The sequence below is a fragment of the Rhyacophila brunnea genome, unplaced genomic scaffold, assembly GCF_057557595.1.
Source record: "Rhyacophila brunnea isolate RB1 unplaced genomic scaffold, BYU_Rbru_1.0 scaffold_2, whole genome shotgun sequence".
NCBI classification, from domain to species: Eukaryota; Metazoa; Arthropoda; class Insecta; order Trichoptera; family Rhyacophilidae; genus Rhyacophila; species Rhyacophila brunnea.
In genome coordinates this window covers 23161601-23305779 of record NW_028232859.1, presented here as the reverse complement: position 1 = coordinate 23305779, position 144179 = coordinate 23161601, and the positions used below count along the sequence as shown (strand labels likewise).

Here is a 144179-nt window from a genome sequence, read left to right as displayed (position 1 = left end):
ATTTAATAATATAATAATAATATAATTTAATAATATACGTTATGATAATATGAATTTGTTTAAACTTTAAACACAACGACTTGAGAATATGCCAATGTTTGTCTATTATGCGATAAGGATTATGTGGATTTGGTGTTTGAAAAATAAGACTCTTAAATTGGCCAACTTTTATACAAGTTATACGGGGAAAGGTAAAAAAACTTAATATAAACATGTTGACAAACAAAATACCTCATGACGATTTGTTTGTTATTTGCAACTGTTACAAATTAGCATATTCGCATGCATCTTTGTGGAAGATAAATATGACATTTCGATAATAAACCATTTCAATTCCACAAGGTTTAATTTAAATTCTATACAATGAGACACTGAAAGCCTTAAATCATCCGACGTTGCTCTTAATGAAAAACGACTCAATCATTTTGGTCGCTATGCTTTGCCAAAAAACAGCAGTGCAGTGCACGCCTAGCTTGACAGCTCCAGTAATCAATTACCGTTATTTATCTTCGGGTATATCTCTGAACAAAGATTCCCCTTACTATACCATGCGTCCCATACAATGGCGGATCGGCAAAGCAGCATAGTATTCTGTGGACGCAGCATCTAAAAAGCCCATAAGCCCATAAATATCAGTCTGCAGATGAAAAATTAGCTCTATCTACAAAAGGTGCATATTGCAAATTGACGTTAATGTCGTTCTAGGATTGTTATTATATTTTGCTAACGCGTCCGGATTTGTTCGCATACTCATATAAATATAATGCATTTCGTAGGTATGTTTTGAAAATTAATTGTACTTGAATTGCAATAATAATAAAAGCATATTAATAATTCGTGTTCACGACTTTCAACTATTTTGATAACGTGTCCAATATTAATTGAGATTTTGTCTCGACGATATTGTCCGTTTACACTTAATATGGAATGGAAATCTGTATTGATATCTGAGATTGCTTACGATAAAAAAAAAATCCAATTACATAGCCAGATTTCCATAAAAAATAATTAATTATTTGACTTCAAAAACGTTGGCATTGACGTAGGATTATAATTTACAATATCATGAGTGCGAACGTTTTATTGGCAATTTGCGGAATTAATAATCCTCCCACTCTTTCACGTACCTACACATCCGATCCCCGTATTTTTACTTTACACTAAAAATGCAAGGACGTCCAAAAGGAAATTTGAAGAACTCCCATCGCCTAAGTATCTATGAATCAACCTTGATTTAAATTGCGGATGGTAGTCATTATTGTCGTATTTTACAACGTTTTTCTTAGGTCGTATTCTTATTTGTCCGGTGGTTGTTTGTCCGGCGGTTGGTAGTCCGATACAAATCTTGCAATCGATTTTTAACTAACTTCCCGACTAGCTAGACATTTGAAACTTATAGAATATATCAGAATACGATGCCAATGCATTTTTTAATACTTTTAGCCATCTTTAAGTAGAATTGAATTCATTTTTAGTTAATTCTGTTTTGTATTAAAATTTATTTCGATACCATTATTGGTTGCTAGGGGGTCCTAGCAACTAAATTATTAAATAATATATACGTGCGTTACTATGGAAATCAATATGAAATGACATTTCATTATTCAGTATTTCTATCAAGTAAAATTTTTTTTGATCGTTTAAGCTAGTAGAGTCAAGTTCATATTATGATTCAACGGATTCAACAGAAAATTTTTGTGTATGAAATAATATAAATAATATAAAAAACGTTGTATATAAAAAAATATTTTTATCTTGTAATTTATTATGGTACTGTTCGGTTATACCGGAGGCAGCGGAAAACGCATTTTGAAAATAGTCGATAAACTGGATTATTTGTTAGTTTGGGTTAGTTTAGGTTCGGTTAGGTTGGGTTAGGTTAGGTTAGGTTAGGTTAGGTTTGGTTAGGTTAACCTAACAAATAATCCAGTTTATCGGCTATTTTCAAAATGCGTTTTCCGCTGCCTCCGGTATAACCGAACAGTACCTTTATTATTAATAAATATAATAGGTACTTATATGCATTGGTCGAGTTAGTGAATCTATAAAATTATAACACTATGTAGATGTCTTAATCCCAATCCAATATTGTTTCCGAGAATCTTCTAATACACAATATGTTTCAACGGGATTCCAAATTACTTATTGTCAACGAATAACGGTGCCTAAATAATATTACCATCATCAAGATCATAATGGGAGGTAACAGGTTTTTTTGTTTCTACAAGAAATTGATGATAAAAAAACAATATGTGAAATTTCGAACCGGAGACCCTCGACATTGTAAGCCGACGCGGTAACCACTCGTGACATGAAATACATAGTATAGTCACAAGCCTAGTTCCGCTTTGAATCAAAAATAAATTTGATTGTATGTATGGCAAGTTTCCACCCCTCCACATCCCAGTCACGGTGCTAATAATATCCCAATTCGTTTTCGTTCTCGCATCTCCTGTCTATTCTTTCTTCTTCGCAGGCTTTTGTCGCAGGATCGAGAAGGAAAATAATATTATTATTTTGTAACGCCTGTGCTTTGGCCAAACTACACCATCAGCCTCGTTTCGTGTTGTCAGTTTTTCACGCAACTCAGCAGCATTGTCCGGCCTGCGTCAATCTATTGACTAATTTCTTGTGGTATTTAAAACCACATCATTCGCCGCGACAATCGACATTTATATTCGTATCTCAGCTACTAATATGACGGCGTCTTCACATATAATATTTGTTACGTAGACTAAAAGAATGTTTAGATAACATTTACAGCACATATTTAGAAAATAGAGACGAAATAGTTAAACTTTTGAACGTCAAATGTATATGAGAATTTCAGAAAATTTATTATAAAAATGTTAACAGTTACATTTATCTAACCACCACCCATAATCACACACTAGTTATGCAAGCGTACCATGGCGCAAAGAAAGATAATCACTCTTGAACGTCTCAACGGGTCTCAAGAACTTTGTATGGGGTCCTAATAAATCACATTATGATGTGTGAGTGTTAAGAGTTAATAGTACGGCCATACAATGGAAAACATTGTCAATCTTTTCACGTAGATACCCAACATATTGAAAGACTATAAATGCCTTATCATCCCTCAGGTATTGACTTAATTTTACTAAAATTCGGCCTTATTTATAATATCTCAAAATATAGTAAAATGGGACAAATATATGCACTATAATTTACATCGGTATAATTCAACGAATTAAAAAAGACAGGAAAGAACATACCTACTGATTTATCGCAGTATAAAAACGGGCAACCAAATTCGCCATCTTAGAAAGCGACGATTTTGCGGAAACAAATATCACGTGGTCTGTACGTGTGCGGTAAACTTCGTATGTGCTTGTAATTTTGTGTATTTTATGTTTGTGTATCACGCAATGTCGGCCATATTTGCCGGCCTTTCTGATTGATAGATTGAGTGATTTGTACATTATGCTCATTCCTTCTTTTTTTTATTCGTAGGTAAAATTCAATCCTCAAAACATTTTCAATATAGGTATATAATGATTGTACTTATATAACATTATGTAAATGTAATTTAAATCTATATTTACTTGTATTCATTTGTTTACGAAAGAATGAAATTTGTATGCACAGATCCAGATTTTTATAAACAGAGTCGTTCATGGGGGGTCCTTTTATTAATCAGATGCAACGTTCACTAGTAAGTTAAAGTCATAAATCCTCGTAGACACTTCTCATATCGAGACTTCCAGGTACATTCCTGGTGAGGTCACAATACATGTACTTACATAAATGTGATTTAATCAAGTCTAGGGTTTTTGTAATCGTTTCACTTATACTATCACACTACTATAATCGGGCCTCTTGACTTGCTGTGGTGTCGAAAAGAAAAAGAATGACCCCGGACAAAAAATCGGGATTAACGTGGAGGTGTAATTCGGCCACAAATCTGAGACTGTCGGATCGCATCGCAGGGTCGTCGAGTCGAGACTAATTGCTTGATTTATTTGGCCGACGATGTGCACAAACGATTCTTTCGATTGTTCGGCCGGACTTTGTTTTTGAAACGCGTGACGCGGTGATGCATCTTTCATGCGTTTCTTTGTTGAAGGCAATCTCGCCGATGGAGTTTGGGACACGTTGCTTTAGAAACAATAACAAGTAGATTACAATTTTCACAATAGACTTCCTTGCAATTGTCACTGGAATGGCAGTAAAGTTTGTGAACAGAAAAGCGGCCGAAAATAATAATATAATGGTTAGAATGTACATTGTTTTGTTTTAAGACCACCCTCATTCGGTAAGAATGTATTTTAAAATAATAATTTTATCACTAAATTAGAATAACTTAATTTACTATTGACAACCACGTTCAAGTAGGTACTTACTAAACCTATTTATTTTGTGGATCATGTATTTCACTTTAAATTAAAACAATATCGTCCTTGGAATAGGTACCTACCTCACCATTAAAAAGTAAATTTTTCAGAAAATTTATACTTTATAATTTATGAATGTTGTAGGTATACTATTTCATACAGATTGGTTTTAGCGATCCGTGTTTCACCTTTCGGCATCGTCATACTTTATATACATATTTTCTATAGCTTTCAAATAATATGATGTAAATTTTTTCTATCTACTGCTTTTGTTTGTGAATAGATGCAATGGAATACTCAGTATATTATTATTAATTATTATTATTAGTAAGTATCAGTAGAAGACATGAGGATTAAAGTGGCACAAGTGAAAATTCCAAAAGTACAAAATGAGTTAGCAAGAGTTTTCGCACTACCTACCACATACGTGTACTTACAAGTGCATATAGATAATGATTTTAAATAAATCGACTACGACTACAGTGTTACTGATCGTCAAACAATTTTCATGGTAATTGTTTTCATATATTATTATGCTTATAACATGCACTCAATACTAGCAAACAATACCAAAATTACCAATACAACTGCGAATTGGTTTTACCGTAACTATAGTGCCACTGTAAAATGCTTTCAGTATAACTGATAAGTATGAAAGGTTATCCGCATAGTATATGAAAACTACTCTCAAGAAAAGAGTCTGAAAACCAGTAAGTAATCCAGTGATCGATTTAGGTACTCCACTTCGTGGCATACGCACTCGTATCACTTTAATCCTCTGCTCCAGAATTATCAGTTTATCATAGCAATCGTTTGTATTAGTTTATACTTTATTGAAAGCCAATCCTACTAACTACCCAACGTTAAATAAAAAAAATACAACAGTGGAAGCTTTCCAATACTCGGGGAATTCCTATACCTAAGTACATAATATCGATAAAGCCATTTTTACGATATTCTAATTTGATTGTACATTTACCATAGTATGTCATAATATGCACACAGCTTGGAAATATAAACAGATTTTAATAAATACATATTTTTAATTTTACTTAAAAGTTCTGTCGATGTGGCAAGAAAGCTAGATACTAATTTGTTATTATTGTGTGTATTCTTTGGCGGATATTGTCAGTTACCGTTTGTATAAAAACTTCTTGTAAAACAGGATATGGATTAAATACTTCCATTCACAGTTGATGTTAGAAGCAACCCTTTTCAGACAGTGGCGTACATACTGAAAGTATCACAAGAAATAATCTACGTGTAGATTTATGTAGACATGGGATCACTCAAGATCAATTGCAATATTTTATTACATTTTATGGGATATATATCCAATAGGTACTTTACCCACACATTGTTTCTTTTTTCAATAAATGGAGTTCATCATTCTCTATCTGGACAAACATATTTTTATTTATACTTACTATTTTACAGAACTAGCAGAAATTCCTGAATTTACATGTCGAAGTCATACACATATTTATAAAAGAACCATGCATTGATTCACAAATGAAGTGAATCAAAAATAATATATAATATCATTCCTTTGTAGGTACCTATATCACTGCTTTCATATAATAATTTCAATTCCATTGTCTAATCTAACTTTTGAAATTTGATTGAGTATTGGACTGAATTATGTGTTTGGATTTCTACATTTATGTGTGAATTTTACTAATTTATCAATAATTGATGATTTGACTTGTCCTCTTTCTTACACACACGTTAAATTGCATTATTGTTCATTTGGTACGTACCTACATTGACTAATTTTCATGTTTTGGCGGCAAAAAAATGGCTTACGTTCTGTTTCGAAGTTTGTTGCTTTGTTCACATAGCCTATGTACCTATGCAGATTTCGGTGTCTTGCATAATTATACGTCTCCATTCTACTTTCACACTTAAAATATTGTTTTGTCCACATTTTACGTTTAATAGTAGATACATTAGAGTAGATATATTTAAATAGTTCAATGTTGCAGCAAATTAAATGATTCACACTATCGCTTTGTCTTTTATTCATCCCTGAATAATGGAGCCACCGTAAATTAATTAAAGAAATGATAAATATATCTTGAAATTAAAATTTATTGGCTGTGGTTAATTTGTCCTAGTGACCCCACTCATGTACATAAATGAGGAAGGCCACTGCTCTGAATGCAGTCACAAGTCGCGACCAACAACTAACAACTTACCTCACTAACGACGTTATTTAGTAGAGAGGAAAAAAGCTCGGCCCTCTAAGCTCAGAGCATGCCGCATCCCGCCATCGTGACGGATATTACATGAAAAACAAGAGCTCAGATCGTAAATACACGGTAAACACTTGAAATGTTCACTCGCGAGTCGCAATTCGTGAATTCAAAGTTGCAACTTGCGACTTGCATTTTCTCGAGCGTATTTTTGAATAGCCCACGCACGCGCGCCGGCGACAATTTGCAATAAAATCACTCGGAATCTCGCTTGACGTGAATTTCTATTTCTACGTAATAACAGTTTGCTCATAAATCACTTTCATATCAAATTGTAAATTTAGTATTCAACAAATTAATGACGTAGATTTCAATAAATTATGTTTTCACCCAAGCTGCATATTGTAGATTTGTATACCTATAGTGCGAAAAAATCTTCTTGGCTACGTGTTAAAACTGTGAACTCACATGCTCCTCCCATTTTTAACAGAATGACATGACCCGGCTCACGGCTAGCTCAATAATGCTACCGGGCCGTCACTGAGGAGACTAGTGATGAACTAGGAGAGGTGGATCTCCTTTGTAGTATCACAACTTTTGAATTCCCGAATAAAACTCTCAGCTGGTGTGGTGCCGAATTTATTCAGGTACTAGAGTTCACGGTCACACAATAAGGTTAACTGTCATTGTTCCCGTAATTAAATCTCATTAAAGTATCAGCAAACTATTTATTTGTTCACTATAGGATCTCTGTGAAATCTTTCACAAGTTCCCAAAAAAGTCACACCTAATTCAGAGAATGTATACGTAAATATTCTTTGAATATTTTTATTTCACGAAATATTTTTTTTTGTAAGAAAAATTATAATTTATTCTTCGGTCACATAGTATCGGGTTTATAAAAGAATAAAATTTATTTTATTGTTGTTTATAACGTTTATTTATGTTCACAGTATGTTTACAAATAATTATTTGTGTTTACAAACTTGTTTACAAAAGGTTTGTTAATGTTTACAAATTTATTTACTAAAATTTATTTTTATGTTTACAAATTTATTTACTAAAATTTGTTTTTTTTATAATTATGTTTACTTAATAAAGTTTCAAAAGTTTATTTTAAAATTCCGAAATGATTTGTAAAATTTATTATTATAATCTGAATTTATTAATTTGTTTTTATAAAACAAATCCGATCACGTAATTTATCCCGATTACGTCACCTCGTACGATGCGTAATGAAAAAGTGATTACTCCGCGAGCCCGTCACTACCGGCAGATACGAGTTATTCGCGTTACTTTTTGCCCGTCGATGGGGACTTACTGTATGTAAAATTCACGAAAACTACTGAGAACCATGTCTCATATCCGCGGTAGGACTGCTGCTTTGTTGAAGATCGCTGGTGAAGAGTGTAGAAACTAATGATTTTACGGGAAAAGTGGTCGCCTTTTATACCTTTCGGATAGAGGTTTAACAGGAAACAGTCCGTAAGGGATAGCAGATGTATATCTTTCTCTCACGGGATAAATTTACGTATATCTCCCGTTCCTGGCAACTTTCTAATAGAGATATCTTCTAATTTAGTCGGGTTAAATTTACTCTACTTTATTTTCGCAAAATTAAGACTTAATAGGGGTGTTTCAAGCACCCTCTAGAACATGTCCCTTAAATGCGCAGTTAGGATGACGTAAGCAAAATAGTTGATTTTATATGATTTTTCGTGTTCAAACGAAGGGGAAAGTTTCTAGCTTTCCATCGAGGTATCGGAATAAGTATTCGGGTACTAAATAAGGGAATGGCAGTCTTTAAATTTAAAATGTCAAAATGAAAGGTTGACACCCACGTACTAGTCCTTTCCACCACTCTTGGCCTTTTTAGGCCAATAGAATTTTACTAAGTTTTAATAAAACTGTTTGGAGCCGCAGAAACTTTCTCATTCGATATTTACTTTTCGGACGAATATTATTACGAGAAAATACTATAATATTATACTTAACATTTCAACTTAAATATATAAATGCTTAATCCTAACAAGATGTTATACACGAACAGTACTAACTTATTTAATCTTGCATAGTGACTTTTATATAGTAATATGGATGTAACCTTGAATCTATTTTTACCTCGCGAGCCAGCACAGCTGGGCCGTAAATTCTAGTCGGACAGAATTCAGTTAAAGTTCAAGGTCACACGCCAATTTGTATTTTTAGTTGCAGTATTTAATTCTTTTATTTACCCAAGATGCGATTAAGATTTATTATTGTTTATGGGTAGAAACCCATCTATACCAGAATCTTAAGTTTTTCCAATTGTTACTTTTACAATATTCGTTATAGTCAGTAAGTTATAGCATTAACAAAATCTATAATTATAATTACGCGTCTATAAATATAGGTACGCGTTTACAGTATTTTTTATAACGGTAGTTAGCTTCTATCTTGTATTGATAAAATTAGTATAAAAATTCTTTATTCACAATTATACAATATATAAATTCATAAATATTCAATTTTCTTTTCCAATTTTCATACACTTCCATTATTGCTATAAAAGTTATTGAAGCATGTACTTGCTAAATTTTACGTAAACAATCTCTTCCATAACTTATTTTCTAAGTTTAATGGAGATTTCCCGGAAATTATTTTCAAAAAATACATCGCGCTAATCTACGCGACGTGTCATCTCGAGGCCTGTGGTCACAGCGCTCCGATTACACTTTAGCAGTCTCGATTTTATGAGGCGAAAATTTACGTAAAATTTTATTACATTTACAAAGAAAAGGTTAACAACATACATTTTACTTCCTAATACTAAACGATTACGTTAGTGGTTACCTGTTCATGGTCTTTTTGACCATTTCATTCTTGATTCTTCCATAGTTTAGAACCATGGGACTTATATATCCTGTCTGAACCGTGTCGTGAGGTTGTCGCAGGGCTATTGAGAAGTAGAATTGACTACAAGGCTAGATTTGTATAGTTATGTCGTTAAACCATACTCTGCCACAAACACTAACTGAAGGTCGGCGTTTCTGCTCGTGTCAAGAACTTCCATTATAAACTAACAAGCTCCTCCCATTTAGTCGCCAACAGCGCTTCCTTAAGGCCCATCCTGACCAGAAACTTGTGTTGTCAACCTCATAAAATTTAACGATAATTATCATATTTTATTGGACCATAAATGACATTAATCGTTTGTTGAACTAAGTTGACAAATGTTGGGGTTGACAACATCGTCCTCACTGAAAGAAACTTGTGGCGACATTATAAAATGAGGTCAGCCATCATAAAAATAATCACTTTAGTCCGTAAGTTTTAATTGCTTTTATCGTATTGAGGATCGAATTTCTGTCGCGCGACTCGAGTCACCACTTGTTTCGAGGCGTGCGGTAAAAAATCAAACGAGTTAGCAACACACTTTAATGAATGATCATTAATAATTTATTGTTAATAAAATTCGCATACCAGTTGATTTTAATATGAAGTGCTACGTAAGTAGGTAGGTACAGGAATTTAGTGATACATATCGACTATGTATTTTTTACTCTTTATTTTCCCGTGTAGGTAGCGATTGCCAATCAATTGGAGCATATGTCTAGCACTTATTTTGATTACTTATTTATTACGCATTTTGTGACATTTTTTACAGAATCAAAATAATAGTATTTTACTCTCCGAAATCTCGAAAAAAAAAATCTGAGAAACAACGCGTACGTATTATAAAGCAGTGGTTTCCAAACTTCATATTACTACGCCTCCCTTTAAAAAAAATCTAATCTTAGCGCCCCAGCCCTTTATTTCATTAAATAATACAGATACCATTGGAGTATTGGAGAAAAGAAACAGTAGGTACCTGTCAATGCGGTCAAAAAATTAATACTCGCAAATATCGGTACCAATTATCATAAATTATCAAATGATGTTTGTCCAAACAATCGAATATCATTGGCATCGAAAGAAAGTATTGATACCGGCAATATATCGATATCGGTACACAAAGTAGGTATCTATATTTTTTGGACGGATTTAATTTTATTGTAGTTGTCATTCATTTTATATATTTCATTGAGTGAACACGTGAAACAACGGCGGTGGTTCTTTTGTTTTTTTGTTATTACATATTAGTCGTGGCAATCATGGCACATTGGGACAATGATAAAATTATTACAGCTATTGAACGTTACAGAGAAGAAAGGTGTGTATGGGACCCAAAACATCCCTATCACAAGTGCCGCAATTCCAACCACGACGCTTGGGTAAATATATCCAATGCGGTTGGAATTGAAAATACATTAGAAGTAAAAAGAAAAATAAAAAATTTGTGCTCGCAATTCTACAGGGAGAGAAAAAAAATTGGCGATTTAAAGAAATCTGGCGCCGCAACTACATATGTTTCAAAGTGGTTTGCCTATGACTATTTACTGTTTCTGAAAGACAAAAATAACGTCCAACCATTTAAAGAAGGCGGACTCGGGACTGAGGTAAGATAATAATACTTATAATAGGTATATCTTTAACAAAATTGTACCTAGTTATTATTTTTACGGGGATTGACAAAAATATTCTCGGTAAATGTGCCGCAGAGGTGGACATCAGATTTTACAACTTTATTTTTAGACCAAACTAAACCTAACCTAACCTACCCCAACCTAATATTACATCATACTTATAATCTTAGTTTGTGATAATGGTGTATCAAAATGTATGAAAATTTCAAATTTTCAATTAACGATTATTGGATCGAAAAGCCGATGCGCCGGCAGAAAAAAGTATTTATTATAATTGTCTACACGGAATAAACTGTATACTGTGTGTGTGTCGTAAAAAAATATATAATAGCTCATGTCCACCTCTGCGGCACAATTACCATATGAGGGAGCAAGTTTTACATATAGTAATTTACATATAGCGAAATATATTTTAATAATAATAACAATAACTTATGCTTTAACATCTTTAAATAAATTATTAATGATATTCATCATATTCTCGTTCGTAAAATATGAGTGGAATGAAATCTTAAATTGTATGTGTACACGCGGTGATTCGAAATCAATTGTATCTAGGGATTACCGAATGAATATATCAATACCGGTATTTCAGAATTTCTTATTGAATACCGGTATTCGTCAAAACATATTATAGAATAAAGAAGTACCTATCAATAAATATAACTATTGACATCTATTTAAAACACTATTGTATAGCAACCTAAAGAACCCAACTACATTTTTTTTATTATGATGACCTTTGTAATAATGTATAGATCATTAGTATAGATATTTTAGAACTGCTAATTTTTAAAAGTCCGGGTACAGAAAACCTTGCTGAAATTCAACGTTTGCTGGATGTACTATCAACGTTGCATCAATAGTTATAGAACAATTGGAAATATTTACCATGAATATTTTCTTTTTTGAAATATGTTAATTCATCGCGACAATTGTATAAGTATATTAATTGAGGGATTTTATTTTAATATTATTTAACTACATTGTCGTCCTGTCCTATACATTAAATTTAATATAGTATGTAGTAGTAAGTAATGACAAAATAATATTACATTCATTTTCGAAAAACATAAACGTGTACTTACGGTTTCTTAATATCGTAAATACCGGTATATTGGATTTTTGAAACTGGTATTTAGTTATCGATAAATAATTGAATACCGGTTATGAAATATGTACCGGTATTGAAATCCCTAATTGCATCATTATTATAACACGCGAGCAGTGTTCGAACTAAAATTTTCAAAATATCAGTAGATTGACAAAAATGTACGAAATTCAACGATTGTGTTTGGTGAAAGCGTGCATATTGACAGAAGCTCACAATTAGTGTCTTTTAAAAAATCATGTAAAAAGTGACTTTTATTCTTCACAAATACAATAATTTCTTCTTTTCCTGACCAAAATTTCAGTAGACATGGCAACACTGCGCGCGAGCAATAAAAAATATAACGATAATTCTTTGATAGGTAAGAACAATGACATTGGGTAAGAATGATTACGATTACTGACTCTTTCCTGTACTCTGAGTCATGTTACATGTACCTACCTACATCTGCATCGAGGTTTGATTTAAAATAAGACAATGATATCGATTATTATCGTATTGGTATGGTTTATCTTTTTATTAAGAATTTATAGTAAAGTAAAATAATAATTTGGATGTCGTTTTTTTCTCTAAGGTTTATATCGACCAAATTGAAGTAGGTACTAACCTACATCCACCTATTTTCGGTTAGCCGTGTCAGATCACCAACGCCTTTGAGATTGCAATATACGTAGCTATAAGTACATATAATATTTATTTGGGCGACTTAAACCTACCCACTGTAATAGGTACCTACAGTTTAAAGAGTGCATGATCCCAGCCGCAAATATCGAGCGCCTTTTGATAGGTAGGTATAGCAGGTGTCAAATGCGAATAAATAATAATAATCAGGCGAACGTTCCGTGGCTTACAAGAAAAAATGATGTTGCGCGACACGTTGCCTCTCTGTGTGGACAAATGAGCAACGTCGACAAGTAGCAACACCTTCGATTTTATTACCCTATTCCGAGACATAGTCGTTAAATTTTATGAGGTTGGCGACAAAAGTGTCCGGTGTAGTCTCACTTTTATGCCGGGTCCACACTGGCAACATGTCGCCGGCAGCCTCGTAAAATTTTACGATAATTATCATACTTATCATAAAATTTAACGAGGTTGCCGGCGACATGTTGGAAGTGTGGACCCGGAATTACGTAGCCAAGAAGATGTTTTCGCACAGTACGACAAAAATTCTACAAATGTAATCCAAGTATAGTATAGCTGATGGATGTATGTTTCATGAAATTGTTCGATAAACAAAGTTGGGCTGGACTGCTTTTGAGTCGTTTGACCGCCGCCTAAACGTAGACTTCAAAAGTGACATTCGATTTTGCCTGTTCAACTTGTGTTTACATTGTTAAAAGAGAACGTAGAGCGAAAAGCTCTCAAAACCAAACCGCCCCCATTGCCTACGCGTCCACATATTTTGGTGTAATAATCAGTTACTTACCGCAATACACATTTTTTTTAAAATATTTTTTAAACATACACGGCTTTAAAGTTTCGGAAACATGTATTTTCATAAAAATCATTGAAAAACATCTTGTAGGCACCGGCTGGAATTCGAACACACCTACCTACCTAGAATAGCGAGTACTTTATTATTAGGATGCGTAGTTGTTAGAAAATATCTGCATGCATAGTTGGTAAATAATTCTTTCGACATGACGTGATAGTAGACAAAACACTTAGTAGATAATAATTATATAGGTGGCATAAGTGCATATCTATTAGGAATTTCAAATGAAAATATAGGTAGAAGCATTAAACCCATCCCGTGCGTCCAACGCAACTGGTGCGTTGCCATTCGATACTATTAGCATGCTAATTAAATGTGGTAATTAAATAGTAATTAACTGGTCCACGGTGAATGGGTGATTGAAAAGTATGGACGATGAAAGCCCGATGTTAACTAAAATTTCTACATAATCCCTATAGCATCGCTGTGCTGTGACATATTATTAACAGTCAGGAAAGCTTTCAAATATGTATTAAAATCTGAAAAAAAAATGCTTTTAAAAAACTTTGATTGCGTTGATCTTCACTGCAGCATTTTATACTTAGTAAGAAAACTTTTAAAAGCTCTCCAGCAAGCACCACTTGCGAGCCGGAGTCTTTCCCATCCCTTTGCAATTGAAAAAGCACTTGTTAATTTCTTGAAATTCAATAAGGGGAAATAAAACTATGAATGATTACAAGCTTTTGGACACTTGACTTGCAAAAACATCGCAGCAACCTAACATGCTTATATGAGTGTTTGTGTACGTCAGCAGACCGCAAAATGCTCATGTTACGATTTCAGAAACGAAAGCTCTCTACTCTTGAATATCAAAGAAACTTTTTTCCGAAAGTTTGCTTCAGGATTTTCAAGCTATTTTTTCTTTTTTTTCTTTGATATATTACTCGGAGGATATTTTTCCTTCGAGCAGTAAATTTAATAAAACTGTAAGTACTCGTGCGTTAACATTACTCTCATCACATACAACATGAAATTATTAAAATTAGTAACTATTCATCCTTATAAATAATATGATAAACGTATTTTGGCTTATGTTATAACATAAGTTATAACAATACATTGCATAGTTATTTAGTTAAATCTAACGGCGGAAAGCAATTTTAAATCCACCATTTTGACTTCTGTCATATTTCCATTAAAAAACTTAAATTTGGTGGGGCGCAAGGCCTGAACAAAAACGATGCATGAGTGCGAGTGAGAAAGTGTTCGGCACCCTTACAATCTCTGCAACACGCGCTAGAGTAAGATAAAAGGTCTACATATCTGTGAGCTAGTTTCCAAAAGTATCGCCATCAAATCGGGGCGAAACGCTTCACATAGCGTCGATAACTTGCGAGCTCGTGTTGCTAAAATTGATAGTCAATGGTAAATATTTTTAGTTAATTAAGTAGAAAAGATAATTCTGTGTGTTGTCTTAAAATGTGGTAGCCGTACTGATAAGCAAGAAGATGGTATTACGTTTCATAGGTAAGTTGATACATGTTCGTGATAATTTATTTGTATTTTATTATATATTTTAATATCAGTGACCTAGTGTTTCTTTAAAATAACTTAAATTATGGATATCTTCACCTAATGGTTGCATTTTGACCGTTTAAAAATACTATATAACGTAAAAAAATAGAAAATTATATTTTATTTCTGAGCGTCTAGTGCGAGCACTTTGGGCGAGCACTAGCGAAATGGTCTATGGTCTCGAACATTTGTAGACGAATGCGTTCGCTCGCCCACAAACCAAACGCAAGGCACACGGCTTCATTTAGCAATGCAACGGGTGGCGTCTAGATGTATCTATAGTCTAAGGTGGGGCGGCAATTTCGGGCTGGCACCCGGACGGCACCCATAATTAGCGCGTCCCTGAATTGGGTCACAAAATAATAAATACAGCCCGGCTTCAAAACCTTGGTCCAGGGCAACTGGCTTTAACATTTCTAGCTTATTACTATGTTCTGAACATAACTAATGGTATAAAAACACTTTATTTAACACATTTATAAGTTTATCCCACATTTCTTCACTACTGCACACAAAAAGCAACGCACTCCCATTATTTTTTTGTGCCTTGTGCGTCACTGTTGTACATATTATTATTATTATTTTACATTAAATGAAGAACATAAAGGTTGTTATTCCGAAACCACCTCAAAATTTCATTCTTTTGTGGGGTCACATACTAAGTGGAATGTATCGCGGTAGCAGAAACTTCATAATAAACAACGGCGCGGGTAGGCAGCTAAATCTTTTTTTATCGTCCTCTCCGCGGGCAGGTTATTCGCCTTGGAAGGCAGTAGCCAGTAGCAGTCGGCTGTTTCGCAATATTCTCTTCCTTTGTGAACACTTTTTTTTATTATGATCAATGCTGGGGTTTTCATCTTAATCAGAGACATACTACGAGTATTAACCATAAAGTTACATTGGGGCATAATACATAGGGAGATTATTAATCTTGTATTTAGTTACTTACTACAACTTACAATATGTCATGTTTTAGTGTTACAAACACTAATGAAAGTTTACATTTTTTTGTGTGTTTATCAAATATTGGAACACCCAATTCTGCACCCTGACAAAAATAGGGTAATGAAAAGTCGTCTTTCGAATAGTTTATTTTTTCTAAACTTTTCAAGATCGAAAATTAAGAATTTGGGGTATATTTGCGAGCTGATTGATTGAAAAGATTATTTAATAATCTATATGCTTTGTAGGAATGACGTGTATGTCATTACAATCTTCGCGTATAAACATAATATTATATTCGGTGTATATTATATAATATATTATTAAATCACAATATCATGCACATAGCGGATAGGGATGGCCTGTGAAATAGAAAGTTGTTTTCGCACTATTTTAATACAAGTCTTTTTCTTAAACATGGCCCCTTGTTTTCGTTAGTATAATAATAACATATAACTCTTCAACTTCATACCATATAAACAATAATCAAACACTAATCTTTAGACCAATGTTAAGACGTCAACGATTAAAATTACAGTAGGTATGATAAATCCTTATTTTTGCTCCAAGATAAAGATTATGATAATACACACCTCTAAGGCAGTGTTTGTCAACCTTTTTGTGTTAGCATTACACTTAAAAACCAATTAGGATTTGGTTGAAATAGTTCAAATGTTCATTTATTACAGTTGTCGAAAAAAACTCGTGCACACCTGAATTTTCCTCACGACACACTGGTTGGGAAACTCTGCCAGACTATTATGAAATTATTAACAAAATTTGACGAAGATCGATTTTTAGCCACTCAATTGGCCCTTGGATCGATGCCCTGAATCCGAATATGTAGATATAATATCGATTGAAAAAAAAACAACTCGTGGATTTGAGTGATTGACAGCGCCGCACACTATAATTATAGTGAAACAATAATAAAATTAAACCTTGAACATGCTCAGATGTGATTCCTTTTTCAAATGTGGCTATTGTGCACTGTACTTACAACAACAATATTGCATTGCTTTCTTTCAGTCGGTATCCCTCCGACTATATCTAGTTTTCTGTCAAAACTATCGAACTTTGCGCTAATGTGGTATGTTTATAAACCAGGTCGTAAGCATGTGACAATAAGGGTTACCTACATATAAGTAAATGTACATATTACAATTCAACGTATCACAGTTTACCGTGGGCTATCGTACCTACATCGTAATCTACATCTACTAACTGATGTGTGGAATTACTATGGATGCATTTAAAACATTACAAATCATACTCATCTTTTCTAATATCTACAAGTCTGGGGTTGTTTAAAATTATGCATATTTAATAATGAATGCTACATTCGTAAAACTTGTGTATTCATTAAGTACTTAATTTTATTAAATTAATTCATTATGAACCATGCTTCTACTTTTTCGTACATGATGGATTTTGATGTGATTAAAAAATTGTTTAATCAAAATATTTCCAATTTAGGTACTAGCTTTAAATAAAGTAGCATGTAACTTGGTTTAACCAATGTACTTATCTTCTGTTTGAGACTTTCACGGTTGTTTGTCATCGTAATTGATTTTTGGGTTTTCACCGTGTGTAATTCTTCATTCTTTGCTCGACGTTTCGGGCTTGTTGCAGAGGCCATTATCAAGAGATATTATATGATATCAAGGAAAGAAGGAAGAAGTACACGTGGTGAAAACCCAAAAATCAATAACGATAAGGTATCTTCACTCATGTTTCCATTTACACTGATTTACATGTTTTTATTCAAACTACTGACGAAACAAATGGACAATTGTATTGGTTTGTCCATTATTTCATATATTTTTATGTTTCCTACTCCAATTAGATTCATATACTTACATTTAGGTATACATATTTGTATAATTATTATTATTATGAATGATGTATTTTTTAGAAAACGATTTCGTAAACTTATATTATGATATATTTTTTATGTTACAAACAACTGATTCGGGCGAAGGTGATGAGGAAAATGTTTTATAAAGTACTTTATATAAAACTAAGATATTTTTTTTATATTACAGATATTATATCTAATATTGCACATTTTTGAAAAATTATTGAGCGTTCCTGTTCGTGAAATTTTCCATTTCGAGCACTGCACATAAGCAAATATTCGGACCGTTAAATCCACTTCCTTTTACTATCAGTTAGTAGAGGGTTTCCCAAACTGTGTTCCGCCGAACCTGAATAGGTGTTCCGCGACAATTTGGAAATTATAGGTATACTGCAACTGATTTAAGGATATTCTACTAAGTAGAAGTAAAATCAGTAAAACTAAAGAAAAGTAGGTATTTAATAATTTTTCCTTGTATTAATAATAATTATAATTTAATTGTATTTTTAATTTTCCCAATTTTTAAAAACAAGATATTATTGTTTTACTTACGTTTTCTACAGCCTATTTACGCGAAGCGTGATTTTCTTTTTATGTTGCAACGAAGCCAAAGTGCAGAAACAGCCTCGACGCTACACCAGATATTAGAATGCAACTTACCAATACTGTGCCTGATACCTATCAAGAAGATATGCAATTCAAGGACTCAAAATCATCAAATTCATTAAGTGCTTTAATTATTCATATTTTTATGTTTATATTATATTATAGTTTTATATTTAAAAACAATTACTAAATAAATAATGTGTTTTAATAACATTTTTTTTTAATTTTTACCTAGTAGTAATTACCAGACCTAACAAATAAGTGTTCCGTTAAAATTTCCAGGTTTCCGAAGTGTTCCATTGCATACAAAGTTTGGGAAACCCTGAGTTAGTAGGAGATGTGAGTTCGATATTTTTATGCGACACATTAATCTAAGTCGACACAGCAATTGGGAGACCGTTGCATTATACGTGTATCGAATTGGTTGCTCGTGATTAGGGAATCCAATCCCGGGATCCCGAGCTATTTTCAATACCTATGAATCCTGGGATTGATAAACATAATCCCGAGATTTCGGGATTGATTGTTTTATCAATTTTTATGGAACATTAAATAAAAGCGAAAATATAACAGAAAAAATACTTTTAATAAAAAATAACTACATTAGAAATAAACTGAGTTTGAATAAAGTTTGATTTTTATACCCATGTGTAAGTTGCCGATTCATTTTATTTTTTCACATAACTTATTAAAAATGCTTCGCACTTTTAACAAAGTAATTCCACCATGATCTCATACGTTTTACGGCAATTTCATATTTGGCTGGCTAATTAGATTTATGAAGCGGAAAGGCCATAAGTAGGTACGCCATGATTATTTGCTTTACTATTTTTAATTTCGCTAATCTACTAAGTCTTTACTATCAGAAACAGTAATCTCGTATTAAATTCACATTATTATTTATATATATATTTAATATTATTTATTCCATTAAACTTAAGTATTTGCAAGATTGAACATAGATATACAATATTAACAATAAATGTCTTAAATATTATAAATTATACTAGATTTTTTTTGACCGATTTTATCAACGTTATGTGTAAATATAACATTTTTGTATTAACAGTGGAAAAAAATGCCAATCCAAAATTGTCAAATTGTAATCCCGAAATCCCGGGGTTGGATTCCCTACTCGTGATATAAAAAATAATCATTAAAACTTTATAGGTAGGTACCTATTTACCAGAAAAGACGATTTTCGACGATTCGAAATTGAAATATCTTCTCGCTTTTTATCAATAGATTTTCTCAATACCTATTTACTATGTTCAGCAGTCAACATTTTTAAAATAAATAATACTACATCCAATAATATCAATGGGAAACCTTTGAAGCGTCGTCGCTATTGAGCCTCGCAGTCATACAATAATGAAATTGCGATGTATATCTACCTATATTATGTTGATCTAAGCTAGTTCATTAGTCCTGCTGCAGTAAAAAGGCTTCGCGGTCGACATCAGTACCTATTAAAGCTTTCAATAAAATTAATATTTCAATATTGTAAGTGATAAGGTAATTACGTTATCAACACATGATACTGACAATTCGGTACCCACATTAACTTTATGATACTTACTTTAATTGCATATTATTTTCGGTGAACATGGTACCCGACGACCTCCCCCTCTAAGGGCGGCCAAAAATATTTTAACACCAACAATTTTGGTTGTTACGTTGGAAACACTGATTGCACTATGCATAAAAACCATAGATACAACCAGCATGCCATGACTGTATCCAGTGTCAAGGCTGAAAGCGAGGGGTAGAGACATACATGTATGTACCTACGTGAAAGAGCAGAGTGATTTGTAGTTTCTCAGATCACCGATCGCAGATAGGCGCGGCGATCTAAGATATTATTGTTAAATTCAAGAACTTAGCAATTAGTGACTGGGTGAAAAATACGTATTCCGGAAAAAAATATAATCCCGATACATTTAGTACCCAGTCCTACAGTAAGCGAGCTCGCACATACATGCTCGACCCGACCCCAACTCGCCAACTATGGAAGACAAATAAATATATGTAATTTAGTTGACGTTGACATACATATTACATAATAGATATGTACCTCAGTGTACTAACATACACTGAGTACATTGTTGAATAGGGAATGCACGTATTATCACTAATTGCCGAATGTATCTATTCAATATTGCAATTTGGCAAAATCACTATTTTTTTTTAATGAAGATCAGTTAGCTCTGCCTAGCTTAAGAGCGTACTTCAGTGAAACGGAAAATAGTTTTCAACAGTGGGTGCGACGAAATTTCTCACTAGTCGCCAATCGGAGACACACAGTCGAGCTGTCTGCACGTCGATTTGTTTTGTCATGGCGTCGGATGAAAATATTCTTAAATCGTGTAAAGATGACTAAAAAACTTTACGTATGTACTTAAAAAGAAAACATGTCAATTAATATACTATTATTATTAGTTATATAACAATAAACATAGCATTAAATGGACGCATGTTGGATTTTTATGACAAATTATATTTCGTTCGGCACGCGTCATTTGCACAATCCGCGCATCGCCTAGCCACGATCTTTTTAGACCATGCCTCAACTGAAGTATAGCCTTAATGTTTGCAGTTAATTGGCTGTTCATATTTTGACTATATGGAATAATTAATTCTAAGTGTGCGCTAAGTGGGAAAAGAAATTTCGTTGTGTATTTTGATTCCTGCAGATTAAGTTGAGGTCACATTGATTCCTTGTGTGCGGACTGTTTTATAGACATAATGCAAGAGTTTCATGCAACAAGTATACTTACTTGGACATCAGCCATTTAAAAATTTACATTTTACAGCCAGAAATATGTAAGTAAATGAAACTATTACGTGCAAGCCGAAAAAATCTCGAGCCGGTACTTATTCTTATTACTTGATTGTATGCCTGAAAGGGTAAATATAAGATGGCGGGCGGCGGTAAAGACAGGATCGAAGCGAGTGCCCGAGGGCCGCTGCTGCCCTAATGGAGTTTTAACGTCCGCGGCGGCGAAGAAGATCGCCCTCGCGGTGTGATAATCTAACCACTGTACTCTGGAACAGTCATTCTCAACCTCATATTATGTTAAAGACAATAATTGTCTTCTATAGTGAGAGACATAAAATGAAAATGACGTAAAAATGACCCCATATCTACTAATTTTCATACATACCTTGAATAATTGCAATGGTTTGATACTTACGTCAAAATTGAGCTTTTGCGCTTTTGATAGTGAAATTATAAGACGGTCCATTTCTAGTATCAGGCACTTGTAGGTACCTACGATGTCTTCGTTTTTATTATTCCAATTTGGTTTTATAGATAGACCGAGATGAAACCGGGGCGGGTTTGGTTAATTAAAGGCCTTCATTTATTTATTTATTTATTTATTTAGAAAAAAGAGTATTACGGCATTACAGCGATTGGCCAATGGGCCATAATACATAATAAATACAAAATAATAAAAATGTCTTAATTATAAATAACAACTAATATAACAAGAAAGTAAAAAAGACAGCATGTGATTATGTAAATATTAAAGAAACATGTTATACACAATTATAAATTTGACCTATTTAACACATCCACAAACATTATATTATAGTTAATAAAAAAATAAATCAACCTTTATGGTGCCATCAAATAAGTTAATCACATGATACACAGCATCATTAAACATAACATCTATCCTGCGACGAGGTATCATGAAGACCGTAGAGTTACGAGTGATATTGGTGGGAACATGAAAATTAATATTTGCCAGTATATACGCTATATATTGCAAATGAATCCACGAAGAAGTAAAAATAAATGCTTTAAAAGAGCAATCACTCTTCATTTAGTAGTTATTCTCAATAGAATATAGGTACCTACTATTATTATACAACATATTATCTTTTAGTTTCAAGCCTCAGTCTTGTCCAATATAGAAACTCGTCTTGACTACAGCACGTCGAATTTGTTGTCATTCACAAAACACATGTAACTTAATGTACTGCCGCACATAGCCCCTGGACACTTTTGGTAGAAAAAACATCGCATGTGCAGAGATACTTTTTTCACCGTTTCGGCTAGCCGCGTGAAGTCACTTAAGCATGTCAGTCGTAGCATAGTGGTAATGCACAGGGCGCGATACCCAAGAGACGCAGGTTCGATCCTGCCGGGTGTCTTAGTTTTTTAGAAAAGAGATTTTTTCTATTGGCTATATTTTCTCATGAGTGTTTTTAGAATTATGTATTTTCAATTGTAAACAAATTTAATATTGATTGTATATTATGGATAAAGTAATGTCAACTAATCACAACTTTCAAGTCCCTTTAATAATCAGGAAATAGTCGTAGAATTGTGAATTTCGTTCGTAGTGGTGGTCATCGCAATAGTGACGTCCTGAGACAAAATGTCGCCCCTAGACAGTGCCAAAATGCCGCCACATTTTTTTATACAGTACTTTTTATCATCCTTTCATGACTCCAATATCTAAGAAATGGATGTCATTACTAACAAGATATATTCCACTAAATCTAATTTAAATGCCATCTCTGCTCCTATAGCCAATATTGCGAGTCTACGGTTTCAGATACTTAGGTAATACATTTAAAAATACACTTGACAAGTTCCAAAACTCGCGAGTGACCGGCAAACATATTTGGATAAATTTTAAATTAGGTATGCACGTGTTATTGCTGTTCACCAAGAACGTGACGTCTAAGGATAACGGAAGTAAACTAGACATCGTGAACCTTACAAAAAAATCGTGTTAAAAATTTTATAGTACCTACCTAAATTAATACATTTTGTTTCCAACCAGTGAGCTGATTTTTTTAATGGAAAGATATTTCCGTTATTACTAAGTTTAGGTAGCTATTTCTATATATACCTAGTGATTCTCTTCGATTTGCCGCCCTTTGGGTAACTGCCGCCCTTAAGCGACGCTCAATCTGCCTACCCTCGCGGGATGTCACTGCATCGCAAACAGCTTACCGTATTCCACTCCAAAAGTTTTAGCAATAACCAACACTACGACATGAACTTGCAATTCGTAGGAAGTATGTATACCATAGCCTTACGCCCTTATTATTTTACTTCGATGATAATATATTTTTTGTTCGTTACAAACCGTTATAGTTGATAGAATATAATATTGTGTCCATAATTCGTGATGTAACTTTGAAAGACTTTCTATTAGGTATATTGAACTAAAAGGCTTAAGGCTATACCTCAGCTAAGGCATGGTCTAAAAAGATCGTGACTAGGGGATGCGCGGAATGCGGGTCGCGGGTGCAAATGACCAGAGCCGAACGAAATATAATTTGTCATAAAAGTTCAACATGCGTCCTTTTTATGTTATGTTTATTATTATATTCGTAATAATTATAGTATATTCATTGACATGTTTTCTTTTTCAAGTACATACGTAAAGTTCTTTAGTCATCTTTACACGATTTAAGAATATTTTCATCCGACACCATGAAAAACAAATCGACGTGCAGACGCCTCGACTATCGCTCTCCGAATGGCAACGAGGCCGTATTTTCGTTCTACATACAGTTGAAAATTATTTGCCGTTTCACTTATGTACGCTCTTCACTTAAATAATTTTTAGCAATCATACAAACAAACACTGACTGATATCCTACTTACCTTCTTACCATCTTTTTCTATTAGTATTAATTAATTTACAATCATTATAATAGGTTAATCGTCTCAATTGTGAAGATCCCTCTGATTGCCAACATTCGTACAGGAGAAGGCATATTAAAAGAATATTTATTGAATTACCAAAAAGGTTGATAGTTACTGAATTATATTACAATATAAAACATCCTTTTTTTACCGAACACCCCAAAATGAATAACGAATAGGGCTCGTGATTTAAAATTTCTTACGGTAGAGAGATACCCACTGTGGCTATTAAATCGTGAATTAGAGTTAGGACGGCTTACACTAGTGCAACATTTTATTCCTATCAAACAAAGATCCAGGGGTTCCTGAAGTCAACGTATTGAATCAAAAGTTCAAATGATGGGTGCTTTTCTCCAGAGTATTAAAGCATGTTAGTTATGGTTTCGTAGGAAAATGATTAATTTGATATAATTCATTTTATATACATTTATATACATTTTATATACTTCCTGTAGACAGCATTTAAATTTAATTTGAAAAATTCCATTATTTCAGAAAATATATAAACGACGCCCATATCTTCATACATTTGTGACGCTATATTTCAAAATCAGCTAAGTTCATAATAGATGAATAGGAGAAAAAATGCTTTTCAGCTATTTCGACTAGAGAATATTTAAAATGAATAAATTCCACATTTTGATAATGAAGAAATGTTAGAAAGCAGTAGTTCTTCAGCAATTCACAAAAAAGTAAAAAATACCTAAAGTTGGACTTGGCTGATTTTGAAATGTAGCGACTCGTCATTTATATCTGAATACCGTCAACGTGTAATCTATTAATACTGGTTTCAGTACGATGGGATCATTAAAATTGTAAAACGTTATAAGTAAATATGTTTGGTACCTAGGTACCTACTGCCAGATAGACCCAAATATTATTTTGTCACCGCAGTAGTACGTTAAGTATTTAAAAATGTCTAGAAAGTTTAAACTTTAAGGGATTGATACCATTATCATCATCATCATCAGCTGGCGCTGGCCGGAGCCAATCTACTGCAAGATGGAGGCCTCCCCTAGACCGTTGGGTACCACTGTATGACGGTGTATGCATTGGTATTGCATAGCGACATCCATCAAAACCCGTATTGTCTGCCTCCTTATCCATTGGTTTATGTTGTGGTATATCTGTTTTATACCCAACATTCAGCTTTCCATGGCACATTGCGGACTGATATACATAATAATATAAGTAACGCCACTATGTCAACGAAACACGTGTCGTAAAATATTTTTATACATGGTGTATAAATACCAAGTGATAGATAGGTATTACAATTTAGAGATACCATATTGATAGGTACCAAAATTCACATGAAAACAGTATTGAATGGCAGGTAGGTACTATAATGCTTAAAATATACAATACAATTTCATGCCGGCCTATAATGTCGTAAGTCTAGGGTGTGAATCCCAGGTCCGTCAAAAAAATCATATGTTGTTTTGTTTTTATGCACGAGTATGTTTGAACCTGTAGCTAACATCCATTTTTCGTAAAAAACAAAAATCTATAATACAACCTCCCATAATATCACCTTAGGATAGTAAAAATATATATTATAGATAGTCTCAGTATACCAGCAACTTTGTAGTGAGGTATGGTTATTGATGTTCCGGCAGTGCTCGAAATGAAATGGAGCGGACCGGAGTGCAGCTTTTTGACTCTACAGAAACCGCCAAAGAGAAGTCTTGTTATGTGTATTACATAAACATGGTTATGCCAAATGTGCATTGCGTTAGGACTGGCCTTGTATTCTAATATCCATGTCAACCCGGAAACTTGCAGCGTCAGATATCACATAGATACTAAAGAAAAATAATGACAATGTGTAAAATACCAAGAGTCTTTCCAAAATTTCACTGCAAACATTATATTCTGTTAACGCTGTTGATTTTTTTTTATAATTCATTGCAATGTTCCTATTGAAGGTCCCTTTTGGTTTTATAATCGAAACCTGTTCTTTGATCTCCAAATTATCATCACCGGAGTCCGGCGGCGTCAAAAGCATGGACAAGTGTGCGAACGGGACGAAAGCGTCGATTAAATATCCCCACGCCGCTCGCACCCACGGGAATCACAGGTGTGCCTCCTCGTTAAGGGTGCTGGCCTAATGAGGGGTCTAGAAAACGCACCGCCAAATTACACACATCCCGGGGCACGGGAGTCCCGGAGCACTCCACTGATTTATTATTACCGGACCAACAGCTCTGTAGAAAACCAATGCTGAAAGATTAAATTTGATACCAGTACAGTCGACAGTAACAATAATAAATTGTGTATATTGTAACAATGTAACTGAATTGTTCCGTCGATGATATTTTCATATACCTATGACTTTTCACAACGCAATGTCGTAATTTTTCGGATTTTTTTTTTTAAATATCATTCTCGAAATCAGTAAAATATATATTGTTTTCTTTTCCGTACGTAAATATATCGTAGGTACCTATTCGTTATATGGATGGCATATTCAATGTGCAAAAGTTTAATATGTATTAATTCTCGATGATTTTTCGATTTCACGACAATCTCGTCTACAATTTCCCGAGAAATAAAAAATAATTTCAAAATTTCTAATTTGCAAAACTCGAAAATGATAATCGCGATTACACAATCAAAACGTCTGTTTTATTTTAGCTACTTATACATCGTCAGCTTATGGGTATCCAATATCGCAGACGAAGCAGAGGATTTTCTACGCCCAGCAAGTATTTTTTGTATATAATATTATGTCGAAGAATGAATAAGATTTGATTATTTAATGCAATACTTAAGTTTGTAGAATTGTGCGAAAAACATGTTGGTACATAATATGTGTAATATACGACCTATGTACATGCGCCCTCCAATAAGTTTTAGGTATTTAATTTTGGTAAGACAAGGTTGCTGACCACTGCATTAAAGTATTGAATGATTTTTTTAGAAAGTGCTGTATATTTGACATAAATAGTCATTTGTAAGAAATCTTGCAACTAACCAAGTTTAGGAATTCATTTCAATTATTCATTCTTATTCTTAATTAACATTTAAATTATGTATTTTGTGGCGACCAATTCTATTCACAATGTCTCTTCTCAGTGTTTACATATTATTGTAGCTGACTGCGCAGCGAACATATAGGACAGGGACGGCGAACCTATGGCATGCGAGATGATTTTGCATGGCACGCGAATGTTTCATTTCGAAAAGAAAAGAAATTACTATTTTATATATATTTAAAAAGTGTACAATATATAATATTTAAAAAAAATGACGACGTAGCCATGCGTATTTTCTTCGATTTTTCACATTATATTTACCAATCGAAACAATTCAAACAGAAACGACGGAATTCATGCATAAACGACAGATCGCATTGTATAAAAAATAGCAGGCAAATCCTTTTCAAGAATAATCATTACTTACATAAATTAATTATCGGCAGTCATTAAAATAATATAATAACTGCTTGTGATTTTGCCTCAAACATAATCTCTAAAAATGGAAAACCGTTCAGTGATGGAGAATATAATATGAAAAAAGAGTGGTTTAAAACATTATGCTTCCACGATCTCCTAATAAAACAGGGAAAAAAATATTCAAAAAATAAAAGATATAGATTCAGCTAGAAATATGATAAAATATAGAATATCAAGAACTCAATTGTAATTTTTAAACTTTTTAAATAGAATTCTTAAAAACTATTTTCTTAGAAAACTTTAAAAAACTTGTTTTTCGCCATGAAAAACTGCTTGGCACGTCAGACAGTCGAAAAATATTATTTGTGACATTTTCAGTTCGCAAACCCTGATATAGGACATACAGCCAATCCATGAAACACCAACACATCTAAAGGTGTGTCAAACAGTAATTGACAAAAGAAAATGGAAAGCATACATCCCGCTCTCAAACATTAATAAGCAAATTGGCAGATTACTTTTAACAATATACACAAATAACATATTAATAAAAAATATAATGTATTACGAATAAAAATATGTTTTTTCTAGACAGACTAACTGAAGAATGCAACAGGTTCAAAATATACCAATTCGAAAATACATTATATTATTATATAAAATAATTTTCTTTTTTTCTGAATAAAGAAAACATATTGTTATGATGGTGATGAAAAAAACAATAATAGTTCAGCGTGAAAAACGGTCCATTGATAATACAAAATTATTTATTATACAGTCAACTGAGTTGCTTTTCTGATTTGGAATAAATATTTTTAAGATTATTATTTTTAACAATAAATAAATATATCCATAATATTATAAATATATTCGATACGTGTCTGTTGAACAATTTTTGACACCTTTAAAGCTTATCCTATTTTCAATCCTAAATATGTGAAACCCTAATAATTAAATTATCTGCAAGTAATTTTGCATTGCTATGTAATAGCATCATGTATAGGTAATAAACTTCACACCAACACAGTATCGTACTAATATATACAATATAATAGTTTTGATTTTGCGAAAAATGGTAATGCCAAAATGCTATAATTTTGAAGGATGCACTTCGAAACTTATTTCGTACTATATTTTTTCAGAAATACCACAATTTCTACACCTTTAAAAAAGTTGGTACCACTGCACCATCATCAGCATCATTCTGTCGAAAATTACACGTTTTTTACTATGCCTACCTAATTTTAGATTCATTCAAGCAGTTAATTCCATAAATTATTATTAAATAATGCCGATATAACATATAACCCGTGAAACTTGATTTTGTTTTGAATGGATTGTCTATTAAAATATATTGTAGATGAACATTTCGCAAATAACAATATGTACATATAATATAATAAAACGTCAAAATATTATATAGCAAAGGGCACTTAGGGACGTCGAAAAAGTATCTATACTACTTTGGTTTCGATACCAATAATACAGATAGCAGGGGTATCTACACTTTTATTTTGACATAACGTCCCTAGCTGCAATACTGAAATCTCATAATAATATATTATGGTGCCCTGATATGACGTTATAGTGCAAACTATTATTTATAGTCGGTTTCGCTTAATTTAGACATTTCTACAAATTAAAAAAAATCTACATTAAATTAAACAGTGAATATTTTTCAAAAAAAATTGAACGATTAATTCATATACAATAGCAAGATACTAATAAAATAATAATTAGGTACTTACCTGGGTATAATTTAATTCTGCGAAAATGCATCAAGTGTAGGTATTCATACTGTTTTCATTTTCATTATAACATGGTATTTTTTACCACGTTTTTATTAGCTCGTATTCTTGTTTGCCCAGTACAAATTTTTTCTTGTTTGTCAAAATCTTGCATTCGATTTTTAACTAACTTCCCGACTAGATAGATATTTTAAACTTTCAGAATATATCAGAATAAAAAGACAATGCATTCTTTTAGCCATCTTTAAGCAGAATTGAATTCATTTTCAGTTAATTCTGTTTTGTATAGAAAGTTATTTCGGAAAAAAATCGTAAAAAGTAAAACACTATGATTGGTTGCTAAGGGGGTCCTAGCAACTAAATTATTAAGGTTATATACCTCAGTTGAGGCACGGTCTAAAAATATTGTGGCTAGGCGATGCGCGGATTGCGGTCGCGGGTGCAAATGACGCATGTCAAACGAAATATAATTTGTCATATAAATCCAACATGTGTCCATTTAATGTTCTGTACCCATCCATTTAAATTCGTGACACTCAGTATGCGGGCACACAAAGCGCTTAACGTCAGCGGACAGCAGAGCCAGTCCAATAAGCAAAAATTTTCTTTCTTAACTTTATTCTTTAAGGCCATGCATTAGTTGAGGCACGGTCTAAAAAGATCGTTGCTAGGCGATGTGCGGATTGCGGGTCGCGGGTGAAAATGACGCCTGTCAAACGAAATATTATTTCTCATATAAATCCAACATACGTCCATTTTATGTTCTGTTTATTATTCTATTAGTATCAATAATAATATATTCATTGACATGTTTGCTTTTTAAAGTAAATGGGTAAAGTTTTTAGTCATCTTTACACGATTTTAGAATTAATTGGCCCGTCGCCATCACCCAGCAAAGTGACGTGCGTCCGACTCCACGTTCTCTCAAGGAATGCGAAGCGAGTACAAATTTTCGTCGCGCGTACAGTTGAACATTATTTGGCGTTTCACTGATGCGTCACCTTAAGCACTATGGTGCATGGTTGCAGTATCAGTCCCGTGCGGCTCCGTCTCGGGACGGAATGAGCACTTAAAATCACTTCTTTCAGACACGTTTAAAACGTCATAGAAAGCAGTCGTGCATATCCACGGCTGTGCATATATGACGGGTGGTGGTGGGCGCTTTAACGTCTATGTTCTTTAACTAAAATATAAACACCATCACCATTTTTTACTGTTCTATCAGTAACAATAATAATACATTCATTGACATGTTTTCTTTTTAAAGTAAATGGGTAACGTTTTTAGACAACTTTACACGATTTAAGAATTAATACGCCCGTCGCCATCACGAAACAAATTGACGTGTTTCCAGCTCAACGTTCTCTCTCCGTATGACAGCGAGTCCAAAATTTCGTCGCGCCTATAGTTGAAAATTATTTGCCGTTTCACTGATGCACCTTAATATATACGTGCGTTACTATGGAAATCAATGTGAAATGTCAAAATGACATTTCAGTATTCTATATTTATTCAGTAAGTATTTCTATCAAGTACAAAAAAAAGTAAGTATTAAAAGTATGCATTGTCAAGGTTATATGATTCAACAGAAAGTTTAAAAACGTGGTGAGTAGGTATATACAAAGTTCTTTTTATCTTGTAATCATTATATTGACGAAAATGACAATTAACAATTCATTTTCCCCACTGCAGTATAATATAGAGCAGTTTCATTAGTATTATAAATGTCATCTGTACAATAATTCTCTAAAAAAAAATTGATCTTTCGTCCCAATTAAGCGATTTAAAAACTGTTAGTTCCTTGACTAATATTGACATTAACTTGACTATATATATAAAGATGTACCTACCTAATATTATTTTTAGTATCTGTTTATTTATATCATTAGAAAGCTGTGGAGTAAAGTACACTCATTACTAATCTCGAAAGACTAGTCGAACTAGACGAGTCGAAATGAAAACCGATTGAACCTATAGGTACCTTTGACTTTCCGTTCATATGGCCGAGCCAACGGCCACTGACCACCAATTAAGACTAATTACCTAGGCCTATAGCTTAGTTACCACTAACTAAACGGGTTTTTTCTTGGTAAAAAAAATCTTTTATTTATTCAATTAACCTTTGTCGGTCACATTCCTTTTATTTAACGATATTTTAGGAAAGATTTCGATCACTAAAAGGCTTCTGTAATGACACCGTTGACAATGTGACCAAAATCCACGATTTAAAAAAAAATCAAGTAGGTAGGTACTTCATTAAGATAGCTGGTAGATAGATCATCGTCGTCGGTACCACAATCCGATGTGGATACTGGCTGACTCCGGGAGACGTCTCCACTTCTGTCTGCCCGAGCGGCGATTCTCTTTTTGACGCAATCGATTCGTCGGAAGATTTGAAAGGGGGCCTCGAAACAGTTGAAACCAGTCATACTGTAATTAAATCATAAAAATATCTCACAAATTGATTATAAAATATTACCCAAAAGCATATAAAAATATATTAACCTAACATCAAAGGGGTCTATAACATAACCACTCACACAGATACGTAGATACTGTACGCAAAAAAATCACAAATAATTTTATGTGTCATAAACTCATCAGTCATCAGTCATCACGGTCACCTTCATTAATAGTAATTGAATAAGGAAGAGAGATAGGTACATTACTATTTTTCCTAGATAAGTTGGTAGTTGAAATGTATGTTTTTTTATTTTATTTTTAATTATCGTGGAGGGCCTCAAATCACTCTTTGCCTCGGTTCCTAAACCCATATTTTATCAAATTGTCTGAACTGTCTCTTCACTGGAGGGAGTACACTAAACTTATATCGCATCCGTAATATACATAAACACACGATTAGTTTATTATTCAGACCTTAATTAATATTAATAAAATCACAGTTAATCCCACGATTGCCGAGCGGCTTACGCGTCCGCTTATAATGTCGCGGGTCCCAGGTTCTATTCCTGGGTCTGGCAAATACACATACTGTTTTTCAATTTGTGTTTGGAGTCAGCGTATGAGCCTAATGGGTTGAGCAAAGTGGCTAACATCCATTTCTCGTAAACACAAATATCTTTTAATAATAGAAACCTCCACTCCGTAGAGGCCCATAATATGGTCTTATTAGGATCGGACATAGACAAAATAATAAGATATAATTATTAAGTAACTTACTGGTTAAAGTTAAAATTGTATTCCGGTCATTAGTAACAGTGTGAATAGAATACTGATGAATGTGGAAATTTAATGGTAAACAGTTGGTGCTCTCAGAGAGCGTCTCAGCTTTTCACTACGTAAACCGGGAATACTGTGAAGAAGACGAACGAGATGGATTAACCGTATTGAAAGATGTATAGCTGTCGTTGTCGTGACCATTGGTGATGAACTGCATCACACATTGAATTTATCGACACTCTAGTCTAGAGTCCCTTTGATATATCGATGGGCATTTATGGCAATTACCATTGTTAGTTTTCGTCGAGTTATTTTCAAGATTCGCTATAATAACGCATTATTGCCACTTTAATACTATATTGAAAGATGCGGTTATTCCTCATTTTTTTCTGATTTCGTCATAATATCAGTTTGTGAGTAGGTATAGTAAGTTGGTACATTGTCAAAGTAATTTTATTTTTCATCGACTAGTTTATTAAATGAATTGCACATGCAAGTACGCTATAACTAAAAAAAATAGCGTTCCTGACACCCGTAGTAATCGAAGTTTCAACTTAGAAACCCATCGTTAACATTATCCAATTGTGATTGTGAATGCGAATGAACAATTTTAACATGTGTCTATCAGTGGTATCACAATTAATTTTTTTTATTTTTTACATACCGCGAACATTAAAAATTATAAATTTAAGACAACTCACAACATGACATTTAAAAACAAAGAAACAGTGTAAAGAAGAAATAAATATACATGCATAGTATATTAAAAACAGTATGAAAAGTAAAGTAAAAGGTACAAAAATTATAAGAAATATAAATTAAAACGCATGGAAGTACACCGAATGAGCTAAGTGGACCCTATTTTAAGAATTTATAAAACAACGACCAACTAATACTCATCTTCACGTAGGTGGAATATATCAACACCCCCCCCCCCATCTCCCAACCCCCTCCGCCGCTTTCTTTTTTGGTCTGTATGATAGGTAATCAAAAATCAATCATGAAAATTAAATTGTTTATAAATAAAATCTCACTACACCACTGCCACGTAGGCCAATAATAAATTGCCGGGAAATATTTTTTTTTAAATAGGTCTACTGCCTCTATCGTTTGTATATAGGTACACACCAGTACGGCGAGTACTTACCTAAGTATTAAATCACTATTTTTATAGTTACGTTTTTTGGTGTCTTGATTGTATGGCGTGTTCTGTGGTGAAATCAAATCAATTTTTGTTCAAAAATCAATCGAATATCGCCTAATGAATTATATTGTTCTACAAACTTTGATATAAAATAAAACTAAGTTACTTACGCTGTTTGTCCGTCAACGGGCCGATAATTTCAAAGCCATACTTGTGTCGGCATTACAGAGCGGGCGGCTTAAAATCCCGCCAAAGGAACATGCCGCGGGATGCGACAGAGATGGCAACACGACATCACGAGTATTATCTTCCACCACTATTATGTGCGCGAAAGAGACACGCAATGTCATCTTGTAACGAAAGAAGCACGTAAGTGGAGCTTAGAGAAATAAATAAGTTTTTTAAAAATAAATTCGGAACGGATAAAAATAATAAATAAGGATAGCGTTAATTTAATACTTTTGATTCAACGGCAGTTGCAGTGCTAAAGAAACATGCGAGATATTCTAAAAAGCATTTTTAAAATAACTGAACCACACACTTACGTTAAACGTTTTGTAGATCATATTATTTTATATTGTTTATTCCGGCGTAGAATAAAAATACTGGAGTTGCGGTGACTCAAATTACACAGCAGACTCGCAGATCCAAAAAGATACTACGACTCAAAGCGATCATCTGCCCCGATTGTGAAATGTTATTTGGAATCGCTCCCTTGTATCGTGACCAAAAACGAATAATTCCTATTTTATTCGTATAGAGTATACTAAAATAAGTAAAAGGTGACGTTAAGACTGCGTGACCCGCCACTGCTTACTGCTTTAGACCAGTTAGGGGTTCCTCAAGATTCTATAGTATAAAACGTCTCAAGGGTTCCAAAAAACAAAAAAGGTTGGGAATTAGGTAGGTACTCTGTAAAATGATATTGTTTTGTAGTTGAAATTTTCCAAATAATAAATCTATAAGTAAATCAATATTTAATTTAATATTAAAATGAGGATAGAACGCACTCACTTTACAAATTTTCCGAGGTATCTCTACCTATAATGTTTGTTTGCGTATACGAAAAGTACGAAATGTTACCTACTTAATTTCTGTCTGATGTAAGTTTACAATAATTATTTACTGCAATAAATCATATTTATCAATATTAAGTAGGTATGTATACTATTTGTACATATTTTAAAAGTTTTCTTATGTGAAAACTGAAAACATCTGTTATCTTCTCTTATTTTTATAAATTTTCATCAAAAGTGGAAGTTTTTTGTATCATTAAAATTGTTTTTTTGTTGTTTCTAAGATATCCATCTAGGAATGGGACAGAGCTATAATTTGAGAAGTCTCGGTTTTGAAAAGGCATTGCCTTGCTGAGGTATGGAGCGAGAGGGGGCACGCGTGGTGTTTGGTGTGTGGCGGCAAGGGCGGCAGATGAAGTCGCGGGAAGGGGGACACAGACGGGCCGCCAGATAATGGGCGTGCAGTGGGGCCGAGCGCCCACCTGCCAATATAACAAAATCGTGTTTTAATAAATAATTATTTGAAGGGTTTTAGTACCTACTCCAAATAGAAACAACCAGAATGTGATGAATTATTGAGCTATACCAAAAAAATGTGTAAATTAATGTAAACAGTGAAATAATCGGAGGTACAGCAATATTCTTATAAGAAGGAACACTGTGAGTGAATCGCCACCTCATTTTATAAATCTTACATATTGTAATTATTATTAAACTTTACCGATGTTATGTGATTGTTTGGAGAAGCCCATGGAATCATTCTGTAAAATCTCGGAGAACCCATCACCAGTGGCGAAGGGTGACTTTTGGAAAGAGGTAGGCTGTGGAGACAGCACACTTGTCAGATATACTTACGGTAGAATAAGAAGATAATCCGATATTACTACTAACTGATAAATATGACACAAAAATTAAGCAATGAATTTGAATTAAGTATGTATTTTTCTAAACATTGATAAACGTAACATACGCTCAATACCCGTACTATTAACAACTATGTAACAAAAATACTTTATACAGTCATCAAATGTTTAAAATAACTATAAAGGATAATAAGGCTTCAAAATTATATAAATAAATTATCTACAACGTTTAAGGAGTGTCCAGGATCATGGTTTGAAAATACAATAAAAACTCAATTTTGACCTTCGACGAGCATGTCCCCCCATAAGCAACATTATTTATACAAGTCCAGCAAAAAAAAATTTCACGTTTACAAATAAAAATACATTTTGAAGAATAAAACTGATAAAATTTAAAAGTGTCTTTACGTGGTGCCACTGCAAGGTTAGTGTCGGCTGACGGGGCGCAGTCTTCCATCTTTTCCTTCGCTTTTCGCTTCAGTCTTCAGCCGAGCGCGACGAGCGGTGGCTGTATGTCAATCAATTCACATATCTCGATATAAACACGCGCGTCATTTCATTTAAAACATTTACCCAAACTTATTTGGGTCAACGTTTAAAATACCAGAATCAAACAGTGATAATTCTCATCTCCAACCGGTGATCTATCGTATTTTTAGTTTTTACGTGACGTTTATTTCCCGCCTTGTATGTTTGTGTTTACGTTTGACGTAGTAAATTGTGCTGTCATAGTATACCTATTCATAATATTGTTGTTTTACAGCTTTCACGAAACTCTCCAAACGTCTGTGCTGTCAATGAAACATCAAATACGAAGAGAATATTTTTGACAGGTGTGAACTTGTGGTTAATAGTTGGAGTTAATTCAATTTAATGAAATTTAAATAAGTTATTTTGGAAAATTAAATTCCGTTTGTGTTTTTCTTTTAAGTACGGTGCTGTGCCTTTTTGTTTAAGAAGTAATCTGTGTGTCACAGGAAGCCACAAGGTTTCCGAAGAGATATTACACTGTATCTCTCCATCGACGGGAAAGAAACACGGCTCGACGAGTGCCCGCTCACGAGAGCGTTTTGGCGGCATCGCTTTTGAAATAAGAAGTGCGAGAGATAGAGGGAGTCGACGATAGGAAAAGCCATCTCTTTCTCTCCCCGGTTGCCACATCCCGCTACAAACCAATACCCAAAACTGGCATTCTTTTATGAAACCCATGTATCGCCCATTTAACTTTCTGCGACTGGAATAAAAATATACGTATGAAAATACGCTTACATGGTAAATAGTATTACAGCCACGGGTATCTCGTAAAGAAAAGATATGCAGTAAAAACCTTATCGAGTATTGTCGATTTTTTTCCACTGAAATCTAGGCATACACGTTGTCGGTAGGTCCACAAAGAAGTCTGTGTGTAAACTACATGAAAAGAGGCCCCCACTGCGAAGGTTGAAAACGGTCACTTCAATAAGCAACAACGGACGGTTTCGTGGAATCAGATTTAACCAGAGTCCGCAGCAAACAAAGTCGACCAAAGAGACACTAACAAGAATAGCTCCCACTGATTGATGCTGGTTAGCACCTGCGTAGAATAACTTTCAAACTACACATTTCAACTTTCCGTGGGCTTGCGAATCGTATTATTATTTATATCTGGGAGTTTAAGGATTTAACTACAAGTCAACGGATACTCGGTCAGACCTGTCAGGGTCACATTGACGTGTGTGTGTGATGGTATTATCCTGGTGATTGCGCAAGTTGGCGCATGACGTGGTACGAGATCTTGGAGTCGCCGCTGCCCGCCGCCAGCAGCCAGGAGCCGGCGATGGCCGCACACATTGTGCGCTGGTGGCGGACCAAGTTCCGCAATGGATATAAACAATTTTCAGGTGAGAACATTGCCGATCGACTCTGTATCTTCTGCTTTAGACATCGTAGCTGCTCCATACTATGTTTATTATCTTACATAATATTATCTAGGTACACCCACAGATTTTTAGCTTCATTCATCAGTTGCATGATATCACCAGACACGGACTGTAGATAAACGACTATTTTAACAATATTTTCAATGGTCACACGCTCACGGACGATTGTTCACTATTCTATCATTCTGGATTTCGATTTCTGACATGGATGAGTGTCATCGTGAATTTTCCAGCACGTTTTCCCATTCATCAGTTGCATGATATCACCAGACACGGACTGTAGATAAACGACTATTTTAACAATATTTTCAATGGTCACACGCTCACGGACGATTGTTCACTATTCTATCATTCTGGATTTCGATTTCTGACATGGATGAGTGTCATCGTGAATTTTCCAGCACGTTTTCCCAAATGAAGGAATGTCAGAGAGATTTCTAGAAGGAAATATGGGAAAGCCAAACAATACCTAAACTCTAAAGGCTACTGGTAATCTCAACATTCTAAATCTATGAACATCCATTTTCATACACATTCGAGCCCTTTTGACTTTTTGTATAATGTCACAGTCCGTTTTTACTCAATATGTAACCGAAAATAATATGAAGTTGTCATATTATAAATCGCGAATTGCGATAGGTCAGGTTTTCCGTATTCACAGCGTCATTATTTTTCATGTAGGATACAAGAGATGATAAAAAAATCAAACGCAATTTTATTAAAAACTGCTTCAGCAAATATGATGAGAACGTTTTTGTTTAATCTTGGATTATGGATGCTAACCATATTTTGTTTGCCGTTGGTGTCATACCTGTTTAATACATACCATATTTTAAAATCAGTAAACAATCAAAGTACCTACCTATTTGTACTTTTTTTTATTCAATGTTTTCATAACAATATTATCAATGAAAACGTAAGACACGTAGGTAACGTAAGATATTTTGATTTAGTTGTGTACGATTTTTGAAAACTAAGAATTTTATTTTATCATAATGATTATTCATTCATTGAAGTATAATCGTTATCTTTGCGAAATGGCGCATGATTGTGGAAATACGCAGAATTTCAATTTGATTAGCAGTGTTCAGTGTAATGATCTAAATGCCTTAGTATCATAAATCTCGATAACCGCTAAATTTCCAAGGATTTAATGTCGTCTTGGGCGCCACTTCAAAGATATCGCTAAGTGCTTTTTTATTGTTTTTTTTATTCAGTCTAGTGTTGATTTTGTATCAAACAGGAGTGTGTCAACTTTTGCATTTGTGGCATTACAAAATCATGCTTCAGTAAACATCGTACACGAGGAGACGTACACCACAAAAATACTAATCAATCAGTAATCACAATCAGAGACCAGCCATCATAATGAATTAACAACATCTCGTTATTATTGTAGGTATGTGCTAGCCACATCGTTCGATATTACTAATATTCTAATATGTATGTATTGTAAATACTTACCTACGTATTTTTGCAATCGTGCCGTGATTACATAAACTAAGGGTACATCTCAGATTCGGGGTTGCCATATTATGCATAAAGGAATTCCTTATTGATAAATTATGTAGTTTTTCCATAAATTTACATTATGGTTGTATTTTTTTAACTGCGTAATCTTAATCCTTTAACGCCCAGTGGAATTCGAAATGGAACTGTCAACGCAACAGTGGCGCCACAGATCTCGTAAATCGAATGGAAACGAAGAACATCAAACGTTGCGTAACTTATCAGCGCCGGTTAATGTAAATATTGTATTGTTTGATTTGTATCTTTGTGTGCAATTTAAATGAGTTTTACAATGCCGCTGGTGGCTGAATGCTAATGGATGGCAAGACCATTGAGTCTGCATTTCAAGCACCCAAATTTTCGTTTACTTCCGCAATCCATTCAACAGTGAGATAACTACCTACCTACAACGAAGCTTTTGTTTTAATGTTCTATATTCTATAAGCATTATTGTTTCTTTTAATCTATGATTATTGCATTTGTAAATTGAACACTTATAATGTGTGGTTTATTATGGTTATTATTGTTATTATCGGATTATTATAATTCTCAACGTTTTTGGTGTGGGTCAGGCCCATCAAGGAGGTGGTTTTCGGGTCCGGACTCCCGCCCTCCTCATTCGGGAACGAAAATAAATATTTTGAAATATTGCTTCTTCTTTGACATCTAGATAACCCGGATGATTTGGCCGTTGAAAATAGCCTTCTCAACGGGTTGTTCTCTCTTGGTATTCTACGAAACCCAGGGCATGTGTCATTGTAACTCCCATCCGAGGCATCCAATGTTTGCTTTAATGTTCTGTTCTGTTCTGACACAGCAAGTGCGGACTTTACAAATTGACACTAATGATCTTAATATGTATGACTCGATAACCACTTGTAGATGCGACATGTTGCAATGACTCGTGGGTATAGCTACTAAAAATCGGAGTGTATGGGTATGGGGAATGTACCCGGAAATGCGACGAGAAACTATAAGTAGTAGGCGGGGTAAATGCGGTAGTCAGTGGTCCCTGCTAGATTGTGTTAACCCCGCCCCCTCCCGCAACCTTAAAAAATAAATTATAAGTACCTAAGTTAGAAGATATTTTTTTCGAAATGGATCCCCCAAACTACTTATCTTTTCAAATTATTTTTTTCACTGGCCCTGGGTCATTAATATTATTAATCGTATGGTTTGTCTGTCTGTACTAGGCTTTATTATTGATTCGCCTGCATTGTCTTATCATTATCACAGTGGGAAAACCATATGTCCAGCGTCCGTATGTTTTTGTTTACCTAATTATGTCCAATATAAAAATAGTACCACGCCGCCGTATGAAAATGTTGCCAGCGCTCTTTTTGTCCGCTATTAAATCATTAATTATATTTTTGGTCGTTAACCCAAGACGAAAAAAACCGAAGAGCGAGCAGCAGGTGCTGATGCAAAGTAGCGTAGTGGTAGTCAGTCACAACCGCAAGAAAAAGAAAGAGTTGAGTCTCCTCTCTCGCGGACGTTTCGGGCATTTTGTTTTGCTCACAAACATCAAAGAGTTGTCCTCCAAGCCGCGCAGACGTTTTCAGCTGGCAAGCGTGACCGAAAACCATGGGCCGAACTAATTGCGTCGTCATTTTTTCACGAGAAGAGATTCATGTATCAGAAAGATTCCGAAGTCGATGTACTTATAAAATTATTATTACATATTCTAAATCTCATCCTCTTATTCATGAAATTATAAGATTTGTAATTATCTTAACCCATAGCTTACGGGCCGCACAAATTTGTGTTTTTGCTAATTACTTTTCAAATGCAAATTAACACGTTAATTACAAAATTAATTAAAAGGGCCCGCTCGTAAGCATCGTGTTAATGAAGAGTCGTTCGTATACAACTATAATGCAGAACCATACTTGCACGCGAAGTCTTCAAGATACGCGCTTATCTATAATGCCGGGTCCACACTAGCAATCTCGTTGGATTTTACGATAATTATTATAATTATCGTAAAATTTCTTAAGCAATTATGATAATTGTCGTAAAAATTAATGAGGTTGCCAGCAACTTGTTGCCAGTGTGGACACGGCATAAGAAGCCAATATCGGCAACTTAGATTGCGTCGCCTACAGTATCCATACATAATAATACGTAATTATAGCACATAAGTGGCAGTGGCCCGGAACGAAATCATTTAAAATACGCCAAGTCGAGCTAAATTATCAACTTTGGATGGTGATTATTGCCAAATAACTATATGACAATGGCGAAGGTTTGGAACGCTTTTTTTCCTCAATATTATGTTATCTTACACGCATTAGTTAATTCTCATGCCAATAAAGACAACTAAATATGTCGCTGTTATTTTGAATGTGAAAACAATATTGCGAAACTGTGAACTTGACGTAAAGATGTGAGGGAAGCGATTAGTCAGAATAATTCCTAAGTGATTATGGGAAAATGTATCAAACTTTAGCATCACGTCGTATCGATTGTTTGTCTATCGATAATCGTTGTAGATGTTGAAAATTTTTCGGTATCTACGTAGGTATTCGTCGAAATATAAATCAAGTGTTTTAGAAAAAGTGTATAGGATAGGAGACTGATGGTTCATTTACTTATATCAGACATGTCCAACGCGTCGATTGCGGGATGGATTTTGGTGGATCACACCACAAATACCCACAAATTCATTAATAATTTGTGTTAGTTATATGACGGATTGTTTGGAACACAATCTGACAATATTTGTTTAAATATTAATGAAGCAACAAAGCAAAGTCATAGTGAATGATAAGTAAATTAATGTCACTGGTGCAATCAAAAAATGAATAATTATTGTGAATCTACTTTTTTGGTAGACAGTGAGTGATGATAACGATAATAAACTTATCGTCTGATATTTTTTGTTTACAAAAAAGGACGATTTATAATATAAATAATAATTAGATATTTGTTACGTCACGTATCACAGCACAGCGTCTGTTATTTATTTTTTTATTAATTTGGTAGACATGACATTGTTGACATGTTCAGTTGAGATATAAAAATGAAATTACTCCTAAGAATAGCGTTTTATATCACTTTCAGACATCAAAATAAGGTACATAATATTCTCAAATTCTTCTCCGATGGAAAATATTGCGTCACAATAATTTTCTAACTAATTTTAATGTGACGCCACGCCAGGCCAGATTGAGACCATATTTTTCTGTGCTCGAATATTGGTTGTAAAATCGGTGTCATCTAAAAATAAAACTATTGTGTACTGACTACTGAAGAAAATTATAAATACTTTCACGACTAACATTGTATAGTTCCATCAATTAAAAAAAATAATACTCGAAAAACTCTGGGGAGTCTACGATAATTCGTCACCACCGACTGGATGACGTCGTAACTTACAAATAGATGAAAATCTTCGCGCATTTCATTAATCTGTGCGGCGCCCAGATATTCATCGTCCACTGTAATGATTATCCCGTCGTCGTAGCACTGTTCTTAATTCATACCAAGGCCCACTATATTCAGGCCGCGGCACGAACCTGTGAATTTCAATCGTAGTGGTAGTTATTGGCACGAACCTGTGAATTTCAATCGTAGTGGTAGTTATTGCTTATACCTACTTCGAAAATGAAATAATATGGTAAAATTTTCAGACTTATTGGAAAAAATATTAAATATGTAATCGAACATGGTCCAGATTCCGCATTGCATTCGAATTTAAGCAATAACTAATGCTACCGTCTGTATTCGCCATTTAGTGATGAGGATGAGACCTGACTATAAACGGCCTTGCCAATTATTTTATCTCACGATACAAGCTTATTAACCAGGGATGTCATCTAAGAATAAAAAGAAAACTTTCTTCGCATAGGTACGTCATGACTCAAGAGTGTGTTTAATAATCAAAATCCTATCCTTTTCGTCGACAATATTGAAAAAGTACACACGCACATGGTTGAAATTGCATGTAAAAATCCAAGGTTTGTGAAGTCACTAGGTACCTACCAGCGTTCATTACAATAAACAACTTTTGTAGTTTATGAATGCCATGCTTGTTTCGGGGAAAAATTCTAATGGTGTATTTTTGTTTGAGTTGTGACTTTGTGTTATGTGACCGCTCATTTAAAAATACTATTCTCTGCTATAACGAGTAACGCTTATTACGAGCAAATTCAGTCGTTCCCATCTTCCTCGTAATAACCAAGTTCGACTGTATTTAAAAATAAAAGTGATTGATGTAATCCTTGAAGGTTCGAACAAGATTTTAAATTTCGCACAATTTTGTCAAATCCGGTCGGCGTTTGCACCATCGTAGAGTTGGATTGAGCTTCGCGTGCAGCTGCGAGTGGGGAGCGTGTGTAGAGGTATGGGATGGCAGCGGACGTCGAGAATACCGCCTCCGAGGGCTGAAAAGCCGCCGCGAAAAGAAAAGCGGAAGCTAGCAGTCATTTAGAGAGCGTCGCGACGGAAATACACTGTCAGCGCCACAACGCCGGCGCTCCAGGTGTATTTTAGTAATACGAAGAGCCACACAGAGCATGGGTAAAAGAAAATAATGCAAATGCATATTTTCAGTGACAGGAAAATACGATATTTCACATAAGGCAACTGTCTAGCTCAGGGGGTCGGCCAACTTCAGACGGAACATTCAAGTATGGGTAGTAAAATTATTTAAATTTTTTTTACACGTTACACATGAACTTTTCTCGAAAATAGTGTGAATGATCACACCGTATTAAAGTCATTCAGATTCACCTACATTTATATTTTTTTTCGTCGTCACCATCCGTGAAAAGTTTTCCTCTTAACAAATTCCTGGCACATTATAAAGATTGTATCCAAGACTAAGTAAATACAGAACTTGGTTTTCATATTTTTCCTATTCTTCACCTATTTATTCTGTAATGTTACTGACAGAATACATACTGGTAAACTGAAAGTTGGCAATATACGACTTTATTTCTAAGAACGTCTCTATGAGCGCACCGAAAAAATCAAACCTCATTGGTGTCACCATATACCCTTGCGCCTATATCGATGTAGCTTTTAGCGACCACATTGCAGCCTCGCCCATACAGACTACAATGTCGAACCCTACTCATCGACTATCATAGCTTTTCGTGGCGGAGCACACTGTAATAACCCGTGCGATGCGTGCATGGCGCAGGCGGCCTAAACGGTACGCCTCTTTTACGCTTCTCGCCACATGCGCGCGTCGCAAGGCCACTCGCAGTGTGCTTTGTCGCTAACGGGAGTTTGTATGTAGGACGTAGCTACTCGCTCACTCACCAATACCAACATCCTTCAATACATTTTATAGAGTAGTTATATTTATTTTTGGCGTATGATTTTCATCACTCTCTGAATGTTGTGACGAGTGACCTGGAATCAATCGGATCCGTTTTCATGTTTCCATCTTTTCAATCCCTTTAATGCTAGAAATTTAATATAGCTAATTGTAGTGCCATAATTCATTGATTACTATTATATTTAACGTAGATAATCGTTGATTTTGTGCAGCTTATCGTGACTTTTAATGCCGTTTTCTAGTATGGCTTTAATTGAAAATGATAATATTTACGCGACGTAAATATTTGTCCTGCCTTCCCACATGTTCGAGCTTATCTGCCTTCATCGGTGACGGGGGATCGTTTCGATTGTCGTGGATATAAATAAGATAAGACCCGTTGATAGAAAATCTCACCTGAGCGAGTATTGGAATGTGTACGCGCGCCTACACGTGCTTTCATTTACGCTATTTTGTAAATATCACGCCTACATTGAATTTACCTCAGCAAAAATGGTAGGTATGTATTGCCAATGCAGTAGGTACCTGGTATATACACTCATGAATGGTGAATCATGAATGGGCGATATCTGCAAATGTATGTTGCTCCGTATTATTAAATGTCACTCATTACCTAAAGTGTTAGTTATATTACGTTATATTAATTCTAATATTAATATAATAGACCGAGGGTACTTGATGGAATTTGAATTTATATTAATTTGTTACATTATTATAGTAAGTGTATAAGTCATTGTCGGTTCATATTTTTTCCCGATTGTTTTCTGTAGATAAAACTGTCAGTTAGATAGTAACAAACCGCCCTTGACTCCGGAGGAATATGAAGAGTGGGGGAATGTTTTCGGTGGGGGGTTGCCTTAGGATGAACACTGTTTTGGTGATTATTATTATGTTCGATTACACAGATCGTATGATGGGAAAAGTATTTAGTGAAGAACGCGTCTTGGTTCGACAGCAAAGTCGGAATTGAATTCAAAACACTATTCAAAGTTCAAATGAGGGTGAATGGACTCTGTGAATGTGTCGTAAGCTTTAATTTATATTCCTATGTTTTTTTAAACCGTGTCACATCCTAATGCCGGGTCCACACTGGCAACATGTCGCGCGACAACCTCGTTAAATTTTACGATAATTATCATACTTATCGTAAAATTTAACGAGGTTGTCGCGCGACATGTTGCCAGTGTGGACCCGGCATAAGAAGATCATGTGAGGTTACACAGAGTGGAGTTTGTATTTCAGATTTTTGTTTATACGAAAAATGGATATTTCCCACTTGCTCAACATATTGGGTCCATACTCTGGGTTTGAACCAGGAACCCACAACGTTATATGCCGACAGGTATCATGGGCCATTGCACTACTCACTGCGGTAATGAAAATAATTAAATTATGCACCTCCTTAATTTGTATTAGGGTTGCCACAAGACTCACAAAAGCTTCTTTATTCGCCTCAATACTTAATTAGAATGATACCTACTTAAACATCATTACCTACGCAGGCACGTTCTTATTCCAATAAAATATGTAATTACACTTAAGTACATAATTCTGATATGTGCGCGTGATTTCTTATGAAATATTGTACCATTGCAAGGAAATAATTTGTATATTTTTAATTTGTTTACATATTATATAGATGAAATATCATATTAAGATATCTGATCGCTATTTAGATAGTAAACGATACAGTGATGTATGTAGATATATATTAGCTACATGCATACCTATATAATAGGTTATTCACACGTTCTTGCATGGTCATAAACAGTACTCACTGTGCATAAGTAATTAATTATTGTAATATTACTAGCACCATCTCCCTAACGTCATGGATTATTAAATTTATTGAAATACTTAAGTACTTATGGTTTCTTAAAAATTAATAAAAATAACAAACACGTAAGTGTTCAGTTATAAGATTTTTAGAACATGACTGGTTTCGTCCTGGCAGACACTCCGTAATTCCGTTCTGTCGACTCCGGTATTGGATTATTATTATTATAATATTATATGAATGTGGTAAACGTATAACTGACAATCTTATGACTATTTGCTTTGTAGCAACAGAAATTTACCAGTTGACTTAGTATATCATAGAAATGCATATTAGCAACTTTAATAGGCCCACCAGCCTCTACCATGTTATGCCACAATAATAATATGGTCTGCATGTGACAATTTTTATCAAAGAAAATTAATCATCAGAGTTAAATAATCCAACTAAACCCAGCCCAACACCGCGACGGATTCTTCAAGATGTTTTTGTTTGGCAAACACTTGAGTGCTTATGATTTGAGAAATCAATTACCCACACTAGGCTTGCGGAAAATTCGTCTGATATCAAACGATCACTTTAGGTTGATATCTTTGGTATTATGACAATTCGAATGAACTGGTCTCTATCGTATTGATAAGTAAGCACTTATATACCTATTTGTATGCGATAGATATGCACGATGTTAGCTTTACGGAAATTGACAGTGCAGACCAATGACACGAAAATGTAAACGCTGCAGAAGAGATGCTTTATTTGTGAGAAGCAAAAAAATAATTCAAATAAAATAGATACATATAAACAGTGGATATTGTGAGCTGTTGTGAAGAATTTTCCTGCCATTGTCTCCATTTTTAATATGGACGTGCCCATGATTACGCCTGCCTGCCCTTGAAATCTTTATTGGGAGGGAAGCATAGCAGATTTCCGCATGGTAACAATAATCGAAAATGATTTTGTGATGTATAAATGGTCCATTGGCGATATTGATAACGTAATGGAAAGGCGTGCATGGTGCATGATGGTGCTTCCATGGCTATGCCAGACGGTCTCGGTTTTTCCGTGAATACAATACACACCTAGGAAATCGACAAATCTTAATATTATGTATTTGTCAAAATGTAGCGAAATTGAATCAATGACTAGAATTGCTTCCAAAATTGTGCGATTACCATTCTGATATTTGCTGTATTGTGTTGTTAATGTTACTATATTGAAACTCAATATTGTCATCATAGAGACAACGCACATTTATTTGAAAATGCAACGCAAAGCCACCATGCCCATTTATTACACTAACTTAATCTGTAGGCTTTTTCAATATTGTTAGGCAAATGTATACTCATTATTGTTGACAAGATTAATTATTCTATTGTTACGTTCTGTCAATGTGGTAACCCTGTTGAGTCATCTGTCTCTTTCGTCAAACAGGCATGCCCACAGTGTTGATCGCTGGGTGGATTTTCGTCGATCGAACTGTAGGAAATTGAGTTCTGAAAATGTACCACGCGTTTAAATTCAGTTTTAATAATATAATACGATTTAATTAAGATTTTGCGGCGGAAGTATTAACCCTTCTTATTTATATTTCTTTAACCATCTTACACCAAAGCTTTTTACCAGGAAACCCGTGTCACGTCGTCATAATATCACTTGAATCATATTGCTTCACTCACGACCTGCCCCGGGAGTGATAAAAGAGAATATGTGGATCCCCGCGTTTTAATCTGAGACAGAGTTTCCCATTACTGTCACGCAGTAGACTGTATATTAGAAGATTAGTTTGATGACAAATATAATGAGTGCCCTAAAAAGACCAAAGTCTATCATTTTCACGAAGAATGGGAAATTTAGTGTTTTTTGTGTTTGATTTGAAACTCCTCAATTTCCTCAGTCGCCGAATAGGTAGGTATAATACGTTTATCTAAGGCGTAAAACCCACTTAACGCAGCAAGTGGGGCTCTCGCGCAAAATTTCACAAGTGGCGCGTAAATCATCAAAAATACAACGTAATCAAATACGCCAGCGCACACTGGATTTGACGACGCATTATGCGCGCCCGCCCCATGAGTCATCGTTTTTTGGCTTCTCGGCGATACGAATGAACGAAAATACAACGTAGTCCATTCATTGAACGCGCGAGCAAAATCACGCTCTGGAAGCGTCGTCGATCGACGGGCGAGAAGCCATTATTTAATAACAGAGAACTCATTGTTTAATTTTATTGCGTGTCCGATATTTCGCTGGTAGAATAATGTCATCGTGAATATTAATTACAAGCCCCGAAATAATATAATATTTTTATTGCTTTGTTATGAGAGACGCTGATAATAATTATTTTGTGCTTCTTGGGCCCCTTATTACATAGGTGAAGGATAATGCGCGGGTGGGAGGGGGCCTACTCAGTAGTGAGCGCATCGAGCGCTTTTTTGGTGGGCTTTATGCCTAAGGCTTCGACCACATAGACAGGTTCTTCGCTAGTGCTGAGCTAGGTGCTATGCTTGTCTATTAAAAACTACTGCCACATTGCACGCTACGTGCTTAGGTATAAATTCATTTGACATAAATGGGAGCGCTCAAGTCAACAACGATATGTCACTCTCAAAACTAACCAGAAAGCTATTTCTCACAGAGAATTTAAGTTTAAAATTTCGAGAGTCTCAAATTCGAATTTGTTGGGTGCATAATGTCAATTCATCCCATGCGTCATTATTCATAACCTCAAAATATACGGTGTTTGACGTTTGTCATACTGAAGAAACATCCGCCATCTTGCAAAATCCATAGATAATGGCAAAATCACTAGGCGACACAATAAAAATAACCAACATGCATGATAGTATAGTGTGCGTCCTGTCGATAGGATATTGTCACCTAGCACGTAGCCACCAAGCAAGGCACCTGCCTATGTGGCCTTAGTCTAAGTTTAATAATGATAACAGGAAGACTGGTAAATCGCTGCCAGGTTTAATTTTGAATAGTAAGAAAGACAACAGCATATTTAAAATTTGGACATGCCTAGTCTATTCAAGGAATCAAGAGTGATTTCGCTAAAATTAAAATGTAATTAATTGCTTGGCCTCTACCAGAAAATGTTAATATTACATTGCGCACTAATAATAATTATTGTATGTCCATTATTCATTGGCTCTCATAAAAAAATATGAATGTCTGTCTGTATCACTGTAAGCTTTGATGTTTTCCCGCCGTCGATTTTTCGTACTGCGGCGGCTTCTTTGAACGCGTTTGATAATCGCGATGTCAACAGCTTGCCATCAATCTATTTGTCGAGTGGCTTGTCTGTCACTTTGTTCTTTTCCTGGCCGCCAGGTCGAAACTCGTTATGTATCTACCTATTCTATTCACATTATCAGTGACCAGTTATCGAGAACCAGTAGATGTCGTGCATAATTGCGATCAGGGTACATGTGACGGGACTGATAACGCTGAAATAGTTATTTTGTATATGAGCGTTTTAGCTTAGAATCCAAATACATCACGGAGGGAACACAAATAATATGAAATGGGCTGTTTTCTGGCTGAGGCTGTACGACGTTTTCTACTCTCGAATTTTTAGAAATACGGGATAAATTTAAGCACGTGTTAAAGTATATGTTCTTTTCAGTAGTCACGTAGGTAACCGCTCATTCAATATTAGTAATATTAGAGATACTCGGCGCGCTTTGTGTTTATTGCGTTTTAGGGCATGACCATCATAAAGAATTCAACCAGCCATAAACTCAAAATATTACTGTAAGTATATCTATTAAATACAATTCTAAATAAACAAGTTTTAATAGCATGTTTTCATTTAAGTAAATACCTATTGAATTTGACATTGCTAATTTGAACGAATTTGACATTGTACCTACAACTAATTCAACCATACGTAGGTACTAAAAATCTGGAATAGCAAATCCTGTCTTGGCCCTCCTATTACTTTATTCATTTTATCTGTACTGCCTTACTAAGCACAGAGGCCGTAACTGACGTATTTAGGTATTTTCATGTTTTTAGATATTTGGATTCTGCAGAGTTTTTGTATAAGATCGGTGAATAAATCCAAGCCGTAACTGCTATAGTTACGGAGAAATCAAGGGTTTTAATAGCCGTATCTACGGAGTTTGAGAAATAAACTCGATAAATACTAAGCGATTTGGTTGTAACTATCATTTACTAAGGCATATTAGCCGTATCTGACATATATATGGCTAATATCAATACATAATAATAATAATAATAATAACATAAATCAAATTTTCAAGGTATGTAAACAAATCTTAAACCAAAATTAACTATTATAGGCAAATAAAATAAATAAAAAGTTCCCCAGTATTAGCAGGAAAAGTAAAATAATATGAAAGCTCAGATCTCCCACTTGCCTAAAATGCAGATACGGCCTCTGTGCTTAGTACGGCAGTGTATTAGACATAAGTAAATGGTTCACCACAACTGAAATATTTATCCCTGTGTAAACTATTAGCAAATAATGTGGTTTTATGCTGCAAAGTGCAGCTGATAACGATGACATGACTTTGATTAATGATTCGATGAATTATATCGAAGTGAATCCACTTAATCCTATAAATTAACATTAAATATAACGTCCTCATTTATTAGGTAGCTAATTCATTTATTTTTAAATCGTAGTAAAATCGCGATGTATTGTGTGACCATACCACACCACAATGGATTCAATGTCAAAAAAAAGGATTTCAAGTCATACCTACACATTTTTCTTTTCAGAAACCAGTTGGATACTGGTCAATTATTGTAATAGATTACAAGATTTGTATTATGTCAGAGAGGAAATCGAATAAATTCATCTTATTTTCTTTAAGTGCATTTACAGCCAAAATGGAATGGCGGTCACATTCTGCACCCAACCACTAATACTAACTCCATAACCCACGTAACTATTCTAACTGCAACGTTGGATTGCAGAAATCGTCGTTGTTTTGTAAAAATGGCGAATTCACCAAAATGCTATTTTACAGGAGGAGGATTTTTAACTTTTGACATTTATTTGTTTATTACCTGTGGATGATTATAAATATCTAACAAGTTTATAATAAAGCTTAGAAAGAATATTGTCATTATAATAGGCATTATTATATAATATTTTAAAAGGCCTAATATGTCACATTCGCTTTTTATTCGTAATTTTAGTTAATTTAATTTTAGTCGATTATCGTTTTTAAGTACTTTCCTGTGGAGATACAAATTCGCCGTTTTTACACAACAAAGCTAGTGGGGTACATAATATTGTATTTTGATTAAAATCTGGATTTCGCCAAAATAGTTGATTCGCCCTTTTTACAAAACACCGACGAAATTGTTTGGTCTTCAATGTAAATTTTAAAATGTAACAACTCGGTTTGTTTTACATGTAATAAATACCTAATAGTATATTATGTTTCGGTAAACATGAAATAAATTAGTAATCTCATTGCGATTCATGTAAGATTATCGATAAGTTATGTTTCCACTTGCATACGAATAATAATTATTATTAATAATCTTTATTTATAATCAGTAATCACTTAATTTTTTATGCTACCGGGCTTTTTACATGAGGCAAAGATCAAAGAATAAGATAACATCAAATTAAGAACTTGTTTGAAGCAACGAGTAAATATTATTTGAGTCATGTGCTCCGTTTTGTCATGACTTGAGATTTCTATCGTTATGGGAACGAAACAGTTTGTATGGCATTTTGTGTTCTTTTTCACTTTATCGTATAATACAATATACCTACTAATATTACGTTGAAGTTTTTTAGAGAAGAGATTAAATTGGCTAATAATGTTGCCAGATAACTCTGAAAACGAATTTTTCTAAGGGAAACCGTGTAGGCAACAAAGAATACGATAATTGATTTCATCAATGTTCAAATTGAATGATCAATAGCAATAATTGCCTTATTCACTAATTCATTTGAAGATTAGATAATGCTTCTCAAACGTCGGCGCATTAATTTATTTTATAAAATAAAAACCTAATTTACAATAAGCTGATGATACGAGCGTCCAATAATGGAAATATTATATTCTATTGTATTAACTGACTTCTTACGAGGAGTGGTTGTTATTATTCAACCCATTACGTCCATCATCTGGATCAAACGACTTTGTTTAACAAAGATGTAGTATGTAAAGTGAGTGTCCTCATACTCCAGTGCGCAAGGCGCCGGCCTTTCCTCAGGAGTCTCCGGGTTCGATTCTCTGTGAGGTCACAATATATTTGTAATTTTCTCAAAGCCTATATGTTTGCGATTATTTTCTATTATTTTAAAACCAACTACACTACTGTTATTGGGTCTCATGGCCTTTTGTAATGTTTTAAAATAATGTACGTACCTATATACAGAAATGCTATATAAATAAATAAGTACGATAATATAATTGTACATATTTTCATATAAGTAACTCTCCTTTGTAATATGGTGGTTTTTATTACGTATTTTGATGTGTTTTTATTAAATGTATGTATTAATTTGTAGTACATGCAATACGGCTAACTGCATATGGATGTACAATTTTCTCGAAACGATTATATGTAACAAGTGGGCATAAAACAGTTTATTAGATGCTTTTTCTTTGAAAGTAGGTATATGCAACAGTTGAAGACACGCATGTTTTTTTTTTGTATCCTTTGATGTGGAATCTTCAAAGAAACGTTGCTTTGTTGGCGCTGAGTTTCTCAAAAATCCTCCTTGTCCCGTCCCGGCTGTTGTATTATAAAAATGTTTCTTGTGTTCGTTGCCTTGTAATAATGATTGAGGCAGGAAAAAATGTTTCTCCTTTGTTGGATTCCGAATGATACAAAGTTGTGCGGCTTGGATGAATGGAGAGAATGCAGTCATCCTGTTTGGCAAACGAATACAACCAATGCCGTGCTAGGGCGGGGCGCGCAGAAGTTTTGTCAAAAGAAGACAATCCAAATTAATCAAAATTGGAAAAGTTGATTTGGCCGATTAGTTGATCGCGACTATTCGAGGACAATATTTTAGTAAATTTCGAAGCAACTATAGGGATAGTCAAACAAGGACACCTTCACAAATCAGCTCATACCATTCATAACCACGATTTAAAATTTGTCTTGTTTGTTTCTAAGAACTTTATATGTACAGTGCGACTCTATAATATCAAGTATTTACGTCACCACGTTCATTTCTGGAACTAACCCTCCCTCCGCATTTTTATTCCTACGACTACACTCCCAGGGCCTACAATTTTCTTCAGTGTGTGTCCGATATCGCGTGGAGTTTTATTTACATTGAAGTATCTAAACGTTTGCGGAAACAGACGAAGAGCTTTATTTCGAATATATAAGTATTGTGAGAAGGAGAAACACATAACAAAACTTTTAATAATTCCTCTCAATAGTGCCAGAGATAGAGTTTCTGCCATGACATGTTAATACGCGAATGGCACGTGACGTAATAATATAAGCGCGCAAAAACCACGTGATGCAACAGTGTCGGCGCATGCAACGCTGTGACGTAGAAGACTTGATATAGAAGTTAGTCTGTAATTTATATAGTGTGTACCAATGCCAACATCCCGTATTTGAGCTATGCTGTACAGTAAGTATTCAGTAAATTTATTTATTAGGTACTTAATTATCTTATCTATAACCACTAACTAAACAGTACCTAATGCCGTACCCCACTGAGATTATCCGAGCAAGGCCGATCTGCGAGAGTAAGTAGGTGCGCTCGGCCATCGTTCGAAATGTCTCGGCAATAAGTGAGATCAGACTTATGAGAGCCGCCAATATGATATTTATGACATGAAATTATTTGGGTTGTAACGGCATTATCAAGACGATCCATCCACCGAACTTTATGAGTTTCTCTATCGAGCGGGTTTTAGAGCGTCCTTACAGTTAGTTGTTTAGTGCCCGTTGGATATCACTGTATGGCAGCACTTGTCCAGCTCATTTCCATTTCATCTCCTTAGGGGTTTCTATCACATCGCGTCGATACTCTTATCTGCTTCCATATTGATTGGTTTCTTTTGTGACCTTTCCACACCATCTTGAGCTAATCGTAATTTATCGATTTCTCTTACTGTACGAGTCCATGTTTCACACGACGTGAGCACTGGCAGTACACATTGGTCGAACACTTTACGGTTAAGACCATGACCACCACATGGGAGGAGCTGACAGGGCCCGGGCTCAGGAAGGGCCCGGCGTGGCGAGCCGACCAGATAAGTGAGATTAACACAGATCACAAATTTGCTCTAATAGTAAAAAAGTCGCTATAAAACTATTTGGTTGTACGATGCAATTTTTACTGTGTGCCGATACTCCACAACTCTATCATTGAAATGGATGTACTCGTAGATATTAAAAATATAAACAATCGCTGCAAATACACTATTTGGATAACGCTACTGCAGCGCGTTACACTGACTTTACCCTTAGCGATAGGTAGGGGGGCCCTCCAAACATCCTAGCATGGGGGCCCGCTTCAGGATGTGGGGGCCATGGTTAAGACACCCAGAAGCACTCCATGCCAGCTTAGTTCTTTTCATAATATTATAACCTGTAATAGTTTTCCGATTTACTTAGTGTACGATACATTAATACAATGTACCTACTGTTGTCTGTCACATTGACGTATTTTCTCGAAAATATTCCCCTATTGATAATAATTCTTAAATATCAAGCAGGTTGCAAACAATTTGAGTGGCATTTAGGTGCGTGTCTCAAAAATGGATGATTATGGCGTTTGATATTACAAGCGTGTCCCTCCCGTTGCTTTCAATCGAAACAAATGCTTGGTGGCACGTCGACCCTGCCATATTTGCTCAATAATAATAATTTCATTCATTCATTGATCGCTGGATAAAACAGGCGTCGTTCCCATGTTGCATATTACCAAAATAATGTAAACACCAGACATCGATCGGAATACCGCCGAGTTGAGGATTGGCGTCCTGTTATTAGGGTGGCACTAGGCTTGCCAACTGTTTGCCTCCTTGTTAAATTCATAACGTCATCCCCTTTTGTCAAGACTTAAATTTAAAAATAAGTGAATTTGTTGAATCGATTACGTTTATAATAATTATTTATTTTCACCTCGATGTAGGTATAGGTAGGTATATTTCATGCTACGGGAGTTCAAACGAAAATGGTTCATTACCCATTAATATCAGTGGCGAAGACTCCATACTAGACGATTATTTAAAGCCTACCTTCTTAAGAAAAATATTTTTTAATTTTATATTGCCATATTAAATAATATAATCACAATATATTAAATATGTCCAACGACATCTATCGTATAATTGTCATAATAATTTTACGATCTTTTCCCCTATTTCAATAAGCACCATTTATGGCATGTCTCGAAAGTTTAAAAAAAAAAATAGGCGACATCTCGTTTCGCTTCACATATTGTATATATTGTTATATGAAGTTTGTTTCTCATAATTTCAAGACGTCTGCGGCGGCCCATACAAATCGGTAAGCTATTTAAGGGGCGCTTACATATTACGTAAGTGCACATTTATTCAAAATAATTAATTTAAAAAATAATTTCTTAGGGATTCAATCACATATAAATATTTATTGTTGTTAAAAATATAAAATGAATTATCTCATGATTTTTGTTTATCAGTTAGTTCATTCATAGATTAAGACAATTTATTCAGTCGGTTATGTCAGTTGAAATCTGATATTATACATAAGTTTGTATTTTAAATATATAAGTATTTTAAAGTGTCTAGTTTTACAGGTTAAAATATAAATTGGTATCTTGCGTTTATAAATGTTTAGGAAAATACATAATTTAAATTAATTGTTTAATTTTATACCATCAGTGAGCTTTTGAAATTTCATCGATTTCTGTGTACCTATTCATCAGTAGTGATGTCGGATTATCTTCTTATTTCCCGTAAATATATCTAATAAATGTGCTTTCTCCACAGCCTACCTCTTTCCAAAAGTCACCCTTCGCCACTGATTAATATACAATGCAAATATGATTACATTGATTACTAACAGATATCTATTAATTATTAGTTCGAGTCGAGCTTTACAAGCACCAATGATTTCAAGGGATTGTGACAAATAATTTATTTCCTGACTCATACATAATATAACATTGTTATTGCAAACCATGGTAGTGCCTACCTAATATTATTTCCCCATGATAATATTATTTGGATACATCTGATAAACGATCGATCTAGCAACAAGGGTGAAAACATTCCGAGAATTATAATTTACAAATGACACAGTTAGTAATAAGAATAAGTATATGAATTTATTTTTAGTTTGGTAGTGAGCAAACATATTTTAAATGTTTGATATTGATTTTTGATAGTAGAAAGTATTATTTTAAATTAAAATGCGTTTTCTGACGACTCTAGCTTAGCCATCACGACCGTTAAATTTCGATTCCGCAGCCCTGGTTAATCAAATCATTCCCAGATGATAAAAACTGATCAAATCAGATGGCGCGGAATTTTTCCAGAAAAAAATAATTGGGTTGGTGCATACCTATTGTGATTTTGAGCTTATAATTACTTACTTACTAATTATTTGACGAGTGTGCAAATAACGTAATAATATGACAAGACATGGTGAAAACAATTAGTTGCCAGCTAACATAATGATTATTACTACAATTTGCATCCCTGGTTGCAAGCGGGTGAATACAAACAACAATAGTTCCGTCTTCTGTTACTTTCCTACACGAAAGAGGTCCATAACAGCGTCCCACTCTTCCGCGCAAATGGGATAGTAATTTTGTGCTCCTTACAATATTGGAGGGAAAGAAGAGTCTGAACCTGCGGTGTTGCCAGATGACCGCGACCTTGAACGCTGAGCTGCTGTAGCCTGCAGTGTACGTACAACTCTGTGTACCACGTCCTCAGTACCTACTACCGAGCAGGGTTTGCGGCGGCCTTTTCGCTTTGAGCTCTTCACTTTCAAAACCACCTGTGTAATATTTTCTTTATCCATATTATTATCTTTCGGAGCTGTACACTTGCGACCGGTGGGAACTAAAACAATAATGCTCATAAAACCATAATATCTTTATTACCAAAATACAATTTCAAATTAAGTATTTTTAAGTCATGCACCTGTGACCTGGAATATGACCTAATAATTACTTGACACTTTCTCATAATACCTACTATGCTTTATAGTTTATGTCATTATGAGTGTATCATACAAACAAAATGCGTTAACTAAGTACATCAGTACATCACTAACATTTAAATTATTCTTCTTAGCTCACATTAATTTCGACGATTTTATTCTTCATGCAATAATTATTATTCTAAAGTGATTCACTGATTATTAAGTATGTAGACAACTAAGTACCTACCTATATCCATGTTATACAAATGACCTATTAAGTAGGTATACTTATATAATTTTGATACTGTATTAATTTTGTTTTAGAAATAAAAAACCAATAAAATCGTGTCGACAAGATTTTTTTCTCATTGCGCTAATCCAGTGTTTGTCAAACTTTTTTTAACTGACGACACACTGCAGAAGGAAACGTGTTTCACGGCACACCGAATAAAAATATCCCATACAAATAATCCTAATACTGTTGTAAGTAGGTACATAATAATCAAGCATATTGAATCCCAGCCGAAATCTAAAACGCTATCAATACTCCGAAAATGAGACTGCTATTAAATTTTCTTCCACTATTATGTCAGGTGTGTATCGTAATGTAACATTTGATAATCAAGACATGGAACATTATGCACTTATATATTTTGTAGAAGCAATCAAACTGTGAGTTTTAAATATAGTGTACCTACTAACGGACAGATTCACAAACCTCTTATTTCGGAGCACACAGTTTGGCGGACACTAGAGTATAATTTATTATTCAAAGTGTCATAATATCTTGATTCCTGGTCGTCGATATTTTAATTTTTGTCACAGATATGTAATTTAACTAAGTATGTTTCCGTGAATTACTTACTCCCTTTTATGGTCACTATTTTATTACAACTAACTCTCTCTTACACTTTTGTCTTCTTCTTTCACCTTCATAATTAATGCAAAACACGTTTTGTTTAACGCCAGGATGTTTGACGACAAGCACAATGCTTAAGCAGGAGACACATTCACCTACGTACTTTCCTACTTCTTCCTAGTCTTTATACTTACTATAATTATCTACTTTTGGTCGACTGTTTAGCAGTGTACCTACTTTGCTACGATTATACATTGTTATTACCATTACATTAATATTATTTTCATGTACCTAATCATAATTTTTTCGCAATATTCAAATTTTAGCAATTATTCTGTTCTAAAGTCGAGACAGCGAGGCTGCTCAAGTTTGACAGCGAATACCCATACGCGATGGCGAAATGTCAGAACGGAACATCAGCAGGCGGACTCTGGCTTTTATTTAAAACACAATAAATTAGATCGCGGTGGGCAGCTTTGAAGTTGCTCGCTCACACATGCTCGTAATATTTTTAAACACGCGATCCTGTATAGACTATAGGTGTTCTTCTGATGATCATTTTATTAGCAGTGATACTATAAAACCTAAAAATAGAATTGATGCGAATGTGCTGTAAGAAGTGTAAGAATATTAGAATTTCTTCTAGAAGGCTTCGGGTATTGTTCTCGCACTGAAATGTCATTTAATGGCTAATTGCTATTTTCTTTAGTTAAAAATTTCTGAAGACATCAATAACAGGTTAAATTCGCTGAATATTCAATAGGTACATTATTAGTATATGTATTATATTGCTTGATATCATCACAATCTATCGACTGTTAGATGCCAGCCTGATTCCATTCCTTTCGGTTATTTTACGAGGATGATACAGCGAGATGCATGCTGGGTATAATGCGTAATGGAAAAAACGGAATATCTAATTAATTTTGATGTAAGCACACACATGGGTATACGTCATACGATGTAATGGAAAGAGACCATCACTGGACTTAAGTAGTCATCGAGATGTAGAGAACGTCCAAAAGGTACACATTAGCCCGGTCGCACGTAAACTCGTATACTGCAACACGTTGAATTTCTTTATGTGATTGTATTTATCATTCACAAAACACATGTAACTCAATGTACTGCCACACATAAACGTCGGTGCGACATTTTTTGGTAAAAACAATATCGGAATATTAAAGCAAAAATTGGATGCCCAAGATAGTTGCACCGATTTATGAGTACCACGGGCCTTGCTTGTCGTAGAATGCCGAGATGAGTGGAGCCTACCTGTTGAGATGGCTGTTCGATAGCCAAATCATCCTGGTCATGGTCATCAGCATGATAAAGAAAATGAAGAGGTTATATTCCATTTACATATGACATAATTTGTATTTTTTCCATTTCTGGGAGGGGCCGGACCGGAAAACCCCTTGTGTGTGCGCGCCAATACCAATGTCCGTATGATCGAGGTATAAGTGTAATAGTATGTGCTTGGTAGCTCTAACCAGTTTTTCACTATGTTTGCTGAATAGGGTTTGCAAAGAGCCTATTGTTGTTTTGTAAAGAATTTGCATGCCGAAAAGGAAACAGGTGCACCGCCATTATCGAATGAATTGAAATTTATGAGCTTTGTGAAATGCATCTGAACCGCTTTGGTTGAACATATTGAGAAACCACGTTAACTACGAAAGGAAGCTTACTGGCCACATAATTTTATCCGCACTCATACCTATTTTACAATACAGAGTCTGTTTATTATCCTATTACGATACCTCGTAAAGTAGGCAGGTATTAAGGGTATATGATAGAAGAGTCAGGTCTACCTAACACTTAAGGTGATTCATCAGTGAAACGCCAAATAATTTTCTACCATAGGCACGACGAAATTTTGCACTCGCTCCCATTCTGAGAGAGCATGTAGAGCTGGAAGGACGTCATTTTGCTTCGTGATGGCGACGGCCGTAATAATTCCTAAATCGTGTAAAGATGACTTAAAACGTTACCCATTTACTTTAAAAAGAAAACATGTCAATGAATATATTATTATTGTCACTGATAAAACAATAAACAGAACATTAAATGGACACATGTTGGATTTATAAGACAAATAATATTTGGTTTGACATGCCTCATTTGCACCCGCGACCCGCAAACCGCGCATCGCGTAGCGACGATCTTTTTAGACCGTGTCTCAACTAATGCATGGCCTTAAGTCTTAAATCTTTGCACCGGTCACTGAACTAGTCCGGAAGTCACCAACGAAGACAAAAAGTAGACTAGAGAGTAAAATTTCACTAAACCCTACAGAATCTCGAAACGCGAATATTTTCGTATTGTTAGTTTAGTTGTCAAGAGTTTTTTTTACACAACTGTGTGACATGTAAAACCAATTTGTGTTATACCTACTTGTTATAATATTTATTTTGTTGATCGAAGATTGAGTTCCAGCTATCTTTTTTCATATTTTGGATGATCTGTCGGGAGGGCAATTGCCAACGTGTTTTCATTGCAACGTGGTGTGTGAGATGCTAGTTTCGCATATCCATTCCACGTGTTCATTCCAGAGTTTTCTTTGTTGTCTTCCCCGTCTGACCACACACACCTTGAACTTCAAAATGTATTGAATTTCTTTATTCTCTGTGTGATGCCTACTATTCATCTGAGTGTCATCACTCATCATTCTAAGCGTTCTGATAAACGAAGTCTATCGTAAGTGGCCTTCGATATATTGGAGAAATTAAAGCTATTATCGTATGTTTTTATACCTTGTACCTAAGATGTAAGGTAATAAATACTAAACCATCATAAACAAATTGAAATTAGATCGTTGTAAATATAAAATGTTCGTTCGCATGAATTTTATCAGATATGTACGTGGAGCTCAGAGGTTGTGATTGGGAGATTTCCCATCAATGAGAATTCGAAAAATTGTTACTAAGTAAAAACCGACTGGAACCGGAATTTAAAAAAAATGCCGGTAAAAATCAGAAAACAAAATTTATTTTATTTGCCGGTCGTTTGTTTGCAATAAACCAATACATACATAAATCTTATTCTTCTTAAATTCGAGAATTGAAAAAATGGTAAAACACAAGGTCCACCTACGTCTAGCTTTAGTGGCAGGAGACGTAAGTATTTTTTTTTAAATCTTCTAGTTCATTGTCAATTTTCAGCTCGTTTGACCTGCATTGAAGTTAAAGTCCCTCCACCAAACCCGCCCCGTACCACCCTCGGTCTTATTCGAGAGTATCACGGGACCCGTCAATTGGTGATGTGAAGCATCTAAGAATTGGCCTGGGAGTGTCCTGGGAGAAGATGCCCAAGACTTAGATTGCTTCGCTCAAAGTGAGCTCTGACTGAGTTTACTCTAATGCAGCGGTTTCCAACCTGGGAGGCGCGATCTATTGCCAGGGGAGGCGCCAAAATTTTTGAAAAAATTAATTTTTATACCATAATATCTACAAATAAATAAAACTTCATATCTTAACGTAACAGTGAAAATTCAGTGCATGAATGTTTATTTTAATATATAATACATAATACATATATTTAAATCCTATTAAAAAATATTTGGAGCGGAGAAATTAAAAAATGGCGCTTTTGCAAACGCTCTGTTTCGGTAATGCACAAAACGACCGCTGGTTGCATGAAAACAATAACCTCAAATTTAAATGTCACTCGTAGCTAAAGTGTCAACTGAAGCGTGTAGGCAGGGTGTGATATTGTTTTTTTTAATTGTTTTTGACGTGATTTCTTTAATATAATATAACAATAATACATGTCTCCACTTTTAAATGATTTCTACGCCAGATATATTGAAGCAAACAAAAATCTATTTCCTGAGTTCTTGGTTAGTTTGCTAATGCATTTTTCATATTATTTTATTATTAGTAAAAAAAGTCGCCTGCGGCGCTGCTTTGTTTCGGGACTATTAAATATTTTAAATATATGGGTGAAAGATCCTGGCCTGTGGGCCCTATTCAGTATGTGGAGCCCATGATAGAATCCATTAATTTTTGTCAATGAACGATGATGAATTTGGTTGACTTCTATTAAAATTGATTGTGGTAATAAACAAGCTCATTCGTCGCATGAAAAAAAAATTTATTAAAAATGAATTTAATATAAGTAAGTAGTAAAAACTTGTGTGTTAAAAAAGTGTCTGTATTATTTAATGAAATAAAGGGGGGGAGGCGCCAAGATTAGATTTTTTTTAAAGGGAGGCGTAGTAACATAAAGGTTGGAGACCACTGCTCTAATGCAAAGTGCCAGGGAGAGAAAAAGCACATGGAAATTACTAAAAAGAAAATGAACCTACTTGTTTATTAAATTAAAGAACGAAGCTAATCATACAGGCAGCAAAATTTGTGTGAAGAGATCTTCTTCTGGTGTATGACCATTTGCAATCGCCGTTCAAAACTTCCCAAAAGTCGCACGGCGTATGGTGGAGTTATTAGTGGCGGAGGCCGACAATAATAAAACGAAGCCGCATCGAACAGATGCGCGGGCTCCACAGCCTTCGCGGAGGGAGAGGCAGTTCGAAGATCCAAAAAAGAAGTTGGCTCGGTTCGTTGGCTCGGCGCTCGTTGATGATTGTCGATTGCCGCACCATTTACAGACATAATTATTTTTTGGGCGAAGTCGCGCCACATTGCAGTCTCCTTGTATTATTCGATAAATGTATCTATCTACCTACCTATTTACTTATTTGATTGAAAGAGGCTATCTTGCAATGGGTTCCAATTTCCAATATTTACATTTAAACCTTGTACTACACAAAAGTAAGTGCATGGTTCGTAATAAACTCATTAAAAAAACGAGATATTTCAGTTATAGGGGGAGAATCCTTGTAAACTTTTACAGTAGTTGATGGTAATCGTGAAAATTTTAAGTTTGATTTTGTTGAATTGGTAGCCACAACAATAATTATATTGTACGTTAGTGCATTGAAACATGCCGCCGTCTTTGCCAACTTTTGACGTACGTATATTATGTATGTATTGAATTTTCGTATGTATGATAAATCCGAGGGTTCCTAAGGGGGATCCTTATACCAACAGAGGCACCTGACGGAAAATACGAAGCTTGCAATTTGAGACATTTTTTTGATAATTTACAATTTCAACTTTGTTCACTCTTTCGTCTAGAATCTAGATACCTACTTAATTATAATATTATCTACTGTTGAGAATTCACTATCTTTCCTTCATAATTAATTATTATTATGAATAACTCTACAGTTTTTGAAAATCCTTTCATTACTTAGTTATTTACTTTTGTTAATGATAGCCGGACACCACCGAAGTTGGTATTTATAGGTCGGTAATAAGTGTAATTACGTGCCTACAAGTTTTATATTGCGTAAGGGGCGCATTTTTTTGTTACTGCCCGGGCCCTAAAATACCTTGCTACGCTCCTGACGCCCCTACGTGTGCCGCTATACTGTCAGTTTACCAACATTGTGAAGAGCTCCTTATTTAATAATATTCATAATATGTCGAAAATAAATTTATCTGTTAGAAAATGTTCTGACGAAACTACGTGAAGTGGGTGCATTTTAGAAGCTGCGATGCAACGGGGAGCACAAAGTATCCGAAAATAATATTTTATAAATACCGACATTCCGGTCACACTCTTCAGTCCTCTCATTATTTACCCACGAACAACTTGGTAGCAAGATTTTCGAGAAGACCAACATGTTTGTTTTCGTCTGTTGACTTTGCCATGGCTCTTTAGTTTTTGAGGAACTACGTTAATAACATTCGTTGGGCACGCCAAACTTTTGTTTTCCTTCGAGAGTTCGTATGGTTGGTCTATCTATATTCTATGTCTATATTATGAAGCCCCTTAGTCTACACTACAGCTACACATAAACAATAGCTTTCAAAATAATAATCGTATTTATCAACTAGGCCTAGGCGGCTTAAATTTTATAAACTTAACTCTTCATCAGCACTATTTGATTACGTATATTTGATAGGGTTTATCATCCGATTTTCTTAAATGTTGAGTAATGACTGTTTAAATATTTTAATATTAGACGTGTAATGTTTGACAATGAAAAAATAGAGACAGATAAAGTAAAAAAATAGTAACGTGAAAGAAAATGTGATGATTGCGAATCCACAAGTATGAAAGTATTTTATGATTTTTTTTATGTGTTTTCTTCACCCCGATAAAAATGCAATGCCCTTTATCCTGATGTGGTGGGAGCTCTCAGGTTGCGACTTATAAAATAGAGTGACGAATAGAAAACCTTCTGCCGTGATGTATTCGCGGTTGCATATTTATATACGGCGGATGGCGATGGGGCAGCTCAAACTAATAAATACCAAAGATTTAATAAAATTGTACAACCAAATAGAGATATGTACCTAAGTATGTGCCTGGTTAAGGAACTTTGGCTGTGTTATTACTGAAAAATGTCCTAGTATAGCTATATTAACGAGGCCTGAATTTGAATGTTGTGCCATCTTTAATATTTTACCGTTACAATAAAATTTCCCGAACGTAAAATATTATATTTTACTTTCTTACCATATTTAATTAAAAACAAACATGCAGTATAAAGATATTTTACCAAACTAAGTGTGACCCAACTAGGAATCGAATTTGCGCTAAAAACATCTACGGCGTCATTAGCTAGTTTTCTTATTCAATAGGCCATCCGGAGTCCGGACTGACTCCACTGTGCGTAAAATATAGTCATATACACAATAATTTATGTAGCAAGGTAGGCGCAGTCTTTTAAAGCATGCGTCGTTTCACGCACAATAAAGCAGACAGCGCTAAGCTCTCAAGGACAAATAGCATCAAACTACATATTAAAAAAAACCTTAGATCATCCCAAGCCTTTGTTTGCATTGATGCAGTTCTCTATGTGTATACGAATCCTACATTCAAAATTCGCACAGTATGGAGTCCTCGCCACTGGTTTAAGGTATTGTGTTTATATCGTTGCAAATTATTGAGTATTTTCCACTGCATTGTATTGACAGCTTCTGCTCCTGCCAAGATGTTGATTGCTTATCTTCGGATTGAATTTGAATGTGGAATGATTTCTTACTGGTCATATAAATTACAATTAGTTCCACATTCACGGGTGCTTCTCTCCGTGGCCGTCACTTATCATTGACCGAAATAATCTATTTCGTCGAATAAATTGCTTTGCACGCTCGTGAAAATGATATCTCAGTCGACTATTCACTTCCAACTTGTTACTTTCTGGCCACTCATCTATTTATTCGATTTCGAATCGACGAAAATCTATTTGGAGAGAAAAAAATCGTCATGCACGTTTGTCAAATGATTGCCATCTTTACTAGCAGCGATTACTCTGGTCGAAAAAATGACGCTTTTTGCTCAAAATGATCTGTGTTACCCGTGGCGTATTAAACCATGAGACCACCTGGAAAGCGGAAATCAACCATTTGACATAAGCCTTTGGTTATTCTTATTACACGCCTATCATTCCTGTGGTTATTCCGTCACCTCTTGATGAATTTCTTTTTTAAATCATCAAGTAACTATTTATACTTGGACATATTTCGATCGCTTCAACTCCTATGATTAGTTACAGTTGATGAAAATACCAACACCACTCAACATTTACGTCAAATAATAATTAATGTAATCAGCGATACTTTTTCTCTAGTCATGTCATCAATGCTAGTCATTCACTTCATTCCTGTAGATGTGTCCATTAACTTATACCCCGTTTACACGTGCATGGATTTACTGTTGAGAGTACGTATTATCGCGGCCGTAACAAAAAAGTGCACGTGTAAACACATTATCGTGCAAATTGCAAGATTGCATGCACGAATCAAAAAGGTTCTGAAGCTTCTGAATTTTCACGCGACAATTTGCGCACCTGCCGGTAAAAACGAACTACACCGCGCAGAGACTCATTTTGAGGTTAACCCATCTTCACGACCTGTCAAATAGTACCATAAAATGACAACATCGCGTCTCACTTACTTTTGAAGAATGAGATTGGCGAGACAGTCAGCACGTTTACGTGTAAACAGTTATTATCGCGATAGTTTAATACACACTATCGGTGCAAGTAAATCAATGCACGTGTACAGGCGCTGTAATACTGCACACACTACAAAGTGTGAAATCTTTTTTGGTGCGTACAGGTCCGAAATTTTCGGCAATTGATTCTTCGTGGTTTGCAGATTTATAAAAATAAATATGTCGGCTATTTATGTAACAAATTTCCCTAGAATGAGCGGGTAAAATAGAGAAACATAGCATCAGCGGTTATCCGCGTGTGCGCGGCGAAGAGAGTTGCAACGTTGCCCCCGATTTATAATCATATCGCAGTAGCGACGATTTTCTATGTGCGACTGTGCTTACATTCATAATTTTGCTTCTAGTATGTTCGTTCATTCAAATTTAATACTCGGTTCAATCTGCATTACGCGTTGGTACTAAAGCCTTTATAGTTATAGGCAGCTGTTCTTTGCATTTTTGAAGATAAGTATGGTGCGGTTTTGTATTTTGGTATTAGCCCTAAAATGTTGTGCAGTGACGTCGGCGCAACAGAGTTTTTGCCGCCTCCTTTTCTTCATACTGTGTGTTCCAAGAACTACGATCCTTCTCAAATGAGCCTGAGAATTAATCGACGGTTCTCAAACTTGATTAACATAATATTTAAGAAAATAATAGGTACGTTTCGTGTTGATTAATTTCAGCGGTCTTAATTCATTAGGTAATATTTTTGTAATCCTTGTATATAATCTACCTTATTTAATTCATTATTACTACATTGATACGTCTGCATTATTGTATACATAATTAATTATCAAACACATTTGTGAGGACGAAACTCGTTTCTTAATAATACATTATTAGATATACTAGGTATATCATAGCGGAACTTGGCATGGAAAGGACCAATGGATAAGGAGGCATTGTGATAGAGATCTCCCAGCCGATTAAATGGTAATTAGCCGGATGTGTCGATTGGCAAGTAGACAACCTTTGGACAAATACAGTCGAACAGTAGTACCCAGGAGGCACTGAACGACCTCAGGTACGCCCTAAAACCCGCTGGATCGACGAACTCATAGTGTTCGGTAGCAGCGAAGAACTGGGGACCGGGAAGAGTGGAAGGAGGTCTGTGAGAGCTTCATCCAGCAGTGGATCTACCCCGACCGACGAAGACTGCTATTTTAAAAAGAGAAATGAAACAAAAATCGTAATTTCTAGTAGAAATATCTACTATTTGTTTTGTTGTTTCTGGTGGTATAAATACGTCACACTCCTTGCGTCACGATTACAGCGATAATATCATCGTGCTTTTCGGCTTTCAGTGTTTTCAACTGCCATTATTATACGTACTGATGTTATGCCTGAAGATGCCCAATTACCGTATTCTCTGAGACAGAAGCGTTTAGGGCGAAGGAGTCGAAATAAAGGGCCCATTATAAGTCAGGCCTTGACACGAAATTGTGAACTTCCTGGTAGTGCTAGTTATTGCTTAAATTTCAAATGCAATATGGTGAATTGTTTGTAGAAAGTGGTGATATATTGAACGAAATATGCTTAAAAATCTTCATTTATTAACAGGTTACTGCATTGCATCCGAAGATAATCAATAACTAGCACTACCATCGTAATTCGCAATTCAGTTCCACGGTCTGAATGTAGTCTGCATTGCGTATCAGTCTTAGTTGTCTTAACCGACAATGTACACCAAATGGCAATAATAGAATCCCTGCTGTACAATTACATACACGGACAATCGATAAATAAATTATAAGTACTTACTTATTACATTTTGTCCATGTTCTTGGAATAAGAACTATCCGAGTTATTTTGTCGGATATATTTATTATCATTTAAAAAAAAGTTTGTATTAGGTACTTACCTAAGTACTAATTATTTTCTTTTTTCAAAACACTGCTTTAGAAACACTGAGTTTGTGTGAGTTGTCTCTTTCTCTCACACGGCTCCCGCTCTTCTTCTTATCTACTTATCTCTTTTTTTCGATTGTAATTTTTTTCTATTTTTTTTAGTTGTTAACTGTTATACAACAACGTCCTACCCGGGACCAGATTTCTTCTAGGAAAATATTATAATATGCGGTGATGTGTGGCTATGGATACGCGACTCGCAGACAATTTGCCGCCGATACTGTTGTACAACAAAAATGTTTTAATACGAAATCAGAAGACGTGTTGTTTAACTTCACTATCTGCATTTTATTAATCAGATATTCGATCTAGTAATAATTTTCGTAGCGATGACAGCCATTGTAATCAATTTATATTGATATTATTTAATATGAATGAGGATTGCAAACCATACCATATCCTGCGTAGCCGTGTTCTAGAATCTAGACTTTGATTCCATACAATGTGTTTGCATTCCACAGCATGCATGGCCCTGACAGAACAAATATGATTGCACTAAATTCTATTGTTGATTAGTTGATTTCACCTGTCTATTTGATGGGTATTTGTCGATCCACATACTTACTCTATGACCTTCAACTTTATTACTTTACTTACCATGCCATTTAAAAAAATTGTCATTTTTCTGTATCCTACCACTCACTAATTATGTACCTACTACCTTCGGATTTAAGAACGTACTTCAGTGAAACGGCAAATAATTTTGAGCAGTATGTTGAACGAAATTTCGCAGTACTCGCCAATCGGAGACCGATCGTCGAGGTGACTGCACGTCGATTTGTTTTGTCATGGCGTAGGATAAAAACATGACTAAAAAACTTTACGTATGTACTTGAAAAAGAAAACATGTCAATGAATATACTATTATTAGTAATATAACAATAAACACAACATTAATGGGACGCATGTTGAATTTTTATGACAAATTATATTTCGTTCGGCTCGCGTCATTTGCGCAATCCGCGCATCGCCTAGTCGCGATCTTTTTAGACCATGCCTCAACTGAAGTATAGCCTTAAGAGCGTACATAAGTGAAACGTCAAATAATTTTGAACAGTATGTGGAACGAAATTTCGCAGTACTCGCCAATCGGAGACCGACCGTCGAGGTGGCTGCACGTCGATTTGTTTTGTCATGGCGTTGGATGAAAATATTCTTAAATCGTGTAAAGATGACTAAAAAACTGTACGTATGTACTTGAAAAAGAAAACATGTCAATGAATATACTATTATTGTTAGTAATATAACAATAAACATAACATTAAATGGACGCATGTTGAATTTTTATGACAAATTTTATTTCGTTCGGCCCGCGTCATTTGTTGCACAATCCGCGCATCGCCTAGTCACGATCTTTTTAGACCATGCCTCAATCGAAGTATAGCCTTAACGATTACTAATACATAGTTTTATGTTACAGGTCGTTTGCAAGGTTTATGGTTTTTTATTTATTGCGTTTGATACTTTTGTATTTTATAGCACATACCTAACCTTTTGAATTTCCACTTCTTAATTCGTGTTTCATGTGGATCTTGGCCGCCTCCCCACGGGTTTTACGATGGCCGTTGGCAATTCGTTGAATATGTCCGAACACAAACTGACGAAACGTCATATGACCCACAACTTCATAAGCCGAAACGTTACCGCTCGGCCATCGCGGGTGCATTACCTTACTACATTACCATTTTTAATTATTTCCATAATATAATTAATTATAATATTAAATTTATTCATACGTACCTACAAAATTTAATAATATATTTCAATAGACGAATTGTTCATGGTCGTATCATCTATACCCCGGATGGGATGTAAACTTTTTGTGCCTGTCTATTATTGGATGTGGTTTTTGCAAGATTCCTCTGGTGAAGAGAAACTAGTACTAAAGAGCCAAGTTTGCTCTGCTCTCTCATTCTCTGATTATTCTAAGAGGTACAACAAATATTTAACCCAGTGCTGGATTAATTACATTGGGCTTTTACTGTTATTTTTGATGGCATAAGAATTCTCAGCTGACTAAAACAATACTTGTGCTTTCGCGACTTAAGGAAAAACAATGCCACCAAACGGCCAAAAGCAAAGTCGAGTTTTTTAAAGTTTCCTAGCTGTTTAACCGTGACACAGTCCATTATATTTGAAGAGCCTTTTTAGGTCTTCCCTTCGAAAAAAATCCAAATCAAGATTTCCGTCTGAATTGAAAATTCCGACCAGAATTCAGGTCAAGAATTTTTAGTTCTCCCAAAAACTTTACCATGTTCGTGCCACTTTTGTACATAATATGTTGTACCTAATGTAAATTTTATTAGAGAAAATGTACTGCGATACACCCTATTTTATTGTTACCTAGGCATAGGTAAATCATTCCACAGTGGCACCATTGTATATTTCGGAGCTTAGTTTTAAGTTAGGATAATCTAGTTTTACACTGAATGTTAGTTTGTTGGAGTTGCGTTATATTTCGTAAACTTCAGGGTTATAAGTTATAAGTTATAAGTAATAAGTAATATATCCTTCTATCTTATAATATTATCATTGTTATATAACTTAGTTGGTTATATATAGGTACGTACACATAAAATAAATAATAAAGTAAGATGAAAAAAAATACTATATGGTGAAGCAGTCTGGCGGCAAGGCGCGGCACTGAGCAAGGGATCAAACGTTCGCCGACACTTTATAGCGGTTACATTCTTGTTACCACTACTCATAAAGCAACGACGCACACTCATATAAATCTCCCATCCTTGGTCAAGTGACCAGACGCAGTTGATCAATCGGCACAACAATTAATACTGTTATTATTAATTTATTTATTCCACTTATTATCAAAAAATGGGATTGTAATAATGTATGTACCTATAATGAATGCACAGACTAGCTCCCAATTCCTTTCGGTTCTTACTCACATCAAGTTGCCATATTGTGTTTGCGCCGAATTTTTCGTTTCTCATCAAGTTTTATGGTCATCTTAAGACCGTATAGTGTCAATTGGGTAAATGACCGTATGAATGAGATAATCAATTCGCCGAGCAGTGTATCCAGCCTATCGGTATTTCACTAATTTCGCATTGGTTTATTTTTATGCTATTTACGCGTTATGTCCAACATCCACTTTTATATGACTAAATTAGGTATGCAACATGTCAATTTTGTGGCTGCATTGCTGTGACTACCCATGAGTATTATTGTGTAACAGTGACGGACGACAAATCAGTAGTATATAATTAAAACTTGCATCAATGATGATTACGTTATGTTAAAGGGGAAATCGGCATGCTTCCAAAGTTTCCTTTTGCGCGATTGATCATATACTCGCAGTGTTTGCCCTAACCGCCAAAACCGACAAAATAATATTTTCCAATTTCACATCCTAATACATAACTCCTTCATTCATACGTATTATATCTTACTCTAACGTATATTGTGGAGATTATACGTGTGTTGTGAATGCTTTCTCACTCGCACGTATGGCAAGCTTTCGGTGAAACTTTGATTGGCTGACTAATTGAAGTAACATGTGAACAATACAAGAACCCCAGATAAATAAATACATACTTATAATTTGCGTTATTATCTTGTCGAGCTGTCTTTAATATTGAAAAATTACAATATAATATGAGCTAATTTCTATGGAAGAGAGCGTAGCCATTTTTATATTCTGCAACACCAATACGTTATGCATAAATAATGCGTAGTGAATAATATATTCTAAGTTTATAAGGTTCTTGATTTTTAATTACTTTCCATATTAAATAATTAATATCTACCTATTATTAAGCGATATTTTTTCAAATGAAAAGTGGTCACTAGTCATATGTTCACAAACACACACATAGTGCCGCGTGCTTACTCACGCTGTTCATAGTACTCACACATCTTCTACGCGGCGCTAATGTGATACGCACACATGTAAATAAATGAGTCCGTGTGAACGGCAAGCACGTGCATAACCTACACATAAGCAAGGCAATGCATCGTCAGTGGGTGCGTAAAGCGCACCCAATATGATGCAGGCGTGAGGTCGTCTCGGACAGCTGATTCGAAAGTTGCTTTTATGACTGCTCTCTTGGTTTACATACTATATTCAATACTCACGAGGTGATTTGAATAGAAATTGGCATAACAGTGTCGATTACTACACCGCATTGTAGAGAATAAATAAATTATTTCGATGGAATGTCGTTTCGACAGATATTATATTACGGACTGGTAATATGAGGTCGTACAAAATAATATGCATAACTTGAAATTGTTTATAAAACACTTTCATTTACTACTTATCTTAATACTACACCTTATCATTTGCCTTTTTATTGGAATTTCAAAATTAGAATAGATGAATATTTTTGTGTTCGATTTTATTAATATAATTAGTATCTTTCCAGAAGTAGAGAAAGGCGTAGGCTTAGTGTTGTGCGTGCGGTGCTAATATATGTAATACCTATACTTCTATATTATTTTTTATAAATAATTTTGAGGCTCTGATCCACATAGTTTCGCAAGCTAAATCAAATTTTAACTAGACCCATCCATCTTGGTTTTTGATGTAGTGTATTGTAAAATAGACAAAAATAGTTTACAATCAAAATACCGAATACTTCCATATTGTGCAGTTAATAAAGCGTCAATTACATTGAGCTTTTTTATGAGCTGATTATTGGCAAATTTAAAAGCGGACGGTTCAGCTACTGCGATTTCATGATTACACACAAAATTTTCCATTCGCTGATAAGCCACAAGCCAGCGAGCGATTTTGACGGAACGTAGTTCGTTTTTTTGCCGGGAGGTCGCTACGCTCCATAATAATGTTTCCATTAAACGTCAAAAAGGTAAATTTCAAAATGAGTAGTTCGTTTTTCCACCACCACGCTCTACTGCGCAGACGCGATACGCCCACAAGCCGGCGTGTAGCTTATAAAGTTGACCGGCTTTCAACTTTTCTCGGTGGAGTGTTTACAACCTGCTTATTAGCTTGTTCGATGATTACACTGGGCGAATTTACAGGCAGATTATAAATTTGCCAATAATCAGCTCGTAAAAAAGCTCAATGTAATTGACGCTTTACGCATATTATGGCAAAATTTTATACGATGAATCGTTGGTTTTAAGTAATATGATAATTTAAGTTTAGTTATTAGATTAGATCAGACCTGATGTGGTACATAATTATATTATGTTGACCAGTGGACGAATTATATTATTTTTCGCTCTATTGTGTAATCAAAAATAATATTAGTACTTAGCTATGTATTGAACAACTTTGATTACGGGTAGGTACAGACCATAGTATTATTTATTTTGTAAAGCCGTATAAAAATAGTTTTTACCTTTAAGTGTATTGATTATTTAAAAATGCCTAGCCATCCCTATTTTGCGTGCCATTTTAGATTGAAGTCTTTGGAAAAACGTTTTGTATGTTTTTTTCCCAATTATTCTTGTCTATTGTTTACAATAATAGTTTACATCTTAAGGGCCCGCTGAAGAGCCCGCCGTTCAAATATAATTCAGTATAAAAAGGACCTCGGCGTCGTAACTACGTCAATTTAAATCGATCTTTTCGCAAAAATCACTAATCATCGGAGATTTTATTTCAAGAAATATTATTATTATTACTGATAATTTCTGCCGCGCGGAGACTTATTATTATTTTATGAACACCTGCGAGATGAAGCCGATCAGAAAACAGGGCTGTCAAAATAATATTAAGCATTCATATTTTATAAATGTTAATTTCATCATGGTTTTTAATCAAACCTGTGCAAGTACGTACTGATAACTTGGGTGGATTTTGTAGCAAACATACTATTGATATATATACGGGTATATTATTATTATAACCCAATTCAAATTGAACATAGGTTGATACTCAAATACTATTATAGTATGTTTATGGTTTCGAGAAAATAATACGATGGTATAATTAATCCATATCAATTATTTGAAAACATTACATTCGCACTTTGCACAAAATTACAAACACATTCGAAGTTTGCCGCACACGCCCAGACCACGTGATATTTGTTTACGCAAAATCGTCGCTTTTCAAAATGGCGAATTTGATTACCAGATTTTACTGCGATGAATCAGTATGTTCCTTTTTGTCTTTTTTTATTCGTAGGTTTGTTTACTATGTACACCGAGAAATTTCCATTTATAAACTCGGAAACGATTTTTACAGAAGAGTTTTGGAATATAATGCAACCAAAACTGGAAAAAATTCTATCATGGGTGTTGACTTCCTGAATTAGCTAACCCCAGGTCCATGCCACTACGTGAACCACAGTGGATATTAAGCCATTTCCACACTGGCAACAAGTTGCTGGCAACCTCATTAAATTTTACGATACTTACCATAATTGCTTAAGAAATTTTACAATAATTATCGTAAAATCTAACGAGGTTGCCAGCAAATTCACTTGTTGCCAGTGTGGACCCGGCATTAGATGCACAAAACTTAAATAATATATATTATAAATAAAAATTTTAAATTATAAATATATATTATGATTTATGTCTTCGACAGCCCTGATGAAATAAATGTGAAATATGAGTCGGATCAGTCACAGACAGTGGCGACCGGTGAGTTATTTTACTGGGAGTTCACTTTTTTCACCTTTTGACTGCCGTAAAAAGGCATTTGCCTTCATCAAAACTTCACCAAAAAATCAAAAAAAAAAAACTATTGGTTTTTTTAATTTAGTAAATTAAAAGAAATAATAAATAACTCACTATTTATTATTTGTTGTACCTCTAAAAACAGTTTTTCTTGAAAAAAAAATGGATTTTAAACTTTAACACAAACTATTTTGTTTTGACCGAATTATTAGTAGTACCGAAATATCTCGTATCTGGCAGTGACCGGGATTTATTGTTCATTTGTATGAGAAATCCATTCTTCTGTTTTTCATCGACACAAATTTTTCAATTACGCGTTTGTTGAAGTCAGGAATCTCTTGTATCATTCTTTTTTCGATACTGAGCATACATAATGCGTTCAATCTTGATTGCGCGATGGTGTTTCTACTAAAACACTTGATCCGTTTGAGTGTGAAAAAACATCTTTCGCTTTCCACTGATGTCATCGGAATAGTAAAAATTAAATTTAATAGTAAAACCGTTTCCGTAAATGTGTCAATGAGATTTTTTTCGATTAAAATGTTTTATAATGCTGAGGCGCCATCAGCATTATAAAAATTATCCAAGCTGTAAATAACAGACAATTCATTTTTGAGTTTATTTTTATCTCAAAAGTCAGACGTATTACAGAGCTAGTTTGAAGAGATATCATAATTGATAAACATTGTGAATTTAGTTATCAAACTGAAAAAAACTTGAAGTTTATTTTTAAATTGTACTTCGCCTAAATTTGAGAAATGTTGTCAACATGTGCAGAAATTTAAATGCGTACTGTGAAAAGAATTTATTTTTATAATAATATTGAATAAAAATTGTCATACAATAATTGTACGTCTGATACGGGCTGAATCTGCGTTCGGGCCGAGAGCGACTTGAACTGTCGCTCCCGAGCACGTAGAAAAAATATTTACGTATTGCTGTTCCACGCGCCAGACGACGCTCTTTCTCATTGCAAAGAAATCGAAATTAGATTACTGGGCGCTTTGGTCGAGCGATGGCGAATATCGCTCACATCAACATATAATATTATTATTTAAAATAGCCGGTTAAAAACACATATTAGAATTTGTTTTTGTATATGAATTAATGACTACGGTAATAGATCAGAACACTTTTAATTAATCAAATATAAATTAAATACTCATTTAAAAAAAGTCTTTTCGCATAAATTGAGTGCGTGGGTGTGCACCGCTCCAACGCTCTCAAGGGAGAATCGCCACTGGTCACAGAGCAAATTTATTAACACAAACAACTTTGACAAGACCTTTTTATATCAACTAGTAGACCAGATATTATGGACCACATGTCTACTAACTACTAGTTAATATAAAAAGGTCGTGTCAAAGTTGTTTGTGTTAATAAATTTGCTCTGTGACTGATCCGACTCATATTTCACATTTATTTCATCAGGGCTGTCGAAGACATAAATCATAATATATATTTATAATTTAAAATTTTTATTTATAATATATATTATTTAAGTTTTGTGCATCTAATGCCGGGTCCACACTGGCAACAAGTTAATTTGCTGGCAACCTCGTTAGATTTTACGATAATTATTGTAAAATTTCTTAAGCAATTATGGTAAGTATCGTAAAATTTAATGAGGTTGCCAGCAACTTGTTGCCAGTGTGGAAATGGCTTAATATCCACTGTGGTTCACGTAGTGGCATGGACCTGGGGTTAGCTAATTCAGGAAGTCAACACCCATGATAGAATTTTTTCCAGTTTTGGTTGCATTATATTCCAAAACTCTTCTGTAAAAATCGTTTCCGAGTTTATAAATGGAAATTTCTCGGTATACATAGTAAACAAACCTACGAATAAAAAAAGACAAAAAGGAACATACTGATTCATCGCAGTAAAATCTGGTAATCAAATTCGCCATTTTGAAAAGCGACGATTTTGCGTAAACAAATATCACGTGGTCTGTACGTGTGCGGCAAACTTCGAATGTGTTTGTAATTTTGTGCAAAGTGCGAATGTAATGTTTTCAAATAATTGATATGGATTAATTATACCATCGTATTATTTTCTCGAAATCATAAACATACTATAATAGTATTTGAGTATCAACCTATGTTCAATTTGAATTGGGTTATAATAATAATATACCCGTATATATATCAATAGTATGTTTGCTACAAAATCCACCCAAGTTATCAGTACGTACTTGCACAGGTTTGATTAAAAACCATGATGAAATTAACATTTAAAAAATATGAATGCTTAATATTATTTTGACAGCCCTGTTTTCTGATCGGCTTCATGTCGCAGGTGTTCATAAAATAATAATAATTCAGTAAATTAAATTAAATTATCAGTAATAATAATAATATTTCTTGAAATAAAATCTCCGATGATTAGTGATTTTTGCGAAAAGATCGATTTAAATTGACGTAGTTACGACGCCGAGGTCCTTTTTATACTAAATTATATTTGAACGGCGGGCTCTTCAGCAGGCCCTTAACTCTATTGCACGATAATTTTTAAAATGAGTTGAATGAATTCATCACATAATATAAATATTGTTTTACGGCAGGTGTTTCGTCCACATGGTGAGCTTTAAAAAAATTAACTTCAAGGTTTTACAGTTGATTAATTATTGTTGATGTTCATGAGCATTTCAGGTGGAATTTTAATTTACATTTGCCGATTTGAATAGTATTGTGATTTTATGTCTTCCATTTGTACAGTAGCGGCGGTCTATCTCACAACACGGGTATTTACTTTAAATTATTTTAAACTCCATTGGAATATTGGCCAGTAGGGATTCCAATACCGGGATCCCGAGTTATTTTCGATACCTATGAATCCCGGGATTGATAAACATAATCCTGGGATTTCGGGATTGATTTTTTTTATCAATTTTTATGGAGACTAAAATAAAAGCGAAAATAAAACAGAAAAAAATCTTTTAATAAAAAATAGCTACATTAGAAATAAACTGAGTTTGAATGAAGTTTGTTTTATACCCATGTGTAGGTTGCGGATTGATTTTATTTTTTCACATGAATTATTAAAAATGAGAAAGATTGGAAAAAAACAATGCTTCGCACTTTTAACAAAGTAATTCCACTATGATATCATACGTTTTACGGCAGTTTCATATTTGGCTGACTAATTAGATTTTGCAGGTTGAGCAAGTGTTTCAAATATTTCTCGTAAAAAAAAAAACAAAATCTGTTAATACAAACCTCTACTCTGTGGAGGCCCATATGATCCTATTAGGATCGGACATGGTCGAAAAATTAGATTTATGATGCGGAAAGGCCATAAGTACGCCATGATTATTTGCTTTACTATTTTAAATCTCGCTAATCCATTCATTATGTCTTTACTATCAGAAACAGCAATCTCATATTAAATTCACATTATTATTTATATTACAATATTATTTACTTCATTAAACTTGTGTGTTTCCAAGATTGAACGTATACAATATTAACAATAAATGTCTTAAATAGTATAAATTATACTAGATTTTGACCGATTTTATCAATGTTATTTGTAAATATAAACATTTTATATTAACAATGGAAAAAAATACCAATCCCGGGACCAGTCCCGGGATCCCGGGATTGTCATATTGTAATCCCGAAATCCCGGGATCAGAATTTTGGCTCGGTATTGGATTCCCTATTGGCCAGTTAAGTAAACACACAAAGTTTTTCACACTTCGGAGTCTAGGACTCTCTTTTCCGGACGAAAAAGATCAAAATTGTTGATTAATTGAGAGCCAGTCATTGTGAAAGAATACAAGACCATCAGTGACTATCGATTACCGAATCAAAATTGAAAATGGGATAGTACATTCTAGGTACAACTGTTTTCAATATTGCATACGGTGCAGTTTTATGTTTGAATCTTGTTTTAATACCATGACGTGTATGTAGTGATTTAATACGACCCCTACTCAGTGTAATAATATGCCACGTGTACTCAAATAATCCTCAGACGATCAATTCACAACAATAAAAGAACACACTATCATTGTATGGATGATTCGATTTTATTCGATTGCATTTACGATGTTATCTTTCGTCGCCTTGGATTACATGCATGAATTCGAATGTATCGCGTAAAATACTTTCATCTAGGGTAGGTAATAATATGTACACACAAATAATCATTAGGTAAGTAGCTGCTGTCTATCTAAATTTGTTCAGTGCTATTAATCTTGTATTAATTGGGCTGTTCTGACTGGCGGTAATAATCTGTTTCTGTAGACCCGTTTTATTTTGTAGGAATGGAAGGTTTAGTTGGAATGTAATAATATGCCGGCATTTGTGGCTTGGAACAGTCACATTCGTTTCGATACCGCGATGGTCATTTAGATTGGAATAATGGCGCCCGCCAGTGCGCCAGCGCGTCAACACATTGCGCGGGAAAACGCATTTGAACCTCGAACCAATGACGTCGAATCGCATTTTCTATCAAATTAATAGCTTTGCTTTCGTAAATACAAATTAGTTGTAAGTATTTATTTACGCACATGCATTTCCAATAAATAGCAGAAACACTTCTTGGGTTTCGTTCCAGACGCCATGAATGATTTTAGAATATTATGCCGATAATTGTAAAGGTTTTTTTTTTCTAAATTACACTTTGGGATTAACATTAGCGCTGCTGCCTTTGCAACAAAACTAAACTAAACTGTAAAATTCGATGGTAGTGCTAGTTATTGCTCATACTTCGAAAATAATAGGGTAAAATTTATTATAGAAAATAATAATTATTGTTGCATAATGAAATAAATGATAATTAATAATTTGAACGAAATATGCGATGGAAGAAAATCAATAACTAACACCACCATTTTGATTCGCAATTTAGTGAAACGAGTTGAATATAGTCAGCTTTGGCTGCAATCCACCTTTGTGAACAAGGATTTGCTACACTTGGAAATAACGTACAGAATATAGTTGGACCCCAATGGCGAAAACAGCATCGAAGGAGTGATAGCAATAAGTACTGTTTTATCAAAAAAATATAACACCATTTTTCTAAAACCGTAGAGATGTAAGTAATTAAATGTTTCTCGTTTTCAGTATTATTGTTATGATAAAAGCATGACTTTGTTTGAGATTTATTTTTTATTTTGAAAGTATGACGGGGGGTAATACTCAAAATGCTCCCCGACCTCTGGATTAGAAGGACCATTATCCAATAATATTATAATATAATAAATTAAACTGTAGTATTTATTTTCGTCTCTTCTGGGGTGCGAGTTGCCTTGATTAGCCATAAAAGTTATACGGCTCTGTACGAGCCATTGATACTATGCGGAATTATCTTTTTTATGGCTACAGGGAAATACTTTCTAGCACATTATCTTATCTATCACCCCATGCTCTATTTTATCCCGTTAAATTTAATATAACCCCCTGCTCCGTGTTTTATACTTACGTGAAAGCAAACTAAATTTATTTCTTTATGTTTAGAGGCATGAGAGAAATAAATAATTGCAGTCTGTATGTAAGCTTGTGCCAAGTATTCTGGGAGCGCAGTACAGCACAGTTTATTCGTTAAGTTGGTATAATTTAAAAAAACAAACATTTGAATGTGCTGATCACATACCGAATGGCAAGGTCTTAGGATATTTTTGTGCTCTAACTTGACTGACAAACTGTCTCAACTTCTCCTCGCAACACTTACAACTATGGTTATCTTATTCGTTCCCAACCTATTATATATATAATCAATACCGGTTTCAAATAAATCAAACCGTTCTCTACTCTCACTGAAAAATTGCATTTTTGCATAATAATTTTGATTTCAAAAGAGATGATGATGCAAATAAGATGAGTTTGCAAGAACTATAATATTATATCATTATATTCATACATCAGCGTATTGAATTAAGTTGTCTGGGAATATATTTCTTTTGAACAGCCTACGGCCCTCCAGAGCGCGCACTTTGAATAACACTTAATTAAACCATTGTCAGTTTGATGACATGTTGAGTAAAACATAGCTAATCTCATTTATACATAACACATTGAAAAATATATTATAATAGTCAGTATTTATTCAACTCAAATTATTACTATGTCTGTCTATATATCTCTGTCACTGGTACAACTCTCAATTATTATTAACATTGGCTGGTTACCTCTGTATAATATTATATACATTAGATAAATTTCTGAAGTATAGAGGCAGGAGTAATAAGATGCACACGCTGTAATAACCGAAATTGTAAAATTCTTTCGGCGAGCGCCAATTTTATAATTCATTCTTCAGGCTATGGGAATATGCCATTTTCACTGTTTAAGCAGGGCCCTCCGTTACGGACTGCTGGATCTTTGCTGCATCCACCAAGAGCAGGCACATATTTGTTATTTCCTAATGTCCAATGGCGACATAACCAAACTAACTTCTGACTACTACACCAGACATTTTTTGACTGGCCATGGTGGATTCGCTCATCGCTGCCTATCTTTTTGAGCTTGGATTTGCTACCCTACCAATGGTTCGTGTGGCGGAGAACTACAGGATACAGACTACATAGTGGGGGAATGTCAGAGAATGTGTAAAGTTAAGATATGCTCATGTCGGCCCAACTAGCTGTTGGACTGATTGGACCTTTCGACCTAGTCGCTACAAAAACTAACTGCGTCTTTTGCGAACCTGAAGATCTTTTCACATAGTTTTGAATATCCGTATCGTTTTTGCTTCGTTTATAATATTATATATTAAACTTAATCAATTACAATCACTTATTATTGTTAGTTCTTTATGCTCCTCTCTTCCATGGGCACTGTTTTATTTAATTATGTCACTGCAAATTCAATCAAAACACACTTAAGAGTGCGTGGCGACCTTAGTCTTGGGTATCTGCTTCTGAGACATTCACATGTGTAAACAACTGCTGATGCTTCACAACCAAACGTAGACGGTCTGAGGATCTAGATCTTGGTTCGGAGGGTCCATATTTATGTTGCTGGACCTTTTCCTCACATAAGAATTGAATATTATGAATGATTGATTATTAACCTCAGCAAAATTATTATTCAAAATACGCTGATAATAATGATTGCACAGAGACATATTATGGCTGAGCTGGTTGGTGTTGTGCTGAAGGAAATTTGTACGAAAACGACAGTTTGCTGAGCGACGTAATATTTTTCTCCCGAACTAGTTTTGCCACTCGTGTATTAAATAAATTTCAACTACTTATTAGATTTTATAACATTCTTGTATGTTTCTTATGATAGTGTTCTGTTACCTAAATTACATGCAGCAGATGTTACCATCGGCAACGAGTTACATGTGGATTGGAAATGAGTACATTTTTTTTACTCGTCCTCTATATTCCGTGTACTATCTGGGCATATTGTTATACTTGCATAGTTACGTAGATTGGTATAATAATGTACGTTTCATGTATTTGTTTAATATCTTTTACTAAACCCTAACTAAATCTAAAACTTAGTAAGTAAGCAAGCAAGTCAGTATCAAGCACGTTTCAGTCCATACGTGCACAACTATCGCCTTTACATATTTTCAATAAAATAGTTGTTCTTTAGAAATCTGGAAGGGAGGTAGGTTTAATGGAATTTTGAAATCCTCGTGTACGTGGAGATCACGAAATATCTATTTTACACCAATATGCGTGTACAACGACACATATTTAGGCGTGAATTAAAAACTATGCTCCCTTAATTCTGATGACAATCGATTTTTTTATTATCTGACATAATATTATTCTTAATTCGCTCATATTGTATTTATATTAAAATGATAACCATTGTGTTTATAAGAAATACCTATTCTAAAATAGTAAATATCTTACACCGATATATCTAGAATTTCACCCTCTCTTCACCGCTATCGCCATCCATCCATTCGTTCCTCCTTCACACCCCGCGATGAAATGCAAATGGTCCCACTGGATAATTAATGATTTCCTCCATTTCCAAAATATTTACGGAACATACGTCAAGGGTAAGCTTGTATATTCTACGGAGGAGTTTCATCGCATAAAAATAGATCGCGGCAATTACCCGAATGTTTTATCTTTTTACATCCGTATATTTAGATTCTCCGTTCCATAAATTTTATTTTTAATTTTCATTCATATACATCGTGAATATTTCATTCTGATTTATTTTATGCAAAGAGGAGCGTTTAATGTTTACTCCATTTTGGAACGTGGACGTGGAAAGACGTCTGTATCTACCGGAAGTACTGGTTATGTATATGTAGGCGTACCATACGTACCAAGAGCACAGGCTATATTTTGACTTCTTTAACCGAGGAATGCTGGTTAGCCATTCACTCAAACCAATTGGGTCCTTGTACTGGATCAAGTACATTACATAAGTAACCAAGCTTTTCACGTGGCCTATTAATACAATATCTAATGAATATTTCGAACGATTAACTTTCTTAGATTTCTTGAAATGGTAGCGTTTGATTATTTTTTTTAAAAAAGACAATATTATTTACAACATATTTTTGTGAACGAATTTACCTACTACTTGTTATAGCGCCTGCACACGTGCATGGATTTTCTTGCACCAATAGTGTGTATTTTAAACTATCGCGATAATAACTGTTTAAACGTAGAAGTGTTGACTGCCTCTCCAATTTCATTCTTCAAGAGTAAGCGAGCGCAATGTTGTCATTTTATGGTACTATTTGACAGGTCGTGAAAATCGGTTTACCTCAAAATGAGTCTGCGTGGTGTAGTTCGTTTTTTTACCGGCAGGTTAGCTACTATCGTTCTCCTGCGTAGGCGCAGATATTGCACGGTTCAATTGTCGCGTGAAAATTTAGAATCTTCTGAACTTTTTTGATACATGCATGCAATTTGCACGATAATACCTATAATTGACTAGTTTAATTGTAGGAGACATATTAACGACAATTTCTCCGATTAATATGACACTTTGGTGGATTACTTTTTTCTTGTTTACGTTTACATATTATGAGAAAATTGGATACACTATTATTTTGTCTTGAACCCCTTTGACTCTTGGAGATATGCCAGCATGTAGGTACTTAACTTCGTCTGCCAAATATTAAATTCTAGAAATGCATCTTTCCGTAACAATAATGTTAACCATGATTGATTTCAAGTGCGTCTCTACTCACACAAATGGACGGGCGTCTTAATTTCGAATTGGCTTTTATCCAATACTGGATTTCAGTACACTCATTAAGTTTAGTGTACGTACATAATCCTCCATAAAAATAAAACTACGTATAACTTAGTTAGGTATAAATTAGTAATCCATTATATGTATTACAAGACATTACTGCTGATTGGTTCGAACACTACAACCTACTCAAACTCATAGCAACGGAGAAGACTTGATACTAAGCGATTATTTAACTTTTACTTCGGTACCTTATTTTAGACGTTGGCAACCATAGTTTTGGTTCAACCTTTAATATCTACTAACATGTTTTGGTTTCGGGAGGGTGTAATTATTGAATTTAAAAACTAGCGAAATGCAATCTTAGTTCAAATAAAATAAAATGAGTATGACTGACAAAGATTAGTGTGTCGGATCTCTACAGCCTACCTGCAACCTTCGCCACTGGTGTAAAAAGGTACAATTCGCGAGTGAGAATAAATATGGGATAAACGTAAACACGACGTGTTTAAAAGTATTACGTTACTTTCAAAATTTATGTTAGTATCATAATTCGCATTAAATTTTGTCACGTACCTGAACGAAACGAGTATTCAATATTGCTAATATTTGAGGACACTGCGGGCTTTATGTTTTTTGCATTGTATGGCCTGAAAGTTATTAAGTCGTAAACCAAAATTGGCGTCAAAGTCTTCTTCTACGGTTTTCGCATTTCTATCTTATTAATCTGTTCTGTGGTTACTATGCGATGGCCGGGGGGAACAATCACATAAGTCAGTATTGCATGTTTTTCAGCAGGTCGCAGCTGGTGACAGATTTTCAAAGAAATCTTTACCTACCATTTAAAAATTATCATTTCAAAATAGGTCATGGATTTGTAAAACTCCCACCTCCGCACCCGTTATGTATATGCAGCCACGTCATACGCGGCCGCCTAACATAACCCTTACGTGTGCCAGATCAAAGAATTTGAGCCCTCATTTTGTCCCGAGCAGAGCCGCACGGGACTGGTGATGCAACCATGCACCGAAGTGCGAATGCATGATGTTAATTTATATGGCAACTATCAGAGTGACTTTAATTTGAAAAGTCGCAAGGGGAGTCGAGAGTGTCCCGCTCCCCGTACGCTCTGGCGAATTTAGTAAAGGCCGCAAAAATGGCCTCGGTTGGCACCATGTCCGCGTGTCCTATTGGGCCCGAATAGGGTCGGACCCGGGCAAACAACTCCGCTCGTGGACAGTCTCTGCTCGTGCTCTGCATCCTGCTGGTCGTCTCCACATGAGCAACCAGACCCATGTCTTGCCAAACCAAACCCCTGCAGTTTGGCCGCAAGGTCATTGATTTATGCAACATTAGTGTTTTTAGAAAAATATAAAATAATACAATTCAAAATAATCTTAAAATTCGACTTATGTGATTGTTCCCCCGGCCAACGAATGATGCTCGTTTGAGCGTAAAATTTTCTCGACTTTTCCTCGCATTTAAAACCACTTTTAAAATGTACCCCACTTATCATTCTTTCAGTTCTTTTATTTCCATTCACATTTTTTTGTAAACCAAATATCTATGTCCGCTTAGAAAATCAATTAGTTGCCTCAATATCATTTTTTATGGTCGTAATATTTTTACAAAAAATAAGAGCACATATGACTATGATTAGACTGATTAGATTCTTGATTGTGCTTAATATTGAAAAAGCGTTTATAAAAAAAACAGGCAGGTAGATAGATAGATGCTTATCCACGTCGGCTTGACCAGTTTAATAGATTGTTGATTTCTATCTCGTTTAATTATTCCAAAGCCATTATTATCTCGGATACTAATGCAAGGTAACCTAACGTGTTAGCGACTTTGCTTTGGTAATATTAATGAATGAATAGATGTTAAAATCGTAATTACCATAGAAATCGTTCGTTAAAAAAAGAAAAACATTCCAGGTTATAAAAAATCTAATTTATGTTCTGAAAATCTGTAAATGGAATAAATAAGTATATTCCTATTTGTACAACGAAAGATTTTTAATTAAGCTTGATGCAAGCAAGCACGGGGAAAGTTTTAGTATGACAATTATATTGACTGCCATTGTAGTTGTAGTGTGATAAATCAGCCGTTGAGATTTTATGGTAAACTGTTTCGTAGAATTTCTGCATATAAAACACACCATCTACATATTTGCTACATATGATATGGGGCTTGATGATGATCACAGAACAGATAATAAATATAATACCGATAGGCTATATTCAATGAGCCGCATGTTGATGCAGGCTTTTCAATGTGTGAGTGTCTACGAAAATGAAGCACGCATTATGCACGTGCAACAGTGTGTGTAATACACCAACATTAAATGAGCGTAAATGCATAAACCGAGAGCAGTTTTCAGTATTCGACGTACACCGTATTCTTGACACGTGTGTAAGTTTAACCCGGATTATTCCTTACTCGAGTCGGTTACCTGCTATCGCCTTACCCGTTAAGTATTTCAGTTTACATTATTCCCTGATGATGATTATAATATCAAAGTTAAAGGCACACATTATACGGCTATACTACGTCTTTCACCTTTTCCAAGAAGCCATGTTATTATTGTTATTACTTATTATGTTTGTTTTAACAAATAGGTATATTCAATTTACAATGCTGTTAATCATAGTAGGTAAGAACGCAAGTACGTACTACAATGGTACCTATAAGGACATAAGTCATAAAACTTTTCTAGACAGGAGTATAAACAAACTGTTCTGTTTATAACTAGCACCTTTAACTTTCATAAAACATGCATTAATAATAATTAAAAAATCGAGGGTTTCCTGCAGTGGCGTAGCTGGGAATATTGGGTCTCTGCAAAAATCTTAAAAGGGTAAACCCTAAAAATAAAATAAAACATCGCCCAAAATCAAAGTTCAGTTAAATTAGCTTTCCATCCATTATTTTCGTTCAATTTATATTTTTGTGATCGGTATTATAAATAGAAAAATCATTAACTTCTACTACTAACTGGCCTGGGATTTAGGCCACCTTGTCTGGCTAGGTCTCAATGCTTTGCATATTCTTATGCTGCGCCACTAGTTTCCTGAAACCTCTTATACATTTGAAATTGTATAATTACCTACTTCTCGAGTTGCATAATGATAATACAATATAATATTATCTACCTGCTGCTTGATATACTCGTATTATTATCATTAGCCTCGGACGTTCCACTGCTGATGAAGGACCTGCAAAGTTCCTTTCACTCGTATTGACCGTTGTTCGTTTTTCGCTGCCACTGACGTATTCCCGATTATCTCGACCAAGTTGTCGATCCAGCGTGATTGCGATGTCCACTTGCTGTATAGTGCCTCTCAAGTTCCAGCGAATCACTCAGCATACAATATTAGACATACTTACTCACTTGTTCACAAGCGTATTCAAAAAACTATTATGTCGGTACCTACTGAAGAAAGAAGAAAAAAGAGGTAAGAAAATTATGATGTAATCAAAGTTATATTAAATCTATGGTAATCACTGTTACATTAAAAACAATAATTGTATATTGGAGTGTCTCCTTACCCAATGAGTGTAGTATAATATAATACTATCGACCGAAGATACTTGATGGAATTTGAATTTAAATTCTAATGGATGTTAAGAAGCTTTGAGTTTGTAGGTCCAACACTCGAGTCTCAATGTCAGTCTTCAGCTGAATGCAGAACTATTCTAACTCACATTTGAAATATTTTACATAAGTATTTATTCTTTGAAACAACACCCTATATAAATTTATTTATTATGTAATTATATATAAACAAATTTATGCATAGTTGTTTTCATCAATAGTCCTACTGAATAATTATGATATATACATTTATTTATACAAATAATAAATAATTTAAGACAAAAATAGGTACCTAGTTTGTTTCAAAGAACTCCCTTCTATAATATTAATTCAAATGTGGGTTAGAATAGTTCTGCATTCAGCTGACGCCTCTTCTCATAACATATTGGAGTCTTTCGATTTTCATACAGCTCATTTGTGGTACCTACTTATTAAAAGTATTTATATTAATTAAACTATAAACATTAAAAACCAAAATAAATATTTTTAAGTTCAAAGAATGTAATGTAGAAATGACTTCAGATTGGGATACTGTTTTTTATAACTTGTTTTATCTATGGAAATAGTAATTCCTTGTTAGCCTATCGAGGTGCCGTGTGGTGGTAGAAAATATAATCGGTAAACATTGTGTCATTTATCTGTTCTATAGTAATGTTATGATGATTATTATGGTAAAAATCTTGGAAATTCTAGGGATGCGCTGGATTCACAGCATCTATGAACCGCATAATAGGTACACAATGTGGAACTATATAATATGTCCCTTTTTCGATTATCTATCGCCTATCTCCCTCCAACAGGTACTCTTTGCTACTAGTACAAGTAATGCATGCTGCCTAAATTTGAAATGTATTTGTCACAAACATCATACTTAATATTTAGATTATTGTTTAGTTATTTTTTATCTTATGTGATTTATGGTTATCTTTTGTATTGCATATTAAATTATTAATAATATAAAATTTTATTGAAGAAACATTTTCGTATATCATTATTAAACACGCAATGAATATTGTAATATATTTTTTTGTCGTGGTCCGTTTGATGCGAACCGCTTGATCTCGTCATTAGCAACACATTTGATGTTATCTCGTCTCCATCTTAGCGCGCTTCTGATTAATGTGAGAGTGTTTTATTGACGAGGCATTGATACTGAATCACGCGGCGCTTTTTTGAAGTCTGAACCGGTTCGGCGGACCGGCCTCGGCATTTTTTCTCCGGCCATTCATGACGAATAACATTTCGGCTCCCAGCCACATCCACTGTCCGCCATATCGAGCGATACATTTTGTAAAATAATATTTCACTATCAACAATAATTCAATATCGTTTCTTCTAGCTAAACAATACGGCTTTCCAAATTCAAAACATAGCAAGGAACATTTTTTCAATAATGCGTTTTATTGTATTTTTTAAATAGACATTTTTTCACATTCTTCACATTCAAAAACCAAGCAACTACACCACGCCTTGCCGTTGGTTCCAAAATCACTACACAGTTTCTACAAAAAAAAATTGAATCCGTGTATTAACCTACATCAATTAAATTATCAAGGTTTCCCAAGCTTTGTTCCGCGGAACGTGAATAGGTGTTGCGCAAATTTTTCAGAAGAGTGCCCCAGTTTGTCAAAACAAGCTCTTATTGTTTTACTTCCGTTTACTACACACATGGGAATTTATGGGAAACATGGGAAGCAGGATTTTCTTTTTATGTTGTAACGAAGTCAAAGTCCAGGAACAGATAATATAAGAATTCAACTTTCTAATGTTATGTCAGATATCAAGAAGATTTGCAATTCAAGGACCCAAAATCATCGAAGTAATCAAGGATTCCATGTGTTGTTATAAAAATAATTACTAAATTAATAATTATTGTTTTTTCTTAATTAAAAAAATGGTTATGTATTATTTACCTACCCTACAAAATAAACAAAGTGTTAAAATTCAGGATGTGTGAAGTGTTCCATCACAGGAAAAGTTTAATTTTGGATTGTGGCAATCTTTTATATTAGAATTAGATTATGGTATTATTGTTGGATTATCGCGACACTTACTGTGATTTGAAATATACTTTTGTTTCAATATATAAGTACTTAGGTACTTATTAATAAGATATTTTTTTTTCATAATTATGGTAATGCGATTCATATCACTCTGTCTACTACATACTAAATCTCTAATACTCTATCATCTTTTTCCCTAATGGGTTTTGATTCTAACAACCGAATACTTAATGAAATATTGCAGTATTTCGAGATATTTTTTTTTTGTGTAGCCATCGAAGTTTTTTTTAATAAATATGTAGTTTCATGAATAGTCACTACATAATTAATATATCATAATCAAGTACATTTTATACATCGATTGAAAATTATGACATTTTTGCCATTTGCAGTCGTAAGACGTTATTGTCCCTTTTAATTACATTATTCTTGGTTCGCTGTCGGAATTAGGTGAAATTCTCTGGCGAACTATTTCATATTATGTAATATTTTTGTATGGAACCACTACTTGAATTACCCTAAGCGGCAGCCATGATGCACGGAATATCAAAATTTATTGTAAGAATACTGAAGAAAACACGCAGTAATCGCAGGTGTCGTAATAATATTTCTAACTACAATTTGGTGGTGGTAATTAACTTATGGAATGGTATGTAACTTATAAAAATATTATCAGCTGTCTCTTTTTCACATGACGTAGGTATTTTGCTACCACCACTACATGGCTTACCCTACCTATTCACAATAAAATTATAACATAATACATAAACTCAATCGTAATTTTTTGTAAGTACTTATGTACCTAACCTATTTTTATATTTTGATAAACTCACTATTACATTGTAACGTAAAATAATTGTATGAAGTGAATACCTAGTGTTAAATTTTATAAATTACCTATGTATAAGTAATACTTATATTATAATATACCAGTAGCGAAGGGTGGAGGTAGGCTGTTAAGATCCATCTTAATTAGTACACATTAAACTTTGTTAACCGTACGTATTTGTTTCTATTGAACTAAAACTACAATTTACAGATGGTGTAGGTTTGTTTTTAAAAATAAATTAAACCCTGCCTAACCCGACCATAATAGTTTTGGTATATTTTGGGCAATACGGCAAAATTTTGGAGACTTTTTCAATCATACTTATTTGATTTCGTTGGATTAAGAATACATATTATGATATTACACATATCGTTGGTTCAATTTCTGAAAATCATTAGGTCTTGCCTACACTAAACTATAATAAATACAAAATATTATTATATCTATACAATATCGAAAATTATGTATGATTTAATTGCATATTTTTAGATATTTTATAAATATACGAGTATTTCTTGATTATTATCTTTTATGGCTAGGTTTTCGCTTTTTAATTGAATTTTGAAAACTAACCAACACCATCTGTAAATTGTGGTCTTATTTCAATGAAAACAAATACGTATGACTGACACAGTTTAATGTGCACTTTTAATAGCAGATCTTAACAGCCTACCTCCACCCTTCGCCACTGTAATATACTATTATTACTACAGCTATAATAATTCGTTCATAATTTCATATAGGTACCTATTGGATATTATAGTAAAAAATATTTTTAAAAATGCTTCGGTTTCATATTACTTATACTTTATTGACTTTATTCTATACAAAATGAAGATGCTCGTTATTATTCATACTAAGTACCTATACATTATAATATGATGTTTAATCATTCACTTTTAATGCGCGTGTATAAAATTCTTTAAAGAAAATATAGCTACAGGTTTTTCTTTATAAGTAATATGGCAGATTACAAAAAGCGTTTACTTTGATGTTTCGGCCAAGCATTATAGTGATCTTTTTTTAAGTCTGAAAATAATATAAGTACCTATAAGTAATACCTACATATATTTTGTAATTCTCTATTACGGATTTTCTCCATGGCCTCATGCTATTTATTCATCATAGTGTTGTGTTATCAGATAATCCTGTCATTTCTTTTAAAAAATACCATCATATTTAACGTAAGCATAGCTTGTCATTCTCTATCCAGTCTATCCTATCTCGCTAAGCCTTTAATCTGCTTTAGGTCAGTTTTGTTCTAAAATTCGAAAGCTCCCATTGAGGTGCTTTTTCCGATTTTTTGTCCTTAATAATCAATGACATTAAATGGACAACTCACTTCATACCGGCGCGCACGAGAAATTGTGCATGAAAGTCATTCACAGATGTATAGGTAGATGTCACGTGACCATATGACGTATCCATTTCCATTATGCGATACAAGCTTCGAGAATTTATAGTAATATAACCTTTATTGTAATGGCGTATTAGTGTCATGACTGATTGCGTTAGAAACAGATTCTCGGTTACTTACGACTTCTCGGAGATTAGACGCAAGTGAGCCAGCGCATCACAAGCGACTGTCCAATGGTTTCTGTCATTCAATTGCATTGAATAAACATTATCTTAAAATGGCATTTTATAAATAATAAATAATACTAATACATGAAAAGTGATATCCCATCTTTCTTGGAGTGTTTAGTATATTTTTTTTACAATTTTTAACTAGGCACATTGGCATTTTGTAACACAATAATAACGGTAGAGTCGAAACCTGACAGTCAGAAATTTTGTATGGGCAGACCTAGCGGTGTCGCCAGACCGCTTGCAAGCAGAATGTTCATTTGAGCGTAGGATACCGATATTAAAATATGAATTTCGCCATCCGGCAGACCCGACACAAAGTGAGTGTCATTTTATTTTCTAGATGATTCGTCCATATTAATGTCATTGATTTACACTAACTAAATAATTAATTATATTATTTAAACTTCGATAATTAATATTCCTGAAGTTAGCAGAAGTGAAACGTATAGCAGAGGGCTCGTCCCACCGTCATTATGTGATAGATTTCTCGGAAGGTTGAGATCGCTGCGCATATCGGGGTACCTACCAGGTACAAATTAAATTTGTTTTGTTGACAAAGAATCCCTTGTTTACTTTTCAGAAATGCCACGATATACCTGAAATTTATCGACTCCAAAAATGGCTGACAGCTCGAGACGTCGATTAATTCCTGTCCGAATGTTCCAAATCAGCAAGGATGACGTTGACAGACACATTATTTATATTGAAATATTTATTTACAAAGATGTGTGTGGGAGTACAATTTTCACTATTTAAAGGATTTCGAAGAATTCTGATGATTCAAATTTGATAACTGGACAATTATATTATGCCTCCTGATAAAAGTGTATTTTTAATGATATCCCTTGGCGTTCACCACATACCTACCTTTCAATTTTATGAAATTATTATGAATAACCAACTGCCGTAGCTCTTGGAAATATAGATAGGTAATTATTTTGGGTAGGTTTAATAATAATATATAAAACAATATAAGTAGGTAAAATTATTGCATGATAGATAATTTGTATACAATTATTAATTGTTGAACCTTTATCAGGCCCACAGTTAGGATTATTATTATATTATATTGTCCAACGTAGCTTACGCTAAACACGTCTTTATCTGAGTACCTAATCACCAACAATGTATTGTATTATACTTATATTGTATTATACTTATATTGTAGTATTCTTGTATTGTATTATACTTATTGTATAGAGTAGAGTCCACAAAGTAATGGCAAAAATAACAACTAAAATATATCTTTAACTTTAATTCTTCTCAATGTCCAACGCGTCTACAGCAGTATCGTGAAATGTACATTTCAATAAGGATGAATTACTAATTTTCGTCAGACTTTAACAATATTTTCTGCGAAGCGTTTGTCATTTTGGTATAAAATTGTTTATGGACTGGTGTGTCCCGTATTTCAATACACATAGGATAACTGAATAGTTTCTCTTATATTTTGACTGACGGTCTGTTTTCCATTATTTCCAGTCCTAGCCGAGGGTGAACGAACAGACACCGAGGAATTAGTGGGTCGCGCACCATCGCAATGTTCCGCCCCGCCTGACTTACTGCCGAGCGGGGCGGCACGGGCCCTGCTCTCGCCTGAACCCACCTCGGCCCACACGGAACCTGCCCAAACTCAGAGGGAAACCCCTACAGTCACCCCGCCCACCCCAGCCAATGCAGATCGATTGCATTTTGAGGTAAATTATGTAAAATGTTTGTAACATAATAATGCTCATGTAGGTACGAATTTCTAATTCAGAAAGATTATAACACGATAGATAGATGTGCGAACGGAAAAAATCATTAACCATAATGCATATAATATGCGTAAGCAATTATTGAATACGTGGCAAAACTCAATTTGGCATTTAAACAAGATATCATAACATAGATATAAAAACTTTGTTTTTAAAATCAATATGCGTATATAATAAAAAGGACGAATCAAATCTACACTGATGCATTATTAAATTTAACACATAAATATAAATTATTGACATATAAAGTTATAAGAAACCTCAATCTTTTAGCTCCATCGAAAAGTAATGATTTTAGACTTATCTCCCTTTTGATTTCGCACACAATTTATTAATTAAAACAACATAGCTTAGGGAAGAGAATAATCAGCTCAGGCCATTTCATACAACACTTCACAGTGTTTGTAAAAAAAAGTCAACAGAAAAAATTAATGAACAAAAAAGTTTTCTGAAGCTTTTTTTCACGAAACAAGGCAAAAAGCTCTCATCCTTGTCGAGAGGAAAGTTTTTGCGAGAAAATATCAAATTCTATTAACAACAATTTTAAATTATTAATTCTGCGAGAGAAATCTACGATTTTGAAAGTCAGTTTTTCAATAAACACTACCAATTGTAAGTTGTAGGCCCTTGCCCAATGACTATGTACTTTCCTTTATTTGTCCAGCACGAAGATATTACAAATAATCCAATTATTGTTTTCGTTATTATACTGTCCAGTACTTAAATCTCCCATGCGTGATGCTTTTGTGGAGTTTCACATAAGAATTCGGTTTCAATTCAACCACATTTTTTTAACGGTGTGTTATTTGAAAAGGTACCGCATTTCTTTAAAACTGTTCCGCGAACAAGTATTTTTTTTTTTCAAGAGAATCTGCACGCCCGTTAGGAGGGACAATTATTTTTTAGCAAGGATGGAAAGCAAGAAAATTAACAAGTTAGTATCCTCATGCTTTCGAAATTCCGAAGTCGTCTCTTGTATAGTGCGGTGCTTTCCAACCTTTGTCGTGCCACGTCACACTACTAGTGATACTATGTTGAGTTATCAGTTTATTTTAGAAATAAAGAAAATATAATTTAAAATCCATAAAACCAACTGGAGACAGCATATCTAGGAATCTGGAGAGACAAGTTCCATAAAACTCCTCGCGACTCATCCTTCACCGCCCCGCTTTAAGTGGGCTTTGCGCCTAAGAGAACACAACGTCCTATGTTTATGCTTGACATAGCTAATCAGTGAACATGACATTTTTAAATAGTGACCATTTACGATAAAATATGTATTGTCGCAATGGTAAGTGTAAAAAATAATATATTATGTCCCACCTTGTTTTTATTGCATTTTTTCCAATACGCGAAAAATCATCTTTTCCAGTCAATCAGAATTCAGAAAACTGTATTTCGAGAGTTCCATCAACCTGAAAATTTACGCGCATTTTTTAATTAAACAGTGTTTTGCGACAGACAGGTTGGAAAGCTAGGGTTTAGTCTAGTGAATCGAAACTATTTCAATCATAAATGTTAAAATAAAATGAATAATCACGTAAAATAGGTTACGTAAAAAAGCATCAGACTTCAAATTGCGCCACCATTTTGTTTTTGGGGTTGCCAAATATGTAAGTAGAAAATAATATGTGATGAACTTATTACCAAATTATAATCGTACGATTCGAAAATCGAACTACGAGTAGGTATGTACCTTCAAAATTCCTAATATGAAATGTATAAAGACTTCTTGTACCTATCAGATTTATCTCTAGATCAGTGGTTCTCATGTGCGGCCACCAGAGGATTTTGCTGCGACAACCAGCGCTTTACAGAATAATATTTAAAAATGTATTTATAAAATTATGAAATTGGTTGACTTAAATTTCTTTCCACCCTCAAATAATAACTTCGCCTATTCAGATGATGACAAATGAAAATTTTATTGGACTTCAAACGAGATAAACATAATTTTCAGTATTTAATTTAATTAACTGGACTAACGTTAAATATGCATTATTGGAAAGAGTCATAACCAAGTATTTAAAAATAATTTTGATAATACCACGGTTGAAAAGTTTTGGTCGAAGTTACACGTTGGCCAATAATCAAGTCAATTCAAAGAATTGGCAACGTAGTATGTGGATAGATTTTCACCATAGGGCATCATTAGAAAAGGGGAAATGGAGTAAGTCAATTCTACCATCACCACGAGAGGTGCCCTGGTTTGTAGAGTCTTCTTTGACGAGGAATGAGCTTAAGTTAATTCTGAGGCTAAGAACAGGGCACACCATGGGCAAAAGATTTGATGTCCTCATGGGAAGAAGCGAATCGCAGCTCTGCGATGAATGTCATGTTTTAGAGGACATTGTACATATAGCACTGCAATGCCCCAAATATGAAATTCACAGAGTACAGCTGCGAATTGCAGATATCTATGAGAATGTCGACGAATTGAAGGGTGTCCTGGCGGTGGGTAAGACGGAAGAGCTAGGCAAAATTGTAAAGTTATTTAACAGAATAGGAGTGAGGACCTGATCGACGGATCCCCTTCTAGAAGAGAAGAGGCGATATGACAGCGAGTCGCAGTCAAAGCCTCGGTAAAATCAAAAAAAAAAAAAAAAAAAAAAAGAATTGGCAACAATTGCTTTATTAATATTGTGGATTTTTCCTACTACTGTATACTGTGAAAGATCATTCAGTGTAATGCACAAATATCGAAGCCAGTTGACAGATGTAAACTTAGAAGCAGCCATGCGGCTTGCATTGGAAAAAAAGAGTATTGAGGAATTTCCATTTGCACTATTTTTAAATAAATAGATATCTACCTATGTACTGAAAAATTATTTATAGACTTGATTATAAATAAATTGATCCATTTTTTTGGTTAATAAAATTTAGCTTTAATTTTTTCAATCACAGCAAATTTGGTGCGGCCACCAGACGTTTCCATAGAACTGTCATTGTCAATTGTGCGGCCACAGTTAAATTTCACGTGAGAACCACTGCTCTAGAGTCAAAATTCTTTGATTTCAATATTTTTTGATTGCGTACCTACTCGTATACAAGACAAGGATTCATGCTTTTCAGTTGTTATGAAAAAGCATGGTGTTCAGGCCCCCGTTCAGGGTAAAATTAATCATATTATCCATTATATAAATGTGTGATCTAATGACTATATATAAGTCAATACAATAATTATAGGTACCTACCTATACAAATTGATTTTAGTTGTAGCAATATGTTAGTTATTTTGAGCAGGCATAACAATAGCCTACAAATTTCTGCGAATTTATCGGTGTAGCAATATTTTACTATAGTCAAAATATTCCGGATCATGTTTCTGCGTTGGTTTTCCAGCCAATCATTTAAAAACATCTCACGGCACAAGTAGGCGACTATCAAAGCCACTTTTTGGGGGGTCTTCTATTGAATTTTATTTACGACAAGGTGTCACCAGTGCATAAGCGCCGAGCGGCTTTTTTGCATTCAAATGCGAACGGAATTTCGTATTTACGATAACTGCACATTAAATTACATTTAAAAGCTGTATTTAAATTTTATATTTTGTGTCATGTGTGTTTAAAAAAATAAATTGGCACACTTCAAAGCTGCATTGGCTCCCATATTTTTACGACTTGAAAGTAAATAGTATGGATGAATGGAAAACTGGGTAATTCAAGTAATAAATAATACTTTCTAATCTCAATTCTAGTACTCACGGTTTTTTTACAATCTTACATGTTTTGTCATTGAATTACACAACATTTTTTAAATTGTACACGAATCTCATTATTTTATTTAATGTAGTCTGCGCGCAAATATCAATCATCAGTCGTTGTCTCAAGTCAGGCGTTTATTGCAGGGACGCCTGGACACGGGAATCTCAACCGGACAAAAGGATTTGTACTGGGAATGGAGTGTATGGCGACTTTTCTGTTGCCAGCCCCATTATAATAACTATATTGTGTCGCTAGATTTCAAAATCAGCCAAGTCCATAATAGATGAATAGGAGAAAAACAGCTTTTTGTTTTCTCAAATACACAAGTCACAAGTTTAAATAAAGTTTATATTATTTCGAGTATGAGTATAGAATAATATTTAAAATTAATGAATTCCACATTTTGATAATGCAGAAATGTTAGAAAGCAGTAGGTCTTCAGCAATTCACAAAAAGGTAAAAAATACCTAAAGGTGGACTTATTAATTACTAAATTGCTAAATATCATCGAACCAGTGTTTTCAAATGTTTTCGAGATGACCTAATCGAATTTCATTCAATAGCATTTGATTCATCATGAAATCTCGTGCTTTATAATTATAATATGAATTACTTCAATAATCCATGTTCCTTGATAGAACTTCGAATTACGCACCAGTGCGCAGGTTGTTGGATTTAAGCACCAAGCATTTAAGCTAATTATCTCAGCTTCGAGGAAACGTATTAACATACACTGTACATATGACTAGGTATTATTAAATAAATAACTAGGTACAGAAATATATAGGTACAATTGAATGTAACCATTCTTCGTGTATAAAGATTTTTTCACGGCTCCCTAAAAATACCAAAATACTGAGGGGTAATTTTTAAGTAAGTTTAGTAAGATTTTAAAGAGAATTCCGATAATCGTGTGTTTATTTGACGACACCCCGATCTGTAAATTTGTGTGAATATTTTTACTGTTAAATCTCAATTAGGTACATACGCTGTACCTATGTTCTTTCTTTCTTTCTTTCGACCATGTCCGATCCTAATAGGATCATATGGGCCTCCAAGGAGTGGAGGTTTGTATTAACAGATTTTATTTTTACAAGAAATGGATGTCAGCCACTTGCTCAACCTATTAGGTCCATACTCTGACTCATACACAAATTGAAAAACAATATGTGTACTTGCCAGACCCAGGATTCGAACCTGGGACCCTCGACACTATAGACCGGCGCTTAAGCCACGCGGCCATCGCTGCAACCTATGTTACTTCGCATTTATTATAATCATTTATGGCTGACTGATCGTGAATGAATAATTATTGTGACGGATAGGTACGACGTTCCAGTGGTGAGAAATCGCGCACTATTTCAACAGTACAGAGAAAACCTGGCGCTATTCCAATTACATTTTAATATAATATATTGTAATATATATCTTGAAATTACAGAATGCATTTATATCTCATTGTTATAGTGAATTCACCACACACTACAACCATTCGCGATAGTTTTATTTATAAACAACGATTGCTGACTAGAGTTCATCCCGGATGAAAAAAATACATAAAAATTAATCCTGAACTGAATTCAACTCAGATAAAATATACTCTTCCACTACTTAGGGTGACATCTACTCTGCCCCCATAAGCAAAAACACAGCTAATGGGAAAAAGTCAATTTTGAGAAAAGAGAGGTTATCATGTTTTTCATTGCTGCTTCATTAAAAGTTAATCAAATTTAATAAATGTCTCGATGTATAATAGATTATTTAAAAAGTGATATTTTGATTACATAAAAATGGCAAAATTACAAAAATATTGATTATAAAACTTCACTATTGTCTTTTTATTTATGATTTTGAATGGAATAGTGTCGGTTTCATAGGGCAAAAAACAGTAAATATGTGTTTTTGCTTATAATTTAAATTGTAATGGATATTTTTGAAAAATTAAATACTTATTTTTTAATGTAATGGTATTTAATTTATTAAATAATATTAGAATGAGAATATATTTTTAAATATACAAAAATTCGTCAGTTTTGGTGGGAAGACTCCCACAACTTCATCCTATTTGTAGGCATTACTTTCCCTTATTTTTGAATTATGCATGTATTTTTCTGATGAGATCATATGTGAAATAGTCCATTTCTAAGAATAAAGTCAATTCAAAGAGTTAGCAACAATTACTTTATTAACATAATCACTGCTGACCTGTTAATTAATATTTAATTACCACATTTAAATATCATGCTAATTATATCTAATGGCCAGTCGCGCCAACGCGCCAGTTGCATTGTCAGCACTAAATGAGTTAACTCATATTATCAATTTTTCCTACTACTGTATACTGTGAAAGATTATTCAGTGTAATGCACTTCATAAAAAACAAATATCAAAGCCAGTTGACAGATATAAACTTAGAAGCAGCCATGCGGCTCGCATTGGAAAAAGGTAATATTGAGGAATTTCCGTTTGCATTATTTTTAAATATCAAATTTTCAGAGACATAAGTACAAATATCATTAATTTTATAAGACCAGATAGTTAGAAATGTATTTTATGATGGATTAAGATTAAAATTAACTCATTTAGTGCTAACAACGGGACTGGCGCGTTTTCAATAGTTGGCCATTAGATATAATTAATATGATATTTAAATGTGGTAATTAAAAAGTAATTGACTGTATATTAACATTTTAATTGCCATAATAAGTTCATTTGAATTTGCAGCATTTCATGTTTATCCAATTGCATACTCTCCAAATAAGTCAGCGTTTTTAAGCAAAAAAAGCAGCAAATCGATAGATGTGCTATGTTGTTGCTTATGAGTCATTATTTACTGTTTTGTTGCTTCGAATAGCCTAACATTTTTGCAAAAGTAATGAACACATTATGATGATTTGTATATTAAAAAAAATGATTTTCTGTTTATTTTTTATGTAATTATGTTCAGAATTTTATCTAGTATCTCACCTCATACTTACTTTAATTTTTCATTTTTTCCCATTAGCTGTGTTTTTGCTTATGGGGGCAGTACTGTCCAAGGTTGACATTCAAATTACAAGTTATGTTTTCCGTGCCCTGTTCCATCCGCATTATTTCTCCAACGTCCCGAACTTTGAACCAATTCAGCAGATTAAGAAACGTTAGAAATAGCTTTGAAATCTCGAGTCGAGTAGAAGTTTAATTGGATAGGTAGGTACTACAGTACTGGCGAAGTACTCGTTACAATTATAATGAGTGTAAACGTGCACCTATAAACTGAACCATTTTCGTGTGCCGATACTATCGGCCTGATGGAGGTACGGATCACATTTGTCGGCGCAAGTTCATGTTCGTATAATATATTAATTACCTCAATTATTTATACGCGAAGAGAGCATATAAAGAAAATCATAGTACCTACCTAATATGGCCGATAAACTCTACAATCATCGTTATATGGGGTCGATCAGAACTGGGTGACGGCCTCCTCTATCTCCTTCCAATATTTTTGGTCGTTATCTCTTTGCTGCCCTGCCACGTAATCCGTCAATCTTGACGAATTCGTCGACCCAGTTGGTTGTGGTCATTTAGTAGCCATCAACTAACTATCAATTTACGACTGCATTTGTCATGTGACATGTCCGGCCCATTGTGATTTCACACGCCTGGCGACCTTTATCACATCACGTACTCCAATCTGCTTCCTTATCCGTCGGTTTATTTTGTGGTATTTTCGCATCCAACATGCATCTTTCCATGCAGCGTAGAATATTCTTTCGGATTTCCGTTATATTAATGGCCCATGTATCACATGCATTGGTACGTTATCAGTGTTATCAGTATCATACAATGATTGAACGTTTTTACACTGGAAGGTCACTTTTGAAGATACTATACAAGCGCCCTAATGTGTTGTATGCCAGGTTGGCTCTACGACCAATCCGCCATACAATATTATAATATGTAGGTACCTATCACAGAACAGATTAATTCTGTGTTCCCTGATACCTAAATAATATCCTTTCATTGACATTTTGTTGTCAGACACAAAGCCCAATTATATAGTATTATACGAGGAGTAACAAATTTGTGACGTCTTATTGCGGACGTGAAGATCTTTTGACATATTTTGTGTATGTCGTATTGTTTTAGCTTTGTTTTGTGTAGATATTATAATAATATGTACCATTAAATTAATTTATTTTATGTTAATTTATCGTGCTTTTCTCTAACATGGAACGTTTTATTAAATTATGTCAATCGGTAAACACAGTCTAAGCTAACTTGAGGGTGTGACGAACTCAGTCTTGGGTATCGTATCTGTACGTTACCAGGCGTAAAAAAACTGCTGATGCTTTATATCCAAACGTAGGGCCTCGTGATGCGCTCGTTTAAGAACGAGTGGTGCGGGGCGGTATGTTTGTAGGAGTATTTGTTTGTGTTGTCAGACTCTTCCTAGATAACTCCACCAATATTGACATCAATACTTCAAGATGTTGTCAATTTAAGAATGTACTGATAGATAGCCGACTTACAAACTCATATCGATGCAAATTATTGGCGGTCTAAAGGTGACTGACTGACTATTCACGTTGATTTATATTGTAGGCTTGATGTATCATTCTAAAGGCAAGGCATTGCCGGTCTCTGTGATGCCGATGACCACTCTCTTTCGCCATCGTCCGGGGCTCGGGCAAGTTGCAATTAAGATGCGGCCAGATTGGCGCTATCTGCTGCTATCTGAGGCCGCCCGCCCGCCTCAAGCGCTGCCGCCCGTGCCCTCTCATCTCGAACCGCCTAATGCCACTCATTTCTGTAAACACTCGTTCTTGGCCATGTTACCGTTGGGATACATGATTCGGCATACTCGTACGGATTCTCATCCGGCAAGGATTGGTCCTGCGATCCCGTGGTGGATATACGGGTAGGGCGCACCTATCCGATTTACGTCATTGTCACTAATCCGATAGAAGGTTTAGGCTACTCTACTCTCAAAGGTCCCCTAAGTATTATCTAAGTACAGTGTACACCAATGGATAATATAATATTTTCAAAGTGAAAGCAAAGCATGTCAGTAGCCCATTAAGTATTTTGAATCACCCACTTTCAATGGTTACCACTAGAAGCTGCCATTGTACTGAAATTCGTGATCAAATATTACAGTAAATAATGTCTATGACATGTTGAACTCTTATAATTTATTAATCGTTACATATAATGCTGTATATTGCGAGGACCCATATCTGTAATAAGTATCTGTACTAGCTGATTTTTAACCTATCGGTGCACTTCATTTTTAATTATCGAATGCATTTTTTGGTTTCCGATTGATGAATGTTTCATAGAATTTCCATTGAAATCAGATGCACAGTCGAAATTGTATCTTGACCGTTCTGAAAACAACTGTAGATGTCACCGTTTTCTGTCGATTTTACCAACATGTATTAAAAGTATAATTATTAACATATTGTAGAATTTAACCAAACATTGTTTCGGGGGGGGAGAGTAATGTTCTTACTCAAATGACACAACCGATTTGCCAGAAAATTTAAAAGGTAGGTACCTTAAAGAGTCAAAACCAGTAACAAAGTCATATTTAATTAAATATAAAATATAACACAATTCCTAAATTGAAAATTAAAATTTCAATCAGTGTGTCGGGTCTACGTCACTAAACGCGCCATTAGTCTTGTGTGTCAATTACATTGAGCTACTTTACGAGCTGTTTGTTGGCGAATTTACAATCTGCCTGTAAAGTCGCCCAGTGTCATCATTGAACAAGCTAACAAGCTGATTGTAAACAATCTACCGAGAAAAGTTGAAAGCCGGTCAATTTTACACACTACACGCCGGCGTGTGGGCCTACTGCGTCTGCCTCAACCTCCCGGTAAAAAAACGAACGACGTTCTGTCAAAATAGTCGCTGGCCTGTGGCTTCTCAGCGAATGGAAAGTTTTGTGTGTCATCATATAACAATCGCAGTAACTGAATCGCCCGCTTTTAAATTCGCCAACAAAGAGTGTGTTGACGTCGTATGTGCTGTTGTCTTAATTGTTAAAAAATCTCCACCCCGGAAACCGGAGGAGTAGGAAATTTTCAGTAGTTCTCATTATTAGCCCGTAATGATGTAAATTTCCCATTCCTGCCCACAGAGATAGATGTTAGTTATCTCGTGATTTGTCACTCTTGAGTCTTGTATATTCTTACAGACAGATAAATTAGCTGTTAATTCTGGTGTTGTCATTTGTGAATAAGCAAAATATATTTGATTACCTTATACGTAAATTATTCGTCGCACAAGAGACAGAATGCAGGGGCTCTATGTTAGAACTTGCGAGTGCAAGCTTCCCGGTCGAGATGACGTCATATGACATCATTATGACGTACTACCGGAGTGATAATAGCATTCGAGAAAATAGCGAGTGGTCAGACAGCGGCGCTATTCATTGTCACCATACACATATAGGTGTATCATAATAAAATTTTCTATGGTTATTCTGTGCGCGGTCGGCATGCCTCGAGCGTGACGTCACAATTACGTCATCTCGTCTGGTGCCACACGAGACGAGAGTTAGGAAATCGCGGTGCAGTGCCTGAATTATCATTAACATAATTACGTAATGTTATTCCTGGAGTCTGAATGTGTGTCTGTGCGTGTATGCCTATCGGTGGAATGTTGACCACTCTCTCCTGTTCTGCTCTACCCATCTACGTTGCCATATGAAAACGTAATAGATCCAAATGGTACCTACCTAATGTAGCTTATCTTTACGACTGATAATAAATAGCACTTGGTGGAATTATTATACCGCCATTTCGATTGAAAGGATTACGACTCGAAACATTATCATTTATAAGTTAGCCAACACTACTTTCTACAATCGTTCATTGGAGAACGGACATACGAAGTTCACATAATCAATATCTCGTGACTGGTTTTTAACAAAATAAATGATACTTATATGCAATGATGGTGGTCCAGTGACCTCCCTAGATAAAATGCCGCCCCTAGGCAGCGCCAAAAACCCGCCTCATTTTTTTATATAATATTTTTTATCATCCTTTCATCCATCCATCATGAGTCCAATATCTAAGAAATGTGTTGTATGGATACATTACTGACAAAATATCAGACTAATTATTCGCAAATCTGCACGTGTCATTTCTGGTTACCATGGACGTCGAAGGGCGACGGAAGTAAACCAGATATTGCGAACCCGAGAAACCAGTGAGCCGATTTTTTTAATGAAAAGATATTTTCTTTATTAATAAGTTTAGGTAGCTATTTCTATATATTCCAAATGATTATCCTCGATTTGCCGCCCTTCGAGTAACTGCCGCCCCCAAGTGACGGTCAATCTGCCTACCCCCACGGGACGTCACTGTGGTGGTCTAACTCTAATATAATAATCAACCCTTCTCGATTTGTTCACTTTAACTCACCAAGTTAATATTCGGACATACATTCCATAAATATTGCTGTAGTTCAGATGAGCTTTGTGTTTTATGAAATCTTCTGACTATAATAAAAAAAGCCATAAGATCCATTCAATTTCATTGACCGAAATGTCTTCGCCACAAGACAATAATATCAATAATTTTGCGTCTGGTCCATGCCATGATTCTTGTGATACATGAAGTAAAGGGTAAAGGCAGCAATTACTCAATCTATAAGATCCATACTCTGGGTCCATCCATTCACACATTGATTATTATAATTAATACGAAACTTTACCGCTCGGCCATTATGGGCATTAACATTAACTCATTATTACCGACTGCAATAATTATTATGAAAGAACAATAAATCAATGTTAAATCTATTGGAATATCAACCACTTTCAAGAAAATAAACTTTGTTTCTACTCACTTGCGTACAAAATTACCAAATGCCTCATTATTGGGTCTATCTAAATACTACCTATATGTAATGTCATCTATTATCCGTACAAAAGATCACGGTGATAATGTATTCGGCGAACTGCATACGAACAATTTATATCCAACTCTTAATATTTTATATAACCCTCCCCCCCTCTTTCTTTATAAATAGTGATTATGTATCTCATTCATTATCATTTCTTGTCATTAGTCACCTGCTATGTGATCAATTTATTGATTCACGCAATAAGGAATAATGAGATGGAAGAGAGGGGACTAAAAGGGTGCCTGTTACAGATAGGCAGGCTGTGGTAGGTAACAGAAAGAAAGACCTAGGGCAGCCATATTTACAAGAGTTGAATTTGAATCTTCAGTATTTTACTGAACAAAACTTACAAAACAATATTATATTTTACCTTTTTATAATAGATATTTCACGAAAAAAAGACAAAAGACACTAAAATATATATTAAAAATAATGCCTAACCGTTATAAAATTATATTGTGTCGGTAGTTCAGCGTTTTGTCATAGGAACCGTTTCGCATCGGGTCCAGCGCGAAAAACAAATGAATGTACTATGTTGTGACGTGTCAGGTTTTTATATAATATATTGCCTCAGATTTCGACATTGTGTGCGTGTTTTTGCAATACGCGTATAATCGTATGTATGTGTTGTATGCGTCAAATGTAACAACTTTGTTGAAACTTTTGTTAGATTGTGTTATACTTTAAAGCTCGCGCTACGTGTCGTCTGATTGACCAAGTCGACAATCAATCTATAATAGGTATAGTAGGTATTACCTACAGACAAGTTGTCGTTGGAAAATTATTATAACATTATTAAGAAAGTAAGCTATATAATTATAATCGCCTACCATGTATTCTTCACGACTGATGATAATTATTGTAGTATGGACATTGTGGCAATGGCATGAAATTGAGCTTTACTATACAATAATGCTTTACTGTTACTGCTTCAAAAGTTCTGCTTTGCATCTGTCATCTACGTGTGGGGCAGCATTTATATTAAACCTTTGATGGAAACCAATTCGGTTTATTTTTCCATTGCCTTGACTGATTGATGAGCGGTAAATCGTCTGTCTGTATAATAAAAATCGACATCAAAATGCCGACTTTTGTATCTATTTTGTATCGGTGTGGACTGAGTATTTTTATTCAGGTGACGTCATATGAACCGTGTCAGTGGTGATCGAAATTCGGCGCCATAAAATACTTATTTTATCTACATTTTATTTCGATCTCTTGTGTCTAAGAAAATACAGTACTCATCGATTTTCCGTTGACATCGTAATTTAATATTCATCTCATGGTGAAAGTCACACTCTCTTCCGATCAATGATCCTTCGCCATCATTTTACACGCCTTACTCCCGACAGATAAATTGGCAGGGAAGATGGAGTTCATTCCATACGTTCCAGCATCTGGCCAGCGTCTCTCGTCGACCATCAGTCACTAAATTGTTAGTACTTGCGCGGGAAATATGGCGAAATAATCAAAAATATACGTCGTATGCCAAACACTAAGAACTTATCCTATATGTGCAGCAGCCCTTCAGAATTGAGACGTACCTACGTGGGTGAGCTTTGCCATCCAGGTATTTCACAGCATTTTCTCTAGTAACTAATGACCGCAGAACAACAGATTAATAAGTTCGAAATGTGTAAGCCAGTCGTAATGTACGAAGGATTTGAATCTGGCTTCATGTTATTAGTTTAGAAGACATTACAACAAAGAGACACAAAGCTCGCCGACTGTACTTAACTATTGAATGCGTGTTTGGTTTACCTGACAAACTTAAATGCATGCTATGAGACAGGTACACTATTGATACATAATAACATATTGTTTAAAACGTGTTTAAGTATATCCCATATTTATCCATATTAAACCTTCTAACAGCGTTAGCGACGAAATAATCCCATATATGGACAATGGTTAAAGTTTGAACGATAAACTTTAATGCAGTTACTCTTTTTATTACATAATGCAGCGATTTCCAAACTGGGGGGCGCGAAAAGCTCAACACAATTAATGTAGCCGCAGGTTGCAAATGTTGCTTGCAGTTTGCAAATGCATAGTTTATGAGCTGTTTATAGCTAGTTATAAACTATATATAAAAACAGTCCTACAAAAGATTGTTTGCAACCCTGTCTGAAAATATGGAGACTAATTTTATAATACCCCACTTCTATACTATTGTGAAGCGCGCTTGGCTATCTCGTGAAAAATAAAATAAAAGGGTCAAATCATATTGTTGAAATTTGAGGCAAATTTGTTTAGGAACGATAATTTTGTTGTTAAACTTGTCTATTTGGTTGGAATTTAAAAAAAAAATGAGTGATTAAATCAATTCAACGACCACTAATGCAATCACCGATTTAAAAAGACAAAGTGAAGGCATTCATAAAATATTGGAGCTTTAGAAATCAAAATTACAAAAATAAATAAGTTCGCCATGTTTCCACTTTTAAATTTCTGCGCCAGATATATTGAAGCAAACAAAAATCTACTTATTGAATTCTCGGTTAGTTTGCTAATGCACTTTTCACATTATTTTATTAATAGTAAAAAAAGTCGCCTTCGGCGCTGCTTTGTTTCAGAGCTATTAAATACTTTAAATATGCGGTTGTGCGCTAGTTGACGTAATACTTTTTTCATTTTTGTGTGAGTACATTGTTGACTATTTAAAAAGGTGTCTGTATTATTCAATGAAATAAAGGGGGGGAGGCTCCAAGATTAGATTTTTTGTAAAAGGGAGTCGTAACATAAAGTTTGGAAACCACTGACATAATGTATTTTTATTTTAATTTTAGGTAGGTAGGTACCTACCTGTTTTAAAATCGTGATCGATTTAACAATTAGTAATAATTTAAATTTCTGTAGTTTGTGTAGATACCTAACGTTTATGTTTTGTTAATGTGTTATTATTATTTTACCTTGCTTTTGCAAATGACTTGAACGTCACTGGAGTCATTCCAATTTATTGCAGGTCACCCGTTATCACCTATACAAGCACAATTCAAGTATTTTTTTATATATGAGTGTATCTCTATCTATATTCCTTTCATTTCGCCGCAATGAACAATAACTTTGTCGTAATAATAATAATAATATATATTATGTATACTATTTTTTTATACTTACAAGTTTTTATCTATTGTATTTTTTATTAGTAAGTATTTCCTCATTCAAGCAAGTGGCTAGAATAATCTTATCTTTCTGGGTATGTTTGGAACACTTCAAAATTTAACTGACAATAATGCGTTGTCCCGAAAAATATTATTATTTATGGCAATTCAATCCTTGGCGGGTCTTGGCCTACTTCAAAAACTTCCTCCATCCTTGACGATCACGCACCGATACTCTCCAGTTGCTTTGACCGAGCATTTTTAAATCTCCCGTGGCGCAGTCAAGCCATCTCAATTTCGGCCGTCCAGGTCTTCTCTTGCTATCGGGGATTGTGTACATAGCCCGCCTCGCCGATATATCCTCCGGCATTGTATGCACATGGCCGATCCAGCGCAGTCGCTGCATTTTCATATGCCAATGTACCTAATTAAAATACCCAATATTTCAAATTAATAAATTATTTCTTTCATAGTGATATTTATTATATTTTACAATAATTATATGTCGCACCGTAATTTTGTTATACAAATTGTTTGGGTTGCTATACTTTTCTATCTTTTGTAGTGTCCACACTGTCCACTATCAGTAAATGTCACCAAGCAGTTCTGATTTTTTATTTTAAAACAAGAGGTAGTTAGTATCTTAAAAAAAACAAAAATTTTATAAACCTCGGAAACATAAATATTAGTAGTTTAGAAAAAAGTTGGACCGGGTAGGATTCGAACTTATGTCTTACACCTTCTGGGTGAATGCTTTTGCTTCTAAGCTATCAATCCGTTTACAATTCATGCTAATTATTTCTTATAATATAAACTTTATTATTATACGAAAAATTGATATGTAGAAAAACGTAGAAGGGCTCGCGTATACAAGTCTCTGATCCTAATCATAGACATGTCAAGTATGTTCATACGAGTAGCTTTGTAGCGCCCGTACACAATACACATGCATGGATTTACTGCCAGCAATAGTACGTATATCGCGGCGATAACAGGAAAATGTACGTGTAAACATGTATTATCCTGCAGTTGGCAAGATTGCATGCATGAATCAAAAAAGATCGGAGGCTTCTGAATTACTCACTGTCAGCAGTAAATCCATGCACGTGTAAACGGGGTATTACTTCGTGAACAGGTGAATATGGTTGAATTATGAACTCTACATGATTTGCAATAAGGGTGCATATTTCAGGTTCGTTTTTTTGTGTACCTTAGTCAATAAGAAACTTCGACACAACGAAAAATGAGACAAACAAGGTGATCGTTTAAACGAGCAATTATTTCAACGACGATCCGTCGCGCACTCTTTTCCAAGATCCTATCAAACAGCTCTAATGTTGTTCACTGTCAATTTATTGATGGAAGTCATTGTGGACAAAATAAAATATTTTGTATGTATATCCTCAATTTTAATATGACCTTGTTAATTAAAATCCACTTTATCACTACATAATCTATCATTTGATGAAATCATACAGTAACAAAAATAACATTAATATGTGGGAAGCGTCACCTTCGTTCGGCTCTGGGAATCCAACTGCAATAAAATATGAAGGTAATGCCCATATAAAATGTTACCAAACTCCATATTTTTCCGGTCTATGAATCTGAAACAGATCTCTCTTTGAAACACGAAACTTTTATTGAAAAGTGGGCGTAATTTTATGTCTAAGAGTGGGAGGATTTTTTTGACCAGATGATAGGGTTATGTTAGTTATCTGAGCAGAAAATAATTTAATGAATTCATTAGTGCTTCTAAGAATTTCGAGATATTGACTACCTACCTATATATTTTCCAGGTTTTTAATAACAAAATCCAATGTTCATGTCATAGGCGTCGTGCACATAGAATCGGGCTTGCGGGGGGCGCTCGCGCATATTCAATGTGAATCATCGAAAATACAACGTAATCAAATACGCCAGCGCACACTGGATTTGACGACGCATTGTGCCCGCCTGCCCCATCATTCATCGTTTTTTGGCTTATCAGCGATACGAATTAACGAACGTTGGTAGTCCATTCATTGAACACGGCAAGCAAAATCACGCATTGGAAGCGTCGTCGATAGACGGGCGAGAAGGCGTTATTTAATAACAGTGAACTCTTTGTTTAGTTATTGCGTGTCCAATATTTTGCTGGTAGAATGATGTCATCGTGAATATTAATTACAAGCCCCGAGAAATTTTTTTATTGCTTTGTTATGAGAGACGCTGATAATAATAATTATTTTGTGCTTCTTGAGCCCCTTATTACATAGGTGAAGGGTAATGCGCGGGTGGGAGGGGGCCTACTTCGTAGAGAGAGCGCTGCTTTGGTGGGCTTTATGCCAGTGTTATCAATTTTATCATATTTAGTTTTTATATAGGTACCTAATCTAAATTGGACATATTTGTGCAGAAAGTAGCCAGTCCACAAAAAATAAAAAAAATGAGAAATGATATCTAGATCAGATGCAAGATGGTTTTCTCTACGTTCTGCTGAAAATAGCCAAGCCGCAAAAAAAATATTCTTGAAATAAAATACTATTTACAATTTTACATACTTACATTTTTAATATCATGTTGTTGATAAAGTACCATAATCTCAGCTCGACATTATTGTGGACTGGCTACATTCTGCATAACTACGTTCAATTGAAACTAACATTGTCATCACGTTAAAACTTTTATGCCGCACCATACTCTCGCCGAGACTACCTGGGCAAGGAAGGCCGTGAATGGGCAACTTGTAGAATTTTGATTTGATCCGACCATCTCGTGGATGCTATTCCTCGTCCTCTCCCGACCTTCGTCATGACCAAATACCACGAAGTTTACCTCCTCCTTACGGGGTGTATAACCAAATATAATCCGGCTCATGCAAACTAACGACAGTACCTATGCCTCGAAGGTGTTTGATAATATCCTGACGATGGTCTTGTTTATTTGTTTGGCCATCCACTAGACTCCACATTCATTCCGCCATCAGGTCATCAAGTACGTCTTCTAATCTCTCTTTCTCTTGCTTTCCATAATTATTGAGCATCCTTTCAACAGACACAGAAAATCAAAACCACCGATAAACAATAATTATCATGAATTAATTATATTTAACCCAATGCTTACGGGCCGCACAAAATTGTGTTTTTGCTAATTACTTTTCAAATGCAAATTAACACGTTAATTACAAAATTAATTGAAAGGGCCTGTAAGCATTCTGTTAAAATAAATTAATCTATTTCCAATAACTTAGGTAGGTACGTACTCATTCGCGTGTATTATGATAAGTAAATTCATATATTATAATTATAATGTAGTGTCCATATTGAACATTATATTAATATGCCTGATCTCTGTTCATTCAGTCGATAATTTTACTATTTATTTGATTACGCATTCATTCATATATAATAATTAATTACTGATAAAATATTATTATTGTAGCGTTATTCTACTCCTTAAATATAGATATGACATAAATGAGATAAGTATAACTATTTAATTTCGAGACTATTCGACTCTGGGTTCACCATTCTACCGAAAATTCTTATAATAAACATTCGATATCCATTTCATATCACATCCATACATAATGTATTGAGTAGTGTCGGAAAACTTAAAATCAATTGTTTGATGCAATAATGGAATTATTCCGACAATATTCACCCAATTATATTTATGACCCGGATTATTGCTCGCCATTTTCCGGCGAAATGCTTATTTGTTTGGCGAAAATTCTTCATACTAATTATATGGCAGTATATTATTAATTAAAGTGTGCGCTGCGACTGCTGTGAGCAATTTCTATGATCGCCGAAGACTTAAAAAATAGACAATCTCGATAATTCAACGATAATATCCATAATGGAGATTTCATATACTTCCGTAGCCGTTTTCTTCAGTAGAACTGCTGTTCTCTTCGCGCGGGAGTCGGAAGTCGAATATGATTTCACTTCCGATCCACTTTATCCCAGAAGATCTAAAAAGGTGTTAAATGTTATTACGGGTTGAAAACTTATAATAATACTCGGAAGATAAATAACACGGATAAGAATTATACGATTCCAGCGAAAAACAAGAAGTCAGCATCATGAACGGAACTTTGTTAAGATATTGGCCATTAGTAATAATCTAATAATAGTAATAGTATAATATGGTGTACTATTAAATAGTTATTAACTTATTATTATTAAATGCAATGTCGTTATATTCATTATTAAATCCAATTCAATGTTATATCTGGGAAATCATGTACTTACCTAAATGGAACAATTTCTTATTGACAAATAAGTAGGTACCTAACTAACTATCTACCTATTTATTTATTTTTATTTCGTATCACATTTATTGTGTCAAATTTATGCCATGTAATATTTTGTTTTTTTAATTAATTGGGTAAGTACCTACTACTTTGTTAAAAACCGCCAAATTTAAAACAAAAATATTATTTTAGTTATCTTATCATGCAATTGACATGAGAAACACAGCTGAGTTTCGTTATTAATAAGCAGCTGATATAGAACTTCGAAACAATTAAAAAAATAATACAGTATATACAAAGGTCGTATCGCAATTTTGTCGATCGCTGTCGCCAATCAATACTAATAATTCTCTAACCTAGTACAGACCAATATAGAATCTACCCGCTAACAAACTATGTTCCTATACAATGTTTGTAAACTTTTGCCGCTACACAAGTAGTGTACGTGCAGTGTGTACAGACATTTGATGGAATCTCAACACATGCCATGCCCACACCTACAAAATATTGCTATTAAATTAAATCTGTTTTGGTCTCAGTTATTTTTCCATCCTCGGTGGAATCCATAATAGGCATTTGTAAAAAATCTTTCTTATGCAAATGATTTTCTACAATGTTTATTTGTTTGGTGGTAGACTCAGATTATGAAACAGGTGTAGTGTTTCTATACAAATATACTATTAAATAGTTTGCAAGAAAACTTCCGGCCAATTTCAAGAATTCTCACACCTCGACTTTTCGAGCCACACGTTTATATCTACTATTATTACATATCAACGCCCACGATGGCCGAGCGGCTTACGCTTCGGCTTATCATCGCTATAGGATTGGTTTGTTGAATATCCGTTTTTGTCGAAATCGACCTTGCCATGCAGAATGTTTTTTTGTATCTAAATGGACTAGAACCATCCTTTTCTTTAAATTACTTTGTAATGGTAATGAATACATCATTCTTACGCTGTAAAAATAACAATTTAAATATCTCCATTTATGTAAATATAGGATTATGAAATTTGTTTTTCGTCTCCTGAACATTTTGGTCTATTCGACAAACCAATCCTACAGCGACATGTCGTGGGTCCCAGGTTCGAATCCTGGGTCTGGCAAATACACATACTTTAGTTAGGTGACTAATGGTACGTTTACATTTGATACTAATATCGTCATATTTATGTATGACACCATATTCACCAAGTGTAAACAGTAATTATATTTGTACCAGCCACTTATTTTGCGTGTGTCGACACTCACCTGTCACTTATTCAATCTACTTATATACGCAAATGTAAACACCTCGTATTCGACAATTCCGAACTTGCCGCGATATATCACCGAAGTTGGACCACCGTCTACTTTTATATCAAGTACCTGACATATTATTCGTAGTTTGACAGGTACCTAGTGAATTGCATAGGTATATTTCTAAAACAACGGACAATCAATTATCATAGGTACACCATGAATGTATGCCCAAAGTTTACGTTAATAAATGTACCTACTGTAGCGATCTGTCAAAAATCATAGACAGTGAGAAATAAATCGGATATGCCGTGTTCTATGGATTTTGTTCGAAAATAAAATATCGCTTGTTCTCGGCACATACGATTAATTCTGATGCACTCTGTGAAGAAAAAATGCGCTTCAAATGGTATTACCTAATTCATTTTGGCCCACACCTGCACTTGTATTACGATATTATATTGAATATGCATGAATATGCAATGACGATCAAGTGCTAGATATCGCAATGTTACTGTTAATCGTTCTTCTACGCATTTCTGAATTGTGTGTCTTGTTTTTTGGCAAAAGGTCCAATCTTGCAAACTAAAGTTCACAAATTGAGTTGGATCTTCGATTTTAAACTCTGACATTCAACGGAAGGCACCTAGTTCTTCTCGTCGCTGAATCCATTCCCGCACCCATCTAGACCATTTTTCCTCCTTTTTGTTGCCAAAAGACTTAAAATAATAACACTCGCTGCTTTCTTTTTTAACATTCCCATATTAACAACTGACATAACGTTTTTGAGAAGTATACAATATAAGTGTCCGAATAAATTACAATACCATATGTAAACACCGCATATATTTATTCCAATGCTGCCATTGAATAAAGTGTCGAGACTTTATTTCAACGAGAAGTATACCAGAATTTTATGTCAGATCCATGCAGGTGTAAACAGTAAGTGATTTTTTATGTCAGACACATAAAATAAGTATATCGGTATAAGTGTCAGATGTAAACGTACCATAACATCCATTTCTCGTAAAAACAAAATCTCTACAAACATCCACTATGTGGAGATCCATAATATTAATATTTTTTATTTTATTTTTATTTTATTTCCATAACAAAAATTGTTGCCTCTGCTGCTTCCAGTTTTTTTTGTTTGAATACTTTGGAACAATAATATCCATGCAATTAGTGAGAAAATTACGCTGTATCTCAAGATTTTCCTGTAGTAACAGAGTTACAACAGTATTTTTTTGAAAAGTATTGTTTTAGTTTTTTAGCAAGCTTCTTGTAAAATACTGTCGTAACTTAGTTACAACACTATTTTATTATCTATTCAACAGTTTTCGGAAAGTAATGTACTGTATTAAGTGCTTTCTCTCCGACACTATTTGAGTTTGAGATACGATAGTATTTTATTAAAATAGCAAAAAAAAATACGAATCCAACCACATCCATAACTCGAAAACGCCAATTTCAGACTTACGACAGTATCTTACTGGGGGTGCGATATTATGATCTTCTTAGGATCGGACATGCTCAAAAAAATGTTTCATAAAGGAAAACACTGCCCCGCTGGTCAGTCAGTGCAAATGGCATACATATTAAGTATTAAAATTTCCCTAACTTTCAATCTATTTATGCTCCAGGCTTCGTGGCAGATATCTCTTGGTCTGTAGGTATGTACTCTTCATAGTTATGTAGGTACTATTTTTCAGGGATACCAAAGATTAGTTTATAAATACATTTTTAGTAGGTACCTATTGCATCCGAATTTCCACATTTGTTTACCGGTTGATATTACTGACGGTATTTATTTCGCATTTAAATGAAATGAACGCTATTTGTGTGCGCTATAACTTATTTTATTAGTACCTATTCAATTTCTATGCGTTTTATTATTTGATGTTGTTGGAAACGATTTTATGTAAACTGAAATGCCAATGAAATCCGCTATCAAACAGTCCGTAGACAACGCAGCGGGCTATATTGCTTGCATTTATGAGCCCATTTAAAAGTTTATCCGGTCCCGGAAATGGAGATAGTTACGAGAACTATTTTCATCTTTCGTTCGAATGCTACATCCACTGTGTCGTGTGTGGCAACTGGCAACTGGCAACACTGCCACCCCCATCGCTGACGGCAGCAGCTGGGAAACGAAATAAAATATTTTACAACTTACAATGAATTTTCTTGCGGATGACAACATTAAATTGATTGCCAATGTGCTGTATTATTATATTTATTTTCAAAGATATTCGTTGAATGAATTGATCGATACTGGATACATGCAGTAAAACAAGACACCATTTATTATACTTACAGTAAAAATTAGGGAATATCCTCCCTTTCCAGTGACGGCTATAGGACGTAGAAGCACTAGGCACTGACTGATTTTGATCCCTCCCCCCACGATAAAAAACTAAATAAAAACTATAAAGTTCATCTACCAATAGTACCAATGTACCCAGTAAAAATATCGATGTACGTATCTCTTTCCTTGACTACTTAGCTAAAAATAAATATTATCGAAGATAGTGATGAATGAATATATGTATGACTGGTTTGAACTGTTTCGAGCCCCCTTTAAGATCTTCTGACGAATCGATTGCGTCATCTGCGTCAACGAAAATCACCACTCTCCTTTTCGACTTTAAATAATGTCTTTAATCAATTTTAAAACAAATCTTCCAGAAATAAACCTGCGCCAGATCATAGAGTACCTAATAAGACTATAGAGGGAGGGTATTGTCCAGGGAAGCTATATCGTTTTCGTTTACGATTAAAATTAAAACGAATATGACACACTGTATAACCTCAATTATCCGAAATAATTAGGATGAAAGTATTGGAGATAATTATTATAATTCAGATAGTCGAAAAAAAACCATTGTGCATAATAATATAATAATCGTGGTAGGTATTTTAGAGGATCTATTTTATTAAAGAATTTACTTTCATTGTTTTATTTATTTTTTATTTTTCTGCAAAAACACACATTTGCCTAGGGTTGTTGTCACTGTCAGAAAGAAATCATACTAAAATGAATTTTTTTATTCTTTTTTTGAAACAAACTGAATAAATGTCTCATCTGATTCTGTCATATATTTTATTTCAGTTTTTCTTCATCATGTTTATTTTTTCACATTAATACTTATCACCTATCTGAAATTAATTTTATTTTAATAAAACGTTTTTTTTCTCTTACTTTCAGGAGTTCACATGTGATGTGCAGGTACGAGGCGGCGAAGCAGGAGGAGGAGCACAACCTCTTCATTTCTCTTTCACCCTTTATGATTTTGATGGTCATGGAAGAATAACAAAAGATGTAAGTTATCAAATACTGCTTTTATTATTTTCAGTCTTGTCAGAACCACCTTTTATTATGTTTAATTAAAACTGTCTCATAAACTTTTGCTTAAATTATAAATATTTGAATTAGAAGATGTCTTAGAACCATAATCATTTAGAAAAATCCTAGAAAAAATCTCTGACCGCACGGGAATTGAACCCACATCTTTTCCTTTCCAGGTGACTGCTCGATTCATTGAGCTTTCGACCCCGAGTACTTCTAAATACAAGTGTGAAATCCTACTCCTAACAAAATACTAAAATACCTAGAATATTAAAAATATTTTTTTTCTAATATTGTTATTTCACATCTTCCAGGACATTGCTGGTATCGTGTCGACAATATACGAGTCAGTGGGGAAAACAGTGACCGTGCCCCACTATGGGTCGAAAACGATTCAAGTACGATTGACAGTGTCTCCAGATCAACGGCGCGCAGCAGAGGAGGGCCTCAGCGGGCCGAACGGACTCAACAGCTCCAGTCCCACCCGTATGGATCAGAAAGTCCGTTTCAAACGAGATCTCAGCGCCCACGTCCGAGAAGGAAGGAGAAAACCGCGCCGCAGAAGACCGGAACAGCAAATTTCTCCTGCCGCGCTGCGAGCTGTAGACGCTGACAAGCAAGTGGAAACTTTGGCAGCGCCCGCGGAAGAGGAGCGCAGATCTCGTCTCTCCGTTGATGATGACGTCTCAGACTGCTCCGAGAGGCTGAGGACTCCCAAAGGTTTCAAAAGAAACATCCGACAGCGCCAGTACCAAAAAAATAATCTCAGTCCTCGCTACCGTAATCAACAGAACAATTTGAATTGTAATAATACTCACAAAAACGACATCTGGAATTCACAAAGAGACAATGTGTTTTCTGAAGTACAACTGTGCGCATCCAGTCCGGAGCAGACAGGGGTGCAATCGGCGGACGGCGGGCGGGGGCGAGGCGTACCCGATAAGAAGCGGTCAGGCAGCCTGCAGCGGAGGGAACTCTTGGAAATCATCCAGGCCAATATGGAGAAGAATCATCTCAGTTTTCAAACGACTAGGTAATGAAAGAAAAATATATAACTAAGATACTTTTTATTTGCCGAGGCCATCTGAAAACACTACCTGCATCAGACAACTCTTGAAAGTAGTGACAGGGGCATACATTGGAATCTCGTAGAAATGAGAACTGTAATTTTTTGATTCACTTTCTGAAGGAATGAATAACCTAGATGTTTTGTTGAGGTAAATGTCAATGGGTGTTTCAATTCAGGACTTGAACCTAATGGGTTGAGCAAGTGCCTAACATCTATCATATTAAAAATCTGTTAAGGAACCCCTGTGAGGCGGTGAATAAATATCCACATCAGATTATAGCGCCAATTAAACAAAAATGATTTAGTTAGTCTACTTTCATCTGTTATGATCTGTAGTGTGGATCTTAGTTCTTTTAAATGTATGACTCCTCTCTTAGCAAAAAATAGAAGTTGTCTATGACCAGTCCCTAAGTGTTGTAATACAAAAAAAAATATTTTTTAAAATCAATCCCCTTTATTATAAAAGTTCTTATCTGTTTGGTATAAATTTTTTAAGTATCTAGTTATTCTTTAAATAAATTTCCGCGTTTTAATGTAACTAGGTACTAAGTATTTTTTTGTTATTCAACAGAAAACAATACATTGATCAACGCGGGGTGAGCAGTTTGGAAGGCGACAGCTTGAACGCTAAACACCGTCAGCGGAATCGGTCCAACACCTTCACCGGGAAACACTCTTCAGAGCCCATCGCCAGGACAGTGTTCAGCGACCAGCCCAACAACGGCTACTTGGACCTCGCCAACGCTAACATTAATTCTCACAAAGAGTCTAACCTCTGTCGATATGATAGCTTACTTCATGCGGTAATTTGCTCATCCTCTCAGCACGCCAAATCGGGGTATCATCTGAAGAGTCAGCAGTCGTCGGCACCTCCCCAACAGAAACCTTGGAAAAGCCACCACCGATCTCGTTCCCATGATTTAGATCAAGGCCCTTTCCGTTACACACTCTTGGAACCTTACGAATGCATCACTCCGGAAGTTGCTTCGGAATCATTGAAGCCCTTAACGGACACGAGAGCTAAATCCTTCGACTATTGCCGGGAGCAGGAGGTGTTGCACAGAGTGAACGTCACTTCCGAAGGAAAGGTCAAATCCAATCGCACTGAATTGAAATCTAAATCATACGACTTGGAACACAATATCGAAGTGCTGCGGAAGACCAACATCAACCGCAAGGCTGCGGTGCAGAGCCATGCTTTTTCTCCTCACCATATTAAGCATCAGAATCGAGAAAAGTATCACGCGAGAGCCATGGCACAGGTCGAAAAATGGCTGGAAAACGATAACAACACGAGGCTGACGAAGAATCCTAAGAAAAAATGGTCCTACCAAAATTGCAAAGTGAGCGAGAAAGTGGATAACTTGACGGCAAATTTAGATTTGAACGATTCCGTTGAATGGAAAGGATTGCTGCGCGGCTCGGAAGCTGATGCAGAAGGGGCAGAAAGTGGGGGAGCCTCCACAGTTCATCGATATGTTCACGAGCACATACATCATCACTACCACCATTTTGAAGACAAAATACCCACCACCAATGCAGTGGTAGTATAGAAAATTAATGTATAAAATTATTGAGAAATATTCTTTAAAAAGTATTAATAGGTATATATATTATGTAATATCATGTTATACAGCCATGACAGGAAGAGGAAGGATTGACAACTGTATTTAAAGACACTTTGTATTATTATCATTTAGGTTAATTTTCTTCATTGACTGATTTAGCCTTTAGAAAATAGCATAAGTTTCATATTATATCAATTTGTATCTATAACTGCCTGATAGTACTTAATCGCTGTATCATTTTTAGAGATGTATGTCCTACTCCTATGATTATTTATTTAAGTATTGATTTTTTTTTAAATGTAGGTGATCTTTTTTGTTTTGAATAAAAAAACCTACTCGAAATTTTTGAATATTTCGGCCTCTGCAGTATTTGAAGAGGAGAGAAGGATTCTCAGTGAATATTAACTACCTCTTGTATAATTGATATTTAACTTAATTAACTTTAACTGTACATTATGATAATTTAATAATATTATTTCTATTTATAGGATTATTTTTATTCCAATAAGTGATCACTACATATTTTCACTGTCTTAAATTATTTTCATCTAGGCATCTAAACTAAAGCCATAGCACATTTTGTAAATTATACTATTAACATTTCAATACATGTTGAAAATATTTATTGTCTAATAAATAATGATATACAATTACTGTATTGTTTTTATTTCTATTTAAGAGAAAACTTGTGTGAAACACAAAAAATTGTATTCTTACCTCAAAAAACAAAGTATTCCAATGAATAATAATATTATTGTCCCAGCATGAAAGTAATGAAAAAAAAACAGATTTAATTCAAAATGCAGTAAATCTAAACGCCCACTTATAATGTCATGGGTCCCAGGTACAGGTTCGAATCCTGGGTCTGGCAAATACTCATTGTTTTTCAATCTGTCTTTGGAGGATTGGACTTCATAGGTTTAGCAATTGGCTAACATCCATTGCTCATAAAAACAAAAATCTGTTAATACAAACTTCCACTCTGTGGAGACCCATATGATCTTATTAGGATCGGACATGGTAAAAATTTATTCATGAAAAATTAAGATTTAAAATGCCAATATTTATTATATTGTTCATTTGACTGCTGTACATTTTAGTCTCCGGCGTATAGCTAGCTGCCTTTACCTTTATCAGCAGAATTCTTCACCGAGACTTTAAAATTGTAAATTTAAATTCAGAAAAGAATGAGTGCGTGTTGGAGAAAATAATACATACATTTAATAACTCAAACTTAGACCATTAGTGGTCCCTTACGGTAGAAGATCAATATGTTAGTGATATAAAAGAAATTGTGATAGGTTAACACAATCACTGCGTACCTTTTAATTAATTTTTAATTACCACATTTAAATCGTCTTAAGTCGTCCGTGTCCAACGAGTTAAGAAACCAATTTTGTCCAGATGTCATATTCTTCATGCATGTAGGGATGTCATATCGAAAGAATAAGTATCGGATTGAAAGAAAATATTAATACTTCTTTGACTTCCCTACATACAGACCTGTCTTCGGATTGAGACATACAACCATTGGCGGATTAATCCGGAAAAAGCTAGCAGGTCAATTTTGAATATATTATTTTAATTTGCCTTTTCGTTGTATACTGAAAAGACGTATTGCAAATTGACTTTTTATACATTATAGAATAAGTGCTAGAAATTGTTATAGGTAGGTACCTACTTACCCTTCAAAAAATGTCCGTTTTTCATAACGCCAACCCATCGTTAACCGAAATCGCACACAACGCGTTATAATTTTTTGTAAATTAAGTCCACGTTTCTTTCTTTGCTTTTTGAAAAATCATCAATCACACGATTATAAAAATTGTCTATTTTTCCCACATATTTTTTTTCAATACTGAGCATTGCAAGAGCGGTCAGTCTATCCTGGCCCTATTGCGTAGAAAGGTTTTTATTCTTTTGAGAGTGGAAAAACATCTTTCACTTTCAACTGTTGTCATTGGTATGACGCAAATAAATTGGAGAACTTTGATCGACTCGGAAAATGTTTCGTTGAAATTATTGCTGAGTAAAAAATGTAGAAAAGAAACTGCACTATTAGCGCCATGCAAATCATCTCGTTGATAAAACACCAATAATTCATTTTTTAACTTGATTATGTTTATTTCTTCTAACAGTTGTACCAAATTTACTTGACGTGTGGAAAAATTATTTTTAAAATCAGTGTAATTTTCTTTATTGAACAAATCGGATATAATGAGATGATCGTTGGATGCGAATCGTGCTTCCATTTCCATTATAATTGTATCACAGACTTCAATTGCTACTGCGTGCGTACTAACTGCTTCACAAAAATGTTATAAATCACTAAAAACCAAATGTTGTGTGTATATGCAATAACTGCACCAAAAACTCCTTACATATGATTAAAATAACCAAAGGCATTCGTCAAAACCTGTCAACGAATCCGAACCGCATACACAGTTGCGTCTTGAGACCAATTATCTAGTCAGTGTTATCATTCTGTTTCATTTAATTAGGTGAAAAAATCTTTTGTCTCGCACTCGGGCATTGCCGATATTACAGTAATTCACGCACCGTTACAAGCTTCGATCTCGTATTTTGTGTTATATCGATCTCTGTCTTATGTATGAGAAACGAGAGAGAAAATTTTATAAAAATATTCAATTTGGGTCAATTTTCAGACTGCCGGCGAACACAATATTTTTGTTCGGGGAATTATCGCCCAAACAAAAAAAAGCCCAATAGACTGGGTCGACACAATATCGCGCGCCCTATAATTTCAAATCCACCGATTATTATTAATATTATTATATATGACATTGCACATATTATTAATATTATTATGTCAATTGTAAGGTATTTATTATGGCAGGTCAATGACCGAATGACCTAAGCAGGGAGCCGCCAGTGCATACAACCGCAAATTATGGTTGATATCTATCGGAAGAACTCTATGCGGATATGCAGCATTTTATTTTGGTCAGTTTTGACCAAAGGGATTGGATATCTCTGATACATTTTTTGACTGGTGTGCCAGTACCTTTGAAGCACTAGAAAGTAAACTGTAAAACCATTGGTCGGTATTCTGTCTCTTCAACATTATCATTTACTTTCAACTTATCCCAGCATCCTCTAGTCCAAATCAACTTGGTTGTTTTTGAACTCATAAGACATCAAAATCAGCGTGAAGAACAAAGAGACAGGTAATGTAAAGATTCCTAAGATATCCATCCTCTCATCATGTAATTATTATGATTTAACTAAATATTCTTCCACCCTGTCACGTCCCAACATTGGGGCATAGGCAAGCACAAGTTAGCGCCACTTCCCTCGGTCCATCGCCAACTCCTGCGCCTCCCGCCATGTCAGACCTGCAGCACGTAGGTCGCTTTTGTAGCACCGCTGCAGGATAAGGGAGGGCCTGCCACGGCGACGGAACCCTTGAGGCTGTGCCACAAGTACGAAGTACCGCACTCTTTGGCGGCATCCGGAATACGAAGGCTGTTGTGTCTGCTCACGAACTCAGGTGTTTGTAACGCGGTCGTACAAATGTGCCCCTAAGATTCGGCGGAGACATCGATTCTCAAAGCTCAAAAGCCGAGACTCTTGAAGCTTAGTAAGATGCCAAGTCTCACAGCCATACAGGAGCACAGGTAGCACGCACGCGTTAAACAAACGACATTTGGTCATCACAGAATACAGCCTTGACCTCCATGCGACTCCAAGCTGGTTGAATGCAGAGCCCGCCACACCCATGCGGATTCCAAACTCACCAGAAATACCACCATCATCGGCAACCGTGGCACCCAAGTCTTTGAATCTGGACACCAGCTCGACGGGCAGACCGGAAACCTGGAGAGGAGTGTCGGCGTCGATGCATGCAGCACTGCACATGGATTTGGTCTTAGCCGCATTCAGATGAAGACCCACACGTTTCGAGTTCGCGGCGAGCCTGTTTACGGTCACCTCCAACCTTTCGACCGTCGAGTCAAACACGACTGCGTCGTCTGCATACTCCAAGTCGCACAGTCTCTCTTCGCATATATGGGTTGTGTCATCATGATGTAGACGTATCCCACTGTCGGGGCAAACCGTCTTACGCATTATGAAATCCATCATGATGATAAAAAGAAAGGGCGCAAGTACACATCCTTGCTTGACTCCTGACGTGATTTCAAAGAGGTCAGAGGATGTTCCGGCTGCTCTCACGCGACCCTCTGTATTGGTGTAGAGAGCACTTATCACGGCGACCAGTTTCCGTGGGACACCATAATCTAGCAGAATTTGCCACAGAGATTCACGATGACGACTGTCAAATGCCTTTTCATAGTCCACTTCGTGGACTAACTAAATATACTATAGAATTTTGTTTAAGTTTATGTTTTGATTTTTTATGTGAAGAACTTCTCCAATTAATAATATTGTTATACAGTATAACCTCGTTTTTACGTGCCCAGAATTCACGTTTTCCCGGCAATTGCGTGTAATTTTTTCAGTCTCGATGTATTTCAGTACATTTAATACCCGCATTTACGTTTTTCTTTCCCGCGATTTACGTCGGAAATATTCAAAATATGCGAGTTACGCGCGCTTCTGAAGAACTGTCTGACGAAGAAGAGGTTGATATTCCAACAAAAGAAGAAGCAATCAGGTTCACCGAGGGTTTAAAAACCTACTTTACAAGCTTTGCTGATATTCAAGATGACACTTTTAAATATTTATATAGTCTTGAAAGAGAATTACATAACAAAAAAAACAAAAATGCAACAAACTAATCGTCACCTAAATGCGCGGAACTTGTAACTCCATATTGACCAACTTTACAGGGGGAAGAAAAAACTGTTTTAAAATAAAACGGACAGGTTTAGAAAATTTTTGAAAAAACACTATTAGTATTTTAATGTTATAAATGCGTAAATCTGGTCATTTTTACCAAATATTTATTAATAAATAAGATAGAGGAGTTACATGATTTGCTTTTGTTTTTTTGAGATTTGAGCTGGGAGTTACAATGTTTGAATTAAAATAAACAGTACCAAGTTTGTGTACCTACATTATGTTGGAAAATTAAATAAAATTGTATAAATAGGGGAAATAAGCATTGCATAAATGAACGAAAAAAGATTTACATAATTAAAGTGTATTTAAGTTAGCTTTCAAATGGCAGATTAGTATAAAATTAGTGATAATCGGCCTCCATACGTGCTTTCAACGGCTGAAGGTATTCGTACTTATTTAATTTTATTTTAAGCCTTTCTTGATATAGTTGAGGTGGACTGTCAAAGAATTTACTTTAATATATTCGTAGAGAAAGCTCTTGCCATTCATCACTAAAACGGAATTTGAAATTAATATTTCCATTTATTCCATCCATTATATTGCAGTGCTCGAATATTAGTTGCGACTGTGTCTTCTAGTTTTCCTCCTGGTCGTATGGATTTGTAAAATTTAACATCATTAAATTTTTTGAAAAAATGATGTTACTCATATAAATAAATGTGACATGTATGGCTTAGGTTTTTTTTCCTGGCTTCATTAAACGCAGTTACATAATTAGCATGAACATATTTTTTTTTGATTTCTCAACCTCTTTTCAATTACTGAGCGCATCGATCAACCTAAATTTGAGTATGGTCCTTCTCCATTTTTTATTATACAGTGGTAATATTACGTGGCATTGCAATATTTAATAAAGCATTAGCGAGTACTACATATTTTTCTGGTTTGTAGCTCCATTACTATACGGAATAATGGTTTTATAGTCGTCAGAAAGAGGTAGAAAAGGAAGAATAAATTGACTTATTACACTACAAAGCTAATTTGTAGTAAGCCCACTTTCGACTTCAATCCAAACACAGCAATGACCACCAATCGTTTTTGGTTGTAGAGGGTAAAATTATGAATGCCAAGTTTTGTTTTAAAATATGCGCTGGACACATTAGATTTTGGATATAACAAAACACATTGTAAGTCTATTGTAAACACATATTTTTCAGTAATTTTGTCAGATTCCTTTTCACTTCTGCCGTATTTTCTCTTTTCTTGCTGAACAAGGTATACAAGTCTATCTAAATTATTTGTTTTGTATGCCGTGCATACATCGCATTTATATATTTCTTACACTGAAATAGTTTTCAATTCAGGTATTCAAATTTCTGACTCAAACTCCCATACCTACTATGTTTAAAATGTTTATTTGTCCCTAAGGTCAAAATCAGTGTTTCTAAACTTTTTTACACTTGCGGACTACTGAAAATATCAGAGACGTTTTATGCACCGCTAACTCATAAAGAAAACATTATTTATAATATAATAGCGTACAATCTCAGTTGATTTTGTCATGTAAACCATTAATATATTTTAAGAACAATAACACAATGCTCAAACACTTGCAGGTGCACAGGTTTTGAAGGATTTTATTGAAATTTTTAGCATAAGCATTTGGACGCTAAACCAGAAACTTTCTGAGGACCACTGGTTGAGAAACACTGGTCGAAATTATACATTGGCATAATTAAATATACAACCAAACTTACTGCTTTCCGCTTTCTTGGGCCATGGTTAATTAAATTTAATGTAAAGCAGAAACAATGATAGAGTTTGACACAAGGCAACACGCTTTGACTTTGTTGTATGACTTTACTGGAGTTACAAGGTATTAAAACTGACAAATAACAGCGCCTGAGATACAAGGAATGAACAACGTGCTTTTGCTACAGTAAATATTTTTTGGAGTTACAATATATGAACAGATCGATGGACAATTATATTCACTATAACACTGCATACTTAACTCATTTTAGGCCAAAAGTGGAGTTACAAGTTCCGCGCATTTAGGCGACGTAATATACATGATTTTTTCAATAAAAAATTTAAATTGAATGTTGTTTTTTAATAAAATGTTATTTTTTTAGAAACATAAATTTAAATGTTCTTTTTTTCAATACCCCCCTTTTACATTTTCCCTTCAATTAGGTTTTTTTTTTCCAGTCCCTTAAAAAACGTAAAATAGGGGTTATACTGTATTTGTATTATATACAATAATTATCTAAAAAAATTATAAACCAAAGGTGGTGCAGTTGCACCGCACTGCCGGCGCCCATGTTTGACTCTAAACCAGTGTTGCCATATTTCTAAAGTGGAATTATAGTACCGAGCCTCCAAAATAATAGTATTTCGGTAAAAAATATAGTACACGTTGAATGACCAATACCTTTCTGCATTTTCAAAAAATTGTGCGTAAAGTAATTAACGTCACCTTTTTTTAGTCAAAAATTCAAATGTAAGGTGATTAACATCTCGTTTGTTTTTAGACATCATTTCAAAAGGTAGGTATTTTAATTCGCCGGAGCAGCTTTTGAGCTATTTATTATTTATTGCCAACTTTTTTTTCCGAATTTTGAAAATCATAGTATTTTGGGCATACTTATACCTCTTTTATATCGTACATAGTACGCAGCCGAAAATGATTGTACAAATACTATGATTATAGTACGGTTAGCAACACTGCTCTAAACACAAATTGATAAACAATATTAGGTAGGTATTACCTACAGACCTACAAACTTATCTGGAGAATGATATGGGGGAGCCACTCTCGAAAACTACCCAATCACGACTCGTAACTGGCAAAATCTGACATTCGGATGACATTTTTCAATATGGCGTCCTATGGTAGTTCGTAGTTCCATTTTTGGCCATTCTCCAGATAAGTTTGCAGGACTATTTAATTTGATTATTTTGGAAAGGCCGCTTGCCAGTGTTTCCAGCCGTACTATAATTATAGTATTCATTTTGTAGTATAATAATTCAAAAATAACTTATTAGTTACTTATTATTATTATTAACTTTTAGCATTAGACCGAATGTTGGCAGAGCAAGTCTACTCATAATGGATCAAATATCTTAATTAATATGATAAGGCAAAAATTAAGAAAGGATCTGTTACAAAAAAATTGTGTTCATTCTTTCAAAACCATGTTGCTGTTTCAGTAGTTGACCATCCAAAAGATTGAAAGTTCCAGTAGTTGACCACTATATTTTTCAGTAGTTGACCATGTCTAATCAGGAGGCTTCATGGCGAATCTGTCATCAGAGTTGCCTCAGGGCTTCCTGTCAGACCACTCTAGCCCATAGCTACTTGAATCAACTTGGTAGCAATGGGCGGTTCAGGAGCAAGTTATATAGGAGAGGATTTTGTTTGACAGCCAATCATCAGCTTTGTTCGGGTAACAAAAGGTGCAAAATTAGTTACTTCGTCAAAGTAAAAATACAAAAATATATTTATTTTAGCAACATACATACATACTACATAGTAACGCATAGGCTCAGTACTTACCAAAATAAAACTTAACATAAAAATCTTAAATATTCCAAATATAGATATAAAGTCAAAATCCGGAACTGAATAAACATTATGAGTTGTGCTTACTTGTGTCGGGACATTGATACTACCGCCTTCCATTCATAGCTAAGTACATCGGGCCGCTCTGGCCATTTCCATAGTCTCCCGCACTTTTGCATCGATGAAATAGTAGCTACTACTTTAGAAATGTAGACGATTTTCCCCGGGAAGTATGGTATAATGTTCATTAATGACTTTCATAACGAGCAGCCATCGAGTTTTAGGCTTAAAGCTTTCATCACTAGACTCATGCCATTCACTCTCCGCTGAGTCTGAAATGTCAACACTTGGGTTAGAAGACTCAGAAGAAAAACGCATTTTCTTCTTGACTGCTTTTAATTTCCCCATTTTTTTTTCTTCCTTTGCTTGCTCATTCAGTTCTTTCTTTCTTTGCCTCTCTGCAGCTCGTTCTTTTTTCAACCGTTCCATTTCTTCTTTCTTCCTCTATTTGTTTAGGAAATACTCCTGGCACAATTTACCAGAAACAATGGTGGGGTTTTTTTCCCTTTTCGCCTTCTTGAATTTTTCTTCCCCATTACCGCGGAAGAAAAAATGTCTCTTGAATGGACTATGAACATTTGATGGACCAGCCACGGGTTCACTGGCGATTGGAGACGAAGTATCATTACAAATCCTTATACCAGCCTCAGGTACACTGACGATTGGAAACGAATCACCATCACAAGTCGTTAGACCAGCCACAGGTGCCCTAGCGATTGGAGATGAAACATCATAATAGTTCGTAGTATTCCAGGCGGCCAAAGACATATCATTGGATTCCTCTTCTTGCAATGCCTCATCGATGAGTCTGACCGGCTCAGGTGGAGTGATATTTTCCAACTCATTTTTTACTTTTCACCACAGTGCGAACAGTGACTTGTCATCTTGATCAGGTTCGTTGTTTTTGCGGAATGATTCAAGATTTTCCTCATCAATGTTTTTACTCAGGAACTGCAGTACTCTCTCTAAATACCGCTTGCGTTCCTCTGATGTAACCATTGAAGGCACACTTTCAGATACTCCTGGTACTGTTACAGCATGAGGGGTCCATGGACAAAGTCCACATTTTCGGAAATTTCTTGAGGAATTCTTTTGTACTTGTAGAGGAGGTTGGTGTGACAGCCCCATGCATTCTTTATCATCGGCATTTACCTGCTGGTACACTGTCTTCTTTCCTTTTTTGGCTAAGACCCTGCTCACCTAGGGGCGGCAGGTTATATGAAAGTATGGTGAAGCAGGCAGGTTATATAAAAAAAGTATGGTGAGGTAGGCTGATAATCAATTTGCGGCAAAGTTAATGTTAACATTATTAATTATATGGGTATGTTATAATGACCAAAGTAAATCCTCCGTGATGCCCTGCATTTTTTTTTATCGCGTCGTTATTTCTCGTAAGTTGATGGCTATTGTTGGCCTGCTTCATTCAGTTGCTATATATTCAGAGCTATAATTCAAGAAATTTTTGTTTTTCGAAGAAAAAATGCTGAAAAAATACACAAAACCCGTTGCTAAAAAAAAAAAAGTTGACCTCTAGGTCATCTACTGGATAGAATCACCCTGGACACTTCTAATTAATAAATAATTATCGTTCCACACTTATGAATGTAAAAATTGTTCAAAACCAAGTGATATAATTTTAATTAATTTATTGAGTAGTTGACCGCCCCCGGTCAACTACTGAAAAAGTATTAAAAAAAAGTTTGAGTAGTTGACCCCCCACAAACTTGCTTCCTTGTAAATATAAATTAAAAATTAAAAATGATCTCAATACTTCAATATTATGACTGCCTGTAATGCATTAACTTGATATTATGAAGTCAAAAACATTAAATTGCCATATGCTTACATCCACTGATATCCTTAACAATCTACTTAAGAAATTAAAAATAAAATGCTTACGGCGTGATGTGTTGTTTTTAAATAGCCGCTATGACGCTCCTATGACATATGGTGATGTGTTAGTTCCTCAATCCGACTACAGATGGCTTCACTCTTCTTAACTTTACAATTTAGAGCAATACCGCGTCTACGTTTCTTATTTTGGGCATTTTTATTGAAAAAAGGTCAACTACCGGTACATTACCTTACCTAATCACCAATGATTGCAATCATTCTAACAAATTATTTTTCTGTTTATTGAAATAATGATTGCTTTTTATTTACCCTATACTTGTCAACCACATATCGTTAGTGTTGAGAAACAAAGCCGATAAGTCACACCCACTGGGTTCCTAAATACAATAAATTTGACAGTTAGCTTCAAATGCCAATAAGTCCATCACTTTTTTGACAATTTCTCTTTTACTGCTATGATAATGATTAATTTTATTGTGAATATTTGTATAAAAACAACAAACCACCATAAAATAAATTCAATCATAGGTTTTCATAAGAAGAAGTAGTATTAAATGAAAATATTTAGTTTCCCAACATTTCATCAAAGTGGACTTATCCTATATAGGAACTATACGATTCAATTGTACTAGGTATCTATATTTTTAGTCAGCGTACTATGTACGATATTAAAAAGGTACAGTAGGTACGCCTAAAATACTATAATTTTGGATAACGGAGAAAAATATATCTTTATCCTAAAGATTTAATTTCGACATTACTTACAAAATACGATAAAAGTACTAAAATTTCGATATTTCCGTAAATTAATTCGTGAAAAGTACTTATCGTAATCAGTGTTGCCAACCATACTATGTACGACGTACGATATAAAAAAGGTACTGTTCGCCCAAAATACAATAATTTTTAATAGGTATCGGACCAAATATATTTTTATCTCTACAGCCGGCGCTCCATTAGCACGCAAGCCAGACGATTTACAGTCTTCGGATTTTTTTTTTGCGTGGAGCACCCCAAATCTGCGGACTTTTTAATCCGCAGACCGGGCTCGTTGGATTTCAAACATGTTTGATATTTTAACCCTCTTGAGTTGCCAGACTTCGTCCGTCGATCACTATGCGTATTCGATTTGACATTAATACGTGATCATTCGGACCGAAAAAATCTGTAATTGTTTTAAATAGGTGAATAGATGAAGTAGGTATATTAGCCATCATTGTGGTATATCGATCTGCTGCTCTTCACGAAGGACAAAGAGCTTCCAACGGCAAACATTTCAAATATGGATTAGGACATCGGGGATAATGAGGATGAATTTGCAATCAAATTATGAACTACTGTTCATTCATAAATCATTTTTTAAATCATCGGGATAGTTTTGACGTAATTCACGAATTAAGGGTAGGTGACCAAAACACCGTCTATACTCTATAGTCTTTAACCCAGACTTTTTTGTTTTTTTGTTTTGATTTAAACTTATACTTGCGTCTGCACAAGCTCGGCTAGTATAATATTTCTTCTTTGTACCTATATCCATTTATAATGTACAAATTAAGTATTCTTGTATAAAAATAAAGCTAAACTTGTTCACGCATTATATTTTGGTTATGTTGTGTGCGGAAGGATTTGATTGAATTGTTCTATCTCAAGAATGGTTTGTTTATGAAACTGTGTTTGAGCTAAATGTCAAAATGCAGTGTGTCAAAATAACACACTCACACTCTTACTAAAACCATTGAATTGTTCTACCCTCCAACGACTTCCACGATCACGCCGTAATGAACGCGCGATATGCCTTTAGACGCTCAATCCCGGCGCGCGCTCCTCAAAACATGCACAAAACGTTGTGCAGTAAATGTGTGCGTAAATTGTAGCAGCAGACATCTGACACGTGTGATATTACGCGCTCAATAACGGGTTCCGGCGCGTACACTCCTGAGCATGCGCTAAAGAATGTGTGTGTAAAGGACGCTAATGATTGCATATTAATGTCAAATCGAATTTACGTAGTGATCGACGGACAGAGTAAAATATCAAAGGGGAATATATATGCACAATTGAATAGACTGTTTTCACAAAGCGCTGACAACATTTAAAAAGATGTTCGTCACATCGGAAATGGACGATATTCACAAATCAACTACAACTGTCAAATGATCGATTTGCACTAAAGAAAAAGTAGTCTTCACATATCAATATACTATTGTAACTAACTAATCGTAAATGAATACAAACACTAAGAAAAATAGGTTTAATGATTTTAAACAATGTTTTGGCAAAACATAAGTATGTATTATGTACTGATACACCCCTGTTACAGGCGGGCTTCTCCCGGTGTAAAATAATCATTTAGTAGCTATAAGTCGAAACGTAACCCTGACCTCTAGAAACGGCTTCATAAAACATCTAATCTGATTCCTTGCTCAACCACGTAAGTATTTTTTATTCATAAGTAAAGGCCTTCGTCCGGTGTGTGAAAATCACATATTGGGCGGAGGTGTAATTAAGATAAATTTAATTTAATTTAAAAAGTGTAAATGATGATGGATGAAAGAGATAATTTTAAGACTAAATATAAGTATTCAAATATAATAAATTTTGCCGCGCATTGCGCAATGGTGAAATCCTCGCGCGCCGGCGCCAGGGTCAGGCTCGTGATTCGCCGAATCAAAGATAATGCGATCAGATTTGACCAATCACGAGTCCTTTTTACTAGTCGGCGTGGGTACGGGAAATTTAAAAAAGAAAAAAAAGAAACAAAGTAAGCGTCCCTTTTCCAACATGTACGGACCTGCGAAACTTATTGTATAAACCAAATATATAAACCTGTAAAGAAAATTTAAAATATAAGATAATACCAAGTTACGCACGAGACAGACGTGGTTTCATTTAATTTCTCCTCAATTTAAAACATTTTTTTTGTCAATCCGGGGTTCGATGGACACCTGAGCTAGCCGCTGGAACCCTGTACTCTCAGTACCTACCTTCAGATTCAAATAATATATAAGTACATATTTAAAAAGTGACTTAATTAAAACTTCGACGCCGTCATGAGCTTTTATGATTTTTTTTACGAAAACAGTTTATTCTACATAGGCAATCATAATAAATACCTTTTTCTGTCGACGCATAGGTTTTTCGATCCACTAATTAATTGTTAATTTAAAATTTGAAAATTTTATACATTTTGATGCATCATTATCACATACTAAGATTATATTAGGTAATATTAGGTTGGGGTAGGTTAGGTTAGGTTAAGTTAGGTTTGGTTTGGTCTAAAAAGAAAGTTATAAAATCTCATGACGGCATCTGCGGCACATTTACCAAAACTTATACCTATATCGATGAACCGAAAAATATCTATTGGTTGTAGATTTACATCAAATAATATATGAACGATAGCAGCACGAATATATAGGTACCTATGAAATTATATTACTGCGTTAAACATAACATAATATATTGGCACCTAAGCGTCATTTTTGCGATTGCCTTCTAATAAATTTTATTGTCGCTACAATTATTACTTTGACATTTGTGAATTTCTACCTTTTCTTTGTGCGATATATTATTTATCGGTGAAAACAATTTTACCAATGTGTGTAGTTATCAAAATTCAGTGAATTTATATTTACAATGAGTGATGTGTGATTTTTGTTTTGTGAAACAAACTATTTTATGTGATTTCATTTATTTATTTGTGAAATCAATTAATATAAATGTGAAAACTACTTTCCAAATGTTAAAGTTATTTTTTTTGTGAATTTTGATTATTGCATTGTGCGATTAATTCCCACCCAATATCAAACATGTTTGAAATCCAACGAGCCTGGTCCGCAGATCTGGGTGCTTACGCGAAAAAAAAGTCAGAAGAGTGTAATCGTCTTATTTGCATGCCAATGGAGCGCGGGCATAAGACTTAATTTTGACCTTACAAAATACGCCAAAAGTAGGTACTAAAATTTCGATAATATTTCCGTACCATAAATTGGTGCAAAGTACTATAATTTTGCAATAGAAGAAAATTTGGTGAACCAAGAAAATCAGAGATAAAAAAAGCCTTCGACTTCAGATAAAATAAAAATTATTGAATTCGACGGTAAGCATTTTGGTCAGAAAATATACCTAAATGAAAACGCCACAGAATTTCTCAAATTCTCCATTATTTTTTTGCTGATAAACAAAAACTCGTACTCAAAGAGATTGGACTCCTCCGTCGTACTACAATTTTTTTCGGTAACAAAAAGATGACAACACTGGCGTAGAAAACACAAATCCATAGACTAATATACCTACTTTTACATCACTAACATTATCTATGACACAAACCGTTTATCTTTCAAAACTAAAAGTGGGTAGTGGATGGACGTTATGTACTGCTTGTTGTTTGTGATATTATATTGAAGTATTTTCGTATTGTGATTGGAAAACATTGAATCAACTCATTTACCATGTTCCTCGTTTAGGCTATATAATATTAATGTAACATAACACGAAGAAAAATTGAAACAATAACAATGGAGTGTCTGATTGGAAAGTTTGACAACAAAGGTAATTTTATTTTCAGTTTGACATGCTTTTTTCAAATATCAGTGCATTTTGTAGCGTGGTATTCTAATTTTATTGGTCTGTATTATAAATTCCTGCTTGTATTTATATCTAATAGAACATGACAGTCGAAGGACGGCAGAGGAAATGGACGAAATGCGACACAAAACATTGGCATACGAATATTTATGTCATCTCGAGGAAGCAAAAGTGTGGTTGGAAGCTTGCCTAAAAGAAGAGTTACCCGTTACAACGGATTTGGAAGAAAATCTAAGAAATGGGGTATATTTAGCGAAACTCGGTAATTTCATTTCACCCGAGGCTTTGCCTGCTAACAAAATTTATGACCCAGAGCAAAGACGTTACAAGGTATGACTCGAAATGAATTAACATTTTAATACATACACTTAATATGATTACGGGTGCATGTTAATCATAGATAAGATACTTATGTTAATGTCCCTAATACAGTAGTGAAAATATGATAAATCATTTTTAAGACAATTTCAAATGAATTAACTTATTTTACGTCATTTTAGATTATCGGACTGCAGTTCCGGCATACAGACAACATAAATCAATGGCTAAGAATTCTGAAATCCACAGAATTACCTGTAGTAAGTTGACATCAATACAATCCTGTATTCTATCTGATATTCTAATACAATGAAATCAGGGCTCGAAATGGAAGGAGCACAGCCTCGGTTAATGAAATCCCTGGGCTTTCTGTCTTATGGAAAAATGAAATATTCCGTTTCAGTTTGTGAATTATTAAAAAACTAATTTGATTCACTTACTTTATATATATTTTTAATAAGTTTTTAGAATATTGGTTAAAAAATAATATTTATGATGTGTGTTAAACCTCGATTTTTGCCCGCCATTTTGACACTTATTCCATTTGACCGTCTGAGCCCGTATGATTTTACAGCACAGGGATCTCGCGTTTTAAAAGTTTATTCAAATATTTCATGGCTATTAAAAATCAACTTATTGTTTTATAATTTTTTTCATTTATTTTTCTTGCGACACCCGAAGTCGCTTAGAGCACGAGGGTCTCCCAGAACGCGAGGTCTGATTGGGCCCAATAGGTCGAATCACCTTAAAACCGGGCCTGAATACAGTTTTCAAATGTTCAGAATTTTTCTTTCATGCTGGACATAATATCAAAAGTCTTCATTGAAATATTGAAGAAATTCTAATGATAATCGATGTTTTGTTTTTACTTACCGAATAGACATAATTTATTTATTACTGGGAAAATAATCATTTTCATTTCTCAATACCTAATATTATTTATTACAATATTTTGACAGTTGTCTCTTACTTTTTTTAGACATTCCATCCTGAAACGACAGATATATATGACAAGAAAAACATGCCTCGTGTAATATATTGTATCCATGCTCTCAGTACACACCTTTTCAAACTCGGGAGAGCACCTCTCATTCAGGACTTGTATGGAAAAGCAGCATTCACAGGTAAAATCTCCTTCAGTATGAGTCAATATATTTCCTTTCAATTAAGTTGTATAATATCTACATGCTGCAAAGTTTATTAATGAAATCAAAACAACATCCAGCGATGATGTGATATTTGCATGTATTTAATTAATTAGACATATATTTACAATTTCAATGTTTGTTCATACGTTATTTGCTTTCTATGTATTGAAATCAATTTTTTTATTTGTATAAGCGATAGCTTATTTTGAATTATTATTTACAGAGGAAGAAATTAATGCTATGAGTTTAGAATTGAAACGATACGGTATTGTGATGCCGGCGTTCCAAAAAATTGGCGGTTTACTCTCATCGAATTTGGAAGGCGATACGGCTGCATTGCATGCGGCTGTTATTAATATCAACAACGCCGTTGATCAAAATTGTGACTTTGAAGAATCTTTACATAATCCAGCAGTGGAATTGAAACATGTGTTAAAAGATTTATCATCAAAATATCACAGTGCGTTAAAAGAGGCTAAAAGGATTAAAGTGAGAAACTGTGCTAATCGATCCGTGAACGATAGCTATGTGGCTGATGCGTACGATGAACTCTTGACTCTAGCCGAAATACAAGGACACATCGCAGCCGTAAATTTCTCACATTCATGGCAGTGCGCTATTGATGCTGTGATCGAAAAAGATGACAAACTATTAGGGCAGATCTTGCTAATGCCGTGGCTTCAATTAAAAAATGTCAAACGTGAAAATAGTGGCATCTATTTGGGTCTCATGAAAAACTTAGATGAAAACAGTAATGATCTCCGAATAGGAAATATTTTCGATTGGAATCAGACTCTTCAAGCGGTAGTGGACAAAGGAAACGCAATATCAAAAGACCAAATAACCATCAATAGCATCATTCAACGCATTAATAAGGCGATCGATGGAAATCTTCCTGTTGAATTGTATGAGGAGCTTCTCAAATTAAAGAAATTTGGCACAATAGCTATAGACGAGTATTCGTTGCCTCTTGTTTATGAAGAAATGAAATTGGATAAAATGGAATCAGAAAAAGAGTTAAGCTATGATGATGTTCTGAATAGTTCTCGCATATTGTCATTGATCAGTCGCATCAGCAAAGCGGTCGACAGAGGGAACTGGCAGGGTGTGTGGAATGCGCTCACACTCAAGGAATTACCTCTGGAGGGTTTGAGATTTGAATCCGCTAGAAATTATACCTCCGCATTGACAGCAGCACGGCAGGTGAAACAACATGCTGATTTATCTTGTGCATTACTCACTCTTGTGGATATTCAAGAGTGCATTGACGAAGTTAACCTTCAGGACGATGATACGCATGACTGTAAGTATATTTTGATATAATTTTCCATTCAGTATAATATCATAATATTTTTTCAAATTGCCATAGATATAATTTTTTCTTCCAGTGATAACTGTTCTCCAGAGTGTTAACAGAGCTGTGGAAAACGATGATCATAATCAACTCATGACGGCATTGATAAATGGAAAGTTTGATTGCTCCGAGAAACTGATCAACGATGATTCATGTCTTTATTTACGTTTGATGAAAATGGTTCGCAAAAAGAAGTGCAATCAAGAACTCTGGTTGGAGGACATAAATAATGTTATCAAAGAAGTGGCCCAAGAAACTCAACATGTCCAGACTATCTCTGGCCACCTGGCGCAAATAAACCTAGCGCTCCTGCGCATAGATGCGAATGCTTTCATAGCCGCATTGAGGGATATGGATTTAGAAATCATCAAGCACAGTTCTTTGAATATTGACATTTTTGAAAAGTTTATTTCTCACTTTGAAGCGAAAAATATAAAAAATACATGTCCGTGGGTAGTTCACCATACGACTTCTGGAAAAACAGTATATATAAATATAGAGACTTACTCGCACTCGTGGGACACACCGAGAGATTTTAAACCTCATTCTCGATATTTATCTGTGAAAGACATCAATGTGTTGATGTGTCAGCAAAATAAGGATGATAATGAAAGAAGAAAGAAACAGCAATCGGCATTGATTACAAAGTTGCAGGCTCATATCCGAGGATACCTTGTACGATTGAACTTGTTCAACAGACTCGACTACTTAAAAAGTAAGTCAAAGGAAATAATTCAAATCCAAGCTTGGTGGAAGCGCATCTCAGTTCAAAGAAAATTTTCACACATCTTGAAAGAGAGGAGACGTCAACGGTCTTTATTAAAAAAGATGCCAAAGGATCCCTATGTGTTTTATAAATCACAGGTATTTCCAATTACTAATATGAATACATCATTTGATATTCTATTCAATCATATTATCATCTTTTTCGTGTCTGTTTCCATACATTCCGTTGATTAAATTTTATCTTTATAGGAACACAACATTATTAAAATACAAGCTTTGTGGAGAGGAAAAAGAGCGAGACAAGCCTTCCTAAGTTTGTTTCAAAAGAAGGACCCTCCATTTAAAATTGTCAAACACTTTGTTCCACTTCTGGATTTTTCCACCGACGACTATGAAAAAGAAATACTCCTTCAGAGTCTGCGGGCGGAAGCTGTCCAAGCCATTCGTAAAAACCAGGAACTCTCCAAACAGTTGGACGGCATGGATATTAAAATTGGCCTTCTGGTGCAAAATAGAATCACCTTGCAAGACGTCGTCGCCCACAGAACAAAGATGAATGAGGTGATCAAAAGAAGTAATTCCGCTCTTCACGTGGATTCGTCAAAAACTTTAGACAGCAAGCAAAGTAAAAATGTTCTGTCGACCAGTGTTCGAGGACTCAAATCCCTGACGAAAGGCAGCAGAAAACTGTTAGACGGTTACCAGCACTTGTTTTACACGTTGCAAACTAATCCATCGTACTTGTCGAAACTTTTATTTTGCTTACCCCAAAGCCGAACAAACCAGTTTCTCCAAAACGTCATTCTCACCCTTTACAATTTTGGATCAAATACGAGAGACGAATATCTTCTGCTGAAACTGTTCAGAAGCAGTTTGGAAGAAGAGATTGTCTGCAAGTTTAGCAAACCTCTAGACGTCATAACCGGTAATCCGATCGTTTTGAAGATGGCCGTAAATCACGCACGTCAGATGACTGGCCTCACTAGCCTAAGGAATATTGTCGGACCGTTGATCGAGAAGATGTTGAATGATAAAAATCTCACTATCGAAACCAGCCCCATTGATATTTACAAAACCTGGAGAAATCAACTGGAATCGAAAACAGGACAGATATCGTATGTATATTACAGTTAATATGTACACAACTTTTATAAACCTCTATGGTTGTTTTATTAAATTGACGTAGTTAGTTATAATTGATGAAATGAAATATTACTGAGTAAATAATATTTTGACTAATACACCACTGTTCATAGTTGCCTGTAAAAATTAATATTTAATCACTCAATTTCAGAGCTCTACCTCATACTGTTACCCAAGAACAGGCATTGTGTTATGAAGAAGTAAAATCTAGATTGAGTAAAGGCTTACAAACTCTCCAAAACATGGTGACATTATTTCTTGATCGGATCACAAGCTGTCATGAAATGTTGCCATTTTCCATATTATACATGGCAAGAGTGTTACATCACACTCTGTTGAAGAAATTTCCGTTCTCTCCAGAAAAAGACATCCTCAAGGTAAATTTATCTTAACTGTATTTTTATTGTCTTAATTTATTGTAATTACATCAGTTTTAAAGTAAATTTCCCAAAAACATTTCTAATTCTGTTCTTTTTTTTTTAGGTCGTTGGTCATTTGATTTATTATCAATTTATTAATGCTGCGATTGTTGCTCCGGATGCGTTTGATATTGTAACATTGTCTCACGATAAAGCACTCTCCAATGATCAGCGAAGAAATCTTGCTTCCGTGGCAAAAATTCTACACTTTTCTGCTTCAAAAAAAGGGGTAAGAAAGAATATCATCATTGGTTATAATCCATTATGTGTATAATCTCGTGTTATTAAATCACCATAAAATTTATGTCCTTACTTCATTCTAGTAATAATCAATTTCATTATGTCGTCCTTGTCACTGTATTTGTAGTAATATTTCAATGGTGTTTTTAGTTTGGTGAAGAATCATCCCACTTGCAATGTCTCAACCCGTTCATAATTGATTGCCACGAAAAGATGAAGAATTTTTTCCGTCAGTGTTGCCAGGGCCCCTCGCTGGAAGAGTATTTTTGTATAGATGAATATTCTGAAGCGACACTACTGAATAAGCCACACATTTATATTAATATTCAGGTATGTACCTACATCATGTAGTCACATATTATTGTTTATATTTTCACATTAGATCTCTCCAATTGATACCTAAGGGTAAACCATTCATCTGGACAGTGAAAGATGTGTGTTTGAATCACACTCGGTCTGACCTATTTTTAGGTATCTAGTTAGATCTTGTATTACAAAAATGATTCTCGATCTAAAATCTAAATTGTTAAATTTAAGTATTTGCGTCAGTGGCACATTACAGATCATTTCACGACTAGTAGACAGCCTTAAGCTACAACCAACTGAGGCACATCAAAATAGATGTTAGATTTTAGTTACGAAGCCCATTTGTAATTTTGCTTAGTAACGTGAATTATTATAATTATTGTGCTCATTGTACCCCAGAACGTCGGGGCCCACGTGTTAAATAAAATTCCTTTTTTATTGTTTGTAAAAAATGCCTTGCTTAGATTAAGTAGGTAAGTAACGCTATTTTGAAAAACTGGGAAAAGTATAAACACCCGTACTTTTACCTGAGTGTCAAATTATCTTACAACACAAATACATATTCAATAAAAGCAAAGGATATTCTTTCTATATTATTCCATGCTGAATGCAGGTTAAAAAAGATTGTTTTGATTGTTTAATTAGGAAATTTGCGATACCCATTCACTACTCGTGGAGTATGAAGACATTATAGCACCCGATGCTTCAGACCGCTTGCATGAATTACTCGATGTCCTGGGCCCGGCTGACTCCAGCGATCTTATTCCTTTGGCGGCCATTGCTCCTCTGGCAAACACAGAAGTCTGCTTGACACTTGTTGATAAATACCAATTACCTGCTGATGATATGACTGACATCAACAAACTCTTCATCAAGACCAAAGAATTGTGTGTCTCCGTCTTGCCATTTTTAAATGGTAATTATACTGTTTACTATTTTCATAATTTTAGTCATCGTGTACCATATATTATGTACATTGTGTCATTATTTTCTAATGAGATTTAAAATGATGAAAACATTTTCATTTCCTAAAGTTATACTGTTGCATACTTAGTATCTTGCATTTGGTCTCGAAACTCAGTATTCAGTTGCTCTGAACCTTCATAGGGTGCCATGACTCAATACCGTAAAGCAGCACTGTGAGAATGCAAGCGTTGAACAGACTGAATTTGTTTTAGAGTCCTAGACATTCCGCATACAGTTGAATGTTTCTCCAACCATTCCCATTCAGATATCTCCCATGATGTGCACCCCCAGGTATTTGAAGCTTTTGACACTCAACGTTTTGCCTGTTGTTGCTAATTGGGTGGATTTATGGATGAGGACAGGGGCACTGCACCACTCCGGGGAATAATGTAAACATTGATAAAGTATTTGTCTCATAAGTTGAAATTTTATATTAAATCTCAACTGTGGAGAAAATAATTTGGACTCTTTCCCAATACTTTTGATTCTTAAAAAAATATGTATTTTTTATATGCAACGGTAGAATATTTATGGGGTTTCTGTTATGTTATGCCCAAAACATGGTAGAATTCCATGAGTAAAATTAATTATGAAACACTGCTCTAAATACTTATATTTTATATTTAAATATATTCTCTTTTTTGTTAGGTGATCATTTACTAGAAGCTCTGTGTATTGGTACAACAAAAGAGCAGCAGGAACAGTATAGTTGGAGCATGGAACAAAAATTATACTCTGGAATCATCAAGCATAATGCCAATATGACATTACGAGAGCATATTTCACAACTGCGTACCTATTTAAATAAACTTGAAGAAAAGGGTTATGTCACAAGAGAAGACGGCTATCAGAGTATCGTCACTGCAATCGCTCTTGATTTGTGCAACAAAGGAAAATACCGTAAAGCGCAATTGAAGGCACTCCAAATGATGAAGAAAACTAAGCAAACTTTAGATGAAAAAACCAGATTTTATGAAGATCAATGTCGCTTTTACAATCAGTATATCAACAAATGTCTTGAAAATTTGAATGCCGGAAAACGGTAAGATTATTTTGTGTATTGTACATTATTTATTATCTGTGTGGAAAAGGAAGATAGTTTTTACTAATTTATAGGCTGTCCATCCAAATAGGCTGTCAAATGCCATTTATTACTGTGCGACCTTATAGCACCTGTACACGTGCATGGATTTACTTGCAGCAATAGTGCATATTTTAAACTATCATGATAATAACTGCTTACACGTAAAAGTGCTGACTGTCTCGCCAAGCTCATTCTTCAAGAGTAAGCGAGACGCAATGTTGTCATTTCATAGTACTATTTGACAGGTAGTGAAAATCAGTTAACCACAAAATGAGTCTCTGCGGTGTAATTGGTTTTATTACTGGCAGGTTCGCTACTATCATTCTACTTTGCAGGCGCAGATATCGAACAAATCCAACTGTCGCATTATTTTCTTGTTTTCGTCGCGATAATACATACTTTCAGCAGTAAATCCATGCGCGTGTAAACGGGGTATTACGCCCAAACCGTATATTATCATATACAAACTAGTCAAGCGTTCACCCAACTACGTGTGAGTACGCGATACTTGGGTGCCGGCATGTTCAATTATGCTCCCTTCAAATAACGGTGTTTAGATATGCTCGTATATTTTGATCAAGTATTCCTTGTACACAAACAAGAATATATTTGAAAGATTTTAAATTACAAAAAAACATTGTTATGACTTTTTATGATATTGTTCCTCTCATTTTCACATGTGTCCCTTTCTTCAATTGTAAGTAATTTTATTTTTCTAGCACCGTGCATTCGATGGATCGGAAAGGAGGTAAAGTACCCGGGAAGGTTAAATCCAAGCAAAGTTTAAAATATTCAGCAACCAAATTGCACGAAAAAGGCATTTTGATTGAGATTGACGGCCTGACTGTTTCGCAGTTCAAAAATGTCCAGTTTGAAATTGCCCCCACCAACCATAACGGACTTTTTACCATCAAAGGGAAATTCATGGGAGTGGAAGTGGAAAAGATTGAGTTGGATCTTCAAAATTTACTCCAACTACAATATGACGGCTGTAGCATCATGGACTTGTTTGGAAGAGCAAAGATTAATGTTAATCTTCTACTATTTCTTTTGAACACCAAGTTCTATGGGAAAAAATGAGATCATAAGACATTGTGTATTGTATTGAGCATAGACACTCTGCCAAACTTTGTGCCCTACTAAGGTTTTTCTTAGAAAACACAATATTTTATTTTGAACTATAGATTATTATAGTTAATTGCTTTTAAATCATCGCTTAAGACACACCGGTAGCTTTATTAAGTGTGCACACCGCGAGTTCAATCTACGGCGCTGAGATTAGTGAGTAGTTATCACCTTGGTTACTCAGTGCCACTTGAATCCGCGGCGCGGTAATCTATCGCAAGGGAATCCACAGATTGCACAGCAGGATAAATTAGTTGAGCAACTTCTCTTGCGGATTTTAACAAAAGAAAACGAAACGTCATTTGCAATTATGTATCTTAACTGATTGCTTCAAATTATAAAATGACAATAGGTTTGCAGATGACAAATGATTTACCACGTGATAATATTATCACCACATATTTCTCAGTCAGAAGTAATATTAGTATAATTAAAACGATACTTATTTTGTATAAAATTCAAAGAAATTGCTTGAACCCGTTGACATTATAAAATTATTTTTTAATGGATGCCGGATTAATGTAACTCTATTCACAATACAGTACTCTCTCAGTAATCCGCCACCCCAAAAACCAGACAAGTGTCCAATTAGTGAAAGCAGCGGATTATAGTGCATACATACAAAATATGGTAAAAATTAAAACAGGTATTTCGTAAAAATAGTTTTGTTGAGAAATTTGTACTAGCAAATTACGGTTTTATTTATAATTAAAATCAAGTATTTACTAAATTATACATATTTAGAAACTAAGTTTATTAACTAAATATTAAACAGTAAATCACTTGACACAAGTTGTTCAGTGAGGCAGATATTCTTGAATGGCTTAGGATTCCTGGCTTTCCCTA

The 144179-nt window shown here is 34.7% G+C and overlaps 2 protein-coding genes across 2 annotated transcripts; both read left to right on the top strand.

The window, feature by feature from the left end:
- Positions 1 to 36087: 36087 nt before the first annotated feature.
- On the top strand, positions 36088 to 119802 carry nkd (NKD inhibitor of WNT signaling pathway naked cuticle). Its single transcript, XM_085946458.1, has 5 exons — positions 36088 to 37488; positions 93222 to 93436; positions 116897 to 117010; positions 117352 to 118070; positions 118678 to 119802. Exons 1-5 carry the CDS (start codon positions 37365 to 37367, stop codon positions 119657 to 119659), a joined length of 2154 nt encoding a protein of 717 aa, XP_085802584.1. The 5' UTR covers positions 36088 to 37364; the 3' UTR covers positions 119660 to 119802.
- Positions 119803 to 134251: 14449 nt separating this feature from the next.
- Positions 134252 to 143612, top strand: LOC147072076 (ras GTPase-activating-like protein IQGAP1). The gene is made up of 13 exons (XM_085946793.1): positions 134252 to 134468; positions 134584 to 134834; positions 135005 to 135082; positions 135802 to 135946; positions 136194 to 137273; positions 137359 to 138188; positions 138300 to 139165; positions 139345 to 139570; positions 139677 to 139841; positions 140003 to 140182; positions 140804 to 141074; positions 141773 to 142166; positions 142928 to 143612. Exons 1-13 carry the CDS (start codon positions 134435 to 134437, stop codon positions 143286 to 143288), a joined length of 4881 nt encoding a protein of 1626 aa, XP_085802919.1. The 5' UTR covers positions 134252 to 134434; the 3' UTR covers positions 143289 to 143612.
- The last annotated feature ends 567 nt before the right edge of the window (positions 143613 to 144179 follow it).

Coding starts and splice junctions, on each gene's coding strand:
- nkd (XM_085946458.1), top strand. CDS start 37,365: ATGACGTGGTACGAGATCTTGGAGTCGCCGCTGCCCGCCGCCAGCAGC. Junction 93,437..116,896: donor CAGATCGATTGCATTTTGAG/GTAAATTATGTA, acceptor TCTTACTTTCAG/GAGTTCACATGTGATGTGCA. Junction 118,071..118,677: donor CTCAGTTTTCAAACGACTAG/GTAATGAAAGAA, acceptor GTTATTCAACAG/AAAACAATACATTGATCAAC.
- LOC147072076 (XM_085946793.1), top strand. CDS start 134,435: ATGGAGTGTCTGATTGGAAAGTTTGACAACAAAG. Junction 137,274..137,358: donor GGACGATGATACGCATGACT/GTAAGTATATTT, acceptor TTTTTCTTCCAG/TGATAACTGTTCTCCAGAGT. Junction 139,842..140,002: donor TTTCTGCTTCAAAAAAAGGG/GTAAGAAAGAAT, acceptor TGGTGTTTTTAG/TTTGGTGAAGAATCATCCCA.